General features: G+C 48.5%; 3 protein-coding genes across 9 annotated transcripts; 2 read left to right on the top strand and 1 right to left on the bottom strand.

Annotated features, from left to right (window-relative positions):
* The first annotated feature begins 394 nt into the window (after window positions 1-394).
* Window positions 395-24,846, top strand: MMP9 (matrix metallopeptidase 9). Its single transcript, XM_082362821.1, has 13 exons — window positions 395-17,366; window positions 17,873-18,105; window positions 18,471-18,619; window positions 18,916-19,044; window positions 19,133-19,306; window positions 19,511-19,684; window positions 20,458-20,634; window positions 20,756-20,911; window positions 21,879-22,164; window positions 22,285-22,424; window positions 22,781-22,931; window positions 23,023-23,126; window positions 24,531-24,846. Exons 1-13 carry the CDS (start codon window positions 17,232-17,234, stop codon window positions 24,647-24,649), a joined length of 2,127 nt encoding a protein of 708 aa, XP_082218947.1. The 5' UTR covers window positions 395-17,231; the 3' UTR covers window positions 24,650-24,846.
* A 100-nt stretch (window positions 24,847-24,946) lies between these two features.
* Window positions 24,947-67,234, top strand: SLC12A5 (solute carrier family 12 member 5). 5 transcript variants are annotated; one of them, XM_082362816.1, is made up of 26 exons: window positions 24,947-29,608; window positions 42,499-42,593; window positions 42,945-43,076; window positions 43,458-43,604; window positions 44,414-44,468; window positions 44,970-45,100; window positions 47,069-47,310; window positions 48,133-48,344; window positions 49,948-50,118; window positions 50,428-50,526; window positions 50,669-50,726; window positions 52,428-52,602; window positions 53,212-53,330; window positions 53,650-53,748; window positions 54,680-54,799; window positions 55,151-55,255; window positions 56,495-56,663; window positions 59,426-59,621; window positions 60,454-60,623; window positions 61,044-61,175; window positions 62,081-62,188; window positions 63,267-63,389; window positions 63,482-63,681; window positions 64,025-64,039; window positions 64,298-64,431; window positions 64,642-67,234. In XM_082362816.1, the coding sequence occupies exons 1-26, from the start codon at window positions 29,488-29,490 to the stop codon at window positions 64,731-64,733; spliced, it is 3,420 nt and encodes a 1,139-aa protein (XP_082218942.1). In that variant the 5' UTR covers window positions 24,947-29,487; the 3' UTR covers window positions 64,734-67,234. The 5 variants fall into 5 exon arrangements, with proteins under 5 accessions (XP_082218942.1, XP_082218943.1, XP_082218945.1 ...); XM_082362819.1 differs by lacking the exon at window positions 24,947-29,608 and adding an exon at window positions 36,639-36,805; XM_082362818.1 differs by lacking the exon at window positions 24,947-29,608 and adding an exon at window positions 36,829-37,072.
* A 796-nt stretch (window positions 67,235-68,030) lies between these two features.
* NCOA5 (nuclear receptor coactivator 5) lies at window positions 68,031-99,225 on the bottom strand. 3 transcript variants are annotated; one of them, XM_082362831.1, is made up of 8 exons: window positions 97,887-99,225; window positions 86,274-86,340; window positions 77,320-77,646; window positions 75,859-75,995; window positions 74,203-74,329; window positions 72,142-72,341; window positions 70,451-70,771; window positions 68,031-69,990 (listed from the first exon to the last, which is right to left on the bottom strand). In XM_082362831.1, the coding sequence occupies exons 2-8, from the start codon at window positions 86,309-86,311 to the stop codon at window positions 69,401-69,403; spliced, it is 1,740 nt and encodes a 579-aa protein (XP_082218957.1). In that variant the 5' UTR covers window positions 86,312-86,340; window positions 97,887-99,225; the 3' UTR covers window positions 68,031-69,400. The 3 variants fall into 3 exon arrangements, with proteins under 3 accessions (XP_082218957.1, XP_082218959.1, XP_082218958.1); XM_082362833.1 differs by having other exon boundaries at window positions 70,428-70,771; window positions 97,887-99,223; XM_082362832.1 differs by lacking the exon at window positions 86,274-86,340 and having other exon boundaries at window positions 97,887-99,224.
* Between the last annotated feature and the right edge of the window lie 15,498 nt (window positions 99,226-114,723).

Raw genomic sequence — 114,723 nt, 5'->3', positions numbered from 1 at the left:
TTACCTCTAGGGAGGGAGGAGGGGAGTGGGATCATAGAAAAGTGAGCAGGAGTCTTCAAATTGTATGTCATGTTAAATTACTTAATCTGGGCGCTGGGAACCTGAGTTTGTTTCATTATTATCTATACTTTGCCTATGCCTCAACTATTTCATAATTTTAAAATTAACCTTAAAAAGTAATATATCCAGGGACTTCCCTGGTGACTCAGTGGTTAGGAATCCGCCTGCCAGTGCAGGGGACACAGGTTCGATCCCTGGTCTGGGAAGATCCCACATGCCGTGGAGCAACTAAGCCCATGTGCCACAACTACTGAGCCCACGTGCCTAACAACTACTGACCCCGTGTGCCACAACTACTGAGCCCGCATGCCTAGAGCCTGCGAGCCACAACTACTGAGCCCGCGTGCCGCAACTACTGAAGCCTGCATGCCCTAGGGCCAGCACGCTGCAACTACTGAGCCCACGTGCTGCAACTACTGAAGCCTGCGTGCCTAGAGCCCGTGTTCCACAACAAGAGAAGCCACCGCAATGAGAAGCCCGTGCACCACAATGAAGAGCAGCCCCCGCATGCAGTAACTAGAGAAAGCCTGCACGCAGCAGCGAAGACCCAATGCAACCAAAAATAAATAAAATTAATTAAAAAAAAAACCTGCTTGAAAAAAAGTAATATATCCAAAAACTAGTCTATGTTCATGGTTAAAAAAAATTTGAGATGTACAAAAGGTGTGAAGTTCAGGCAAAAATCTCTCTCCCTGTCTGCCAATCTCAGTGACTTCCTAGAGGTAACCAATGTTGTCGGGTCCTTGTGTACCATCCAGAAATGTTTTAAGAATCTGCACACACTGGATATATAATACTCACTGTTGCAGACATTACCCCCCAACCCCACCCCAACACACACAATAGTTCTTGTCTTGGATAGTTTTCTATAAGCACATAGAGATATTTCTCATTCTTTTCTTTTTAAAATTTATTTATTTTATTTATTTTTGGCTGCATTGGGTCTTCATTGCTGCGTTCGGGCTTCCTCTAGTTGCAGCGAGCGGGGGCCACTCTTCGTTGTGGTGCGCGGTCTTCTTGTTGCGGTGGCTTCTCTTGTTGCAGAGCACGGACTCTAGGCGTGCGGGCTTCAGTAGTTGTGGCTCGCGGGCTTAGTTGCTCCGCAGCATGTGGGATCTTCCCGGACCAGGGCTCGAACCCATGTCCCCTGCATTGGCAGGTGGATTCTTAACCACTGCGCCACTAGGGAAGCCCTATTTCTCATTCTTTTTAATGACTGGGTAGGATTCCACTTTATCGATGTACCATATATAATCAGTTCCCTACTAGTGGGCACTTAGGTTCATTGTTTGCTATCATAAACAGTGTGGCAATAAACATCTTTGAAACTATATCTGCTTGAGTTGCAAGAATAGTACAATTAACGTGTATGTTAGTATACTTGTAAAAAAAAAATCTTAGCAGTGAAATTGCTGCATCAAAAGGTATGTCCATTTAAATTATTTCCAAATTACATTCTCAAAAGTTCTCACCTATTTACATTCTTAGCAATGATATATGAGGTTGTCTGTTGCTCCATGCCCTTATTGATTTGTAAGCACTCTTTGTATATGAGTTCTTTGTCTCCCCTTTGTGTTGCAATTTTTTTTTCCCATTGGAGCATTTGGGTGTGTTTTTTTTTTAGTTAACTTTAAAAAAAATTGTATTCTTTTTTTATTTATCTTTATTGAAGTAAAATTCACATAACAAAATGAATCATTTTAAAGTTTACAATTCAATAGTGTTTCATACATTCATAATATTGTGCAACCACCACCTCTATCAAGTTTCAAAACATTTTTTTATCACCTCAAAAGAAAACCTCATATTCATTAAGCAATCTAGCTCCATCCTCCCCTCCCCTTAGGGCCATTTTGGTTTTGGCCATTTATTTTTCTGTATTAAAAATTTTTAATCTCTTTTTCTTTTTTCTTTTTTTGGCCGCACCGCACTGCTTGTGGGATCTTAGTTCCCCAACCAGGGGTCAAACCCGTGCCCCTGTAGTGGAAGCATGGAGTCCTAACCACTGGACCTCCAGGGAATTTCCAAAATTTATTAATCTTTTTCATAATAGCTTTGCAATTTTGTATCTTGCATAGAAATGCTTTCCCCACTTGAAGATTATTAAAAAGCAAATAATTTAAAAATTATTATGAATGGTTAGTGAAATCTTAGAACCTGGGAACCACTGTTCTAGACAACCCTCATTAGTGTGATTTCCCAGAGAACAAGGGTCTCCACTGGTCCCCATCTCTAGCACCAAGCACAAAGTTAGAGAATAAATATTCAGTGAATGTTTGTTGAAGGCAATTCCTACCTCAAGAGTATGAAAAAAAAAATGTCTCACATTCTCTTGTAGTCCTTTCAGGGTGTTTTTTTTTTTTTTCTTAATTAAATTTTTCATCCATCTGGAATTTATTTTGGTGATTGGATGTAGAGATACAGCTTTATTTTTTTCCGAGTGGCTAGCCAGTTGGACCAACACCATATTGAATAATCTGTCTTCCTCTACTAATGTGAAATGCCACCTTTAGCAGATAGTACATTCCTGCATGTCTTCAGCTCTATTTCTGGACTCTCTATCTGTCCTGGTGACCTCTCTGTCTGGGATTCTGTATCTTTTAAAGCTCCCCAGGTGGTTCTGGTACAGCCCATCTGCAGCTGGTGCTTATCTATCAGGAGATATGTTTTCGGATGCTTAGTAAAATGAAGGAAAAAATTGTCATAAAGTTAAATGTCATTTGATGGGCCCATCTTTTATTTTATTTTATTTATTTATTTATTTATTTATGGCTGTGTTGGGTCTTCGTTTCTGTGCGAGGGCTTTCTCTAGTTGCGGCAAGTGGGGGCCACTCTTCATCGCGGTGCGTGGGCCTCTCACTATCACGGCCTCTCGTTGCGGAGCACAGGCTCCAGACGCGCAGGCTCAGCAATTGTGGCTCATGGGCCTAGTCGCTCCGCGGCATGTGGGATCTTCCCGCATGTGGGATCTTCCCAGATCAGGGCTCGAACCCGTGTCCCCTGCATTGGCAGGCAGATTCTCAACCACTGCGCCACCAGGGAAGCCCCAGGGCCCATCTTTTATTTTGAGATTATGTCTTTACGAAACTTCCTCTTTAAAATTTTTAAAATAAATGAATGCCGATAGTAGAGAGTCATTCTGATTTCTTTATTTTTAAGTACATGTCTCTATGTAGAGAAACACACACAGATCTTAAGTGTACAGCTTGATGAATTTTCTTTAAGTGAACACACCGGTGTTCGTGCCCTAGGGCTGCTGTAACAGATAACCACAAACCTAGTGGCTTAAAACAACAGAAATTTATTCTCTTAGTTTTGGAGTTTCTCAGTCTGAAATCAAGGTGTTGGCAGGGATGCACTTAGCTCTGAGGGCTCTAAGGGAGAATCCTTCCTTGCCTCTTCCAGCCTATGGTGGTTCCAGGAATTCCTTGGCTTGTGGCAGCATCACTCCAATCTCTCTGCCTCCATCTTCACGTGGGCTTCTTCCCTGTGTCTCTGGGTCCCAAATTTCCCTCTGCCTTTCTCTTACAGGAACAGTAGTCATTAGATTTAGGGCCTGCTCTAATCCAGAATGATCTCATCTCAAAATCCCTCACTTAAAAAAAAAAAAAAAAAAATCCCTCACTTAATTAATCTGCAAAGACCCTTTTTCCAGATAAGGTTACATTTACAGATTCCAGGTGGATGTATCTTTTGCGGGGGGGTGGTGTGGAGGGGGGTGAGGAACAATTCAGCCCACTATACCACCATGTAACCAACATCCTGCATCAAGAACTAGAGCATCAGCACAGCCCTCCAACACCCATCATACTCTGCCTGGCAGCGGGGTAACCATTATCTTCTTTTCCTCTCAACTTTTATTTTGAAAACTTCTCAAACTTTCAGAAAAGTTACAGGAATAGTACAATGAACAATCCTCTAAGCTTCAGCTAGATTCAGACATTCAGTTGTTAACACATCTACGCACTTGCTTTCCCTTTGTCTCTCTCTCTCTCTCTTTATATATATATATATACACACACACACACACATATATATAATACCTCTTTTTCTGAACCACAAGGAAGTTAGTTGCAGACATCCTCATATTTCACCCCTAAAACTCCACCCTTAATCTCCAAAGAACAAGGGTAGTCTCCTACATAACCACATACAGTTATCCAATATGCAATCTATATTCAAAATTTTCCAGCTGTCCCATGAATATCCCTTAATGTGGGTTTTTTTTCTTTTTTTTTTTTAAATTTATTTATTATTTATTAATTTTTGTCTGTGTTGGGCCTTCGTTTCTGTGCGAGGGCTTTCTCTAGTTGTGGCGAGCGGGGGCCACGCTTCATCGCGGTGTGTGGGCCTCTCACTGTCGTGGCCTCTCTTGTTGCGGAGCACAGGCTCCAGACGCGCAGGCTCAGTAGTTGTGGCTCACGGGGCTAGTTGCTCCGCGGCATGTGGGATCCTCCCAGACCAGGGCTCGAACCCGTGTCCCCTGCATTGGCAGGCAGATTCTCAACCGCTGCGCCACCAGGGAAGCCCCTTAATGTGGGTTTTTAAAACTGAGAACCCGATCAAGAATTTCATATCCCTCTTAGTGTCCATGTTCTTTTTTAAAAAATTATTGTTACTGCTTTTAAAATTTTCTGGCAAAATGAAGAGTTGACAACCTTACATCAGTTCCCAAGTACCTTGGAAAATGTACTGGTCCTGGAGTCCCTGCTCTAGACCAGCAGCACAGTACGAAGAACTTTTGTGGTGATGCCAGTGCTCTGTAACATGTGCTGTTCAGCGTGGTCGCCACCAGCCACGTGTGGCTTTTGTGCACTAGAAATGTGGCTAATGAAACCGGGGAATGGATTTTCAAATTTTATTTAATTTTAATTAAAACAGCCACTTGGGCCCCATGGCTATCAGTTCAGACAGCCCAGGGTGTAGACCAACCAGAGCACAAAGCTCAGGCAGAGCCTGGGTCTGAGTTTTCTTGTCCATCCCCACGACGGTGCTGAGTGATGGGAGAAGGGAGAGGGAGGGGCTCTGAGGTCTAAGGTGGCCCTTCCACCTTGCCAGCCCATCATCCCCATGTCACTCCTTCCTCGGTGCTCCACACGTATTTATTGAGCACCTACTATGTGCTAGGCCCTGAGAATAAGGGATGAACGATCTCTGATGTGGCTTTGTCAGAAGGGATTGTAAATGTCTGTGAATGTGTCTGTCTTACACACCCGTTTGCTACCCCCTGAGGTCAGGGGCCCGGCTGGGTGCCTAGTAACGGTTTGCTGAATGAATGAATGGGATGAATGAAGGTGGGGGGAAGAAACTTCCAGATTGCATTCAAGAGGCCGGGACAGGAAGGACAGGAGAAGAGGCTGGTTCAGCTCAGGAGACGGGACTTCCTATCCAGATGCTGGCCCTGACTTGCTCTGTATTCTTGGCAAATCTCTTCCCTCCTCCAGGTCTCAGTTTTTCCAGCAGTAAAAAGAGGTGGCTGGGCTAACATCAGGGCTCAGGGCTCCTCTCAAGGTCGGGGTCAGTAGAGATGGGGAGCCGCACAGCACTTCCTCTTAAACTATCTTATATGCTGTGATTCCCTTGAGATCCAGTTCCTTAAAAGGGTTCAGGGGTTTTAAAAGCTGGGGGACTCCTGAGCCAGAGGAGGCTCCCAGAGTTTGTAAGGTCACACTCAGGACAGCCTGAATGGGGTTTTGGGGAAACTCCCTGGCTCTCCAGGTCTGCTCTGGGCCTGCACCTGCCCGAAGGTGTGCTTGCCGGGAACTTCCCTCTGAGATGATGGTCCAATCCCTGCAAGGAATGGGGATGTGGTTTGGGAAATGAGCCTCAAATCTGCGGGCAAGAGGGGAGGGGAGTGTACTTCTCACCCACCCAGGGACTGAAGGACTGGAGCCCCAGTGTTTGTATAACTTGCCTCGCCCACCCGTGGGTGACTCAGGCTGAAACTGGATGCTGTCCAAGGCACTCACTCTGTCTAAGCCTCCTTGGACAGTATCTAGAGAGTTAATTGCCTTCCACTTGCCCTTCAGGAAAATGCTGCTGCACTGACAGGTGGAGCCCAGATTGGAGGTTGGTGAAGCTGCAAAGCCCTGCTCCTTTTCCACATGGAAAACTCCTATTCACTCCTCAAAACCCAGCTGGGGTGTTGTTCCTGCTGAAGCCTTCCCTGACCTCTGACCTCTGTCCCATAGAGTTAATCACCCTCTTTTCCAATATACACACTCTGGAGCCAGACTGCCTGGCTTTGAATCCCTACTCTTCCACTTAATAGCTGTGATACCTTAGGCAAGGTATCTTAAGTACCTACATAACCTTACCTTACCTTAAGTAAGGTACCTTACTTAACTTCTCTGTGTCTCTATTTCTTCATCTGTAAAATGGGAAAAATAACAGCACCCACTGAACTGTGTAGTCATAGGATTAAATGAATTAATACATCGAAGTATTTAGGACAGTGCCTGAGCTCAAAAAAAAGCTGACCACTATTACTATTAGTTTTTCTATGTTTACGAAATACCTGCGAATACAGTGAACACAACAGATAAGGGTCCTGCCCTCAGAATTATCTCAACCTGTGGGGAGAGATAGATGAATAAGCAGGAAATTCACTCTGAATTATGAAAAATGCCACAATAAGGGAAGTGGTGGGTTGAGGGGAATCATGAGAATACGGAAGAGCCCCCCTTCCCAGCCTGGGGTGGGGGGGTCAGCAGCATTTTTCTGGAAGAAATGACATCTCAGCTGAAATCTAAAGGATGAATAAGATTTAGCCAGCATGGGGGGGAGGGCAGAGAGGGGAGATGTGGGAAGGGTTTGAGATGGAGCAGGGGCGGGGGGGAAGAATGGAGAGTGCAAAGGCCCAGAGGCCAGAGCATGAGGTTGGAGGAATAGGGGAATAGAGTGTGTGGGTGGACGCCCTTGGCATGTACACTAGTTATTGAATGCACGTCTTTGTGGTCTTTGTGGTCTGTCTCCCTCCTGGTCTGTGAGCCCCTACAGAACAAAGCTCAAGTCCCCTTTCATTCCATCTGCCCAACCAACGCCCAGCCTGGCACTCAGCAGGGCCTCAATAAATGTTTGCCAAATGGAAATGAGAGATGAGAAACTTGCCTTTCCCATCAGGGAGCAATCTCCGGCAACCTTTTCCTTTGTTTATACTTGTGAGTTAGGCGTTGTTAATAGCCTTGCAGAGTCAAGTTCATTCGTGTGTTCAGAATTGTCATCTGCTGTGCATCCCAGACTCCTGTGAGTTGGATGGTTTTGACGGGATAAAGTCAAGTTTCTGACCCAACAAGGTGACCACAGGTCCCACTCCTGTGAGTCCCTGTCTGGATGCCTTTGGTGTCTGTAAGCTATCAAGCTCAGTGTGAATACAGATGGCCTGGGGTCTGTGCAGGTGATACAGATTCTGATTCAGTAGGTTTGGGGCCTGGCCTGAGATTCTGCATTTCTGACAAGCTCCCAGGTGACGCTGATGCTGTAGGTCCATGAATTATACTTTGAATAGCAAAGCGCTAGACAACGTTGCCATTTTTCCTGGCCTTAATTGCAATGATGATTGTAAGAGCAGGTTGGAGCCTGGTTCTGAAGGGCCTTGGATGCCAGGCTGAGGAGTTCAGTCTTTATTCTGGAGACGTTCGGAAGCTATGGAAGATTTCTGAGCATGGTCAGGGACAGCTGATCAATGAGATGAATCTGGAGTGTCGGTGCTTGGGTGCAAGAGGGGCTGAGCTATTGTACTACCAGGTGAGAAGTGGCAGGGCTGCAACTGGAGCAGTGGCAGTGAGGATACAGAGGATGGAGATTGTCATGGGCTGAACTGTGCCCCCCCCATTCATATGTTGAAGTTCTAACCCACAGCACCTCAGATTGTGACTGTGTTTGGAGAGAGGGTCTTTAAAGAGGTGATTACATTAAAACAAGGTCATTAGGGAGGATACCAATCCAGTATAACTGGTATCCTTATACGAAGAAGAAATTAGGACATACAGATGCACAGAGGGAAGACCATGTGAAGACACAGGGAGAAGACGGCCATCTACAAGCCAAGGAGAGAGGCCTCAAAAGAAACCAACCCTGTCGACTCTTGATCTTGAACTTCCAGCCTCCAGGGCTATGAGAAAATAAATTTCTGTTGTTTAAGCCCCCCTAGTCTGTGGTGCTTTGTTATGGCAGCCCTAGCAGACTGATACAGAGGGGATGGATCTAAGAGAATTATCTAGATTGTCAACTCTCTGGATGACATGAGAGTGGGAGGGCAGCGCTATAGGATTACATGCAGATGGTTTGGAAATTGGGAGGCTTGGAGAGGAGAGACTGCCGTGAATAGAAGCAGGAGGGGGGAGCCAAAAGGGAGGAGCAGGGCTGGAGAGAAGTGGATTTGGGCCATGTTGCACTGGAAGAGGCTTTTGGAAATGAGGCTAGTGGTGCTTACAATCAAAGACACTCAGGAGATGGAAGAGAAGGAAGAGAATGGTCCTTGTGTCAATGGGGGCCCTTGGCTGCAAGCAACCAAAACTGGTTCAGGCTAACTTAAGCAAAAAGGAAGGTATAGAAAAGGTTTCTGGAGCCTCCCAGCAGTAATGTGAGGTCAGACTAGGAAAGTGAGCTGGAGGTAGGGGGAGCTGGTCAGCTGTGAGCAGGGACATCCTTAGGGAATTCTCAGGGCTGCTGGGCTGGCAATGCCACTTGCACACACTAACAGATTCCTTACCGGTCTCAGAAGGGACCTACTCCCTTTAGTCCATCACCGGGTAACCAAATAAAGACATGACTCCCATCACCATGTAATGAGCTCATTACTCCCATTCTAAAGATGAGGAAACTGAGGCTCAGGGAGGGAAAGTCATTTACCCCAGTTCAAATCCAGGACTGTCAGATTCCAGCCCCTTCCACGGCACCAGCTGTCACATGGCAGGCTCTTCATGGAGCCTGTGGTTGGATATAGATGGGCCTTTGCGGTGGTCCCCAAGCCAGGCCCCTTCTAGGCTGGGAAGGAATCTCACCCACCCCTCTGAAAGGGGGAGCTCCTTCACCCTGTCTACTGGTGCTCCCTGTCTTTTCCCGCTGGAGAAATCCCGCATTGCCTGTCATCAGGGGCTAGGCTGTGGTTCCAGACCTCAGGAGGCTTCTAACTTGCGTCCTCTCCGCCGGCCATCCTGCTGCATCCACGCAGAGCCTGTGCCATCTTCCCTTTATCCCATCGCCCTGGCTTCAAGTGTATCAAAGTCCCAGCGCTGCGTGAGGTTCGAACACATCTCAGCGGGCTTTTTGAATACATTAATTTTATTTTCCTCTAACATGCCATGGGGCTTTGGGGCGGGGGAAGGAGGGGGGCGCTGGAGCTCAATATGCAAATGTATGCAGATCACATCTAAATGAGGGTGTCTCAGGATTAATGGGGAGGGAAGGCAATCCGCAGGCCTGGGGCTCTGCAGTGGAGCATCCAGAAAACGGCTCTCCTGGGAGGGTGTCTTGGGCTGGGTTTCAGAGCATGTTCTTTGAAGCAATGTCTCCGCAGCACAGGGGAAGGAAGAACTGCGGAAATTGGTTCTGGATACTTCCTGGCAAAATGTTCTCAATTGCTTCAACTATGTTGGGGGTGGTTTGGGGAAGAGGGGTGTGGAATCTCTGAGCCTCTCTCAGTTACCACAGCCTGCGGGGGTCACCGATTTAGAAACCAGGGGAGCTTGCTAACATCCAATTCCGGGCCCCACTGATTACTGAATCAGAGTCTCTTGAGAACCTGTGTGTATATATATATATATATATATATATATTTTTTTTTTTTTTTTTAAGTCCCCAGCCTTGGGAAATACTGTTGCAAACGAGGAGCTCTTAATCTGGAGTCTCTCACAGGTTTCACGGGCTCTGTAGAGCATTGCTCTCATCCCCAGCTGCATATGAGAATCATGGGGACTTTAAAAAAAAAACCCAATGCTCAGGCCCATACCCCAGACCAATTAAGTCAGAATCTCTGGGGGTGAAACCCAAGCATCGCTATTCAAAAGAAAATCCCAAGAGACTCCAGTGTGCAGCCAAATTTGGGAAGCGCTGCTGAACGGTATTCTCATAAGACATTTGTTATACCTGTGCTCTTTTGGGGCTAAATTTAGCTCCAGGACCTCTACCGGTGGTACAAGAAGGAGCCTCTCCTTCTAGGAAGGGGACTGTAGTCAGGGCTGAGGTTCAGCTGGTAAGCATCAGTAGTTAAAATATTGAAATAGGGCTTCCCTGGTGGCGCAGTGGTTGAGAATCTGCCTGCCAATGTAGGGGACACGGGTTCGAGCCCTGGTCTGGGAAGATCCCACATGCCGCGGAGCAACTGGGCCCGTGAGCCACAACTACTGAACCTGCGTGTCTGGAGCCTGTGCTCCGCAACAAGAGAGGCCGCGATAGTGAGAGGCCCGCGCACCGCGATGAGGAGTGGCCCCCGCTTGCCGCAACTGGAGAAAGCCCTCGCACAGAAACGAAGACCCAACACAGCCAAAAATAAATAAAGAATTGTTAAAAAAAAAAATATTGAAATAGTTCCCTACCCATTGGAAACAGATGCTGCTTCGAAACTTTTAAGTGCCCCAGAGCCCTAGTCCCTTCCTCTAGACCCCTAGGACTGCAGATCCAGGAATGAAAGGGTTAATAATGGTCTCATACACCCCACCCCACCCCACTCCCCAAGGGACCTCCTGGAGTTCTTTGGATAGAATCACTTCTGACTGGCGGAGAGGGGTGGCCTAGTTGTTAAATATTTGAACATCAATCCTTGTTATAATACTGGGGTTAGGATTATATTATCAGCTTTACAGTCAAAAGGCCTAGGTTCCCACCTAATCTGGGTACGAGCTGTGTGACCTTGGGCAACTGGCCTCATCTTTCTGAGCTTCAGTTTCCTCATCTGTAAATGGGGTCAAAAACTCTCCCCCTAAAGCAGAGGTCTCAAACTTGAAGCCGCGGAATCACTTGGCAGACTTGTTAAAACAGAGGTTGCTGCGCCCCACCCAGAGGTGCTGATTCAATAGTTCTGGGCCGGGGGGGGGGTGGGCAGGTGAGGGTCTGCATTTCTAACCAGTTCCCAGGTGCTTGCTGCTGCTGGTCCTGGGACCACACTCGGAGAACCGCAGAACTAGAAGATGCATGAGAAAGTGTGCCCGGCCAAGAGCAGGGGTGCAACTCGGGTGTGTAAAAGGGGCAAAGAAGCTGCCAGTTGCCCTGTGTGCTGTGTGGATTCTTCTCTCCTGCTCTGTTCCCCAGGGTTCTTTCTCCATGTATCTGGAGTGACCACTCCAAGTGACCACTGAATGTTTAACCTGGGATTTCCTGAGGGGTAGGGCCTCCCCCCGTCCCCTCCCCCCGCACTGTGAACAGCACCAGGTTTAGACCTTTAGAGGCTGCAAGCACTGAGAATATGGCTCCCCTCCCCTTATGTCACCCAAAGTAAAACAACACTAAACCCCAAAATGACTATATAAGGAAGTTCACCAAAGATCTGACTTTTCCCATGCTGGCTACTTTAAGGATATTTTTTTTTCAAATATCAAAAACAATCTTTGTGGCAGGAAGGGATGAATAAGTGGAGCACAGAGGATTTTTAGGGTAGTGAAACTACTCTGTATGATAGCATAATGATGGATGCATGTTATTACACATTTGACCAAACCCATGGAATAGGTACCACCACGAGTGAGCCGGAAACTATGGACTTTGGGTGATGGTGATGGGTCAGTGAAGTTTCATCGATTGTAACAAAGGTACCACTCTGGTGGTTATGTTGATAATGGGGGAGGCTATGCACAGGTCGGGGTAGGGGTAGATGGGAAATCTCTGTGCTTCCCCTTCAATTTTCCTGTGAACTTCATACTGCTCTAAAAAAAATAAAGCCTTAATTAAAAAAATACAGACATGCAAACTTTTAAATGTGTATTTGGGGGCTACACCTGCTTTGCTGGGACCCCAAGCATAGCCCTACCTGCCAGTGGGCAATCCGATGCCGGAGGAACTGGTCCCAGGTGCATCCTCTTATCCTCTCAATTCACACACCTCTCCCTCCACAGAATCACCACCTCTTTCCTTAAAGGAAACGCCGCTTGACTGTTCCTCTGCCTCTTCTAGCTACCTTGATCGTTCCTTTTCCCTCTTTTATTCACCCGCCTCCGTTTTATTTTCCTATGGAGCCCGTCAAATACCCCACACCTGTTCCCTCTGTTGGTTCCCAGGCTTTAACCCCCTCTAGCCTGACTTCTGGACATCCTACACCCCCGAGGCTGCTTCCCCCATCGACTTCCTTCTTGCCAGATCCAGTGACCTGATCTTAGCACGAGATGTGGTGTCAGAAGGCCTAGGCAGGAGCTCTGTCACTCATCAGCTGTGTGACAGTGAGCAACTTGAAGCACTTCTCTGGGCCTCGGGTCCGTCACCTTGAAAATGGCTTCCAATCTCCGCCTCCCATGAATGCCAAGGGATTCTGAAAGCTCAGATTCAAATAGGATGTTAAGAAGATCCGCCATTTAGGTACAAATCAGAGGTGATGAGGTACATGACAGCGCTGGATAAGCTGTCAAGTGCCACCCCCCCCAACCCCGACCCCGGCATTGACTATTAGAATGATCACTGACTGAGATGGCTGGGGGCACATGCGCAATCCCAGGTCTCCTCCTTGCTAACTGTGGGCAACTCCCTGAGCCTCACAGATTCCTCACCTGTAAAACGGGCCCATGAATCCTAATTTGTAAAGTTAAGTGAGATCATGATTTCTACTTTGTACGGGTGAAAGCACTAGAGTAACAGGATCATAATAGCTAACATTCTGCCCCATCCCCACCCCTGTACCTACTATGTGCTAAAAACTTGCAGTGTCTAATCTCATTGAATCCCTCCACAGCACTATGAAGTAAGGACTGTTCTCTTTCCCATTTTACAGATGAGGAAATGGAGGCAGAGAGAGGCAAAGTAACTTGCTTAAGGTCACACAGCCAGAAGGAGTAGGAGCTGGAACTTGAACCCCGGAGGTCTGATTCCAAAGTCTATAATTCTATGACTTCCTATAGAAGGAGCTCAACACAGATAGTGGCAGGCGTGATGGTATTATTATTATTAGGGCCTCTTCCGAGTCAGCATGGGAATTGCCAACACCCTGGGGCTAGGATAGTAGGTGTGTTTGTGGGTGGCGGGGAGGGAGCTTGATGATACTCTCCCCTCGGGCAATGTCTTGCAGCGCACACGCCGCCGCCATCCTGCTTTGTCCCAGACACCAGTGTCTTCCTCACATCCTGCCCGGGCCTCTCAGGCCCCGCTGCACCTCCCCTCTTGAGCAAGTTTGGGAGAAACAGGCTGGAGTTCCCCCAGTCTAGAGAGGGGGAGAGAATCCTCATCCCGTGAGGCTGACCTCTGTCTGGGGGCCTGGAGTTACTAATAGCAGCCTGCAGAGCTGTGTCATCCAGCTGGTGACTCAGGGCTCCAGGATCAGCCCCCTCCCCATCCTGATGGGGTCTCCACCTGGATGAGGGGCTTAGAGTCCAAGTTCTGACTCTAGACAGGGTTAGGGGGTGCGCACCTGGGGGTATACCTTGCTTTCCCAGTGCCTTGGCTAAACTCTCTTGTGGTGTTGGAAGGAGGGGCTGGGGGAAGTGGGGAAGGGATGTGGTGACAGAACCACTTCCTGCCATTGCTGTGTTGAAAGCCAAGCTCCCCCAAGTTCCCCTTCATGGGGGGTTGGGGAGCCCAGAGGTAAAGGAGGAAGTTGGGAGGTGGTGAGGAAAGGAGGGGTGAATTGACTCCAAGAATCAAGCTCTGGGGTTCCTGGCGGGGTGCCCTCTCCCTGCTCCACAGCTGGTAAAAACAGCCAGCTGGCCCAGAGGCAATCACAATTAGGGTAGCAGCAAGCACTTATTATCATGTGCCAGGCACTCTATATCTGTGAACTCATTTGATTCTCACAGCCCCATAAGGTAAGCACTATTATTGCCCCATTTTACAGATGGGAAAACTGGGGCACTGACAGGTTATGTCAATGACTCAGATCACACAGTAAGTCGGTACCAGGGTGGAGACTTGAACTTCTCAGCTGATTTCCAGAGCACAGGCTCTTAGCTACCACTCCTTTCTGCCCCCCTCACTCTGTCTCTGGCTTGCTCTGTGACCTAAGAGAGGTAAATTCTCCACTCTGGGCCTCAGTTTCCTCATCTGCATGGTGGCGGTAATTGGAGTAGATAAGTTCACCTCCTTCTTGTGATGTTTGTCTCTCCATTACTAATTACTCATTCTATTTCTCCCGTACTGGACTTTCAGCTCCATGAGCTTGGGGACAAAGCCTATTTTGGCCACTACTATATTCCCAATTCTTAGCACAATGCCTGGCCCATAAAAACTCAACAAATATTTCTTGAGTAAATGGCCTTTAAGGGTTTGAGGATCATTATAAATGGCTTGAGTATATGATAAAAGTTTTGGACCCTTTACATAGAAAAATCAACATATATCAGTGGTTCTCAGCTGGGGGTGATAGTGACCCTCCCACACACCCAGGGGACATTTGGTAATGTTTGGCAACATTTCTGGTTGTCATAACTGGCAGGGGGAGGTGCTACTGGTGTGGGGTAGAGGCTGGGGATTCTACCCAACATCCCACAATGATAGGATAGCCTCTCAAAACAAAGAACTATCTGGCCCCAAACAACAATACCGTTAAATTTGAGAAATGTGACATATGTACATAGATATGGCATTTTGTACAATTTATGGCAAATTGGGGGTGGTTCATGGATTCTCCTAGAGCCCATGTCTGCTACCAGATGAAGATCCCCTCGATTGGAGGGTCTCTTTGTTTCCATCTCTAAAATCATATTGCTCTATGATCCCATACTCTGAAGTCTGGAATATAGTTCCCAAGTCCCCTGTCCTAACCTCTGATTCCCCAAAGACCGGAGCCTCCTCTCTGATCTGAAGTTGGTGCAGAGGATTAGGAGAGAAGGATTCCAGTTTTAAGTCTCCCCCCACCTCCACCCCCTGGTCATCTCATTTCCTGTAAATGGTACTAAAGGTGAAAAGCTTCAGAACCAGATAGCCCTAGGCTTTGAGTCCTGATTCTGTTGTATTAACTCACTGTGTGATCATAGCTAAGCGCCTTAACCACTCTGAATCTCCGTTTCCTCTTCTAAAAATGGGAAGGGTACTTACACCTACCTCACAGAGTGGTGGGGATGAAATGAGATGCTTATGGGGAACTTAACACAGTACTCAACACAGTAAATCTCAAAGAATGCATTATTATTATGGTTCAGAGGTGAAGTGACTTGCCCAGGGTCACACAGCCAGGAGATGGCAGAGCTGGGAATGAAAACCAGAACTGTGCGACTCCAAAACAGATGTTCATTAATTCGTGAACTCTAGGGCTTCAATTTTCCCATAAAGGAAGTTAACTGTCTCCATCTCATAGACTGATTTATTAGATAAGCATATAAAGTGCCTGGCACATAGTAAGCCCTTTAAATACAGCTTGTCAAATTGTTGCTGTAGTCCTTCCCAAATAATGCTTTGAATAAGGCAAATATAGATCCTAGCTCACACTGGCTGGTTGGGAAGAAGGGAGGGAGGGAAGATGCTTGTTATTGGCATAAGGGGTGATAATTGGGGCTGGCGCTTGTGCTGGGTTGAGCAGTTCTGGAGAAGTGAAAGGGCTTCCAGAGATCATCCCCACCCCCCTCCTGCTATTTTGCAGCCGAAGAGTCCAAAGCCCAGAGAGGGGAAGGCATTTACTCTAGTTCACACAGCAGATTAGAGTCCAAGACCCCGTCTCCTGATTCCAGGTCAGAATCATGGTCTTGGCTCAGATAATTAAAAGCGATCACAGCCATCTCTTGAATACTTGCAACATACACTGTCCTAAGTATTTTATGTGCTGGATCTCATTTTACCCTCACATCAATTTAGGGACAAAGGGCCCTTTTAAATTTATTTTTATTGTTTAGTTATTTATTTTTTGGAGTTCACGTACATTTATTCAATTGACACCAGTGGGGAGTGGGGGTAGACAGGTTTTTCTTTTCTTCCACACAAACCGGAAGACAATTTCACACAGTTTCCCCAAGTGGGGAAGTCTAAATCAACGCACACCCAGTGGACAGAGAACGCAGATAGCAGCCCGCTGTCCAGATATTTGCACATAATTATAGGACCCCTGCCACAGGATGCGCCCTGGTCCACCACACCCCCACCTCTCCAGACCCTCCTCTCCCACCCCAACCTCATTGCCTTTAGCTACAGTAAATACCCCAGGGCCTGGGACATAGCAGACCGCTTAGGGGGCTGCTGGCCCTGGATGGCTGGACCCAGCCGGCCACGGGAAAAGGGTAAAGCTCAGAAGGGCTTTTTTTACAGCTGAGGAAACAAACTCACAGTGGTGAAGACATTTGCCCAAGGCACTGAAGGAATGAAGCCATGTCTGCTGGCTTCCAGATGCCACAAACTCCCCCTTTTACTATCCTGAACCATCCAGCCTGTCGAAGACAGGGGGTTGTCCCCGTGGAATCCCCCGATTCCTGCCAAGCAGAGCCCATGCCTTCTGCTCTCAGGTGGAGCAGAGGAGGAAGCTGAATCAAGGAAGGCTTCCAGGAAGAAGAGGACAGAGCCTGGGAGTGTAGGGAGGGGCCCACGAGGGGGTCTGACTGGGAAGGGGGATCATTAGGTTCAGAAAGAAGCCTCAGGGAATTTTCCATCCTTTTCTCTTAGGCTGACCACTTGGGGCCTTCAGATGGAGGGCTCAGGGAGTCCTCCAGCCGTGCCTCCCTCCCTAGCTCTCACACAGTTCTCACAAGCTCTGCAGTTTGCAAAACCCAATCCTTCCCCTATGGGCCTGTGGTTTCCTGTGGGTCTGGGGTCCTGCCTGACTCGGCAATGGGGACTGTGGGCAGGAGGGAGAGGGGGAGGTGGTGTAAGCCCTTTCTTTGCCTTCTCATGCTGGGACTGCCCAACACACACACACACACACACACACACACACACACACACACACACACACACACACCACACACACACACACACACACACACACACACACCATTCCCTGAGTCAGCTCTCGCCCCAGCCTGTCGGGGAGGGGCGGGGTCACTGATTCATTTGACAGCGCCTCTTTAAAGCCCCCACAAGGGCAGCTGCAGCCAGACACTGCTACCCTCACCATGAACCCCTGGCAGCCCTTGGTCCTGGCGCTCCTGGTGCTGGGCTGCTCTGCTGCCCCCAGACCACGCCAGCCCACCTTTGTAGTCTTCCCGGGAGAACTACAAAGCGATCTCACCGACAGGCAGCTGGCAGAGGTAGGCACACACTCCAGCCTAGAGTTGGGAAGGGCTGGCTAGGAGTCCCAGGAAGGACATGGGCTCTCAGAGGAGATACTTAGGGGCATGTTGGGGGGTGATGGGCACCTCTGGAGAACAGAGGTGTCCAGGCTCGGGCACTGGGATGCTCTGGACAGTGATTGCCAGGAATGGGCTAATGAGGGTTTCCTAGATGGGCAACGGGAAGTGGTGAAGGGGCATTGGAGGGTTCTGGAGTGAGGATGGGCTGGGGATGAACAGGGGTAAACCCTAGGAGGCCCTGAGGTAGGCATGGGCCAGGGGCATCCAGGGGTGGAAAGGAGCTGAGGATGTCTACAGGGAGGGGAGATTCTTGGGTGGGCACAGGCACTGGTATGCAGGGTACCCAGTCCTGGATACAACACCTTGTTGCTAGTCCCTGAGAGCCTGGAGGGATGGAGTCCTCACCCAGCAGGTCAGAGAAAGGAAGTCAGGGCTCTGGGATGTCTCTGCCCCTCCTTCCACAGGAATATCTGTACCGCTACGGCTACACTCATGTGGCAGAGATAAGGGAGGATGAGCAGTCCCTGCGTCGGCCTCTGCAGCGTCTCCAGCGGCGCCTGGCCCTGCCGGAGACTGGCGAGCTGGACAGCACCACCCTGAATGCCATGCGTGCCCCGCGCTGCGGCGTCCCAGACCTGGGCAGATTCCAGACCTTTGAGGGCGACCTCAAGTGGCACCATCACAACATCACCTACTGGTGCGAGGCTGGGCCCCCCGGGGGCGAGCGGGGCGTGGTGGGGAGAGGCCGTCCTGGTGGTCAACACGTCCCGTCTTAGGCCCATCCCTGGGTTTCACTAAACCAGGGATTTAGTGAGCCCAGGGCAAGCGGCTCCACCTCTGAGCCTTCGTTCCCCCATGGGAAACGACCTCGCAGTCTGAGTCCTCCTGTCGGGGCCGTTGTGAGTGTCCAAAGAGAAAAATGCGTCTGAAAGTGCTTTAGAGCTGAAAGCGTGGAGCGCAGACAGCGCTGTGTATCTGAAGTTGCTGAGACACGGGGTGTCGCTGCTGCTCCGGATCCCGCCTCTCACTTCCGACCTCTAGCCTCCTGCCTTTCCCCTGCAGGATCCAAAACTACTCGGAAGACTTGCCGCGCTCCGTGATCGACGACGCCTTTGCCCGTGCTTTCGCGCTCTGGAGCGCGGTGACGCCGCTCACCTTCACTCGCGTGTACGGCCGTGAAGCCGACATCGTCATCCAGTTTGGTGTTAGGGGTGAGAACGCGAGAAGGGGAAAGCCAGGAGAATCTGAGAGGGGACAGAGGAGGGAGGACCTCGGAGAGAGTAGAGGGGGCCCTGGACCCGGATTTCTCTTGCTTGTCCCCGCAGCCCTGGCTGCCGCTCGCCCTTATGGCGCCCCCTGCTGACCGACACCTCACAGTGCGGGGACGCAAATCTTGGACAGCGGCTCCTAGGCTGGATTGCAGCCCGCACTCAGTCCAGCGCCCTTGGGCAGTGCACAACCTGCGCAACCGTACGCGGCTAACTCTCTTCTCCACCTGCTTCTTCAGAGCACGGAGATGGGTATCCCTTCGATGGAAAGAACGGGCTCCTGGCACACGCCTTTCCTCCTGGCCCAGGCATTCAGGGAGACGCCCACTTCGACGATGAAGAGTTATGGTCTCTGGGCAAAGGCGTCGGTGAGATTCCCGAACCGCCCCGGTCTCCATTCCCTTCTCCTCTCACGCGCATCACCAGCCGCCCTGACCCCGTCTCCCTTTCCTGCAGTGGTTCCGACCTACTTCGGAAACGCAAAGGGCGCCACCTGCCACTTCCCCTTCACCTTCGAGGGCCGCTCCTACTCCGCCTGCACCACGGACGGCCGCTCCGACGAAATGCTCTGGTGCAGCACCACGGCCGACTACGACACCGACAGCCAGTTCGGCTTCTGCCCCAGCGAGAGTGAGTACCCACCCTCCTCGAGGGTCCAGAACGCTGGGTTTTTACCCCAGCCTTGCCGCTAGTGCTGTGTGGCCTGCAAAGCACTGTCCTGTTCTCTGGGTCCGTTCCCCCGTTGTGAAAGGAGGCGAGGAGGGGTGGAGGACACAGGTGGCTTGTGGGTCAATAAACTCGTGGCGCCTTCGGGTAATCGCGTGGGCCTCCCAGGACTCTACACCCAGGACGGCAATGCGGACGGCAAGCCCTGCGTTTTTCCGTTCACCTTTGAGGGCCGCTCCTACTCTGCCTGTACCACCGACGGTCGCTCGGACGGCTACCGCTGGTGCGCCACCACCGCCAGCTATGACCAGGACAAGCTCTTTGGCTTCTGCCCGACCCGAGGTACCTCTGCCCCACCTACCTGATTCAGCCTCGCCCCCTAATTCCGCGTCGGTCCCCGAGCGTGGCTCTTCCACCCATCAGCTTGTCCTTCTACTCCCAGTCGGTCCTCAGGACAGCCGTGACTCTGGCCGCCATCACCACGGCTCCTCCCCCTGCCTTCCTATTGCTGCCGCCGCATTCGCGGAGGCCTCGCCTTTTAGCCCTGCTTGCAGCCTCTCCCTGGGCCTCTGATCCTCAGGCCCCGCCCACCAGTCTAGCCTGGTCTACGCTGCGTGCGGCACCACGCCCCCTAAGCTTTTTTTTTTTTTTTAATTTATTTTATTTTTGGCTACGTTGGGTCTTTGTTGCTGTGTGCGGGCTTTTCTCTATTTGCGGCGAGCGGGGGCTACTCTTCCTTGTGGTGCGCGAGCTTCTCATTGCGGTGGCTTCTCTTGTTGCGGAGCACCGGCTCTAGGTGCCGGGGGCTTCAGTAGTTGCAGTACGCAGGCTCAGTAGTTGTGGCTCGCGGCTCTAGAGCGCAGGCTCCGTAGTTGTGGTGCACGGGCTTAGTTGCTCCGCGGCATGTGGGATCTTCCCGGACCAGGGCTCGAACCCGTGTCCCCTGCCTTGGCAGGCGGATTCTTAACCACTGTGCCACCAGGGATGCCCCCCCCCCCCACCACCACAAGCTTTTAAAATAGGTCTCCAAGTGTCTCTCTCTCCATGATTGGCCCGCCCCTGGGTCTTTATTGGACTCACCCACTTGGCTCACCAGAGGCCCTGGGTCTCTCTAGTTGACACGACGGTGACCGAGGGCAACTCGGCGGGGGAGCTGTGCGTCTTCCCCTTCATCTTCCTGGGCAAGGAGTACTCGGCCTGCACCAGAGAGGGCCGCCATGATGGGCAGCTCTGGTGCGCCACCACCTCCAACTTCGACAGAGACAAGAAGTGGGGCTTCTGCCCGGATCAAGGTGGGCATGGTTCTGAGATTCCCAGGCTGGGACCTCAGCCAGGGCAGTAGTGTCCGGGAGGGATGGCCGGGGCTGGGAGCTCGGCTCAGGGCTCACGTCTCAGGCTCCCTCTTTCGTCCAGGATACAGCCTGTTCCTTGTGGCGGCGCACGAGTTTGGCCACGCGCTGGGCTTAGATCACTCGTCTGTGCCAGAGGCGCTCATGTACCCCATGTACAGTTTCACTGAGAAGCACCCCCTGCATAAGGACGATGTGCAGGGCATCCAGCATCTGTATGGTGAGGGTGTGGGGCAGGGACGGAGGGAGGAGAGGGAAAGGCTGGGCTCTGCCGGCCGCGAGTACCCCGAGAATGCAGAGGAGGGGAAAGTTAGGACCCCCAACATCTATCTTCTGGAGACCCTGGCCAATGGGTACAATTGTTGCCAGGTCAGTGCTTGGAGATGGTGATAAAGAGCCCAGACTCTAGAGTGAGACAGACATAGGTTCAAAAGCCAGTCCAGCCACTTCCTGGCTAGATGACTTTGGATATGTTACTTCACCCCTCAACTTCCTCATCTGTAAAGTGAGGCTAACACCTGCCTCATGGGGTTGTTAGGAGGCTTAAGTGAGCTAGAATAATGCCTGGCATATAGTAAGCACCATATAAGTGTTTGACATTTTTATTATTATCACCACTTATTATCATTAGTATATTTCCTCATTAAAAATGGAGATATTAAAGAATCTACTTCATAGTTTTTTTTTTCTGAAGATCAAACAAGCTAATGTGAATATTTTAAAATATAAATTTATTTATTTTTGACTGCGTTGGGTCTTTGTTGCCGTGCGTGGGCTTCAGTAGTTGTAGCACGTGGGCTCAGTAGTTGTGTCACACGCGCTTAGTTGCTCCACGGCATGTGGGATCTTCCCAGACCAGGGCTCAAACCCGTGTCCCCTGCACTGGCAGGTGGATTCTTACCGCTGCGCCACCAGGGAAGTCCCTAATGTGAGTTTATAAAGCTCCTAGCACTGTTTGGCATTCAGGTTGAGAGCTCAAAAAACACTTCTCTCTCAGCAGCCTGGGGATGGGGGTGAGTATGTGAAAGGAAGCGGCCTGCCCAGGGCTGGGGGGAGGCAGGGTCCAGCGTCTAGAGTGCGGAGAGTGAGCGCCAGGGGCCTCACTGGTAGGCTTTGGGGGAGCAGACAGTCCATGGGCACAGCGCTCCGTAGGAACAGGGGCTGTCTCATGCGGTGTCTCTTTTTAGGTCCTCGCCCCAAACCTGAACCACGGCCTCCAACCACTGCCGCAGCTGAACCGCAGCCCACCGCCCCTCCCACGGTCTGCGCCACGGGGCCTCCCACTGCCCCCCCCCCAGAACGCCCCACTGCTGGCTCCACAGGCCCCCCTTCCGCTGGCCCCACGGGTCCTCCCACTGCTGGCCCTTCTGCGATCCCTACACGGTCCCTGGATCCAGCGGACGATGTCTGCAACGTGAACATCTTCGACGCCATCGCGGAGATCGGGAATCGCCTGTATCTCTTCAAGGATGGGTGAGGGGCAGGGGCTGTGAGGTTTCGGGAAGGGGCTTGGAGGCGGGACCTGCCTGTGTCTCCCCGCCCACTGACCTTGTGTTCAAGGTTCAGTGCCAGCCGTTCCCTTTTCTCGTCCAGGAGGTACTGGCGACTCTCTGAGAGTGGGGGACGCCGGTTGCAGGGTCCCTTCCTTATCAAGAACACGTGGCCTGCGCTGCCCCGCAAGCTGGACTCCGCTTTTGAGGATCCGCTCACGAAGAAGATTTTCTTCTTCTCTGGTTAGTTTCCTGCTTTCTTCCTTCCCTATCCGCCCCCCCCCCCAAACACACACACACACACACACACACACACCAACCTAGAAGGACCAAGAGACCGAGGACAATTCATAAAACGTCTTGTGTGCATTAGAAAAAGACGCCCCCTTCTGGCGGATACAATTTAGCAAATTTAGCAGGGGCTGAATTTCAGCCCTCCTCACCGCACCCTTGGACAATCGTACCGAGAGGCTCTGCTCCTTGGGCACACAGACTGCGGGCACGCCGGGCGCGGAAAGGCCTCGCTGCGTTCTCCCTCTTGATATTCAAGGAGAGTATATGCCCCGCCCCCAGACCGATGTGACCCTTCTCTCCTGCAGGGCGCCAAGTGTGGGTGTACACAGGCGCGTCGGTGCTAGGCCCAAGGCGTCTGGACAAGCTGGGCCTGGGCCCGGAAGTGGCCCAAGTCACCGGGGCCCTGCCGCGCGCCGGGGGTAAGGTGCTGCTGTTCAGCAGGCAGAGCTTCTGGAGGTGAGAGTCCCGGGACCGCCGGCAGGGGGAGCCCAGGCGCCATCCGACTGCCCGCCGGCTCAGCAACTGTCTCCTCGCTGCCGTCCTGCAGGTTCGACGTGAAGACACAGAAGGTGGATCCCCGGAGCGCCACCCCAGTGGACCAGATGTTCCCCGGGGTGCCCCTGAGTACTCACGACATCTTTCAGTACCAAGGTGAGGGATGAGGACGAGGGTCGGGGGAGGATCCCTCCCTGAGACACCTCCCACGGTAGGTTCCCCTGCCTTAGTGATTGGTCAAATTCTGAGAGAGAGAAAGAAAAAGCCCCTGGAGATTGAGGCAAATGCCCCAGCACAGGTGAGTTCCCTATAGAGGCAGGGATCTTACCAGATCATTCAGGGACACAGGGGCACAACCAGAACTAGGACCCAGATTTCCTGTTTCCCCAGCTGAAAGCCCTTTCCCCTACAAGTACAGGACACCTGGTTTGCATGGAGGCTCATTCCTTTATTAGACAATATTTATCAAGTGCCTATAATGTGCCAGGCACTGTGCTGCCACTGGGGATACAGTGATAAATAAGACAGTTCATAGCTGTGTGTCTTTGGGCAAGTCACTGCTACTCACAGAGTCTCAGTTTCCCCATCTGTAAAATGGGGGTGGTAGCTGGAGGTACACTTGCTTTCTCTTTCTCACTGCTCACCTCCAATCAGCTGACAAGTTCTGTTGACTCAGCCGCCAAAATATTCACAAGCTCTGCAAACACCCTAGTCCAAGCCATACTGGTTGTCCAATACCTTTAATATATTCTGTGAGAGTAGGGAGGGGCTAGGAGTGGAGGGCGATGGTTTTGTGGGTGACTCCAGACCCATTCCAAGGTCAAAGAAATTAACATGACCTGATCTGACCCCCTCCCCCCTCCTCATCCCCTCCCACTACTCCTGTCATTCCCTTTGCTCTGCTCCACTCACACTAGCCTCTGGCTGTTCTCTGAACACATCAAGGTCATTCCCAGCTTAGGGCCTTTGTGCCAGTTGTTCCCTCTGTCTGGAAGGTTTTCTCCCCAGATTGTCACTGGGCTGCCTCCCTCTCATCCTTTAGGTCTCAGCACTAAGGCCACCTCTTTGGAGAGGCCTTCTCTGACCCTCATTATCTATTCACTTGCTCGCTCGCTTTTAATATTTCCTCCATCGCTTTCTCCATTGTCAAAACCAATCTCATTTATTTATGCATTTGCTTGTTAATTGTCAGTCTTACCCCACTAGGGTGTAAGCACCAAAAGAACTGAGGTCATGCCTGCATTTTTCCTCTGCTGTATCCCCAGTGCCTCTAACAGTGCTTGGCACGATAAATATTGTTGGATGAATGAATGGGATTTGTTGAATGAATTGTTCTGAGTATCAACTGTGTGCCAGGCTCTGTGTCAGTGCTTTGGACAAGGAGGCCTGTGCCCTCCAGCATCTCTGTGGGGGGCAGGGTGGGGATACAGGTGTCCTATGAAAACCTTGGAAAGATCTCGAAAGGGCAGGAGGGATGATTGTAAAGATCTCACTCCTGTTTCTGTATGTGTATGTGGGAAGGTTGGAATCACCCCTCTTGGTCCTGCCTTTCCCTTGCAGAGAAAGCTTACTTCTGCCAGGATCGCTTCTACTGGCGCGTGAGTTCCCGGAATGAGGTGAATCAGGTGGACTATGTGGGCTACGTGACCTTTGACCTCCTGCACTGCCCCGAGGACTAGGGCTCCCCAGCCTGCTTCAGCGCTGCAGTGGGAGCCCCCACAGGGACCATCCCGATAGGGAATGAGCCAGTCTGCCGGATCCAAACTGGTGGGTCTGTTCTGAAGGACAAGGAGAAGGGGAGGTGGGCTGGGCCCTCTCTTCCCACCTTCTTTTTTTGTTGGAATGTTTTTAATAAACGTGGATTCTTTAACCTTTAGGAGCAGATTTATGTATGTATTGTACGCATGCACGCATGTATGTATGTAACCAACAGAGGGCTTACTATGCGCCAGGCAATGTTCTAAGCACTTCATAAATATTAACGTTCAAGCCTTCCTATTAGGAAGGTATAATGTAATTACTCCTATTTTATAGCCGAGGAAATGGCCGACCTATTATTCATTCATCAAACATTTATTGAGCCCTTACATGAAGCCAGGCCCTGTGCCGGGCACTGGGGATAGAGAAATGAGTTAGACTATGTTTCTATCCTCAACGACCTCTCAGTGGTCCTCAAATTTTCGGGTGCATGAGAGAGTCCTCAAAACTTGCTTAAAATGCAGGCTCCGGGCTCTAGCCCCAGAGAGTCCAGCTTAGCTACAAGGGTGATGATTCTGTGGCTGGTAGAGGTGGGGTCACACTTGGAGAGTGTGCAGCGTGTGACCCTTTTTCTAGAATAATGGCGCACATGCGCGCACGTGTGTGTGTTTGTGTGTGTGATTCTGCATGTTGTGGTTGAAGTCAGGAAACATTTCCCAGCCAAGATGACATGTGAACTTGAACTGAATCTGGAAGGGTGAGCAAGAGTTTCTTCTTGCGCAAGGAAGACTATCTTCTTCGAGGATAATTTACCAAGAACCATTAAACCTAAAAACGTTCCCACTCTCTAACCCTCACCCATGTGTGCACAAAACAACACCTAGAAGGATGTGAATTGCAGCATTGTTCATAGAATGAGAAACTGGCAACAACCTAAGTGCGCAGAAGCAAGGCAGTGGATAAATAAAATACGGATTATATACACGATGATAGGAACTACCCCTAGCAAGGCACTGACTAGGTGCCGGGCACTGTTGCACGTGCTTTATGTGCGTTAACACAGCCAATCCTTAAAACAACCCTATGAGACAGGTACTACTCTTACCTTAGAGGTACTATTACTATTGCTATCACTCCCTCCCCCTGCTTTATAAATGAGGTAACTGTGGCACAGAATTACACAGCTGACCTGCAGTCTCCTAGCTGGTGAGTGGTGACCTTGGGATTGGAATGTGAGCTCTTGGGGTAAATGCTGGGAGGAGAGAAAAAGCAAGGGGGCGTTTGGGGGAACTAGAATTGGCTCAGAACTCTAGTATGTGGTTTGAGCAGAGAGGATTCTGGAATGGTTGAGATAGGAATGGTGGTGTGGGCTAGATGAGAGAAGGTCGAAGTGGCAGGCTGAGGAGGATGGATTTGACCCTCCAGGACGGCAGAGGGACTTGACTGAAGGGGCGGGGCAGGTGAGTGGAGGTGATGGGCTTGGTCAGCTTTGATCATCTTCCACACCCGGGGCCCAGGTGGGAGTGTAAGGAGGGGTTCAGGGAACTTCCTCCTAAGCTTCCTGTGGGTGGGGCCCCTCTCCCTTAACTCACCCATTTCTCACTCAGGAATGACCCACTTCCACTGGCATACAAATGTTCCTTAATATGGCTTGTTTAAAATCCCTCTAGACCCCTGTCTCTCGGTTCTGTTCCATTTCTCTACTCCCCACCCCCATCCACAGGAATACTTCCCCAAAGTACAGTTTCTACTCACTGTCTCCCATTCTCTTCTCAGTCATTTGCAACCTGGCTCCCACTCCACTCCTCCACTGAAATGACTCTCTTCAAAGCCACCTGTGATCTTCCTGTAGCCCGATACAGTGGGTACTTCTCTGGGCTCATTCCATACCATCTCTTGGCTTTTTTGACCCAGTGGAAAATGCCCTTCTTCCTGAAATTTTTCTTCACTTGGTCTCTGGGTCACCCCTTCCTCCTGATTCTCCTCCCCTCTCGCTAGCTGGATCTCCCTCTTTCCAACCTTTAAATGATGGTGTGCCCTTGTGCTCTATCCTTGGACGTCTTTGCTGTGTACACGCATTCCCTGTGATCTCGTCTAGCCCTGCAGCTTTACACAGCACCTCTCTGCTAAAGACTCCAAAATTTACATCCCCAGCCTTATCCTCTCCCCTGAGCTCCAGAATCAGATGTTCGACTGCCACCTCCGCATGATCCTTAGGTGCCGAAGAGATATCTCAGTATACCGGGTCCACCTGAGCTCTTGGGCTCCACCTTCCAAATATACTCCTCCATCGGTTGTCCCCACCTTAATAAAAGACGACGTCATCTGCCCTCAATCGAGCTTAAAACCTAATCAGTCCTAAAATCTAGGGATCTGTTAAATTCCTTTTTCTGGCACAGGGTTTCTCAACCTCGGCACTATTGACAATTTGGATCAAATTATTCTTTGTCGTGGGGGACTGTCCATACATTGTAGGATGTTTGATGTCTTCCTCCAGGAGGTAGTGGGATCCGTGGACAGATGCTGGACCCATTCAGGGTCAGTCTCCCTCCCTCTATCACGGGCCCTAACATGGCGACAGAGTGCAGGGAAGCGACGGTGAATCTGTGGCTCGTGGCTGGCAGTCTTGGTGTAGGACTAGATGGCACAGGTGGCCTCTACCAACTAGATGCAGTGCCACCCTCCTCCAGACAACAAAAACGTCTCTGAATATTGCCAAACGTTCCCTGGTGGGCAAAACTGCCCCGAGTTGAGAACCATTGCTCTAATGTAACAAACATTCAGACAGCTTGACCCGCCATAAGTGTACATTTCAACAAACTGAACACGACTGTCTAACCAGCGACCAGATCAAGAAACAAAACATTCTTAGCACCCTAAAAGCCCCCTCATGCCCCTTTTTAATCACTACCCCTTCATCCCAAGAGTTACCACCATTACTTCTAACAGCTTAAAGATAGATTTTGACTATTTTTTACTTGATTTAAATAGTATTTTACAGTCTATACTCTTTTGTGTCTGGCTTTTTTTAAAAAATAAATTTATTTTATTTATTTATTTTTGGCTGTGTTGGGTCTTTGTTGCTGCGCGCGGGCTTTCTCTAGTTGTGGTGAGCGGGGGGCTAGCTCGTTGTGGTGCACGGGCTTCTCATGGCGGTGGCTTCTCTTGTTGCGGAGCACAGGCTCTAGGCCCGCGGGCTGCCGTAGTGGCACATGGGCTCAGTAGTTGTGGCTCGCGGGCTCTAGAGCACAGGCTCAGTAGTTGTGGCGCACGGGTTTAGTTGCTCCGCGTCATTTGGGGTCTTCCCGGACCAGGGCTCACACCTGTGTCCCCTGCATTGGCAGGTGGATTCTTAACCACTGCGCCACCAGGGAAGTCCCTGTGTCTGGCTTTTATTCCATGTTATATCTGTGAGATTTATCCATATTGTTTGTGAATTATAGACTGTTCATTCCCACTACTGTTTTCACTGTATTCACATACCATTACTTATTTGCCCATTTTACTGTTTATGGTTACTTGGGTAGTTTCTGATTAGAGGCTATTACAAATAATGCTGCTATGAACATTCTTGTAAATGTCTTCTGGTGAACATGGGCAGCCATTTCTTTGGGGCATATACCTTGGAGTGGAATTGCTGAGTAGACAGGTATGTATAAGTTCAGCTTTAGCTGACAGAACAATTTCCCCAAGTGGTGATGCCCATCTATACTCCCACCGGCAGCACATGAGAGTCTAGGAGTCCTCCTTGACTCCTCTTTCCTTTACATGCAATGTCCAATCCAGCAGCAGGTCCTGTAGGTTCTACTTCCAAAACGTATCTGGAATTGGACAACTGCCACCACCCTAGCCCGGCTATCATCACCTCTTACCTGGGGGTTGCAGGAGCCTCCTAATTGACTCCCAGCTTCCACTCCTGCCCTTAGTTGAATGATGAGCAGCCATCATTCCCCTACTCAAAAAGTTCCCATGACTTCCCTTGTAGATTAGAAAAGAATCCAGACTCCTCCCTGAAGCCGTCAAGAGACCATCGATCTGCCCTCCTCTCCTCCCTCATCTCCATCACTCTACTCTCCGTTCACTCTGCTCCAGACACACTGGCCTTCTTGCTGCTCCCTGAACAGTCCAGGCTTCTTTTCACCCCAGGGCCTTTGTACTTGCTATTTTCTCTGCTAGAGAGCTCTTCCCCCAGATCTTTGCTTAGCTGGCTCCTTCTCATCAGTGAGGGCTCGGGTGAAATATCACATCTTCTGAGAGGTCTTCTTAGACCATCCCCTAAAGTAGTCCTTCCCCCTAGTCATTACCCCTTGGCCCTACTTTTTCTTCTTGACATAAACCACAGTCTCAAATTATCTTGTCTATGCGTTTGCTCACTTGTAATCTTTCTCCTCTCACTCGTTAGAATTTGAGCCACACGAGGGCAGGAAGCCAGTCGATCTCATCCAGTGCTGTATCAGTACCTAGCACCAAAGCCTCAAACACAGGCGCGCTATCAAGATGTGCTGAATGAGTGAATTAAACCCAGGTGTTTAGGAGACCCCAGCCGAGGAGGGACCGGGCTCCTGGTGCAGGGGTGGCTCTCAGCAGCAGGTTGGATCCTCAAGCGCTTCCAGTGGAATTGACAGCCCAGGGCCTCAAAGCGCAGGGGCCAGATACAGAGGCGCAGCACAGCGGGCACTAGGACCCTGCGCGGCGCCGCGTCCGGCGGGGGGCGGCCGGCGGGGATGGGGGGATACGCTCTTTCTGCCTCCTGGAGCCCGGCTGCGGCCACTTGTGCGATCCGGGCCCGTACCGCGGCCGCCCGGCTCCTTTCCGCACCATGAGCCGCAGGTTCACTGTCACTTCGCTGCCCCCCGCGGGGCCTGCCGGGACCTCTGACTCGGAGTCCCACCGGCATTCAGCAGCCGATCTCGGTCGCCTCTCAGGAGAAGACGCCAAAGGTAGAGGCCGCAGGGGGCGGGGCCTGCCGGAGTGGGGCGGGGCGAGATAAGGGGAGGGGACACGGTGGGCGGGTCTTCTGTTGGGAGGGGTGGGACCAGGACTGGTAGGCAGAGGGTCCCAGCCGAAGGCCAGAAAAGGGAGAGGAGGTGGAACCTAGGGAACTGGGGGAAGGCTGAAGGGAAATGATGAAGGGAGGGACCACATTGAGGTGGGAGGGGACACAGGGAAGAGGGTGGGGCTAGAGGCGAAGGGGCGGATCTTATAAAGAAGCTAGGGTCCAGGGGGCTGGGCCGGAGCGCAATAAAGGGGAGGGGTCATCTCGGGTAGGGGGCGGGACCAGAGGGGGAGAAGGTGGAACCAGGGAAAGGGAGGGCCGTGTGCGTCCACAGCCAATGGGTGGAGGCAGGACTATCTCGTTTTGGGGGCAGAAAAGGGCGGGACCAGAGACGAAGGGGTTGGGCTAGTAGTATAGGGGTGGAGTTGAGGGCGGGAGGAAACATGAGTCCGGGTCGCTAGGTCTCCAATCCTCAGTCACCCAGGAGGCGTCGCGGACAGCGCCTGGGGATCCCGGGAAGAAGACAGGAGAATGAGAAATTTGGACCCCGCGCCGCTAGATCCTGGCAGGATTCCGTGGGCACTCTAGTCCCGTCCCTGGGGGATTCACTTAGCTCCTTCTACTCCAGCTCCACAAGCGGTGGGTGGAGCGAGCTCAGGCTGTTCTGGGGGCGTCTTCCTGGAGGGCCCACTGCAGTGATCTTGTAATGGAAGTTACATGCAGGGTACAGAAGAGAGAGGAGGGAAGGGATCGTTCTAGGCTTCGGTGAAGAATTAGCATCCTGGATGCACACGCAGTCTTCTCCGCAGGGGCCACTTGTCAGGGGTCCCCTGCCTGTCTCTGGGCCCCTCAGGTCTGGAAGGAACGTGGAGAATTCGCTTGAAGTGGCCCCAGCGCGGGGAGGAGGAAGAGCCTCCCCGGGCCGCCAGGGGTCGCTGCTGAGCCGCAGGTGAGCTCACTCTGACCCCAGCAAAACTAAGCACCAAAAACCCTTTAGGGGTTTATTTGGTGAACCTCTGCATTGGATAGATGACCAAACTGAGGCCTATATTTCAGCATGGCTCCAATCCCGTGAACCAACCGCCTCCTGGACGTTGTCATTCAGATTTTTGAGGGCTCTTTCCTTTCTTCATCTTTCCCATAATCTGTCTGCCCCTTTTCTCATTTTCAGGAATGCCTTACCATTCTTACAGATTTAAAAGTCAGAGCTCTAGAAGCCATTCTCAACGCCCCCTTTTCTCTTCCCACCAGATCTGATTGGTCCTCATGTCTTGGCCACTTCACCTTCAAAACTTAGCCTGAATCTGGCCACATCTCTCCTCCTGTCATCATCACCCTGGTCCAAACCTCCATCATCTCTCACGTGGCCATGACCACAGCCTCCTCACTGGTCTGCCTGCCTCCAATCCTGTTCACACCACACAACCCCCCCCGCCCCCCCATCGCTTGTAGGATAAATGGCAAACCCTTTAGTCTGTCATTCAAACCCTTCCCTCATCTGCTCCTGGTATACCTGTCCGTGTCCTTCTCCCACCTCCATTAGCCAGGGAAACTCCTCCTCACTCTGTAAGTTATAGCTCATTTAACCTTTTCTGAAAATCTTCTTCACGTTCCCTCACTTCCAGGCAGAGGCAGACATTCCTCTTCTGCCCGCCCACTGCACTATTATAGCACATGTCCCAATGGATGGAAGTTATTTACTTGTGTGTCTCCTACATCTCAAGGGCAGGGACCACATCCTTTTAACTTTGTGTTCCGAGTACCAAGCCCACAGCCTCGCACTTAGTAGGTGCTTACTGCTCATCAGATGAGAGGGGGAGTGGCTGTAGACTCCTGCTTCCCCTACCCTTGCCTTCTCTCCTGTCATTCCCCACCCCCTGGCCTGAGAATAAGATGGCTCGCTCTCTTATCCCAAGGTGACTGTTCCGTCTTCCCATTCCCATTTCCAAGCTCTTGCATAATGAAGTAAAATACGGCTCCCAGTGTTGGGTGTGCAGGTGTGTGTGCAAATTGGAGGTGAATCTGGAACGCTGTGGGCTTGTGACAGAGGCGGTGTGTGTGTGTCTTTGCATGTCTTGAGGGAGAAGCATCCCACGCTAGCTCTGGTGACCTGTGGGGCAGTCAGTGAGTCAGTGCTTACGTGTGTCATTGTATGCCAGTGTGTTGATTGGCATGTTGATGTGTGTACTTCTGTGTCTATCTGTGGGATGGGTACCTGTGTGCATGAGTTTACTGAAGTTCCATCTTGAGAGTAATTTGGGGATTTTTAACCTCTTAGGCCCTGAGACAGCCTCCAGCACCTCTCCTTGGTAGGTCGCTACATGGGGAAGTGCACAAGAGCTCCCTAGGGGAACGTAAAATCTGCTGGTATCTTTCCCACAGCTGTTTTTGTGCCAGTGCTCTGGCCCCAGGGGGATGCTCTCCCCACCTGTTGTCATCACCCAGGCCCCTTAGGGAGAGATGGCAGCATGTGGAAGGTGGGGGAAGGGTTGGGGGAGGTTTTGTAGGTCACTTACATACAAGTGTTATCTTTCATTCTGGACCCAGGGAGTGGAGTTTGACCCTGGAGGTGCTTCCTGCTGCCAGGAGATCAGCTATAGATGGGAATGCGACTTACAGGGGAGGAAAGAAGCAAGTCAGAAGGTGATCCTTGAATCTACCACTAACACTGGGGGGCAGCCCACATGCCTCAGTTGCCTCATTTGTACCATGGGAAGATCGATGGTGACTTGGCTGGATAGAATTGAACCTGGGACCAACTGTTACAGTTCTGAGCTACTCCCCCATCCCTTTGCACCACTCCCTGCTGTGCCTCAGTTTCTCATAGAGGAAGACAGGGCACTGGGAAGAGAGCTGGGCCTGGTTAAGACTAACAGGAGTTGGGATGTGTCCCCATGGAGTGAGGGGGAGCCAACTTATGCTAGGGGGATGGAGCGAGACCACGGTGCAGCCTATCCACTCTCTAGCACAGCCACTGTGATGTGGCCTTGGGCACACTGCTTCCCCTCTCTGGGCCTCAGTTTCCCCATCTGTAGTATAAAGAAGTTGAACAGGAAGCTACCTGAGGGTCCTTCTAGCCATAAAAATGCTCAGATTCTTTGATGATCTAGAAGGGTGATGTTCTCTACCTCCCCCATACCCAAACCTCATGTTTCAGTCTCTTTATCTGTAAATTGGGAAGAATGACACTGAATTATTGGTAAAAATACCTGATCTGGAGATCTCCAGCCTATCCAAGGAGTTCTCCAGTCACCCACTCCTCAAGCCAGGACTCAGAACCTCACGGCCCACTACCTCAGCCCAAGGTGAGCCCTGGAAATCTCCATGGCAACAAACTGGTTATGAACGGGGCTGTAGTTGCCATGGTGATGGGCTGCGCGCTCTCTCTCTCTCTCTCTCTCTCTCTCTCTCATCCCCCTCATCTCCCCTCCCCTCTTCTCAATGAACCAGAGCGATCTGCGGGCACCAGCTCTCCAGGTGGGGTGGGGATGGGGGTGGGTACAGTGAGAAAGGGGTCCTGATTGAGAAAGAGGGAAGCCGGGCTGAATCTGTAGAGGAATGGGGGGCTGTTGGGGTGCCATTTCCATGGTGACAGGGCTGCAGCCTGTTAATTAAGCCCCCGGTTACCACGGAGACGATGGTGGTTGACGTGTCTGCTGCGAGCCCTGTGTGTATGGGGTGTGCTCTGTGCCGGACTCGTCAATTCACTGCAAGGGTCTGGGGTCTGGAGGACGGGGCCTGCAGGTGGGGGAGAGAAGAGTGAAGAAAGGAGTTCAGGGCCTTGGCTCCATGAGGCCAGAGCTGGGGGTGGGTGGGTTAGGCCGTGGGGCTAATGATATAGAGACAAAGATGGATGGGGATTAAGCCATAAGGAGGAACACTGTGCCTGACTTTCATGGAAAGAGGACCCAGTCAGGTGGCTCCAGTTTCTTCCAGACAGCTCCTTGTCCTGATTCAGTGGCTGGGGCCCCGGGCTGCAGGTCAGGAAGCCAGATTCTAGTCCCCAATCTGCCACAAGTTCACCTCATGGAGAAAATTTGTACCTTTCCATTTCTAGACTCCAATTTCCCCATAAATGAGGACTGACTAAAAAAATAACTTACAAAGTTCCTTCCAGTTCCCAAATCCTGATATTTAAGAGGCAGCTTCCCTGACCTTTTTTCTCTCTGAGAAGCATAAGGTGGGAGGGGAGAGGAATTTTAGAGACTCAGAGTTTAGAAATAAGACCCTGCCCAGCTCTGCATCTCGTGATGCTTTAATGAGAAGATTCTTCTGGCCCTAGATCTTCCAAGGGCTCTGGGTGGGGAAGCGGTGCTGAGCTGGCAGCCATGTTCCTGGGGCTCAGAGCTGAGGGTCATCTTACTGGCCAAGGCCAGGCTGGCAGTGCAGGAGGTGCCTGCAATGTGTTTTCTGAAAGCCTCACTGCAGAGGGTTGGCCTGAGGCCAGGATAGGGATCAGTCTTCTTGAGAGGTGGCGGGGGGGGGGTGTGTGAAGCAAAGGACCGGGGTCTCCCCTTGTGGCTGTCTCTTCACTTGGTCTTGTCTCCTCATGAAGAGCTCCCTGGCTTTAGTCTGAGATAAATTGAGAGAGCACTGAGAGTTTTCAGGGTGGGAAGAAGGCCCATAGATTATGCAGCCTAACCCTTTCATTTTACAGATGGAGATACTCAGGCCCTGAGAGGAACTCAGTTCCTCCAAGGAAACACAGAGTCTGAGGGCAGAGGACAGACAGCACCACTATCTCCTGAATCCCAGATGCCTTGTGAGATAGGAGGTCTGGTGAGGGTGGACAGATGGGACACCCAGGGGAAGAGGATCACCCCTGCCTTCACCTATACTCCCTTGGGATCTAGCTTTTCTCCATGGGCGGGCTCAGTCCCTGAGCAGCCAGGGCTCTGGACCACAAATGAAGAGAAATACCCCCAGGGGAACATCCCAGACCCGGGATTGCTGAAAAACCTCAGTATTTACTTCACAGCACTTCTCAAACAAACATACTACACATTTTACTATATTACCTGTCTCTACAGAGTAGTAGAAAACCATAATGGTGGCGATGGCGGTGGTGGTGGTGGTGTGTGGAGTGGAGTGCTTAGAAATTCTTGCACACTGGCCTACCCACCTGCAACCCTTTAAACCCCTGTCACCAATCCAAACTCACTACACTTTTTTGTGTGTGTGGTTTTCTCTCTGGGAAAGCCAAGAGGACCAATTCTCACACCTGGTCTGAATACCTAGCTCTCCACCCTAAAGAGTCCTTCTGGCATCCATAAAACACAGTGGCAGGGATATCTTACTGGTGGATCCCTCAGAGGGCCCCTTCAGTCAGCTGCTGAAGACTCTGGTTGACCCAATCTGAAGCCACTGACAAATATGCGACAACGGAATCTGAGCAGCGGGCCCTGTCCATGGTCCTGAAAACTCCCATCCTAGAACTGGGCCTCTGGTCGTGTGGATAGTTTTGTTTTGTTTTGCTTTGTGTTTTAAGGATCCTTGAAGGTCTCTGGGCCCACCTCCAATTGCAAGCTGAGAGGCCACTCCAGCTGCACGTCTGAAGTCTGAGCGCAAGAAAAGGGAGAGAGCTCATCTCCGACCCAGTCCCTGTTCCTTTCTTAGTAGCCAAGGATCAGAGGCCACTGAGCAGTTTGGATATGACTGCATTCTTGTCCCTTCTATTGGAGGCAGGACCCATTTAAAAAGAGGTTATGTTGAGGAAAAGAGTCCAAAACTGGAATAAAGGAAACTGGATTCTAGACCAAGTTCTGCCATTCACTGGCGTAGCATCCACAGGCAGTCATCTGCCCCCCCCCCCCCACCCTTTGGGCCTTAGCTTTTTCACCTGTAAAATGAAAGCAGTGCATTAGCTAAGGTGATTGACACGATCCTCTCCAGCCCTGGAACTCTCCTGGAATTTAGAGGGCTAGTGTTGGAGGCTTGGGTGAGTCTGAAAATCATTTCCCCTTGATCTGCTCTCCTCCTTGGATGTTTAGGTTTTTCCAGGGACTCAAAGGGTCCAAACCTCTGATGCCGCTTCCTGAGATCTCTCCACCCCTGGCTCAAGCCTGGATTCTAGGGGTGCTGAGGGGTCCCAGGACAATCAAGCCTCTAGGGGACTGGTGTCAGGGGAGGGGGAGGAACACAGAAAGCATGTCAGTTCTGGAATCCTCAGAAAGCAATCCTGGATTAGGGGATTAGACACTCTCACCCCGGGAGAAAATCTGGTCCCAAACCGACAGGCGGCCTCATTCTCCCCTCCCCCACTCTGTTCCCGGCCAGCCTCCGACCCGCCTGCCCTCCCCAAAGGCTGCACCATCCCCAGTGGGGAGGCAGAGCTCCCTGAAACCTCACTGCTGCCTTCTCTCTTCCTCACCGCCTCTCCTTCCCAGGGTCATTCCACAGTCAGAGGGTCCTTGTCTTTGGACTCCAGTGATTTGCCTTGGAGGTGAGATGCTAAGACTTCTATCCGTCTAAGCACAGTAAAGTGTTCACGGCAACTCCTCAGACTCACGCCTCCCATTTTAAGACAGGATGAGCCAGACAGTTCAGCCCGTGACCCTGAACCCCATGGGGGCAGCACAGTGCTTCAGTTAAAGGCTCTGGCCTCCACGCATCCCTAGCTCCAACCTCTTGAACAGTGATTATGGGAGAGGGTCTGGTTCTCCACCGTTCTTCGGGGCTGGCCTTCCCACCACCGTTCTTCGGGGCTGGCCTTCCCAGCTTTGCAGACAGGCTCTCCAGGGACCCATATTCCATGGCGCCCTACCCCTGCCGCCTCAGCCCCCCTCATCTTCCCTCTAGGGGGAGGGTGACCCTCGGCCAGGCAGCCGCTGCGGGGCCGCCTCCCCGCGGCCGCGACCTAGTTCCCTGCCGTTATTTTTAGGGCGCGGGATGGCACCTGCCCACGTGCCGGCCCCGCCTGCGCCGGAGAGTGGGGGGCGGGCGGAGCTACGTCTGCTCAAGGGAGGCGAGGTCCCCATCCCCCGCAGCACCCTCTCCATCCCACCCGCGCAAGCCCCCAGTTTTCGTGCGAGGGGGCCTCCAAGAGCGCACTGCCCGCCCCTCGTCCCCTCTTCTTTCTCCCTCCCGCGCTCCCCCCCGCAAAACCCCGCCAGTGGCTCATGCCTCCTGCATACGGGATGAGGTGAGCAGCGCCGCCGCTGAGAGGGGGCGCGCGCGGGTGTGAGCGTGTGTCCGTGTGCGAGTGTGTGTGCGCCGGGCGGGCGGGCACTGCAGCTTCTTCCTCCGTGGAGCGGAGAGCGAGAGAGAGCTAGAGCGAGCGAGAGAGCGGCGAAGGCAGGCAGAGGGGCGCGGGTGAGGCGGCGCAGCCATCCCCGGGCCCGGCGCCGCGCCGCCACCATGCTAAACAACCTGACGGACTGCGAGGACGGCGATGGGGGAGCCAACCCTGGTAAGCAGCGGTCCGGGGGCGGCGAGGAGAGGAAGCGGCTCTGGGGTTAGAGGCAGAGCGGGGGCCGCCTCCTTCAGAGGAGAGGCGGGGATTGACCGGGGCGGTGGGCGCCCAAGGCGGCCTGGAGCCCAGCTCCATTGGAATGCGCCAGGCACTGTATGAGGTGCTGGAATGCGCCGCGCCCGGGGACAGGGCTGGGGGCCAAGGGGCTGCCATTGCCCGCGGCCCGGGGGCAGACGTGGGTTAGCTAAGCGGGGGAGGCGGTGGGAAGGGGTTGGAAGAGCTAGAACGGGCTGACGTGTAGCTCGACGGGAGGGAGGAGGGCTCCTTTTCCCCGAGGAGGGACCCTGGCGTCCTGGCGCAGAGCGCGGGGGTTGCGGGGGGCGCAGTCTGCGGCAGTCCCTCGCTCTGAGACTTCCAGCTGAAAGATGGGGGGAAGGTGCCTATGGGGGGATTGGAGCCATATGACAGCCCCCGTCCGGCTGCGCTGTCTCCTTAAGGGGTCACTTGATGCGGTCCGGGCCTCCTCCCCCAAAGCTGCCCGGGGTCCGACCTCAGACCGAAGCGTACCCCCTCCGGGGATTTTCAGCTCTACTTTGCGGAATCTCCTTCTCCCTCTCGCGTTCCCGTGGGTTCGGGACGGGTAGCAAGATCACCCTCCTTTCTTCCCCCTTTCCCCTTCCTCTGGGTACCCTGGCATAGCAGTGTGGTTTCAAGGGCGGGGCAGGGGGGAGTCTTTCCAGTCAGCTCTGCTAGCTTCCCCAGTGAGGCCTCGGGAATGGGGTCCCAGCGGCCGAATTCCTGGCGCCGTGGCGCGGACACTGCGGACGCGCTGCGGCGGGTGCGGAGACTCGCTAGGAGCAGAGGGGCTTGGAGCGAGTCCGTTCGCGGCTCCCGCTCTCCTCCGCGCTTTCCCTGCTCCGAGGTCTGCGAGGCCAGCCACCCCCTCGGGCTCTCGGGCCCCCCACCGCCCCCCCACGCGGTCTCAGCCACCCAGCACGGCTGTCAGCTGCCCCCAGCCCCCACCCTCCAGCGGCGCTGCGTCCCTTGCGCACTAGCGCGCCTCCCGCTCTGGCTGTCTGCGCTCAGCGCCTCAAACGCTCCCCTGGGCATTGCTTGACCCTGTGGGCCGAGACTCCTGCAGACCTCCCCCAGGGATGGCCCAAGGCTGAAAGAGCAGGGTCTTCCAGGGACCGGCAGCCTGGCCTTGAAGTCCTCCGGATCCTGGGTTCAAGTCAGAGCCAAGGGGCCGCTTGGGAAGTCTGTGGACACCAGGGTCCCCGATCCTTTGTCTGACACCCCTTCTTCCTCCCTGAGGCTGAGTACGGGTAGGAACTACTAGCTGCCTAACTCATCCATCTCCACAGTGACCCTGAGGTTACCTCAATCCGCAGCCGCCCTCCTCCACAGCAGGCTTAGGCTGCGGGAGGGAGGGGGTTTGGCGAAGTCGAGTCCTCAGCAGAGCCCGGCATCCCGTCGCGGTTCCTAGGGAACGAAGGGGGGCCATTTCCACCTGGGATCCCCTTCAGATGTCACCACTCTGAGGAGGGGGCCTCTGCTCCCGCAGACACGGGGTATGGGTCCAATCCCCCAGTCCCTGCTTTCTCTACCCTGAGGGCGCCATGGGATTTCCATGGGGTCTCACGTGGCCTAGAAAAGTGGCTTCTGTGTGTGGAGCAGGAGTCTAGGAACTCCCTTCAGTTCTACCCCCTCCCCATAAGTTTTCCAGACTCTGCGTGTAGCAGGCTCATGGGGAGACTTTCTCCCTAGATATCAGTGTCCAGGATCTAGAACTAGAGTGGCCAGGACCTGGGTCTGGCATTTTGGGTCCCAGAGAGAGAAAGAAGGCCTCCCAGTGGTGCCTGGAGACGATGATAGGGGGCTCTAAGGACCTACTGGGCTTGAGGGAAGACCACCAGACCGAGAACCACTGGCATCTCTGAACTTAGGTTCTTGGAAATGTAGGAGGGGACCTGGGTCCTGACCTCGGGGAGGTGGGAATGACCAGAGTAAGAAGGCTCCTGTGGACTAAAGAACACAAGGATATTGTCTCTGGCCCCCAGGTCTCCTTTCCTCTTGGGGTCTGACGCCTTCCCCTACTCCCCCGATCTGGCTTGGGGATTCCCCCAGGCCTGGCCCCAGGCCCCCAGGGGAGGCTCCTTAGCCCGCGCCGCTAGCCTGTTTCCTCCCCGGGAGCTCTGGCCGCCGCCGCTTAATTGAAAGCCGATTCGGGCTGAGAGCTCCCAGGGGGCGGGGGCGGGGGCGAGGGCCGAGAGGGCTCAGCCTCAGTCTGGCCCTGCTTCTCGCGCGCGCGCCGCACGGCGCTCTCCCATCATCCTGACCCCTGGCTCTGGGGAATCAGGGCGAGTTCCCCCTTCGTAGTCCTGCTCCTCTGAGAACTCATGAAGCTCACCCCTCCCCTTCAACCGGTGTTCCAGGGAGGGGACAAAATCAGCCCTGGCAGACGAGACCGGGGGCCTGGCGTCCCACCCAGGCGGCGGGTGGAAAGGCGGGACCCAGGACAAGCCTACGAACCGCCCCCTCCCCTGCCCTCATCTCGGGGCTGGGATCCGGCCGGGAGTCTGGCTCCGCGCTGCGCGTCGCGTTACATAAGCCGCTGCGGGCGCGTGGCCGGCTCTGCTCCGCGCGGCGCTCTCTGCCCGCGCCGTCGCCATGGAGACCGGCGCGGGGCTGCTTAGATGCCGGGTCTCGGGCCGGGACGCCCCCCATTCCCACCCTGCACGCGCCCCGCGCCCCCACGAAGAAGGAGAGGAGGGGGTGTGAAAGGAATGGGGGGCTCTCGTGTCTGGCTGTCCTGCCCCTAAGAGCGCACGCTGTAGAGAGAGGGACCCAGTCCCACAGTTGACAGGGCCCCTAAATCTTGCTGCCGGGGAAGGCGTGTGGGATAGGGAGCCCAGGCTGGACGGGGTACCACGTCTATTAGTAATCGTAATTGTAACAGTAACGGCAGTAGCTACACTTAGGTGCCAGGCACGCCCAACAGGCATTATTTTACTTAACCCCCACAACAGCCCTATGAGTTAAATACCATTATTATCCCTTTGCAAAGTAGGAAACTGAGGCTTAGTTTAAGTGACTTGCCCCACGTGTCGACACAGCCACCAAAGTTGGGACTGGAACCTAAATCTCCTTGGCTCCAGCCTGTTTTCTTAACCATTAAGAAATTTCTTCTCACCTCATCCCCCTTCAACCCCTCTGGTTACCGCCATAGTGTGATAGGAACACGAGGCATCTTGCCAGCATTTTAAAAGGAGGAGGGACCCACCTCGCTTTTATTTCTCCTTTTCTCTGGCCCCAAACAGCTCTTCTGAGACGCTGGGGGTCAGGAAGGGAGCCTGGGGGAATTCACCTCCACAGACTTTTTCCTGAGCACCTATTACATGCCAGGCTCCCACTGGGAGGACCGGTCTGCGAGCCCCAGGAACCCCCATATGTGAGGAGAAGAGTGAGCTGGGGGAGGCCCCTGTTGGGAGCAGTGCTTGGCTTGACGAGTGAAGTGGACGTGGCGACAGGAGACGGTGGTGGGTTTCCCTTGAGGATACGAGGCATCACTTCCACAATTCTGAGTCGGGATGAGGATGAGATGGGTTATAGCAGGTCATGCTCTGGGGATGGACCCTGGCTGAGAGACGAAGGAAGGTTTCCAGGAGGAGAGGATGGGGAGGATTTGGGGAGATGGGGAGAGAGAGAGAGAGATCAGGAGATGAGGGGACAGGAAATTCAGAATATGTAGGGCCTCAACTTCACTTCTGTTTTGGTCATTGGAGAGTTTCTCCGGAGTCCAAAGAGATGTCTACTGCTGGGATTCAGCCCTGAAACTGAGAAAGTGTGATGGCTGGAGCCAAGGGAGTGTGTCTGTGGAGGGCCCCTTATATCTCTTTGAAAGGACCCTCTCCTTAATGCCCTAGAGACTTTCTTCTTGGGTGATCTCCTCCAGGCACACGGTTTCACACACTTCCTACACCCCTTTTCATGGGCTACCCCCATGTCTTCCTCCTGTCCGGCCTCTCTCCTGGGCCCCAGACTGATCCGTACATCCAAGTGATTCTGGACATATTCACTTGAGTGTCCTATAGCGCCTCACCAGCAATCAAATTCAGCAACTTCCCCACCCCCAATCTCCTTCTTTCCCCTGTTTATTAAATAGCACCATATCCACCCATTTACCCATGCTAGAAACCCAGGCATTATCCTAGATTCCTCCTTCCCACATCCTCAAATATGTGGCATAGAAATGTGTGCCAATAATTCTGGAGTCTATTCATTGTTCCACACTGCTTCTGGTCTGGGTATCATTGGCCCTTGCCCAGATTTCTGAAAGTCCCTAACTAGCTTCTGTATTCTTCATCTAAAGGCCAGAGCAATTGCTCTAAAACACAAATCTCTTCATGGTATTTTTTTGCCTGAAACTCTTCAATGATTTCCCATTGTCCTCTGGATGAAGTCCAAAATCCTTAACATGGCCGGCTAGTCGTTTAAGGACCCGGCCCACAGTTACCTTCCTAGCCTCATTTTTTTTACATGCTACTCCCCATCCTTGCCCCCCACCCCACCATGCCCCTTCTTTAGACTCCTGCCAGATCAAGCTTCTTCCAGCTCCTCTAACCGACTCCTCTCACTCTCACCTCTGGGCCATCGAACATGCTGTTCTGCTGTTCTATCTGCCTGGAACACCCTCCCGCCTCCCTCCCAGTCTAGCTCTTACTCATCCTTCAGTTCTCAGCTGACACGTCACTTCCTCTGGGAAGCCTTCCGTGACCTCCCAGGCTGGGCTGAATGCTTCTCCTGTGTTACCACAGCTCTTCTTTCATATTCTACCGCGGACCTGATCACTCTGGGTTGGAAATTCCTGGCTGCTGGTTTATCTCCCCTCCCTTTGGGTTCCCCAAGGGCTAGGATGGTGTCTTATTCTGTGTTTTACTCCCCCACGCCCATGCCCACACTGGCACACAGGAGACATCCAGTAAATACTCGTTGCCTGAAGATGAATGAGGGACATAGGAGATGCCCAAGGGGGTCACTCTTCCAAGAGGTGGAGTATCCTTAGGGCCCCAGCTGCAGTGTTCTCTGCCTTCCCCCCTAGGAAAGAGCATGCTCCCACCCCCAAACACCAGGATGGGCTAGTTATGGTCAAGGAGGGGACGCTGGAGAGTCTAGGGTGCCCTGATGAATGAAGTAGGACCCCCAAGAGCAAGGGAGCACCTCCACGTTCATTAAACACCCCGTACGAGCCAGGGAGTGCGCTAGGCTCTTCGTACGCGCTGTCAACTCAAATTCTGCAAGGGAGGCAGTATTAGCTCCAGTTTTCCATTGTGCAGAGAGTTAAAGTGGCCTCTCAGCTGGACGTCCAGGTATGTGGGCGACAACCAGCTGGTGCCAGGCCCCTGACTCCTCTGCCTTCTCAGGTGATGGCAACCCCAAGGAGAGCAGCCCCTTCATCAACAGCACCGACACAGAGAAGGGGAAGGAGTATGATGGCAAGAACATGGCCCTGTTTGAGGTGGGTTCCTAGGGGAGTTGGGCCTCCAGCCACAGTTCACCTCCCCCTTCGTCAGCCACTCCCTCCCTCCTTCCCTGGGGAGCAGTCCCCTCCTCTCCATCTCTCCCTCAGGTCCACCTGCTTCCTGGAACCTCCCTGCCATTTCTTCTCCTCCCCTTTTCCCCTGCTATCCCCCTTCTTACCCTAACCCCCTCTCTCCCTGTTCTCCTTGCCTGTTCCCCCTCCTTGCTCATCTCATCCCAGCCTCAACGGTTTGCCCTCCTGGTCCCCATCTCTCTCGGCCTCCTACCATCTAGCTCACCCCCCACCCCCAGGCCCTAGCCTCCCAACACTGACAACCTCCCTCCCCAGGAGGAGATGGACACCAGCCCCATGGTGTCCTCCCTGCTTAGTGGCCTGGCCAACTACACCAACCTGCCCCAGGGAAGTAGGGAGCATGAAGAGGCAGAAAACAATGAGGGTGGAAAAAAGAAGCCGGTGCAGGTGAGGGCCTTGGGGAAGAAGGGCTGAGGGAGGAAGGAGGGTGGGAGGGGAGAGAGGGTGGGGGAGGAAAAATGGATTCAGATGAAGGGATGGATGATGGAGACAGAGGGGGGATGGGAGGCGGACGCTGAGGGAGGGGAAGGGATGGCAGGTGAGGGATAGAGATGGAGGGGAGAGGGAGGGGTGGCTTGAAGGATAGGTGATGGAGGCCTGAAGGGAGGAGGGAAGCGAGATGAGAATCAGAGGGAAGAGGGATGAAGGGATGGGGATGGAGAGAAGAGGAAAGTGGGGGATGGAGGGACCGGGGTAGGAGGAGTGGGCCTGGGGTGTTGGTAGTGATTGGGGGGGGGCTGCAGAAACTGACGCTGGCCTCCTTGGCAGGCCCCCCGCATGGGTACCTTCATGGGCGTGTACCTACCGTGCCTGCAGAACATCTTTGGTGTCATCCTCTTCTTGCGACTCACTTGGGTGGTGGGCATTGCAGGCATCATGGAGTCCTTCTGCATGGTCTTCATCTGCTGCTCCTGTGTGAGTGACACCCTCCCCTCTCCTGATCCCTGACAGCTGGGGCTGAGCAGGGACCTGGGGGTGGGAGGGGGAGGGGGGGGAAGCATGAGACCTGATCTTTTTATAGGAACCACTGCGTGTAATCTTTGAGAGTAAATTAGGTCTGACTGGTCCTTCCAGCATCTCACAGGCTAGTGCCTGATGGCTATTAACAGGTTTCACCTGGCTGTGTGTGTGCGCGCTTGTGTGTAATTACACAGGTACCGCAGACTCATTGATGAAAAAGATAGGTGTACACTAATAAATAAAATTCACCTACAGTCTCACAGTAGTTAACATTTTGGTAGGTCTTGACTCACAAAAAATGGGATTACGGGTCCCAAACAGCTTTGTAACTAAATTATTCCCATCCTCTCTAAAAAATCACATGTTCACTAAACACCTACTTCTCATGACATTTACGTTTCCTCACACGTGACCCTTGAGCCCCCTCTGCGTGTGAGTAGCCAGTGTTGAAGCTAGTACACCTGCCTATTTAATAAATGAAGAAACTGAGGCTTAGAGAACTGAAGTGACTTGTCTCCGGTCAGACAGCTGGTCAGAAGCCAAGCTGGGGTTTCCAGAGCTCTCTGATGCTATAGCTTGCGTCTCTTTCATGTGCTTGGTGAAGAAGGGGTTTTCTGGACAAGAAGGACTTGGCAGGAGTAGGAGTTGGAACAGGACCGAGGACAAGCTCGGTGGAAGAGGACTTGTGGGTCTGGCGGGTGTTTATGGGGTAGAAGGTTTGGCCCCCACCCTACTCGCCACTCTGACGATCTCTCTCCTCACAGACGATGCTCACGGCCATTTCCATGAGTGCAATTGCAACCAATGGTGTTGTGCCTGGTATGTGAGTGGGGCTTCTTGGAGGGGAAGGCGCCTGGATGGTTGGGAGGGAGGCCTGAGTAGTTGGAAGGAGGGACAGTGTCCTGGGCTTTGGGTGCCATCAGGACCCCAGAGAGGCAATACTGCAGATTCGGGCGCTGGGTTACGGTGTTTTCGTGGGACAGATGGGGGCAGCCGTGTGAAGGGGAGGGGACGGAGGTGTTGATGGTGTTGAATGGGGGCAATGCAAGATCTCCTCCCTTTGCCTGAGACTCTCCTCTCCATCATCCTATTTTCTGAGCCATGACCTCCTTAGAGGGGTAATTAGCAACATGGGAATTAGTGCTATAAAAGCCACTCAGAGTGTCTGGCTGGGTCTCCCTTCAGTCCTAGGGCTACAGCTTGTAAGGCTTGGGAGGCCCAGAGCAACACCCTTCCCACCACTGTCTCTGATCCTCCCTCATCCCCTACGGCAGCCCAGTGCCCCTCGAACCTCTTGCTGATACTGGGTTCTTTCTGCAGCTGGCGGCTCCTACTACATGATTTCCAGGTCTCTGGGTCCAGAGTTTGGGGGCGCTGTGGGCCTCTGCTTCTACCTGGGCACTACGTTTGCTGGGGCCATGTACATCCTGGGCACCATCGAAATCCTGCTGGTGAGAGGGGCCGAGGAGGAGGTGTGGGCCCCAGGCTGTCAGTCAGTTAACTGATGCTCCCTGGACGCCTCCTGTAGGCCGGGTCACTAAGTAAGGCCAAGGGAAAATCAGACATGGTTCTGTCTTGAAAGAGTTCACAATCTAGCTGGGGAGACAGGATACACTAATTATGTAACATGAACAGCTGTCGTTTATCAGGCACCCACTGTGCTCTCAGCAGAGTTCCAAGTGCTTTACAGTCATTAGCTTGAATCCTCATGAGGTTTAAGTATTATTATGCCCATTTTACAAATGATAAGCTCAGAGAGGTGAAATGACTTGCTCAAGGTCACTCAGCTACCAAGTGGCAGAGGTGGGTTGGGAAGAGTAAAATCATGAAATAAGAAATAATAAGTCATGTCACACAAGGATTGCCTACTGTGTGCCAGGGACAGTGCTAAGCGCTCTGTGAATGTTAGTGGTAGAGGGCTGATGGCTAGCGGATTGCAGAGGAGAAGAAGAGGGAGCTGAGAAAGAGATCTGTTAGAAGCAGTGACTGATGAGAAGTCAGGTCCCTGGGCAGTGTTCGAAGTGGATGGCTGCTGACTTTGGTCTCAGTTCTTCCTGCCCCTGCAGGAGGAGGTGAGGTGGGAGCTGAAGAGGGTTCCTTCGTATATAGAAAGTGGGGCTGACCTTTATTTCCCAAACCCCTACTCTACCCAGGCCCCGTGGCCTTCAATGTATCATTTTATTTTATCCTCACGACCCTTGCATTAGTTAGAAGATGTCCCCATTTTATGGATGAGGAAAGCAAGGCTCAGAGAGTTTAAGGGATGTATGGAAGGGATATGAACCTGTATCTTTCTGACCCTGAAGCCCATGATTGTCCACCCAACCACTCGGCTTCAGAGAACTAGAACTAATAGATGTTGCAGCTTCTGCTTTTGGGATGGAATGGAGGAGTCCAGGGGCAGGAGGATAGATGGGGAATAAAGGACCCAAAAAGCCAAATTATGAGAGAATAATAATAGACCTCTATGGCTTTTACAAAATCAAAAAACTATTATAAAAGCAATTCTACCCATTGCATAAAATTGGAAAAAAATCAAAGAATGTAAAAAAGGAAATAACAATCTCCTAAAGCAAATCATCATTATCATTTTGGTGTATCCTTCTAGTTTTTGTTTTTCTTTGGGATATTGTATTCTGTCTTTAGAAAATATAACTCTATATATTTCTCTAATAATGCAAAACTCTCTTTGCAAATATCACAAGTGAAAATAACTTTTGTAAGAATATAAATATATTAATATTTAGTATAGAAATTATGGAAAATACAGATGTGCAAAAAGAATAAAGATTATTCACATTTTTACCATTCAGGGGAAACGACTGTTAACATTTTGATGTATCTACACACAGACAGACATATATACACATATGTGTGTATATAGTCACATGTAAGTACACATATATATTTACAAAAATGAGATAAGACACATTCTTTTTAAAAATTGATTGTTTTTACCTAATATAACATGGATAGCTTTTTGAGTCAGTTCATATAAATCTATGTTGTCCTTTTTAACAGCTACATAGTCTATTCGGAAATATCATGATTTATGTACCCAGTCCTCTAGGGATGAATTTCTAATTTATATCTGCCTTTCTTACTGAAATAATAAAAACAGTAAACAATCATTAAGAACTATACTTGATAACAAAATAATAGAACTTAATAATTGCTCCCAACATCTTTGCAATACAATCTTTTAATGACTGTATAATAGTCCTTGCAGGATAGACCATGCTTTCCTTAACTATTCCCCTATCATTGGATGTCATTTCCAGTCTTGTACTACTGTAAATACGCTGTGATGAGTATCTTTTCTTCAAAGCCCTGCCTGCACCTCAGGTTATTTCCCTGGGGTGATTCTTAGTTGGTTCTCACTGGGTTACTTACCTGACCTCCTCACCCCTTTCCCACAGGCTTACCTCTTCCCAGCTATGGCCATTTTTAAGGCAGAAGATGCCAGCGGGGAGGCAGCAGCCCTGCTGAACAATATGCGTGTGTATGGCACCTGTGTGCTCACCTGCATGGCCACCGTGGTATTCGTGGGCGTCAAGTATGTCAACAAGTTTGCCCTTGTCTTCCTGGGTTGTGTCATCCTCTCCATCCTGGCCATCTATGCCGGGGTCATCAAATCTGCCTTTGACCCACCCAACTTCCCGTAAGTGCTGCTGCCCTGAGCCTCAGGCATCCTCCTCCTCCTCCCCGGACTGGTTTCAGGGGCTTCACACTAGTCTCTGCCAACCCCCCTGCCCCCATCCCTCAGAATCAGAGTGGTTGTGGATTTACAATAAACTCCCTTGGGGGGGGGGGAAACCTCTCCTGGTTTAAGGGAAATCTCTTTAGGATGGGATAACATTTTTTGGAGGTGTGCACAGTTTTCCTTGTGAGGGTCAATGGCTTGCTGGTGAGGTGGACTTAGGAAGAGCCAGGTGGAACAATTTCTAAAGGGAAGACCGGTCTGTGTTAGGGAACCTTTCTTGGGTGGAGACAACCTTCTGGAATGGGACAACCTCTTAGTATTAAACATCTTCTCTATCATGGGAAAGGACATAGAAGAGAGGGTCTAGGGGCTCAGATCCCTGTTGGTTCTGCCTCTCTCCCTAGGGCACATTCCCCTACATCTCACTGCCCAGAAGAACGGCACACGGAGACTGCTGTCCACGATGCTGAAACAGCATTGCCCGAAAGCAGTGGTTCTCTGCCGTGGCTGCGTATTAGAATCACTTGGGGGGAGGGAATTCCCTGGCGGTCCAGGGATTAGGACTCGGCGCTTTCACTGCCAGGGCCTGGGGGAAAGAAAAGAATCACTTGTGGGGAGCTTTGAAAAAACACAGATCCTGGGCTCCATCCCAATTAAAATTAGAATCTCTGGATATGGGGCCCTGGCATCTATGTTCTTCGTGCTCCCATGGCGGTTCTACTGTGAAACCAGGGCAAAGTTACGTCCCTCACCACCTTCCTGCCTTGTTTCTCTCCCTAGGATCTGCCTCCTGGGGAACCGCACACTGTCTCGCCATGGCTTTGATGTCTGTGCCAAGCTGGCTTGGGAAGGAAATGAGACAGTGACCACACGGCTCTGGGGCCTCTTCTGCTCCTCCCGATTCCTCAACGCCACCTGTGATGAGTACTTCACCCGAAACAATGTCACGGAGATCCAGGGCATTCCTGGCGCTGCCAGTGGCCTCATCAAAGGTCTGAGGGAGGGAAGGGGGATGCTGCAGGGATTGTGGCTTAAACAGGATTAAGGGACTCCTTGGGATTCAGTTAAATTCGATCAGTTTTAATTGAGCACCTACTCTGGGCCATGTTCTATCCTTGGGATCACGGACAGGTAGAGACGAAAGGGAGCCTTCGTGTACCTTACCACCTAGTGGGAAAGAAAGTCATCAGCTTAACAAGTATTCACTAAGTACCTGCTAACTGCCTAGCACTGCATTGATCACCAGGAACGCAACATAAGTAAGTGACAGTTCTTGGCCTCAAGGAGTCTAATAGCAGAGACAGATGTAATAGCAAATAAATTAGGACATGTGTAGGTGTGCATTCAATGAACAGAGACCTCCCAAGGGAGGGAGTGGTCATGTGTATAAGGTGGTGAGACAAGGCTTCCTGGACTCATCTGAGAAGGGTTTTGAAGGACAAATAAGAGATTTTCAGTTATACAAAGGGAATAAGGGAATTACAGGCAGAAGAACAGCTTGCCTAAAAGCATGCAGACACAGAAGAGCATATTGTGTCCTTCCAACCACAGGCAATTTGGTATGACTGGGGCATAAAGTACAAAGGAAGGAAGGGCAATCAAGAAATGATGTTGGAGAGGCTGGCGTGAGCCTGACTGTGGTCAGCCCTGGAAGCCATGTTGAAGAGTTTGGACAGTGTTCTGAGGGCAATGAACAGCCACCAAAGGGTCTGAGTAAGGGATGGACGGGGTCAGCTTGTTGTTTGTGAAGGTTCACTCTGGCTGCTAACGTGGATGGGCTAAAAGCAGAGACGGAACCGAGTCAGGGAGTCTAGGAGGAGGCTGATGCTGAGTCCAGGTGAGAGATGGTGGTTTTCTTACCTGGAGTGATGGAGTGACAGCGGTGGGAATGGCACAGTGGCTCTCCGCCAGGGCTGTTTTGCCCCCCAGGAGACACGTGGCAACGTCTGGAGACATTTTGGGTTATCACAACTGAAGGGTTATTACTGGCATCTGGTGGCTGAGGCCAGGAATGTTGCTACACACCCTACAATGCTACAGGACAGCCCTCCACACAAGAATTGCCTGTTCTCATCACAATTATCACTAAATTTGACATTTAGTGCAGAAGTGGAGGAACCCTGGAAAGGAGAGAAGGGGCGTATTTGAGAAATATTTGGGAGGAATAAGGGACAGGAGTTGGAGATGGTTTTGAAATGGAGATGGGGAAAGGGAGCAGTTGAGGGCAATGTCAAGCTGTCTGAGTTGATGGTAGAGCCATTTACCAAAATAAGGGATATAGGAAAGGAGCCATTTGGAGTGAGTGGGTGGTGAGATCAGTTTGGGACACACTGAATCAGCCTGAGTTGTGTGTATCTATGTCCCCCAGTAGATTGGACCACTTGAGGGCAAGGACTAGATCTGATTCATGTGCAAAGCCCCTGCACATGACCTGGCCCAAAGCGGGAGCTTAGGAAATGTTGGTGGAAATAAGGCCCAGGGGGAGTGAGAGGTGGTTGACCTTGACCCTTCTTTCTGCCCACCCCACCTCCTGGCCCCAGAGCTCTGGCACCCTGACGTCTGGTCTTCTCCTTGAGCATCCTGTCTCTCCCACAGAGAACCTCTGGAGCTCCTACCTGACCAAGGGGGTGATTGTGGAAAGGCGTGGGATGCCCTCGGTGGGCCTGGCAGATGGTACCCCTGTCGACATGGACCATCCCTATGTCTTCAGCGATATGACCTCCTACTTCACCCTGCTGGTTGGCATCTACTTCCCCTCAGTCACAGGTGAAGGGGAGCTCAGAAAGGGAGGACTCTGGCTGGGAGTGGATGGGTAGGGAGAGAGTCAGTCATGATGTGGGGAGTTTCTGAGTCCAACAGCCCCATTACATAGGCAGGAGCCAACAATTCAGTTCCCACTGGACAGACAGGTGAGGGAATTAAGGCCCGGAGAAGCCAAGTAACACGCCCAAGTTCTCATAGGAGTCAGTGGACCAGGACTAGGTCCCCGGCTTCCTGACTCTGAGGCTGATGTCCTTTCTTCTCAGTCTGTCTGGTCTCCTGTGGCTCCTGTCCTAGCTGCTCCTCTGTTCACAGGGATCATGGCTGGTTCTAACCGCTCTGGGGACCTGCGGGATGCCCAGAAGTCAATTCCCACTGGCACCATCCTGGCCATCGCCACCACCTCCGCTGTCTGTATCCTTCACTGCTGGGCTGGGACCACCGTGGGTGGGGAGGGCTAGATGGACGGCTTCTGAAGCTTCACCTGGCTGGCTCAGGAGGGGTGGGGAGGAAGGGGAGCGCCACCCTGGGGATTCTCCTTCATCCTCTGCTGCAGACATCAGCTCCGTTGTTCTGTTTGGGGCCTGCATCGAGGGGGTCGTCCTTCGGGACAAGTAAGTAAGGGGATCAGGGAGGATACTGTTCTGGGGGGGTGGGGGTGGGCGTGGAGGGCCGGGTTCTGGGAAACAAGCCTGGCGGGGGAGTTGAAACCTGGGCAAGGGGCCTTGTGGGAGGGAGGCCACAGGGCTTGCTTGTCAACTCACTTTCTTATAATTCACCTTTCTCTTGTCACTCCAACTCAAGAAGCATGAGTGGTGTCTGATTTCCTTTAAGATAATGATACTTTCCTTTCCTTTTTCTTTAAAATCTACTAATTCATTTACTATTTCCTGGATGTCTATGTGTTCCTTACTGTCCATGGTTCTGGGGGCAGGGATAAATAACAAAGATAAATAACTAATGATTTGTGTTCTGAAGGAGCTCTTTGGAGCTGGTCACCATACTTGTCAACAGACTTGAAATGCAGAGCAGTAGGGGTGGCGATAGAGCAAAGCCTGGGGGTTATGGAGGCTGCGATCCAGTCCCAGAGGGTCGGGGAAGAGGAGATGCTGAGGAAGTGCCTTATACACGCTTTCTCATGTCTCCTTCCCACTTTACATGCTGAGTGGTATAGAGACTACCTAGGAAAGTAGGAGGGGGAAGGGCGCTCCAGGCAGCGGGAACAGCATGGACAAAGGTAGAGGAGACCAAGAGCCGTGTGTGTGTGCACGCGCAGGCAGGGGTACCAGTAGCTGTAAGCATTCAGAGCTTCTGGAGCACACACCTCTGGAGGGTGTGTGCATACACAACCAGCGGGGTGAAACAGGAGGTCCTGTCACAGAAGTCAGTTTTCCGAGGCGCCATTCTGGCTTCCAGGAAGTGGGGACATGAGGCTGGAGACCTAGGCTAGGGCCAGTCCTGGAGGCCTGGGTTTTGGCACCAGGAAACTGGAGCTTTATTTTATAAAAAATGGGGGAAACCCTGAAGGATTTTAAGTAGGGAGGTGACCTGGCCAAATGGGCAATTTGCATATGTTACACCTATTAGCTTTTAGGGCAACTTAACCTCCATTTATCTCATTTCATTTCATCGTAGACCTCCCACAAGATTGCAAGGGATTCGGCAGGTCATTCAGGATAATCTTTCAAATGCTTCTTGAAGTCCTTCAGCAACGGCCCATTTGAGTGCACCTTTGCTTGCACGCTGCAGGGACAGGGCTCTCCCTACCTACTGAGGCAGCATCTTCCATTTGAAGACAGTGTCATTGTTAGAAAATGCTTTTCTTGATCCTCACACCACGTACCATCACTACATGATGAGGCCAGAACCCCCATTTTTCAGATGGAGACACTGAGGTTCTAATAGTTTGAGATATCTGCCCAGGATGACATAGTGGTACACAATTGACCTCGTACTAGAATCACTATTGGGGGGAGGGGTGAGATAAGGGTATTAGTACCACGTATCAGGCACCATGCCAAGTATTTTACATATTGTATCTCCTTATTCCTCCCACCAATTGTATGAGATAGGTTTATAATGATCCTCACTTTACAGCTGAAGAAACTGAGGCACAGAGAGGTTGAATGTCTTGCCCAAGGTCACACAGACAGAAAGTGCCCAGCTCATCAGGGGCTTTGTCTGTCCCTTCTCCCCTGCACAGCCTAGCCTCATAGTGGACACACAGTTGGTCCCGCAGTCTGTGTGGGAGCCCTTGGAAATCCAGGTGGCGGTGCTCACCCAGCATCTCTTGTCCCTTTGCTGCTTCATTCCAGGTTTGGCGAAGCTGTGAATGGCAACCTGGTGGTGGGCACCCTGGCTTGGCCGTCCCCCTGGGTTATTGTCATCGGATCCTTCTTCTCCACCTGCGGGGCTGGGCTGCAGAGCCTCACGGGGGCTCCACGCCTGCTGCAGGCCATCTCCCGCGATGGCATAGTGCCCTTCCTGCAGGTCAGCGGCAGGGGCAGGGTGTGGGGACAACAGTCCACCCCCTACACCAGCCAGCCAGGCCCCTGCCCAGGGCGGCTACGCAGGGAGCAGGGGCCATGGCAAACCTTGACCTGCCTTCTGGGCCCTGCTGCTCTGTGCTGCCACTAAGAAGAACGGGTGTGCCTTTGGGCCCAACATCAGGGCCATCTCTTTGGGCAGGGTTGTCTGCTCTTAGGGGAAAAATGAATGGTCCTCCTTTGGCCTCGTGACTGGGCGGGGACTCAGGGAGGCAGCCAAAGGGCAAGTAAGAGAAGTGTTCTCTCTGTGGTACTTAAAAAAAAAAAGATTTATGGTGAGCTCAGTCATGGCTGCTTGCTGGCCCCCTGTAGCTCCTCTTCCATCTGTCCCCTCCTTTTCCCCTTCAGGGATCATTTGAACTGCACTGCACTGGGGTACCAATGTCAGAGTGGGCAAGATACAGCAAAAACCTGGTATCCCCTTGGGTGCATTTAAAGGATGAGAAATACAGCATCCTCTCCCTGCCTCTGCCGTACTGGTCTCCAAGACTGGAAGAGAGAGACAAGAAGTCCTTAAGGTCTCAGGCCCCTGTGATGGTTGCTCTGTCCTCAGGTTTTCGGCCACGGCAAAGCCAACGGAGAGCCAACGTGGGCCTTGCTCCTCACCGCCTGCATCTGCGAGATTGGCATCCTCATTGCATCCCTGGACGAGGTCGCCCCCATCCTCTCTATGTGCGTGCTGGCCTCTTGCCCTCCCCATCAGCTCTGGGGGTCTCTCTACCTGGATCCTTCAGCTGTGACCCTGGACAGCCCACCCAAACACTTTATCAACCCCACTGTCGTAGAAACCTGTCCTTTGTTATACAGAGATTCATCCCCACATGCATCAGGGCGTGTTGTAAGGGGATTTGGCCTTTGAACCTCTTCCTAAGCCCCAGAACATGACTCGGCCTTCTCCCCAGTTTCTTTCTCCCTTTCCTTTCTCTCCCTGTGCTTCTGTCTCTGTCTCCGCTTGCATCTCTGTCTCTCCTGGGACCTTTCTGTGTTCTAGGTTCTTTCTGATGTGCTACATGTTTGTGAACCTGGCCTGTGCGGTACAGACACTGCTGAGGACGCCCAACTGGCGGCCACGCTTTCGCTATTACCACTGGTGGGTGCCCGTTCCCCCTCCCTGCCCCAGAGGACCGTCCTCTCATCTCCCCCTCACCCCAGCCCATCCCCTCCAGGTCTAAGGATCCCAAACTCCACTTTTCACAACTAGCATGAGAAAAGTCCTGGAGAAGGTCTCCTTATAATCACAAGTAATAACATAACACTGTATAAACAGTCTCAGCTAGAATCCCTCTCCTGTCAATAGTGTGCAACACCTTCCAGTCTTGACAAGGAAACCTCAGTTTCCTCAGCTGTGAAATGGGACAATAACTGCACCTACCTCATAGGCCCTTGTAAGCATTACACTGCTTGGTGCACGGAAGATGCTCCTTATTGGGGCTGGACTTCTGATCATTTTCCTTGATGGCTCTTTATCTTCACAATAGGCCTGTGGGGCAGACAGGGCAGGAATGATCATGCTTGTTCTACCAAAAGGAAACGGAGGCTCCAATAGCAAAAGGTGGCCTAAGGCCACCCAGCAAGACTATGGCACACCTGGCCCAGAACCCAGGCTGCCTGCCTCCCATCTCAGTGCTACTGCTGTGCTAGTCACCTCTTCCCTGGGGTCACATTCCTCCTGGGAGATCTTGCCTCCAACTTTCCCCAGAGACTCCTGCCTCAGAACCTCCCTGGCAGGGCGGTGTGGCAGGGCGGTCTGGCAGGGTCTAAGGCACTGGGACAGGGCAGTGTGGTGACTTAGGAGTTGGGTGGGGCAAGAGGAGGTACCCTGTCTGTGGCTGCTCATTCATCCAGAAGGCCCCATGTCCCCGTGGTGCTCATGGAGATGATGGTGTGATTTCCCCTAGACCTGGCTGTAGCCTCCCAGGTCTTGCCCATGCCCCGCCCCATCTAACTCTTGCTGTCTGAGCCCGGGCACCAGTGACAGCCCCACCAGGGCTCAGAGGCCGGCTCTCCCTCCCCCTGTCCAGGACACTCTCGTTCCTGGGCATGAGCCTCTGCCTGGCCCTCATGTTCATCTGCTCCTGGTATTATGCCTTGGTGGCCATGCTCATTGCGGGGCTCATCTACAAGTATATCGAGTACCGTGGGTAAGCGCGGGGAAGTGGGGAGGGCTGGGTGAGACTCAGGGATGGGAGGAGGGGAGGAGGGGAGAGAGAGGGGTGATGAGTGCTCGGTGGTGGGGCGGTAGGGGGGATGAGGCAGGAAGTGGGAGAAGATGGCACTAGAGTGGTGGGCAAAGGGTGATGGGGTGGGATGGGGAGATACGGAACAGGAGCAGAGGGAGGGGCTGAAGCTCTGAGAAATGGAGGTGGCAGGAGCGACCTCCTTTCTGAGCCTGAGATAGACGGCTCTGCGCTGGGGTGGCCACTTCAGGGTGGACGGCTCTCCCTGACACTCCTTGGCTTTCTGCCTCTTGTGATCCCCCTTCCCGGCCCCAGGGCGGAGAAGGAGTGGGGCGATGGGATCCGAGGCCTGTCTCTCAGTGCTGCTCGCTACGCCCTGTTACGCCTAGAGGAAGGGCCCCCGCACACCAAGAACTGGAGGTCAGTGGTGGAGGCACAAGCGTGAGGGCTCAGCGGGGGGAGAGGCAGGGAGCAGGGCCTAACCCACCCCGCTTGCTTCGTTTTGCTGTTGCTGAGTGTTCAGCCTTGTCTGAACCCTTCCCACCTATAACACCGAGGCTGACCTGAGTTCCAGACATTTGTTCTCCAAAACCCCACCCGCCATGCCAGTCTCCTGACCATCTATCCATCCATCCATTCATTCCATCATGCGTTAGAAAAAATATATGAACGCGTGATCTATGCCCTGCCCACTTCCTGTCTCTGGGGATGTAGTGAGCTCCCAGTTCCGTGGACAAGGCATGCGCACAGACAGGTAAACGTAGTATCATGTAGCATTTGCTCTGGGAGAGGTGAATCATCCACTTTGAGAGTTATAGGGCCTCTTAGAAATCTCTAGATTAATAACGATCTCCATTTTATTCACGTGACAGTCAGGGCCTAGAGAAGGTCTCAGGGGTCATGGAAGGCAGAACTGGACCCAGAATCTTGACCTCCTGCCTCTCAGCCCAGAGTGCTTTCTAACTGATTGCTCTGCAAGGCCAATCCCTCCTTCTTCTCCCTCAGGTTCATTTTGCTAAGACTAAGGCCTGGAACTCTGAACTATGCCTAGGACATCGTTGGCTTGTCCTTGCTGATGTCTACTAAACTGGGCTTCCGGAGACTGGGGCTTTGCATAATTTGTCTGTGAATCCTCAAATGCTTAGCACAGGGTCTAGCCCAGAGTAGGTGTTTAGAGAATGCTATTCAATTGATGGGTGGCCGGCTGGCTGCAGTGGCTAAATGAATAAGGAAATGGACAAATAAACCAATGGGTAGATGGCTGAATGTGTATATGTATGGGAGGGTGGTTGGGTGAATAGGTGAATGTGTGAATGGATGGTGGTAGACGGATGTGTAGGTAAATTAACATGGATATGAGTGTATAACTGAAGGATAAAATGGGTGGGGGGGTGGATGGATACATGGGTGAGTGAGGTAGATGGAGAGATGGATGGGTGGGTAGATGGATAGATGTGTGGGAGATGGTTGGATGGGTTGATACTCAAGGAAATGGATGGATGGATGTGTAGGTGGATGGGTGGGTGGTGGGTGTACAGGTGGATAGGAATATGGAGGTCGGGTGGTTAGTGAACTCACCAGTGTACGGTGTATGGGTGTATGAGTTTATGGTGGTTGGGCAGGTGGTGGACGGATCATGTGACCTTTCCCCCTCTTCAGGCCACAGCTGCTGGTGCTGGTGCGTGTGGACCAAGACCAGAACGTGGTACATCCACAGCTGCTCTCGCTGACCTCCCAGCTCAAGGCAGGGAAGGGCCTGACCATTGTGGGCTCTGTCCTTGAGGGCACCTTTCTGGACAACCATCCCCAGGCCCAGCGGGCGGAGGAGGTAAGTAGAGGCCCTGGCGGGGAGGGCGGAAGGATGCAGCACTCAGGAAGACAGTCCTTGCTCCTTTCCACTTTCCCTCCTACCGCCTTTGCCATCAGCTGGGGCTCAGGCTTTTCTGTCTTCTTCCTTAGAAGAGGAGTCCAAGGGCTCAGCAAGTGAGTTCCTTAGAATCCAACTCGCAGAACCAAAGACGATCGGAGCCGGAAGTGCCCATTTTATGGATAAGGAAACTGAGGCTTAGAGAAGTCAGGTCATTTGTTTAAGGACAGAAAACGGAGACTCACATTAGAACTGCTAGACCCCTACTCCACCTGCCAAAGCATAAATCTTTTAAAGCGTTTTCACATGGGTGGATTCTTTTGGTCCCCACACCAAGTGGAGTCGGCAGGGTGAATATCCCTGTTTGGCCCAGGGAGAAACAGAGGCCCAGAGAGGGAAAGCAGCTTGCTGGAAGTCACAAAGGTGGCTGGAAGCATAGTCAGGATTTGAACCCGGGTCCCTGACTCTGGGTCACCTGCTCTTGTTCCCATCCCCTGGTCCACGTCCACAGAGCAGTGTACACAGCCAGTGTGGGCTGGGGCAGCTGGGCTCTGCATTAAGCGTCATTAACAGGTGTCTGGTGGGTGACAGAGGAAGTGGGTTCTGTCTGCGATTCAGGTCTCTCTCCCCTCGGGGCCATGGCTAGAAGTGGAGAGAGGAAAGGGGGCCTGAGGGAGGTGAGATGAGACGGGGAGGGGCACCCCTAATGGCTTGCGACAGTTGCTGTTTCTGCCTCACTGGGCCGTTCACACTGATCTGTCAGGGCCCAGGGCTGGAGGCCTCCACTGGTCCGTTTAATTTAACATGCAGTGGCTGCAAATGTGCTGTGTACCAGGCACCGGGCTAGGCCCCGGGGGACGTGGAGAGGTAGATGACCAAATCTCAGCCCTCAAGGTGGACACAGGCTGGTGGGGAAGACAGAACATACACAGAAGGCTCTCAAACCCGTCTGAGGTTAGAGTGAATAACTGCAGAGCAATAGAATGTGTTGAGTGTTTAGGATCTCTCAGGCTGTATATACTAAGCTCTACTCACATCACGTTATGTCACCCACCCTCTTCCTGGACGAGGTAGCTGTCACGATGCCCATTTGACTGATGAGAAATCTGAGGCTCATAGAGGGAGGTGATTTGCCCAACGTTGCTCCGCAGTTATTAACTCTAATGTAGCACCTGTCAACCTCAGGTGGGCTTGAGAGCCTTCTGTGTATGTTCTATCTTCCCCACCAGCCTGTGACCAGCTTGCGGGCTGGGGTTTGGTCTTGTGCCTCTCCATCTCCCCTGGGGCCTGGGCCGGTGCACAGTGCATTCTCAGCCACTGCATGCTGAATTAAACAGGTGGGGGCAGAGGTAGAAATAGGAGCCCTTTCCTTTTTTTTTTCTCTTTCTTTTTTATTTTTGGCTGCGTTGGGTCTTCGTTGCTATGCGCGGGCTTTCTCTGGTTGCGGCCAGCAGGGGCTACTCTTCGTTGCGGTGTGTGGGCTTCTCATTGCGGTGGCTTCTCTTGTTGCGGAGCAGGGGCTCTAGGCGCGTGGGCTTCAGTAGTTGTGGCTCACGGGCTCTAGAGTGCAGGCTCAGTAGTCGTGGCGCACGGGCTTAGTTGCTCCGCAGCATGTGGGATCTTCCTGGACCAGGGCTCGAACCCGTGTCCCCTGCATTGGCAGGGGTATTCTTAACCACTGCACCACCAGGGAAGCCCAGGAGCCCTTTCTGTTTGACATCAGAGGCTTGGTTAAGAGTGTGAAGGGGGGCTTCCCTGGTGGCACAGTGGTTAAGAATCCGCCTGCCAATGCAGGGGATACGGGTTCGAGCCCTGGTCTGGGAAGATCCCACATGCCGCGGAGCAACGATACGGGTTCGAGCCCTGGTCTGGGAAGATCCCACATGCCGCGGAGCAACTCAGCCCACGTGCTGCACAACTACTGCAGCCCGCGCGCCTAGAGACCGTGCTCCACAACAAGAGAAGTCAACACAATGAGAAGCCCGCACGCCGTGATGAAGAATAGCCCCCGCTCGCCGCAACCAGAGAAAAGCCTGCATGCAGCAACGAAGACCCAAAGCAGCCAAAAATAAATAAATAAAATAAAATAAAATAAATTTATATATAAAAAAAAAGAGTGTGAAGGATGGAGTCAGACCCCTGGACTTGAACCTCTACAGTAACATCCATTATCTGTATGGCCTGAAGCAAGTCTTAATTTCTCTGAGCCTCAATTTCCTTACTTATAAAGTGAGAGTAATAAGAACACTTCCCTCATCGTGCTGATTGAATGTGTGTTTTAAATGCTTACCGTCATGCTAACTTTTAAAAACTGTTAAAACCAAATTGTCTGGCTATGCTGAGGGGCCCAGTTTCATTGTGGTTTGGGTGGACGGGTGGTGTCTGAGGAAGGTGATGGTTGAGTTGGGCCAGGCCAGGGTGTCACGGACAACGGGGTCAGCCGGGGAGGGGCTCTGGGTGGTGGGTGAGAGCTTGCAGGGGGACTGTGTGAGCAACGGGAGGGCGGTGGGAAGCGTGGGGTCCCAACATGCAGAGCTCTGACTGAGCAGCAAGGAACGGGGGCCATAGGTGATGGGGCGCCAGAGGCCGATATGATCAGAGCTGAGCTTCAGGAATGGGGGGCTGATGCGGGGGAGAGATGGGGGCTAGGGAGGCTGCAAGAGGCTGGGAAGGACTAGGGAGGCCTGAGGCTGGTCCTTTTCTGAGCCCTCCCCTCCCCGCAGTCCATCCGGCGCCTGATGGAGGCAGAGAAGGTGAAGGGCTTCTGCCAGGTAGTGATCTCCTCCAACCTGCGAGATGGCGTGTCCCACCTGATTCAGTCCGGGGGCCTTGGGGGGCTGCAGCACAACACCGTGCTCGTTGGCTGGCCCCGAAACTGGCGGCAGAAGGAAGATCATCAGACGTGGAGGAACTTCATTGGTAAAGCTGTGTGGGCTCGGGGTGGTAGAGGGCTGGGTGGGGGTGGTTGTCCTTCTTTGGGCCTGGGGACCATTTCCCAGGTGTAACAGGTATGGAGTCGGCATATGCAGGTGATGGCGTTCAAAGCCTCCCATGTGCCAGGCACTGTGCGGGGAGCCCGGGGACTCAGGTGTGGAGGAAACAGTCTTGGCTCCGGCAGGGTTCACAACCCTGGGAGGAAGACAGTGCAGGGAGTGGGAAGAGCTATAGCTTTGAAGTCGCTGAGGCCCGGGTCTACATCTCCCCTCTGGCCCTTCCTCGCTGTGTGACTGTTCACAAGTGCCTCACCCTCTCTGAGCATCAGATGCCTTGGTAGTTGTGGGTACTAAGTAACACAATAACTAACACTTACAGACTGTGTTCTGTGTGCCAGACAAGTGGAGGCTTTCTCTCATTCTCTCAGCAGGCCTGTGAGGGCTAGGCATTGCTGTCTCCATTTTATTGGTGTGAAACTGAGGCATGGAGAGATTAAGGTCACGCAGCTGGTAAACCCTGAGGCGGCTTTATCGGTAGATCCTAGTTAGAAGGTGGTTGGGAGGATTAAGTGAGCCCTGCATGGTCGAGTTCTTAATCAGAAAGGGCAGGTGTTGTTATCACCACTTGAACGGTGGGGAAACGGAGGCCCAGACAGGCTTCCCCAAATTCAAACAAGCGACGAGGCCCAGGTAGATGGGGGTTTTCTGACTCCTCAGCCCAAGGCCAAAGTGGGATGGGGTGGGGGTGGGGTGCTGGGTGCCAGAAGGGGACCAGGGTCACTGTTTTACCGTGTGGCCATCTTTTTGGTCTCCTCCAGAGCTGGTCCGGGAAACAACGGCCGGTCACCTGGCCCTGCTGGTCACCAAGAACGTTTCCATGTTTCCTGGTAACCCGGAGCGCTTCTCGGAGGGCAGCATCGACGTCTGGTGGATTGTGCACGACGGGGGCATGCTCATGCTGCTGCCCTTCCTGCTGCGGCACCACAAGGTGCGCATGCGTGTGCGCGAGTGAGCGTCCGCGTGTTTGCGCGCTCGTGCCCACATCCATGGGCGGGGTTTCTGGGCTCCGGAAGGGGCCAGCCTCCACGTGACCTCCTGGGAAAGGGCTCCAATCCCCTCCTTAATTCTGAGATGCTGGGAACTGAAGGTGTCTCCCCTTGCAGATGTCCTTGAATTATAAAGGAGAGCAATGTTTAACTCAAGCGAGAGATGCTTTAATGAGGGGACCCTCATCTACGCAGAGGCGTTTTTGTAGGGAGTGGCCGCTGAAATAGAGGATTGGGGAGCTGCATGTATGTGTGGGAAGGTGCGTGGGAAGGGTGAGGGACAGGGTCCTGTCTACGTTCTGGCCCTGGGTCTTCGCACTGCGTCTGGGCTGGACCTTTCTGGGTCCCCTTCACCCCTCCAGGTTTGGCGGAAGTGCAAGATGCGAATCTTCACTGTGGCCCAGATGGATGACAATAGCATCCAGATGAAGAAGGATTTGACCACATTTCTGTACCATTTACGTATCACCGCGGAGGTCGAGGTGGTGGAGATGGTGAGTCCCCAGGAGCCACCTCTGACGTTTTGGAGTCCCTTCTGGACTCTTTCCCCTTGGCCCCAGAACCAAATGGGGAACCCCAACTCCCATCAACTTGTGATGCTGGATCCCTTCCCTGCATCCACTTTTTAGCCTCTCACATATTCACCCGAGAGCCCATCCATCCATCCATCCATACACCCTTCTCTCCTTCATAAGAATAGCCATGTCTAATAATGCTTACTACATGTGAGGCACTGTACTATGCACTTTATATTACTTCTCACAGCAATCAATGAAATCGATACAATTATCAGCATTTCCATTTTACAGATTAGGCAGTTGAGGCACAGAAAGGTTAAGTAATTTGCCCCGAACACACACTAAGTGGCAGGGCCAGGATTCAACCCCAAGCAGACTGGCTCTAGAGTCCATGCTCCTCGCACTTACACTCTACAGCCTCTTGTCTGTCCATTCCTCTCAGCTTATTTATCCATTTACCCATCTCTCTGTGTATTCATTAATCCACCCACATACCCGTTAATGTATTTATTCACTCACTCATCCATTCATCCATGTACATAATTCATTCATCTCTGTGTTCCTTTTTATATTTCTCCCCCCTCTCCATTCACCCAGGTAATTAATTAATCCACTCATTCATTAATTCACCCATTCATTCGCCCAGTCCTGTGCTTGGCTGAGGAGGGAATGAGCTGCATTGCCTTCAAAGAGCATCGCCCTCTGCTTTGTCCTTGCCTCCCACAACTGTTGATTAAACTAGGTCATTGGATAGGGAAATCCTAGGTTGGCAGAAAGAAGGGGGCCTGCCTCCCTCCCCTTGGCCTTGCGCCTAAGCTCAGTGCTCATACTTTCCCCCCTTGCCCCTCCTCCACCCCATCCCCACCCCTGCCTGCCCACAGCATGAGAGCGACATCTCGGCTTACACCTACGAGAAGACGTTGGTGATGGAGCAGCGTTCCCAGATCCTCAAGCAGATGCATTTAACCAAGAATGAGCGGGAGCGGGAGGTGAGGTTGCCCTGGCTGGGCTCAGAGAGTCTCAAGCTGCAGATGTCCTTGAATTATAAAGGAGAGCAATGTTTAACTCAAGCGAGAGATGCTTTAATGAGGGGACCCTCATCTACGCAGAGGCGTTTTTGTAGGGAGTGGCCGCTGAGATAGAGGATTAGGGAGCTGCATGTATGTGTGGGAAGGTGTGCACAGCTCTGGGTGTGCACAGGTTTGGGATGGCCCACTCCTGGCCATTGGCACTGCCACCTTCTGGCACTGGGTTCCCCAGCAGCAAGGGTACACACAGCAGCTGCATCTCTCAAGCCTCCCAGCCAGGATGCAGAGGGGCTTTGGCATGCGTGACAGATCTTCCGCTCACTATGTGACTTCTGGGGCCCAAGGGAGAATAGTGGATGTTAAATATGTATGGATGATGATTTCTCAGGGGCGTGGGCTGCCAGTGTGGGGGACAAGGGATTATGTGATAGACCCTTAGAGAGTCTTAGAGAGTGGGTAACAGATGGATATTTCAGGATGCAGCTGATGATGAGAGTTGGGGGCAAACCTCCTAGGGTGTGGACGGTGGGTTCTCAGGAGTAACGATGATGAGCTCTCATGGGGTATGGCTGTAAGATCTCCCCAGTGTGGGTAATGTGGGACCACTAGCCCTCTGGCATTTGAATGAAAGCCCCACCCCAGGGAATGGGGTCCTTGGGGAAATGAGCTATGGTACCCTGGGGATTGGGGACAGAAGAGATCTTGGAGGTGGGTGACAGTAAAATTGTAAGAAATGGCATGTGCTCTGACCAGTCAGAACTGGCACTGGACCGTAGTGCTAAGGCAGAGCCCAGCTGGGCCAGGTGTTAACCCTTTGGTTGCTGGATAGTGGAGAGGTCAGGGGTACTGGAGAGGGGTTGGAGTGGCCAGGTCAGTGGGGGCAATAGCTATTTGATGTGGAAGCATTGCAATAGTTTAACAACTGGTAGGGGTCCCGAAAGCGCACATCCTGGCTGAACGTCAGCTCTGGGGGTAGCTCTTTGCAGGGCATGGGTAGTGATTTCCAGCAGAGCTGGCACCAACCTGTGTCACTCCCTAGATCCAGAGTATCACAGATGAGTCTCGGGGCTCAATCCGGAGAAAGAATCCAGCCAACACTCGGCTCCGCCTCAACGTCCCAGAAGAGACAGCTGGTGACAGCGAGGAGAAGCCGGAAGAGGAGGTATGCAGCGGGGGTGGTTTGGCTCCAGCCAGTGGGAGCAGGAACTTTGGCCTCCAAAGGAGTCACGTGCTGTCCCTTCTTTTATCCCTCAGGTGCAGCTGATCCATGACCAGAGTGCTCCCAGCTGCCCCAGCAGCTCACCGTCCCCGGGGGAGGAACCCGAACGGGAGGGCGAGGCAGATCCAGAGAAAGTGCATCTCACCTGGACCAAGGACAAATCTGTGGCAGAGAAGAACAAGGGCCCCAGTCCTGTCTCCTCAGAGGGCATCAAGGACTTCTTCAGCATGAAGCCGTACGGGCCTGGGGGCTAAGGGCTAGGGTCTGGGGTGAGCCTACAGGGTCTTTGCTCCCCATGGCAGAGCAAATGAGCAGAAGGGGTCCTGGCCTGGTAGTCGGAAGACCCAGCCCAGATCTTGTCTTGGTTTCCCCATCTGAGGACTCAGGTTGGGCTTGATTGCTAAGGGTCAGAACTCCCAGGTGCAGGCAGTGGAAAGGCGAAGCCTGTGGGGCTGGGAGAGCGGGACCAGTTTGCACACAGGGTGGTTGATGGTGGCTCAAGTAGTCCTCAGCTTCTCCTGCTTTTTCTGACCCCTCTCTTTTTCTTCCTCTCTTTGCTTCTCTTATGTTTCCTGAAGGGAGTGGGAGAACTTGTAAGTGCTTCAGAATTTTTAACTTCTCCCCTAGGTTGGCCAGGGTCCCTCCTCTTCTCACTCCACCAGGAACCCTCAGTTCGTGCCCCTGACCTCTGGGGTCTCCGAATAGCCCAGCTTGGAGAAGTCTAGGGTTGGTGGTCCCTGGCTTGCAAGGACTAGATCCCAGCAGCGCAGTGCTGGGGTGGGGGGGCTGGAAGGGCGACTGGATCCAACTCTCCCCTCTCCCAGCCTCACGTGCCCTCCTCCCTCCCTCAGGAACCAGTCCAACGTGCGGCGCATGCACACCGCTGTGCGGCTGAACGAGGTCATCGTCAAGAAATCCCGGGACGCCAAGCTTGTTTTGCTCAACATGCCTGGGCCTCCCCGCAACCGCAACGGTGACGAAAATTGTATCCTGGGCTTAAAATTGGGAGGAAGGGGGAGGTGGACGTCAGGGGACTTAGGTCCTGGCCCTGGGAAGGAAGAGTTGAGCCGGGTCTGCTTCAGAATCAGCACCGCGGACAGGGACGCGAGCCCAGCGTTCCCCTGGCGCCCAACACGCACGACCCTAATTCCATCGGGAGGGAAGGGGACGGTCTTTCTCCTTGACGGGCGCTCAGACATGGAGTTCCTCGAGGTCCTCACCGAGCACCTGGACCGGGTGATGCTGGTCCGCGGCGGCGGCCGCGAGGTCATCACCATCTACTCCTGAGAGCCAGGACCTGCCACCCGGGCCCGAGCGCGTCCGGCCCGCGCGGCCCCGGAGCCCTCGCCGCGCCCCCCGCCGCTGTCACCGTTTACATACAGACCCTGTGCCCGCGCCCTGGCCCCCTTCCCCGCTGCCTGAAGCCCGGAGGCCACGTCGGTCGGGGCTGACTCGGAGAGGACCGCCCCGCGCGGAGAACAGAGCCCCGAGCGCCCCGTTGGCGCGTCGCCCTGTCGGCCCCGGCTGCCCTTTTTCTAAGCCCGGCCTCGCCCCGCCGGAGGAGACGCTGCAATAAAGGTCGGAGGAGGCGCAGAGAGGAGCGGAGCTGGGGCTTTGAGGACGCCCGGTAGTCCGCGCGGCCCTCTCCCTCTCTTCCCGCGCCCCGCCCCGTCCTCGCTCTGCACCCGTCCCCCGGCGGCCCGGAGGGCGCGGGGTGGGGAGGCTGCGCTCCGCTGTCTACGTCACTTGTCCTCGCGCGGCCGCAGGCGCCGGCCGGCCGAGCCTATACATAGTGTACAGGAGACATCGCGTGTATTTTTAACGTCCCCATATTTCTGTGACTAGAAGCGCAACGGACTTCTCGCCACTGTCGAGCTCTCCCGCTGGGGGCGCCCAGGGAAGGCGGAGGCCTCGGGAGGCTGGGTTTTCCTTGACGTCCGAGAGTTTGAGAGCAAAAGTGCTTTAGGCCCAGGCGGGAGTCGTGGTCCCTCGACACCCCCTCGACGTCTCCTCACCCTTTCCGCGCGCCTTTGGCTTCCGACCCTTCCCTCTAGTTCTTCTCGGAGACGAAGTGACACAAGTGTCCAGCTTTTCCTGGATTCGCCTCCCAGGGGAGTGAGCTTCCACTGTGGCTGCAGAGGCGGGCGCAGCCTCTTCTCATCGGCTCTTATGCAAGCTGGGGCCACGATAGGGGAGGGGCGTTCCTCAAGGAGGAGAAACCGAGAGAGGCCCTCGCCCCACCGAGGAAGCCCCGCCCCGGTGCCTTCGCTGGGGGAGCAGGCGTCTCTCCTCAATCGGCTTGTCGCCTGCTCCCCCTACCCCATGGCTCTTCGCCAAAGACTGAAATCGGGGAGCTGGAGGGCGTCCCTTCCCCTGGAGTTTCCTTCCTGGGACAGAGGAGGGAGGCGGGGGCGGTTCTGGGTTGGGGGCCGGACTCACCGGGGAGGCCCCAGCGCTGTCCCTGATGTTCCCTCCTCTGTCTCCATCTGGCAGCTCTGGCCTCGGGGACCCAGCCGCCTTCTCCGCGTCCCGGCCGGCCTCGCTGCCTCTAGCTGCGTCTCCCAGGCACCTGGGCGTGGGGGAGGGCGGGAGTCGCCATGTGCTTTGTTCTTAGCGCCTCTCTGCCCTCCTCCAACTAGGACCCAAGGCCTTTGGCTTCTCCAACACCAGTCCTTGGCGCTCCTGCTCCACCAGCCCGGTTGGAGGTGCCCTCTACCCTTAGGGAAACCGCATTGGCCGGGTTCCCTTCCCCCAGGGCACCTTACTAAGGGGGGCAGGCACTGCATGCTCGTTCCAGCGCCCTCTGGGACTGGGTACAGTACCTTCAGCCCCAGGGCCCTGAACTTTGCACCTATTTAGACATCCTGCCCACCTCCCAGAGCTGAGGCTACTGGGTACTCCTGACCTCACCACCCACCTCCTTTCCTTTGAGCCCAAGGCAGAGCTGGAGCTGGTGCCACCTAGACTGGGCCAGGTGTGGCTGGAGGTAGGTTTGGATGTCTGCTGGTTAGGCCAAGGCCCCTCTGAAATTTGATCAGGGGGCTTGATAGATTCTTCCGGGTAGTAATCAGAAGTCGGAGGTATTAGACACCAGCACTCCCCACCCTCATCCTCCAAAGAACCTCCCTCTGACAGACGCAGCTGGGTCTAGCCTTCTGGGGGCCTGAGCACTCCCGGGCTGAAGTGGTGGGCTAGGCAGAAGGGAAAGGGGGTATATTAACATCAGTTAGGGAACCAAAGTTGCACTATCTGGGCCTAGACTGTCTGGTTGGCAAGAGCAGTTTCCGTTGATGAAAACAGACATCCTACAACAAAACCCCAAGTTTTCTGTGCTACATGTGCAATATTTGTCATGAACGTTATCACACGTCACTCACCAAATCAGCTTTATAATCATGTAGCTAGATGTTTCATGTCCATTCAAGTGACTTTTATTCTGAGTGCAATATTTCAATAGCCTTGTAGTGATAACTAGTGTTGCTTTTGTTTTAGACCATCTATGTGCAGGGCAATGCAATGAAGTTGAAAACCCTTGTAAATAGGAAAGGTTGCAAACCAAATCAAGAGTATTTATTACTATTATTAGGCCTGCCTTTAACTTTACGTGTGTTTCAGTATTCCGCATTCTGCCTCAGTATTGATCTTGTGTTCTTTGTGCCAATATGAAAAGGAGAGGGTTGGTTCTTTCCTTTATTGTTGAATGCTCCCATTTAATGCTTTATAGCTTTTATGTATTAATTTTTTAGACTCCCGTCTGCACAAAATGCAATAAAAATAATTTTATTATACCCTTCACAGCCTGAGGTGTGTTGTTTGGACACTCCAGGGGGAAGAATTAGTAGGTGGGAAGAGGGGTGTAAAAGGTGGCCCTCCAGGAGGCCCCTAGACTCTTAACCAGAAACACTGACCACCACTCCAGGTGGGTTGCCTCGTGTACTGACAGCTCTGGGGCCCTGTCCTAGAGGGACAAAGGCACTGGCAGCAGGGGCAGTGCACCCACCACCTCTCCTACGAGACGGTGAGCACTTCCGGGTCAGCCTCAGCACTGTCAGCATCTGGGTCCCTAACCCACTGGAGGCCTCGTGCCAGCCGCTTCACCACACCCACTCCAAGCCTCCTGATGGGGGGGGCTCTCTATTAAATGCTCTCCAGAGCTCCTACCTGTGACTCTGCTTCTGCCAACTCCTTGCATAACAGGCTGGACAGAGGGCGGCAAGTGAGACAAAATCAAAACAGGAGAGTACCCCACTCTCCACTCGCCTTTGGCCAGAAATGGCCTCTTCACAAGTCCTGTTTTCCTTTCCTAGAATAAGAGGACAAGCCTCTGACACAGTGCAAGTCTGCCACAAACACGGATGTTTACATAGCATTATAATTAACCAGCAGGCTTTTGCTCTGAGCTGTACTAGGTGAGCTGCGTAAGAAGAGAAGCTAGGGTTAAAAGAGGTTTTGAGGACTGACTGCAGACTCAGGGCAGAGCGAAACTAGTCAGTGCTCTGTCAGGGAACCTCGCCTTCAAACTCGGGGAAGGAATGCTCACAAGGAGGCCCTGTGGATAGTGACACCCAAAAAAGACAACACAGCTTTCACTTTTTCATTTTAATTAAAAAGTAATTATCTCATCTTATTAACAACACAAAAGTTCCAAAGAGGAAAAAAACACTATATAACACAAACAGGTCAGAACATAAAATGCTGCCATCTGGGGACCTTGAGTTTTTGAAACCACTGTTTACTCAGCCACTGGCAGGGACTCAAGTGAAGTCACTGCTCTCCCTCGCTTCTGCCAGGGGCCCCTTGAGACTGATCCACAAGGCTCTAATGAGCACCATCCCTAGGGAGAGGGCAGCTTCCTTTGTTTCCATGTAGAGCAGCAGCCAGAAGTCCTCCCTCTAGTAACTTCACTCTGGCTCAAAAGTTATGAACAGCCTCCTGTATCAAGAACATGTCCAGCTACCGAAAGTCTGACATCAAAATGGTCCCTATCTCCTGCTGCTTAGAAAACAGAACAAGAGCCTGATTTTTGAGCCAAAAGCTCAAAGCAATCACTGAAAAAAATGGGTGTTCACTGCCACAGTCTAGAGTTGCCTTCTCAGAGCCGATTCCATGAAACTACCACTGGTGAGGGAGAGGCTAACAGAAATATTAGGGGGTAAGAGTGGCTGGGGCCCAGATTCACAGTTTGTGTTAAACTGCTGGTCACTGGAGCTGTGCAGTCCACGGGAGATCTTTCATTGAAATGAAAGCCAAAAAGAAAAAAAGAGAAAACCAAAAACCAACAACCCTGGGTCAGGCAGAAAAGTGGCCGGCTTGGCCACTCCTCAACAACTCCAGTAGCTGAGTAGCCAGCCGGCTTCTGAATCCTCAAGCAGACCCCATGTTATGTGGGATGGGGTAAGAGGACACCGTGCCCACCAAGCCCAACCTGCTGCTCTGGAACCCTACACAGGAGCTGCAGGCAGGAGCTCGAGCTCTGGTGGGCCTGTGCGAGGCTGGACACCCGTGGTAGGTTCAGAATGAACAAAGGCAGTGGCTCTCAACATGAAAATGCTACCCCAAGCTCACCCAGCTGGGGCTCGGCTGCTTCTTCCTCCCTCGCCCCACGTCCAGCTGACAGAGAGACAACTGAAATACAAACGGAGCCCAGACACCTATACTGCCCATGACCCCAGAGATATTTACTTTCTACCAAAAGAAACCACAAAAAAACAAAAACAAAACCCCCCAAACCCCCACCCCACCACCAACAAAATACACCTCCAGTGCAGCATAAACTCGGACTCTGGAAGGGGTAAGCAACATAGCCTTAGGCAGGAGAGAGCAGATGGTAGAAACTTATGACATTCGATGTGGACCTGGATAGGTGCAGAGAACATCTTCCAAATAACTCTATTTAGAACGCAATAGGTGGGAGGCCAGAGGAAGAGGGGACCAGGAGTAGTTGAGATTTAGCCTCAGTAATGCCTCTGGTACGATCCCATGGGGGCCTGGGGCCGCCCCACCTGTGCTGTGGTCTGGCTAACCAGGTGGGAGAGAGCAGGGCCACTCTGGATCAGAGTGTCCAGAGCCTTCTGTACACTTGGATTGTCAAAGTTGATACCTGTGGAAGACACGGGCCTCTGGCTAGCCAAGTTGCTGGCGGGCACCAGGCGAGTGGAAGGCTGGCCAAAGAGCCCTTGGGAAGGAGCCCCAGGCCTGGGGCCCATGTTCCGAGCAGATCCTGCCTGTCCCAAAATGTTTGGAGGCTGATTGCCAGAGGCCTGTGATCTTTGCTGAGGCTGGCTGTTCGCTGCTATGGAAAAATTCTGGTTCTGGGTGTTTCCGGCAGCAACTGAGGGGGATGCAGAGCTGCTATTGGCCGCAACCGTGCCACTATTGAAGAGGCTGAGGATTTTGGCCTGAAGCTCTTGCTGGGAGGTGGGGGGTGCCGCTGGAGTGGGTGTAGCAGAGGGGAGCACTTGGCCGCTCTGGAGCGGTTGGGAGCTTGGCTGTGTCTTCAGTGAGGCACCCGAGGTCGCCCCGAGTGGTTGACGGGAAATCTGGCCTAAAACACAGAAGGAGGAGGTATCTGGTTGAAAAGTACCCTCCATGGGCAGGAGGCGTAGCAGCCCAGGGAAGAACAACAATCACTGATCACATCAATCACATAGTACACAGACTATAACATCAATTTCCCAAAGGGGCCACTTCATGGTATGTGCTGTTCCCGGAAAACAGCTTCGTTCCTCCAGACAACTACTTAAAGAAAGAAGGGCGTCCACCTTGGTTCCCAGGGAGCCAGCATACTAGCCCACCCACCACACTAACTACAGGGACCAGGATTCAGAGCCCAGATCTTAAGTTACCATCACACCAGCATGGATGGCCCACGGGAGAGCCCAAGGGATGTGCTCATTGCCCCTGCCCACCCCGAAGAGCCCTGGGCCTGCCACCCTCCCAACAGAGCATGGGGATTAGAGAAATGCAGAGTGAGAACTTCACCTCGGCCCTGCCACGTAGCTCACCAGGCAGAGAGTCGGTGCTGCTCCTCATCAGCCGCTCCTTCCGCTCGCGAAGGTAGTTGATGATCTTGTCAGTCTCCTCGGCAGTGAGGTACCTGTTGTCGGCCAGCAGGTTGATGAGGCTCTGGATGGCTGGAGGGTGCCCCCCGCGCATTCCCTCCTCAGGGCCTCCTCGCTCTCGTTCCTGGAGGAGGGCTTCATCGGCCATCTTGGCTGCCTGTCTGGCAATCTCCTCGCGTTCCTTCTCCCGGCACTCATTCTTGTAGCGCTCATAATTTCTGGCCACCAGCACCATGGCATCTGCCTGGGGCATGTTGCGATGCTCTGTAGGAGGGAATGACATGAGTTATTTTCTCCGATGACAGATTTGAGTGCCCACCTACTGGACTCTACCAAGCCCTTCCTAACCTCAAATGAGCAAGAAAACCATTTCAGTTTCAAAAAGCCTTGGGATGGGGATGGGGAGAGGTTGGGAGAGGAGGGGGATGAAGGTTGGGGAGATAGGTGAATGGATTTCTTTGGTGGGGAACAGACACCCTTGTACAGAGCTAGTTCTTTGGGGAATTCTTAGATCACAGACGTGTAGTAAAAACCAAAGAAATATGACAGTCTCTCACAGATTCAAAAAGACCATGTGGAGAATAACCACAGGAGGCAGGCCACGGGGGTCCAAAAAGCCCTTCTGTAAAGCCTGGCTCTCTACTGTGCTCCTAAGGATAGAGCTGGTGTTTTAATTCATCAGTTCAAAGGTTACGGATTAAGATCAAATTGTGACCCTAAATAACCTCCTCTCCTCACCCCTGGGCAACAATGATTTACAGGGTTGTGAGAAGACTTCTCAGCACTTGATATAAATGTCTTCACACATCTTGAGGACTGTTCCTCAGAAAGACAAATGACCCACTGGAGAGGCTTCTACACGCTATCCTTATGGGTAAAACTGGTGGGGCAAATAGCCCCAGGGTGGTGGGAAAAGCGAAAGGTTTGTGCTGTGTGAGCAAGCAACGAGCAGGGAATCAGGTGGCTGAGTCTCAACAATCTGGGAGCAAAGGACTAAAAGCTACTTCAGGGAAGGACTTCAAGGAACCTACTCTGGGCCTCCAGGAGCTCAGAGCCTCCTCCCTGTTCTCACAGCCCCTCCACCCACTTCTCTAGCACACTTACAAAGAGTATCCTAATTGCCTGTTGTATGCTTTGCCCCTCATTAGAAAATCTGGTGAAAGCAAGGACTCTATTGCATTCAGTGTAGTACGTGCCAGAGCTGCGCTGGAGCTGGCCCTCACTGGTGAGAGCAGACTGTGTGCATCTCCTCCCAACTGGCCCTGAAGTGACTTCATGTTGGTAGCTTGATATAGAACACAGTGGGAGTATTTACACCATGGAAATCAGCAAATGCTATAAACCACACCGCCCCCCCACCCCAGAACTGGTTGTTAAACATTTGCCAGCACATCACTGTATATACCTAAGTGCTAAATATAATGTCATATACAGCAGGCCCAGAACTGTATCCAGTGAGAGAATATCAGAAGACTAAATGACTATGCAAGTCTCTACCGTGCACTTAAAAAAGGGCCCTACCACATTTGAACTGAAATACATTTACCTAAAACCTGCTGCTTCTGAGTAAGGCATAAAAAAATTAATGGACTAGTGACTACTTCTGAAATTCTGACCCGCTTGGGCCTCCATACCTTGTGGGGTTCCAAACATGATGTTGACCGTACAGGAGCGGTGAATCTGGTGTTGCTGGGTGATGACAATAGCAAAGGGAGACCCTCCCCTGCTAACATCCTCCAAGGCTTGTGACAGTGACACCTCTGTGTTGAGGAAGATCAAGTCCACTACCATGCCTAGGTCTCGAACCTTCCGCCCCACAGATTCAGCATAATCTCTGTAGAAAGAAACAGGATCCAGGTGAGTACTCCCTGACCAACTCCCAATCTGCACACTGTGGCACCTCAGCTAGCTGTGTGAGCTCCTATGAAGACTTCAAATCCTAGCTCTACCAGTGTCTCCCTAGCACCCTCTTCAGGCTCCAAGAATCTAGACCAATTCCTTCTCTATACTGGCTCAGAATGGTCACACATAAAGTTGCCAATAGCACAGTATTTAGTACCCAGGTCCTCCTCTTGATTCTCTAGTCTGATGGTCATTCTTAAACACCATCCTGATGCCTAAGACTTGTAACACATGTCCGTCTTTGTAGAGGCTGCACAGTATAGTGAGAAAAGCATGGGTTTTAAATGCTAGAAAGACAGGTTTGGATCCTAACATTTACTTGCAAAGTTGAAGCTTTAAGCAAGTCCCTTTACCTCTTACAAACCTCAGTTTCTTTAACAGTCAGACAGGATTAATATGGCTCAGCTCATACGTCACTTCCTTGACCTTCTCTGCAATCTAAATCAGATTCTTGATATATTTCTTATAAGACACATCACCAATACATTTATTTCTGTCATTTGTCCAACTAGGGTATAAGCTCCACAAGAGGAAGGGGCCATGTGTGTTTGCTTATTAGCATTACAGCTCCAGGACCTAGCACCTGTCACACATAGAAAAAATTTGATGAGTGAATACACATGAAACATGATTACTGTGAAGATTAAAAAAATTATTTAAGTGCCTAGCATGTAGTAGTACGGAGTAGGTGCTCAGAAAATGACATTATCATGAGTCAAAAGGGGTGGGGGGCAAAAAAAAGCCATCTACAAGTTAAAGCAGCATCTGTTTCTAAACAAGGCAGCCCCGAGCCTGTGAATGCTGCCTGCTGCTTGGTGACTCAACACCTATTTCCCTAGTCTCTGCCTTGAAATTAGCTCTTTAACCCCAAACTGCTAGAAAATACATGAAGTTATTTACTAACCACTTGGGGAAAGGGAACATAGCTACTCTCAAACTTGCGAGCTGCTATAAACTCCCTTCTACACCTCTGCTCTGCTACTTCAAGGAAAGAATGTGAAACAGAGGTAGAGTAAAATACTGCTGTGAACTCTGGCTTGGCTGGCATGGTCACCTAACAGCTCTGCAAGGCCACGGCACTTCACAAAGAAAGCCTGGCTCTTGGCTGACAAATGCAGAGACGTATGCCTTCCAAAGTACTGGGGATTCGGTGTTGTCTCACAAAGGGGACATTTATTGCTTTGCCTGACCAGCATATAGTCCCCTCTTTGATTTTCCTTGGGAAGGCACCCCTTTCCCACTCAGTACACATGGTTCCACAGGGCTAATCCCACTTTTAGCTCTAGGGGTGGGCACATGACCTAGCCCTGGCCAATCAGAGCATCCCAGCACTGCTGGTCAAAGTGATAGTTCAGGGATGGGAAAGTAAGCCTGGGCAATCCAATGAGAAACAATTCCAGGACTTCAGGCGGAAGCAATGGGGAAGAGCAGCTCTCTTTCCACTGGTTTGCTAAGCTAAGAAGATACATGTCTAGAGCCAGTGCTGTTCTGCCTTTTTGAGTAGAAAGCTTGTCTGAGAGTGAAGGCAATAGAGAGACCAAGTCTTTATGACAGTGTGACCCTGTATGTGGCCATGCCTGAACTTCCCAGTCAAGCAAACTAAAAATTTCCCTTTGGGCCTAAGCCAGTTTGCAATGGGTCTTCTGTCACCTACAAGTGAAAGAACCCTGGTTAACACAGTATAACAATGCCAGAGTACACAGCCCAAGTTAAGTGGGTACAGCTGCCAACGAGCCTGAATTTCTCTTCTGATCCTTCTCCTCACTCAGGAAAAATATCCAAAGGGTTCTTACTTAGTCTGCTTGTTGACCACAATCACAGAACAATCAACAGGCCTCTCAGCATCAAAGCGTCTCTGGATTTCCTCAAAATACTGACGATAAAGCTCTTCTCTACGCCGTTCCTCACGTTTCAAACGCTCTGCAGGATGACACCAGAGAAAACTGAAACATGGACCGTGCCTTTCTATAAAAGTAAGTCACAGGCCTTATCTTCAATCCTGAACTACTTGTAGGCAAAGGTCATCACACACACACACACACCCACCCACACACACACACACTTTCTCTGAATTAATCCTCTAGACTACCTCCTAAAAATAACCCTTATTATTGTTTTTTACTATTATAAATTCATTGAAATGGAATGATTGGATTAAATGGCATGGTTGTTTTAATCTCATACATGCTGCCAAAATGCCCTCTAGAAAGGCTGTGACTAATTTATCCTTTCACAGGGGTGGAGCACCTAGTGCTATTTCTCCACATCTTAGTCAACATTGAGTATTGTCATTAAAAAGAAAACAAAACAAAAACCAAACCAAAAAAACCTCCTGCCAACTTGATAGGTAAAAGATGGTATTTCATTATTATTCTAATTTTCATTTTTGGGACAACTATTTAAGTCCCCTATTGACAGGTAATTGTAATTTGTTAAAAAAAAACCAGGCAGTAAACAAACACGAAACACCCCCCCCAAACAAACAAACAAAATCAGGCAGTAAAGTGTAAGTTTCTTAACAAATTAAAAATGAGGTTCTTGGGCTTCCCTGGTGGCACAGTGGTTAAGAGTCCGCCTGCCAATGCAGGGGATGCGGGTTCGGGCCCTGGTTCAGGAGGATCCCACATGCCGCAGAGCAACTAAGCCCGTGCGCCAAAACTACTGAGTCTGCGCTCTAGAGCCCATGAGCCACAACTACTAGCCCACATGCCACAACTGCTGGGGCCCACATGCCTGGAGCCCGTGCTCTGCAACAAGAGAAGCCACCGCAGTGAGAAGCCCACGCACCGCAACGAAGAGTGACCCCTGCTCCCCGCAACTAGAGAAAGCCCGAGAGCAGCAACGAAGACCCAACGCAGCCAAAAATAAAGAAAGAAAGAAAGAAAGGAAGGGAAGGAAGGGAAGGAAGGGAAGGAAGGAAGGAAGGAAGAAAGAAAGATAGAAAAGAGGTTCTTAACTTGACCAGGTGTAAAACAATCTAAAAATCTTTAAAGATGTATTGAATGTATTGAGAAAATCAAGGCTTTTATCAATAAAAAACATGTTTGTCTTTACCTAAAAAGTAAATGCTGTTAGGTAAAAATTATAAATAAAACAAAAAACCCCACATACTACATAGGTAATGCAAACAGTTTTAGTTACTTGGTCAATGAGCAAAAAAAAAAGCAAACGACCTCTTCTGCTCCCATCTTTTGTTCATTTCTTTTCTTACTGCTGGAATTTCATACTTATTTCTTCTTGTTAGATGACTAAACCAGATGATGGTACTACTTCGCATTTTAAAAATGATTTTCAAGCTGAATGTTCTCTACACATGAACAGGGTATTTGTATTTCTTCTTTCTGTGAATTGCTTAGCCAAGTCATTAGCCCCTTTCCAGTTGGTTATTAGCGTCCTCTTTCTTTTGTAAAGTGTCCTACCAGTGCTAAGTGCTGTTTCTGCTACTTTACCTTTTGCACGAGACTGACTTTCTGGGCCTGGAGGGCCTCGTCCATCAAAGCTATCTCTGTAACGGTCAAAGTAAGAGTCATCCTTCCTCCTGCAATAGTCATCCATTCGCAGGTATCGGTCGTAAGAGCCTTCTCTCCTGAAAAGTTAAAGAAATGTGCGCAAAGTTAAAAGTCTTATCCTGCAAACATCAAATACAGAGAATTCTTCAAGACCCAGCTGTCTGTGAGGAAGTAAAGCACAGTAAGGCACAGGACTTTGGGATCAGACAAATGAAATTAGTATCTGGGACTCACTGCTTATCAGCTCTGTGGCTGGGACTGAGTTAACCTACCTTCCAAAATGACTGGGAGGATGTACAGAAAGCTCTCAGCATAAAGTGAGCTCCCTGGCCTAAAGTAAATACAAAATAACTGGTAGTAATTATTGATATTAGTTTTGAGGAACCATTCCATGCCCCCACCCCAAGCCTCCTTCCCTGTGCTTTTGAAAAATTGTGGTTAAAAACCAAAACAAAAAAATAAAAAAAATCCACATAAATAATTTTTCATCACCCCGAACAGAAACTCAACCCCCTTTGCTGTTACTTTGTCTCTATGAATTTGCCTTTTCTAAATACTTCATGTAAGTGAAAACATGTATTTGTCTTTTGTGTCTGTCTGGCTTATTTCACATAGCATAATGTTTTCAAGGACCATCAAGGTTGTAGCAGGTGTCAGAATTACCTTTCTTTTTATGGCTGAATAATACTGTGTTATGGATATATTACATTTTTTTATCCATCTATTGATGGACATTTGAATTGTGTCTACCTTCTGGCTACTGTGAATAGTGTTGCTATGTACATTCACATTCATCTGCGTGAGTTCCTCTTTTCAATTCTTTTGGATATATATTCAGGAGTGGAACTGACGGATCATTAATTCTACTATATTTAACTTTTTGAGGAACCGCCAAACTTTTTCACAGTGGCCATACTACTTTACATTCCCACCAGCAATGTATGAGGATTCCAGTTTCTCCACACCTCGCCAACACTTTTTTTTAAAATAAATTATTATAGCCATCCTCGTAGGTATGAAGTGGTATCTCATTGTGGCTTTAATTTGCATTTCTCTGATAACTAAGGATGTCAAGCATCTTTTCACGTATTTATTGGCCATTTGTGCACCTTCCCTGCGGTTTTGCATGGCCAAAACAATTTGTACTCCATCTTTTTTTCCATTTGCACGATGTTGCCTTTCAGAGGCCACAGGGAGAGACCCAGATTCATTCACTAAGCACAGTTCATCATCATTCACACATTCACCAAATATTTATTAAGCAGCACATCTACCATTTGATAGACATTGGAAATATAGGGCTGATAAAGTCACTGCTATACAGAGCTTTCCATTAGTTCAGCAGAATACACATAAAAAAGACTATTGCAAAAAAACCAACCAGAACAGCTGTACAGGTACCTGTACATGGGATCTCGTGAGTCTCTCATATCTCTATATCTGTCGTACATGGGGTCCCGGTGATCTCGAAAATCCCTCGAGTCTCTTAGGTCACGAAAGTCTCTAGGATCCCTCATGTCCCGAGCATCACGCATACTTCTGCTGTCTCTGTGATCCCGAATGTCTCTGCTCTCTCTGTGGTCCCGCAAATCTCGGGGGTCTCGCATGTCTCTGCTATCTCGAGCATCCCGGCCATTTCTGCCATCCCTGGGCTCTCTTCTTGGACTTCCTCGAATGGGGGATCGATCGCGTCTTGTATCTCGGCTGTCTCCAAAGCCATATGGATCCCTGTGGGAGGCAGCAAGAAGATGCTAAGACAAAGAAATTGAAGGAGCCAACCTTTCAGCTCTTTATTGGAGGAAGCCCCCACCCTCCAAGCATTTTTCTCTAAAATACGGCAGTCAGTGAGAACATGATTAAAATTTTAAGGATAGTTACCATCTGGTCAGCAAATAAAGACTAGTAGGTTCTAGAATCTCAAAAGATTAGGATATTGAGGGAAGAATGTATGATCCAGAGTCAAAGGTTCTGACTGGGATCATAGTGTTTATCAGGCTTCAGGGGGTAATTCAGTATTCTGTATACATGTCAAACTATCATCTCTATCTCAACAGGTTTTCAAAGTGAAAGTGTCTTCCCCCAGAACCTATTTCCTCCCATCAGACTTGTTCGAAAGAGACTTTAAAAAGAGGCAGAACGTTGCGGGGGTGTGTGTGTGTGTGTGTGTGTGTGTGATAATAAGGGGCAAAACTCATGAAGAAAAAATGAGCAAATGGCACCATCTCATACAAGGTAACGGTGATCAAAGGTGTTGTCCTTAAAGTACAGAAAACGTCACTTAAAACATCTAGCAGGATTAATCAAATTAAGGGGAAAAAAGAAAGAAGTACAATATGAGACATACAGTCAGGTACAGGAACACTCAGTTTCTCTACCTTCTTAACATACTTATTGAGAAGTGGTCTCTCTCAGTCTGAGGTTTATGTAGAACCTGGTTCCTTTTTGCCAAGGTGTTTTTTGTTTGTTTTAAAAAAAACAAAAACAAGAAAAAAAAAGTGTTTGAAGTCACAGGTATGTTTGGCCTGATCTGCTTCAATATTCTTCATGAGACATTCCACCCAACTGGAAACTCATCCCCAACATATCTAAAATTAAACTTCTTATTCAACCCAATCAGGCCCAGACTGACTTTTTCATTTCTGCCTAAAATTATCTTCCCATTTACCATGGTTTAAGTTCTTGAAAGTTAACTGATTTTTCTTCTCTATCCCCATTAAGTCACTTGAATCCTGTTTTTCTTGTTCATTCTCATTGGATTTCTAAGTTCAATCCAAACTCTTATTTTTATGCTGGCACCACCAAGAGTTTCCAAAAAACAAAACCAAAACCCAATCTTCCAGATTTCAATTCATTCAGCAAATACCAGATTAACCATCTGAATTTCCACCTGTTACCAGCTGCAGCTTGGCTATCACGCTTCTGGGCACCCTTCCCTAACAGATCTGGCCCCTTCGCATTTATTATTTCTCCCCCATTTCCTGATCCAACCTCCTTAGTTCTACTTAAGCTGTTCTTATGACTCAACTCACGCTATGCATCTCAGTATTTCTGTTCATACGGCTTTTCAACATGGAATGTTCTTCCTGCACTAACTCAGGTATCACCCAATCCTCAAAGGCAAGTTCATGTCCCATGTCTTCCAAGAAATCTCTAATCTCTAGTAACCGCTGATTTCTCCTCCTGCTAAACTCTTAGAGCACTTACTATTTCTATTACTCATCTTGATCTGGTTTACCTTTTTACAACGTCTTCTTGTGTGACCCACTTTAAGGATTACCTCCTCCGTAAAACCTGCCCTGAACTCTTGATCTTTTCCAACAAATATGCTCCTCCTCCATTCTTTTCCATCTCATCTACCTACTCAGTTGCTCAAGCCACGAAACTGGATGTCATCCTTTCCTTAAAGTCGCATCCACTCTTCCAATCACATTTCCAAATTCTGTTAACTCTTTCTCTGAAATTGATATCCATTCTGCCCGTTTCTTTACCTCTATAAGGTACCACTGAAGGCCAACCCCAAACCATCTCTCCCCAAAACCACAACAATAGCCTTCTAAAGTAGTCTCCTCACCTCTTCTCTTGCCTGTTTCCCAATCTTTCTCCAGGTTACTCTGAAGTGATCTTTTACATACATAAAACCCTTCACTGGTTTCCCACAGTCTTTCGAATTCAGTCTAAAATCTCTACTGAAGTTAGTAAGATTCTCCCTGGCCTTGGCTCCTGTCTTCTCCAACCTAGTCTCACCTTCTCCCTAGTTCACCACTTTCTTACCATATTGACCTTTCAGCTATAGCTAGTCAAGGTTTTTCCTGATGCCTCTACTTGAGTAGCAGGAACGAATCCATACTCATTTTCCAGGTCTCAGGCTGAAGTATCCCTTACTCCCTGATTCTGTTAGTTTAAAAGTTTATCTTCTGTCCCTAAATCCTGGCCACTCTCTCTCATAGCACTTTGCTTTCACTCATTTATCACAATTTGACGTCACATATCAATTTACCTGTGTAATGTCTGTTTGCCCTTAGACTGTAAGTCCATGAGGACAAGCACTGTCAGTTTCACTCTCCATGATAAAGCCACCGCATACGTTTATATTGTCTGGCATGTAGCAGATGCTCCATGAATATGTTAAATGAGTCTTGCTCTGCACACATATTTCTACTGCTGCACTTATCATACTGTTCTGTAGTTATTTGTTTACATGGCTTCCCTACCAAACAGTAAGCTCTTCCGAATGCTTTGTATCCATAGGACACAGAAAAGAGTTCAGTAAATGTTTAATGAATTGAATTGTTCAACTAAAATGTAAGCCTCTCAAGAGCAGGCATCATGTTTTCTTTATAGTTTTGTCATCTACCATGACTACCTATATGGGCATTCATCATGATGCCCTCAGCTTGGAAGAAAACCTCAATTTCACTTCATCCACATGGTCACAGAAAAAACAATTTAAATGCCAATTCTGCTTCTATGAAAAGTCCTTGTCATATGTTTTAAGGCTCACAAGTACTCCTGATTTGTGGGAGCAAACATATGGGAGACTAGAGAATTTAAATGAGGACAGCTAAACATTTTTCCTATTAAAATAAAGTGCAGACTAACCAAGATTCTTACTTCAACTTTTATTATGTCACATAAATCCGCCTAACATGTGTAACATCTGATCTAGTGTATAATGTGGGCAAATCCCCAGGATCTAATGGGAAGGGACAACTGAAAAGTATTTCTGGATTAATGATCGGCAGATAAACCTGCCTTGGGGAGCAGTTAGAAACAGTTATTAGAGGTGGAATCAGATTTCAAGTGTTCTCTGGCAATCAAGGCTGAAAGAGATCATGAACCTGACAGACCACAGACCACACACAAAGCTGTGGGCTGGTGAAAACAGGGCTGGGGACAGGGACAAGAACACCACGTCAGAGCATGTTTTTCACAGACTTAGGATAATTATAAATGCCATATTTGGTGCTCATTCTTTTGAATCCACTGAAATACCTTACTCACCTGTCAAGAGTTTATCCCTGGAGGCTGACCATAGCACCCTAGATTCCCAAAATCTGGGTTCGTGCTTCCAGTTTGAGAAGGCAAGCACTCTCCCCCCCTCAATGAATCTAAAGTCTGTGTGCAACAAAACTACAAATTTCCCCTCAATTACCTTCTGGGTAAAAATGTAGAAGAGACGATATTCACACGGGGAAGAACCAAAGGAGTGGTAGAAGCAGGGACAGAGAGGATAGTAATTCTCTAAAATGAAAAGGCAAAGCTTTTTTTCCTTTCTCCAAAAGATGAGCAGTATGGCAGACTGCTGCTCTTCTGGAGACAAAAACAAAAAACCCTTTAAGGTCACTTTAGAACCCAAACAAAGAACTCCCCAGAACAAAAGGGCTCCTGCTTCTGGCCCCAACATCTTTCTCAAAGCAAGAACCGGATAACAAAAAGGTGGTACAGTGTGCAGGATTCAGAGTGCCGCAAGGATGAAGCCTGCTGAATGAGATGCTTGACCTCAGATAACAAGTGGGTTAGAAGTAAGTTTCTGGAGAATACAGTTCACTATATCATCCCACGGTACCAGAGGTGTTTAACTGGAGACCAATGCATTGTACCCTCAGGTACCAGGTCACTAGAGGCTAAAAAGAAACTGAATAGTAGTTAAAGAAATTTCAGAACCACAGTCCACAAACTGAAGGCAAATGATAAAAACCACTAAAATTCTGTTGCAAATTCCTCAGCTATTCAGCAGGAGGGGGGAAAAGGCCAAATACTCTTTGCCTTGAGAGAAATAAAGTCACACCATTTGGAAATATCTGAGAGGTAAGGAGGGATGGGTGAAGGGAAAAACCATGGCAAGTGAGGTGCTTCTGGTAGAAGTGCTTCTCTTCCTGGGGACAACAGGGGTATGCAGAGCACTAGGCATTTGACAGCTTACTGATAAGATGATTATCTTGGACAACTGATGGACTTTGAGCTTCTCTTTGTCTAGAGACTGAGACCTCAAGCCCAGGATGGTGTTCTTTGGCCTTGGCTGTACAGAAGGTTAGGGAGGAAGGCCTCTGGCCTATTCTTTGTTGGCATCTCCTTTTTTTCTTTCTGTTCACAGTAATATTTTCCTTGGGAGGCCAGCCTTTTTTTTTTTTTGCTCCTGAAAAAAAATCCTTCATCAGCTCTTCGTACTTCTGTTCTGTCACAGATACTGTCCACAAATACCATTCTCTAAATGGCCGGCTGCTGTGTGATGTTGATCCCCCACCATGCGCTCCATGCTGTTAGAAACAGAGACGACAGACTTGTACAGAATTTTGCCATTAGGTGCAGGTAGGATAATGGGGTGCAATGAGATATCACACATTACAAATCCAAATTTTATAAGTGCCCATGCTTCTCCCTAGGAAGCACACTGATGATTTTCTCAAACACAAATACGACTCTTCTGTTGGTAGAGAGAGGCAGCACTTGCTGAGAACTGACGGCTCTTCTTTAAGTGTTAGTGCAGAGGTAATCACAGCCTGCAATCTGTAATTGTGAAGCCCACCTAGAGCTAGGGCTGTCTCATACCCAAGAAGCAAGCAGTTATCAAAGGAATTAACACTGTGGATACACAGAAATCACCTCGGGCTACATAAGAAACTTGTCTACAGTTAAGTTATTTCTTTTTTAAAGAACTGAAATATAGTTGATGATGTCTAGGTTATTTTTGATGAACCAATCCTCGACGATTTTCACCAAAGAGGCACCAGGCCTAACATCCTTCACGAATACATAGGGAAATTCTCTGCAGAGTTCTTGATGTAGACAAGTTAATTCTATTTGCTTTTTTTCAGGTCATGTAGGAAGGTTTAGGAAATGCAGAGTCTCACTTGGGAGGCCACTTCTGCATAAGGATATATTCCAGAACTGGACTGCCGAAGTGTTGAGCTGAAGATGAAAACTGAGAACTGAGGTACGACGAGAATCATGGTCCAGTCTCTGAGGAAGGTAAGGACTGATGCCTAGCACCAATGCTAGACAAGCTGCATGGTAACTATGCAATGTACTCAATGCATACAATGGAGTCCAGTGAAGTGGTCCAAGGATTAAATGATGAGAATTCAGGCTGAAATCTGATCCAGAGCAGGGATCCCTGATGCAGAATTTTGTGCTTGGCTGGGCCAATATTGTCAGAACCACATTCTGACAGCTGGAGTCATCAGGGAGGCATATTACTGAACGGAGAGCAAAGCCAGCAAAACCGTGGCTTACAGAGACATTTGAAGAGGTGATAATCCTGTGAAAATTCCCAAAGATACTGAGGTGTTTTGACACTCAAGGTTAAAGTCCAGCAAAACAAGATGTTACAAAAGTCCTGCCAACATGCTTAAAAACAATTCTCTTATTAAAAGTAGCAACACTGAAGACACAGAGTTACAACTTAAGGGAAATGTTTGCTATAGGTAGTGGGTTTTTTTCCTGTGAATAATGCATTTCCTTATGCCTGGGGGCATATAAAATGATTAGGGTTGCCAAATGAAGGCAGTTGGATTGTTGTCAACATACTGCTTCACTTGGAATTATCTCAAGGTTCTGACTGGAAGCACGCACCCAAAAAGACAGTGCTATCCAGTGTTCACCCTCAGAGAAATGATTAGCCAGCCCCTTCCAGACTAACCACACACCTTGCCTACTTACTGTATTTTATTTCTACCCTATTGGTATATCTCAAGAGATAATACGTGATCAGGGCAATGATCAAAATGTTAGTGTTCTATTCTGAATACAATGTTCGATTTATCTGGCTTTAAGGTTTGAAAATTTTTATTTTTATTAAATGTAAAGAAACCTGGGACTCTGCTTAGATTTTTAGATGGGGCCCAGAAAAGATTTTACTAGATGTGAACATCCTCTTCCCCGAACCTTACTAAGCATGACTATATGAAACTTAATCATGGTAAACAACATGTTGAGGAATCCAGTTAGGGACTATCACCAAGGAAGACTGATTCTTAACGGAATTTGAATTAGCCTAGCTGTCCCTCCTATTGATTGTAAATAAAGCGGGAAGCCACAGCCCTATCCACATCCCAAACAACCTCATTTTAGAACTTATTTCTGAGGAAGATGATATATTAAAAGGTATATAAAAGTAACGTGTATTTATATTTGTAAATCTGGTAAGGAGAACATTTTAAAAGGCCCCCTCCAATGTTGTTTGTATGTTTTTCCTTGGGGGGGGTATTAAAAGAAGAAAAAAAGCATAAAAATATTTCTTCTATTACAGATGAAATTATGGAGTGGCATTTTAGGTTGGGATGAAATTAATCTTTTAAATTTAATGCAATTTAAAATATAAATTGCCCTGGCAATGGCTATATTGGATTCCAACCAGGTGAGTTGGTTATTTCCCCTACATTGCCAATGTAGGTTGAATACCTACAATCAACTGGAAATGTTAAAAGCATCTGGTTAGGTATATTGTTAACGGAATGACATAAAATATTCTTCTCAATCCATAGCACAAATGGGAACTACTCTGTATTCTGCGATGTGCACCCCCCCTTTTTTGCCTGTGGAAACACACCAACATTACCTAGAGATCATAAGCATCATGGGGACAACAGAGAGGAGGAAGATTTTACTAGTGGAGCTTTATAGTGACCAACTCCACACTCCTGGTAAGCTACCTACTTCAGAAACACACACATTAGAGCTCCTTAGAAATTAGATGTACACCGTATCTCCTTTCAAGTCATTTAGCAACCACAACTTCCAGTGGAGCCCCGTATTTCTGACCAATAGATGCAAACTCTTAGCCACCTGTATTCCATGTTTATTGGGGCAACAAGGAGCAACACAGAAGGGACTGCCCAACATCTGCAGCATGGTTAGATGCAGCACAACGGAAGCAGACATTATATGGATTTGCTGAAGTTCTACAGGATTCGTTTATGTTCTTTAGCATACCCACACATACACACAAAATGAATCAATACAGTATATACCTGCAAGCTGCAGGTGTTCCTTATGGTGTTAGAGAGAACAAACAGAATACCAATGTATATGCTCATTTCTGCAGTGAAACCAATGGATGACCAGGGTATCCACCTGTAGTGTGTATATATAGCTGTAGTGTAGCTATAGTTGTGGTGTCAGACTCAACTCCTCTGTGCAGGCAGAGTGCTCAAAGAATCTTACTAAAATCAGCAGCATTACTTTGCCTCTAGGGTCTGCTTGAACTCTGCAGAACAGACACATGTAATTTAATCCTGGTAGCTTAGAAAATATCCTTACATCCAAGTGGGCGCATATACACCAAACACACAGCAGCCATTCCTTCCTATAAGTAGGTAACAAACTATAGGTGTTTTTGTTCCAAAGCAGGACAGCTGTATGTTATGTGTAAATGCCCAGCTAGTTGGGTATATCCCTGAGTGACCTGTGGAGCTACCAGTACAGACTAGGATTCATTGTACTCAGCAGTGTTAAGTTTATCACATGAAATGTAGTTTACTGTGGTATATAGTTTAGGTACATAGTTTACTGCAGAAAACTGGCGTTTTACTTAGGGGAAAAGGCAAAACCCATACTGAATATCCACTTGGGCCACGAAGAGACACCAGATATGAGATATATATGCCTGCATTCCACACAAAACCGCACACACTACATCCACTTGTGTGCTGTTTACGGAGCCAGACAGTTTGAATACAATATTCTCATCTTTGGTATAAATGGTAACGTTAATAAGGCTCTTCTTTAAGAGAAGGGACCAATTTAATGCACATCTTGAACACCTCTTTTGTAAACAGTGGAAGAACATCTGGGGAAATGCCTTTCATTTCCAGGAAAGCTAAGAAAAGGGAGACTTCTGAGAGGTGCGGTGTTTTCCCTTTTTATTCCCCCTCGATAGGTAGCCCGAGCACGCGAGCACACAGGGGACCTGCAGCACAGGCCCGGCAGCACTGCCTGTAAACCTGGGTTAACATCTGGGCCAGCGGCCATTTGGAATGAAGAGTCGAATCTCCGCTGCCTGCTGCAGTGCAGCGCAGCACACACCAACGGCCCTCGGGCACTCCTCCTGCTGTGGAGGCTCCCATGGACACGTGAGCTGCAGACGGACAGAGGTTTATCCTCTTCCAATCGCCTGCAACTTATGTTGCAAGCTGACTTGCTGGGTTTGTCACGGAAAACACAAAGCTTCCTCTGCATCTCCTGATGTAAGTTTTAAAAAAGCAGCAAGGCCCTTCACACAAGGTTCATGTTCTTATTGTTTGCTTGAGCGTTTCTGATTTGTTGGGGGGAAGAAAAGACCCTTGATGTACGAAGTTGGGCTTAACTCCCCAGAGCCCAACTCTCCCAAGGTAACTCACTGCTTCAGGGTACTTTACCTTCGTGTGGGGCTGGGTCTTGATGGAGCCGTATTCATATTTCTTCTTTCCGCTGCCTTATTAATATCTGAAAAGAATAATCAACCCATCTGTTCAATGCTACGGAATAAAAACAAGATCATCAGCACATTTCAAATGAAAGCAACAACAAAAAAACTACAATGACAACCAGATGGTGTAAGAAAATCCATTCAGGAGACGCACAGTCACTTGGGCAATTTTTATTAAGTTATGGCAGTACATTGTCATGGCTTCGTAGGGAATGTCCCTCAGTTTTCTAGCTAACACGTAATTTGTGTAAAACTGATTACGTCAATGCTTTAACACTATGCCAAGCCTAAACCTAACAATTGCCCCCTCTGAAAGGGGAAAAGGTTGTCTTCTAAACTCTTGGAGAACCAGCTGTAAGATTCTTTTTTGAGGGAGGAGAAAGGAAGAAAGAGAATTAAAAAAAAAAAAGAAAGAGCAAAGGCAAATAGTTCCATTTTATGCTATAAAGAAGTAATGGCTGGAATCCACTGTCTTAAAACTTCGAATATTCCATGAAGCAGGGCCTCCTTTTAGTTTGCCTTGTATTGCATTCCACTGGATAGAATCTTCCAGGATGAGATGTAGGAAAGAAATTTATTATTTTCTAAACAAAGTATATGACATGTTAACATCTATAACCCTCATAGATAAGTACCTAAGAATAAAAACTGGCATTTGGTATAGTAAGGTTAGGTAACAAAACACTCATCCTAAGTTTTCGTTACAGAAGCCTAGCATACACAACCAGATAAAGAACAGTGGAAACATACAAACTTACAGAAAGCCAATTTGTGCACTTAAAGCCTCCCTGCTAAAAACAAAACAAACCTGCTCTGCAAAAACTGAAAAATAAAAACACCATTATGTAAGTAAGAACTGATGAAGTATCTAAAATACCAATCCATGCCCAAAGATAACACTTGACAATTTTTATATGCCTTAAAGATAAATAAGTACATTAAAGATTTCATACTTTAGTAAATGGAGAAATAAAACTGCTTTCTGCTGCAGTGTAATTTTATTCCCCTTGTTCCATATTAAGCAGTTAACAGTGTATCTAATGACATTAAATGGTATTAAGCACTTACATAGAGTGCTTTAAAACAGTAATTATGTGTTTGAAAAATTCTAACCAGAATCTTATCATGTGAAAGACCACAGTAATAACAAACTTAAGAGGTCTTGTATAGCCTTTACCCTGCTATGTTGTCAACTTTTGAGTTCCTGTTCAAGCGAGAATCATCTTCAATTCCATTTTAAGTCAAAGTCCATTATCTTTAGGAGAATGGCTTTTGACCAAACTGAAGGTAACAAAATGCGTTCTCTAAAGGACTTGGCCAGTAATACCTGACCATGGGTTTGGTACTGTATGTCACAAGTTACAACCCTTAAAGTTCACTAAGGCCTGAATTACATGTTGTATAACGACATGTCTTACAGGGAGTATCTAGTTCCTTTTATATGTAATTGTGAAGAGTATCATTTCAGGTTTAGAAGGGCCTACTGACCTAGTCTGCTCACTTACTTTGTACTGCTTTCTAATATATGGCGACTATGATTCAGAGACAAATGTAATGTCTTTATTTAAGTAGTTTTCAAAGTATCTCTGGAATACATGGGGAGTGGTGTTAGTGGTGTGCAGACTCTTTTAAACAGGTACCATAGGGACTTCCCTAGTGGCACAGTGGATAAGACTCCACACTCCCGATGCAAGAGGCCTGCGTTCAATCTCTAGTCAGGGAACTAGATCCCACATGCATGCCGCAACTAAAAGTTTGCATGCCACAACTAAGGAGCCCACGAGCCGCAACTAAGGAGCCTGCCTGCTGCAACTAAGGAGCCCACTTGCCACAACTAAGACCTGGGGCAACCAAATAGCTATTTTAAAATAAATAAATAAATAAATAAATAAATAAATAAATAGGTACCATATTTCCCAGCAGGATTCCATGTATTATTAAATGGCCTTGTGAATGAAGAAAACTCATCTAAACGTTGACTTGACCTGGCAAATGTTTAGGTGACAGTATGGAACATATGGTACTACTCTAATTGGTGTCTATAAATACTATATAATTTTGCCCTCATCATATGAAAAGGACTACTATATTGTATAATTATATCCAATTCTGTGAGGGCCATTATATATAGGACTGGGGAGACCAAAGTAGTCACGTACCATACACCTTTGGAGCAAAACTGGTTCCAGTTAGAATGAATGAGGTACATATTTTCCTTTGAAGTTGGTGAAATTTTTTTGCAATCATTTGAAAGATTTAAAAATTCAAGATTATATCTTTAAACGATTCTGATTGTAATTTGCCTCCTAGTATCTATTTTCATGGAGTAGTCCAAAGGAATTATATTTGGATGGTGTGGCTTATGTTTCTTTTGCAAAAAAGAAAATTCTTAGACTATTTTCTTAATTTTAGGAGTTAGCAAACTTTTAGTGTGGTATGTCAAGTGTTTGTTTATTCATTCCTCTTTAAGAGTTCCTTAAACCTCCACCTTGAGTAAGATATGGAGAAAATGAGACCTGGAAAATTTTGATAGTCTCATTGCCATCTAAGAGGACTCACTGCTCAGGTTAGGGTAGAGGTGGAGAGGTTTTCAGTGAGAGTTATGAAAAACTATCATCACCACCAATTCCCATACAGAAAAAATCCTAACATATGTGCACACGGAACTTTTGGAAAACCTAGGAGTTCAGAAATACAGGAAGACTACAGAAGCTACCAAAAGTGGAAATAACTTCAGGGAGCTTATCATGGTACAGCAAAGATTTAAAGAATCAGAAAAAAAAACCTTGCCCCATCCCAATTTTCTGTCACACAATTTGAAAACTCATCAATTGGAGGTTCATTTGAACAAGTTTCTCTCTGAAAATGCAAATACTGGGACTGGTAAAGGAGGCTTTTGTATTAATTAGTTGAATTAGATTATTTTATTTCTTAATCCTTACTGAGATACATAATCTACACCAAGGAAACAGAAATATTAATGTAAAGGAGAAGGGAAAACAGATGGAAAGACAATTTGGGACTCTTTCTGGACATTAGGTGGGAAACAAAATTGGAGAGAATATAATTAACAAGAGGGCAGTGGTAACTTAAGAGCCTCCAAGGAGAGGTGGAATGCCTCCTCTGCATATAAAAGGGAAGAAATGGTGCTTCTTTTCCCTCCTGCTTTATTTTATCCGGGCCAACTCAGTCTCTTAGTGTCTCTTCCACCTCAGTTTGGTTGGTAGTTCTATACTTTGTCAATTTATTAGCAATGTGAATGCCATTCAAAATCACCATCACCACAAGGTGCTTAACTTTCACCTGAATATCTATGATTTCCAAGGGGTGAAAACAGTTAAAAGTACTACTCAGGTAAGAATTTTTAGACAAGAAAAACAGCATCAATTGAAGGGATTTACATAAAAGGAAAAAATGGGAGAAAAATCTGGAAAACATAATGTTATACAGGAAGTGGCAGAGCTATTTTAAATCACAAAAGAATGGGGTAAAGAACTCCCAAAGGAAGACACAATGCCTAATCTACAACTTTATTTTAGACTAATATGCCAGACAGGGTTCACACAATGGTTCTTAGATATGTTATAAATAAAAATGCATGTTTCATTCATAGTATCAGAAACTGCTTTGCTCTATTTTTTTTTTTTAATTTATTTACTTTTGGCTGCATTGTTGCGGCGCACGGGCTTCTCATTGCAGTGGCTTCTCTTGTTGTGGAGCACGTGCTCTAGGTGCGCGGGCTTCGGTAGTTGTGGCACGTGGGCTCAGCAGTTGTGGCACACGGGCTCTAGAGCACAACAGGCTCAGTAGTTGTGGCGCACGGGCTTAGTTGCTCCGCTACATGTGGGATCTTCCCGGCCCAGGGCTCAAACCCGTGTCCCCTGCACTGGCAGGCGGACTCTTAACCACTGCGCCAACAGGGAAGCCCCATGCTCTATTTTTTAATTGTATCACTGTAAAATAATTCTTTTCACCTTAAAACCAATTTTTATACTTCAAAGACTATCACAATGGAAAACAGTGAGAACAACTCTAAACAAGTGCATTTTGAACCACAACATTTGACAATACCACTACTGGTTGAAATAACCCAGAAGCCTACACAATTTCTTTTTTTTTTTCTCTTCTTTTTTTTTTCGGCTGCGCCGCAGGGCTTGCAGGATCTTAGTTCCCTGACTAGGGATCGAACCCAGGCCCCATGCAGTGGAAGCACAGAGTCCTAACCACTGGACTGCCAGGGAATTCACTACAATTTCAGTAAGTGATTACAAATGAAATACAGCTTGCCAAAAGGTCTAGTTGAAAACCAACCAACAATCAGGAATTATTAAATTGGAGATACATGATGACAAAGATGATGCTACTTGGAAAACCATACTGATGAGACAGCGGATATCACACAGTAACTCCTAAAATTGGGAAGGGAAAGGACAGGACTTCTCATTGAAACTATATTTATGAAGATGACTTTGATGATACATTGTAACATCAGGGATATTATAATGAGTTATACTGTAAAGAGTCAGGGATAAGAGAATGCCCTGCTTGCTGTTTCTAAATCAATCCTTTAAGCTCACTTTGAAAACTACACATTCCCTCATATTTGATTATCTCTTTCAATTTCTAATTAAAATAATTATTATGTCCTTAACAGTATTAGAATATTATTTCAGGGAACAGGAATGGGGGAAAGAGCCTGTATAAGAACATTATGTGCATTATCTCATGCAATCCTTTCTACAACTCTTGGGAGTTAAGTACTATTACGATCTCTATTTTGTGAATGAGGAAATTCGAAGTTTAGAGAAATTAAGTGACTTAGCTGAGGTCACAAGATGATCAAAAGGCAGAGCTAGAACTCAAAACCAGGTGTGTCTGACACTAAAGTGCTTAAACATGTTATGCTGACTCCAACAGGGAGTAGAAAGACCTATTTCCATTCTGAATACTGGCGAGGACTCCCTGATCAAATGCTGATGGAATCTGGAAAAGGCACAGTCTATGCTGATCACTGCAATGTGTAAGTGCCCCAGACACTCAATAGGATAGGACCTACTTATTCAATTACAACTTCGATTTCTATCACCTCAAACCACAATGTTTCTGGCTTTTGCTACTGACGTTCTATTCACTTCAACCCCTCAGACAAAAATTCTCTGTCAACATTTAATTTTCGGCCCTTTTGACTTCTTTTGATAAAAGAACACTTGGCTGGGATCAGCAAATCTGAGTTCTAGTCCTACTTTGGGGGGGTGGGGGTGGATTTAGTCAAGTCACTTAATTTCTCTGAACCTGATAAAGTGGATATTCTACCTGTATTAGTTATACTGATTCAAGATTATCAGCTAAGAGAAAAAGCTCACTAATTTGGACTGACAAAGGTTGAGCTAATCTAAACTACTAAAAAAGTTGTACCTACAAAAAATTCAAAATACAGGTTTATTTAAAACAGGTAAAATTTCAGTAAACTGTACAAGTAGAGATCCTTAGAAAACTAATGAACTTAAAAAGTACAGTACATCAAATGCTTCTATACATACCACGTGTCACACTCTATACTAGGTCTTAAGACATACGGAAACAACAAGGCTAAAGTCTCTGCCTTAAAGGAGTTCACTGCTTAATAAAGGAGAGAAGCACATGTATATAGATAATCACAATATAATTTAAAGTGAGATTGTGGCAGAGATAATGAAGGCCTAACTATGTTTATGTGTGTGGCAGGGCAGAGAGAAGACTGGGAGGAACAGGGGGCAAGAGAGAGGTGGAGGAGGTGGGAAGGCCTAAAAGTAACATTTAAACTGAGTCCTGAAGAATGAGTAGACGTTTACCAGAAAGAGAGAAGTCACTGCAGCACATGCAAAGGGAAAGGAGTGGTGTGAAGGACATAAGTTAGAAATACCGTAGGAGTTTAATGTAGGGGATGGGAGGATAGGAGCAGGAAAAGAGAGGAATTACAGATGCAAGCCAGAGTAGACTAGATAACAAAAAACTTTGCCATGGCAAAGGAAGAAATTGGTGGCAAGAGGGCCTGTTAGGAGGCTATGAACTGAACTACCATAAACAGAGTTTCAGTGAAGCCAAATTAATGAAGGTTTACTGTATGTATATTCAAAAAAAGAATGTATTTAAACCTCAGACATTCAAAATACTGCCCATTATAATCATGTCCTTCAAGGATCATTGGTTTGACACTGAAGGGACCATGTGGGAGAAAAATATTTAAAACGTTATGATTTCACCTTCAATAAAGGGATATAAAAGGAACTGATGGCCAGAGGAATCAGTATTTAATATCAACAATCCACTGATTAGGAAGAAACAAACAACAAACCACTCTTCCTCATTTTTTTCTAATATCGTAAAAAAAAAAATCTAATTGTGATAAAAAACACATCATATACATTTATCATCTTAACCATTTTTAAGTGTACGGTTCAGTATTGTTACGCATATTCACACTGTTGTGCAACAGGTCTCCAGAACTTCTTCACCTTGCAAAACGAACTCTCTTATACCCATTAAACAACTCCTCACCCTCTCCCTCCGTTTATATATATATTCTTTTCATTCTCCACATCACATTTCTTTAATGAAAATACATCAGAGCCACCTGAGAAGATGTTTAAAAATCAGATTCCTAGACCCCTTCTCAAACTTTTAGAATCTGAGGATGAAGCCTAGGAACCTGCATTTTAACAAGTTTCTCAGGTGATCCTTGGCAGGTATTTGGGAACTACGGTACTACTCTATTATCTATTTATCCCTGTAGTTTATGCATAACATATAATTAGGTTCTCCATTTAGAAAGCCTTCTAAACTCCTGTGTTCAAGGGGAAATAGCTCATAAACATGTTACAAAGAACATCTCACAATGGCTAAAATCTGTAAAAATACAATCCCTGAAAACAGTATAGAAAGTATAATCACATAGCAACCTCCAAAGGAAATGGGATCAACCCAAGTTTCCATAGTGCTAAAGGTAATAATTATAATATCCAATTATAAGGTCAGTGCCTCCTCCTCCCACAAGGAGTGTGCAGTCCATCACTTCCCTTCAATTTCATCTGTTCATTTAAAAAGTATCCTGAAAATTTAAGCTTCTTTTTCCAATCCTGTAGTTATAAACTGGCAGGAAAAATATTAACCACCAAGCTTGCCACTTTTAAATAGCACGTTATCCACTTCTTTGGCTAAAAAAGGTCAAACTACCCATTAAAGTTCTCTCTAAATTCTGCAAACTAGAGCTGTCAGTATAGTTTTGCTGGCAGGGGCTAGAACTTCTGAGGCATTTTGTTTTCACATCTAAATGCAACAAACAGAAAAATGGACACATACATATAATTTCACATTCACACTATTACAAGCAAAGTGAAGCAAATCTAAAGTTATTAAGCAGAACATGCAATCTTGGTAGGTATGCTTTCTTCTCAATAAGGTGAAAGCATCTGACTGATGTGAATGGAAGGGATTAAAATATTGAAAACTCCAGACATTGTAACTATTCTTCTTACTTCTAGTTCAAACTATGAAGCCAAAAAACATTTTACAGTTAAAATGTCTCTCTTAAAACAAATGCATTAACGGAAACTCAACCATAAACCAGAGCTGTCAATTCCCATTAGTAATCTTATACAAATAGATTAGTACTAGAATCCGCTTCAACCTTCCATTTCCAGTGAAAGCTCATTTTCTAAAGTCCTAAATCGGGGGTTCTCAAAACTTTATTGTACATAAAAACTGCTTGGGTGGCTTCTGAAAGGCAGATTCTCCAGCTTCCTCTTCCAAAGATCGGTCAGTTAGGAGTTGGGGTGGGGAGCTGCAGCCAAGAATCTGTATTTCCAAAAAGCTGTTCTAGTGACTCTGATGCTGTCCTAATGTAAGTTTACCAAAGGCTGCAAAAAAGTTCAATTATATATTTATAACTCTAAGTTGTAAAATTGAGTGAAAGTCATGTTTTTCCTATTTTTTTCTTTTGGATATCAAAAGTAATTTCTGAATAGAGATTAAAAATAAATTTCTGGTATCATCTCTGACCCTAAATACTTGTTATTACTATCTCAATCTCCAACTGCATGATTAAATATGCAACTTGAAGCCAAAGTACTTATAATTCAAAGTTCTTCAAAGCTTGCCCACTAGCTGCAGAATCAACCTAACCTTCAGTAATTCAATCATTCCAGATCCAAACCAGGGGACCACTCAAGATATTTTTTAGAACTAAAGTTACAAGACACTCCGCTTTATAATTGTTCACTAATGCAACTTAAGTTCCCCTGCTCTTTGCCTAAAGTTGTTGGTCTTTGCATAGGTCAACAATAATGTTGTTCTGAACATGAAATAAAGGGAAAAGAGGCTTATGGTCTGGAAAAGTTCTGATTCTTTGAGGGGAATTATTTTCTTAACATAAAAGTAATTGGTCCAGTTGACCTATTATCTTTTATTTTTTAGTGACAGGATAAAGAATGAAAATGACCATCCCTATAAATACTCATATTAAAAAGCAGCAGGCATGCTGGTATTATATATTTAGCTGTCAGTACAGTTCATATTTCCCTAATGTACTGCTGCTTCAGACAGTGGCCTTACCCTGATCCTTTCCTTAATGCCTCTCATTAATGAGAATTACAGAGGGTAATTTTCTGTTGGTCACTGCTCTTTTAACTTCTTGATAGTTTACTTCAAGTAACTGAATAGTCTGGACAATGTGTACGCTGTTCACAGGACAAATCTTTTGGCACAAAAAGGCTGATAGAGCTTTAAAAGTATTTGTCTTAAAGACATATGGTAATCATTAGTTAACGGCAAGGTACAGAGAGCAAACCGAGAATAGAAAAAAGAGTGGTCAGTTTGGGGGAACACTACTACCACAGGATGTTCATGGGAGGAGAGCAAGAGAAAGGCATCACAATACCTTCCTCTCTTGGACATCTACGTTGCACATGTTTAGTATATTAAAGCTTCTGAGAAGTTTTGGATTAAGAGCAATGCTTTACCTCAACATTTCCCAATTTTGCTTGACCACAAAATCTTTTACCTTCAATAATTTCTTGAATATGTTCTACTAATATGTTATTTGGGCAAGAAATATAACCTCTCTGAGCCACTGTTTCCTCATATGCAAAAAAGATATAACAATAAGACTGGTCTACCTATCTCACAAGAGGATTGGCAGGAGAAAATGAGTTGGTATTTGTAAACCTGCTTTGTGAATCATAAGCACTGCTGGTTGTATGTTATCATTACCACCAAGAGTAATAGTGAGTGTAGGAATAGATGTTTCATTCCTAGTGTGGAGAGTCAAAAACAAAGAAACAATGTAAACAGAACAGAATAAAATATTAAATATACTTCCTCCAAAGGCTTTCCATTCTTAAAAGCACAACTGAACTCCAACAATTTGCACAATAATAAGCTGTACAAAGGCACTGCCATCTGCAGGCCATAGAGAATGAATGCTTGCAATGGTTATTTAAAATGAAGTTTCAAACCATCAGGTGCTCTTTCTCATCAGACTTCTAAAGCCTTTCCAAAAAATGTTTATTCTTAGCCTTTGAGCACTGGTAGATGAGGCTCCATTTGCTGAAGTTCTGAAACTGACTGGAGTAAAATAAAATTCTCATTTCTTCTCCACACAGGACTGCTGCTTAGAAATGTGAAGAAAATTACCTTAGCCTTCCGTAAATTCTACACTGTGCTCATACAAAGCAATCCCAAGGAATATGGATTTTTTTACGCAGCCTTTGAGGGAAAAAAACCCTTGAACGGCCTATGCTGACTTTTCTCTCAGTGAGTTAAAGTCAATCTACTATCTCACACACAAAAACAGAGCTTATGAACAGACTGCAAATAGGAACAGACGGTTAACTAATGAATAAGTTAATTCACCAATGTCTCCTTCAAAGTGTGGGGTTCAGAGGCGTGTGCCATTGAACAACCTGCGCCTAGAAAAATTCCTTCCACTGGGCCTTCTCCAGCACAGCCTACAAGGAAAATCACTGTTTCTATGTTTTAGGTTAAAAGACTGTCAGAGGTTTCAAAGAATATCTGGAGAGTGACAGATAAGCTAAAAGAAAGGCAAAGAAATCAGAATGAAGGAAGAAACTGATGTCGACATATAGCCAAGTGATCTCCAATATTCACAGCGCAAAGCTTGGGCTTTACTGTTTTGGAAAAGTCAACATCAAAGTTAGTTTTCACACCCAGACTGACTCATACAGAAAACATTACACCTAGATTTGTCAAAAACCAAATCCATCGGCGTTTGCAGAAACATCTTTTTTGAACTGTCCGGTAGCTACCACACCACGATGCTACAAGAAAACCGAGGAGGCACACCGGGTGCCCTTGAGCGCACAGTCCCTGCAGTTCTCTGGGACTATCCCGCGTTAAGTCAATAACGAGAACAGTTTACAACGAGAAAGCTTACAACATTATTATCCCCGAAGACCCTGGGGCATTTCATGGAATCTGCTATGCCTCAGGGAACAATTCTGTGCACAGAGCTAAACGCAGAAGGACCACAATTAACCCCATACTCCTAGCGCAGCGTTTCCCAGAGCGTGGAACGCAGAATAATTTCAGGAGGAATCAGGACGCACTGTTTATTTTAATACATAAGTATTTATTTCTTTATGAGCATTAGAAAAATAACTGGCTTTCCATCATACGCTTCGTGATTTACGTTTCCACCTTAAACAAATATATTTAAAAAGGAGAAAAAAAAAGAGTCAGTTTAAAGAAGAAAAAAGTAACATTTGGTAAATAAACAGCAGTACAATGGGGACACGGACATAAAAGTGCAACGCGAGAGACTGAAACAGGGGAAACGCCGTTCTAAAAAAAGCCCCCGGCGGGTCGTCCGGGTTGCGGAAAGTGCCCGGGGTCCAGAGAAAGAGAGCCAGCCGGTTGGGACGCTGGCTCGGTCGCTAGTTGCCAGGGTAACCGCGGGCCCGGTTGCTTTCCCCGTTTTCTGGGCCCGGGTCCGCGTTATAAAACGGGTGTGTGGGGGGAGGGTGTCACATAACAACGAGACGCCTCGAGGATGCTGTCAAGGGGCCGCGAGGCGGGCGGCGGCGATGGGGGACAGAGCGTTCGGTTCGCCGCCCGGCGCCGCGCGCCCAGCGGAACGCCCGGCGAGGCCGGCCACCTCCTCCCAGGTTCGAATCCCGACTGCGCCACTGACTCGCTGAGGACCCGCAGGCGAGCGACTTCACGTTTCGAGAAGGGGGCGCGGGGTGTGCAGCCCTAGCTTACAGAGGAGCCCGGAGGACTATTATCGGCGGGTCGCGCACAGACTGGAGGCGGCAATGCGGCGCCGCCCGCCCGGAGCCCACCTCCGGCCGCCCCGACTGGCCGGGCCTGTGCCCGACGGGAGCCAGAGAAGGCCGCGCCCCGCACCGGGCATGCGCAGCCCCGCGCGCACCCGGAGAGGAGGCGAGGCCGCGGCCGCGCGTCGAGCGGGCCCTCCCGCCTCAGCCTCCCCATCCGGCCCCGGCCCCCCTCAACCGCCTGCCCATCAGCCCCACGCCTCGGCGGACGGCCACCGCTTCCCGGCACTCACCGCTACCAGCGCGGCGGGCTCCCGGCCGCTTCTTCGCCTTAGGCCCGCCGCTGCCGCCTCCGCCTCAGCCCACCTGCCCGCCGTAGGACAAAGGCGCCACCAACCGACCGGCGCGGGCACGAGGCAATGGCGGCCGGGGCGGAGAGTGGGGGCAGAGGGCGCGCACGCAGCGGCAGGCGCGGCAATGTCGCAAGAGCGCGCAGGTTTGCGGCAGGGCTGAGTTGGAGCGTCGATCTCCTTAGCAATGAGGGCGTGGAAGTGGTTCGGGCGGCGGTTGAGAACGCGAGGGGTTGCCTAGTAACGGCGTCCCCGGCTGAGGATGGGTCCCAGGCCAGGTCCCCTCCCCCTAAAGGGCTTCGCCTTTCTTCTGATGTTCAGAGTACTTTCTTTCCTCTCTAACTGTGGAAATAGATCATTTAAATCCTAGAATACCTTGATTTCGTCTTTCATAAAACTCAACACCTATAGGTGTGTGTATTGGAGACTAGTATATATATTCCCGTAATCTGCGGATCGCAAGGAACAAAGAGAGCAGAGAGGTAGAGAAAATGTTTTATTTAAATTTACATTTAAAGAGGCTGTGTGTCCTATTAGTTTCACTAACAAGAGGCAAAAGGATTCTGGTGATATAGTCACAGATTATTTTTGAATTATTTATTTCTTTCTGGAATATTCATTCAGTGTCAAAAAGAAATTTCCCAGAATGTAGTTGTTGACCGTGAAGCATGTAAAATGTTGTATTGTTCATTTAATCTGTAGAATATATTTGTCACAGGGAATAGAATTTGCTCACACAATTGTAAATACACTCTATTAATCACACCGATGGCTATGTGAATCAGGTAGGCTTTTTTATTAGTTAGGAAATGCCCCAGACCCCATGGGGTCTAGTTTTTCTCCTTGTGAATAGTTCATGCAAAATAAAAATGGTGGCTGTGAAATTTGTACACTATGGGAAATCAGATTTCTTTGACACCAACTCATATGCTCCCTCCTTCACTAATTTATTCACTGAATGTTTATTATACACCTACTAGGTGGCCCTATGACTTATTATACACCTACTTGCTAGGCACTATCATAAGCAAAGGCAGACCCATCCCTGCTATCTTGGAGATACTGTGCAGTGGAGAGATAGAATTAGGCGAATAATCACACTTGTGTACAAACAAAAATAACTGAAGGAAAGAAATAGGGATCCACTCTTTTGTCTAGTCTTTCTCCTTGTGAATAGTACAGGGTGTGTCTGATGCCTATGAGCAGGTATGTTTGGCCTTCAGATCCTTCCCATAATTCATCATGGCACCTGGGAAAACGGAAGCTGTGTGGTTTTTTCCGCCTCCACTGAGAGGTTCTGAAGGCAGATAGGGACTTCTCCTCCCAGGAATTTCCCCTTTATCCCAGGTTGTTCACTCACTCTAGGTGAGAAGGCTCAGGATTTTGTGGATTCACCTGCTTTCCTGATGTCCTTTTCTGGGTCAGGTTAAAAACCACACTGACTCAGTTTAGAATCTTCTGTTTCTTTCCTTGATTACACCTCTTTGATGTTTATGCCATAAAGTTGTACCCTTTTCTTTTTTTAAAAAAAATTTATTTATTTATTTTTGGCTGCCCTGGGTCTTTGTTGCTGCTCGCGGGCTTTCTCTAGTTGCGGCGAGCGGGAGCTACTCTTCTTTGCGGTGCACATGCTTCTCATTGCGGTGGCTTCTCTTGTTGAGAAGCACGGGCTTCAGTAGTCGTGGCACGCAGGCTTAGTTGCTCCACGGCATGTGGGATCTACCCGGAGCAGGGCTCGAACCCATGTCCCCTGCATTGGCAGGCAGATTCTTAACCGCTGCGCCGCCAGGAAAGTCCAAATTGTACCCTTTTCATTGTTTGGTTGAATTCTCTTAATTTTGGGGGGTATCCTTTAACTTAATTTTTTATTATTACTTTTTGGTTAAATACACGAGGACAGAGATTCTGTGACTCCACTGCATCTTGCTATCTTTACCCACCCAGAAGTTTCACATTATCTCATTTACTCTTCATAACAACTCTATGTGATAGATACTGTATATTTTTAAATTTTTATTTTTATTTCTGGGTTCTCTATTCTGTTCTGATACTATATAATTTAAACTTTAAAAATTCCTTAACATTTCAAACATACGTTAAACTACATAAAATATTATAATGCATACCTTTCTACTCACTACTAAGATTCTCCTTCCATTTCCTTCCCCTCTCTTCTAGAGATAATCACTCTCTATACATTTTCAGGTATATTTTGTATTTTTATTATAAAGAAAAAAATATATATATATCCATAATCTGTATGCTATTGTTTACTGTGTTTAGAGATATACTATGTATCTTTTCACAACTTGCTGGAAACTGGACTAGGTTTTCAAGATTTAACTGTGTTGAAACATATAGCTAGTTTAGTGGTTCTTAAAGTGTGGTCCCTAGACCAGCAAGCAGCAGTAGTAACATTGAGAACTTGTTAGAAATGCAAAAATTTGGCTCCACCCAAAATCCATTGAATCAGAAACTCTAGGGATAGGATCCAGCAATTCGCCCTTTGCCAAGTCCTTCTGATGCGCCCTAACGTTTGAGAACTACTGCTCTAAATTATTCATTTTATTTGCTGCATAGTATTTTATTGTATGAATCAGTCACAGTTTATGTATCTGTACTAAGGAATACTTAGACTTCTATTACAAGGAGTGCTACATTGAACACATTGGTACATACCTCCTTGTGTATACATGTCATACTTTTCTAGAATACACACTTAGGAGTGGAACTGACTTTGTAGTATATCACATCTTGAGCTTTAGGAGGTTTATAGCCAGATTGCTCTCCAAAGAATTGTTAATACATACTCCTGCCAGCAACGTATAAGTACCATTTCTAGATATCCTTGCCAACTTTTGATATTTTCAGACTTTATTCATTTATTTTTGCTTATGACAATAGGTGTGAAATGATATCTTTGTTGTTTTAGTCTTAATTTTCCTGAATTTAGTGACATTGGGCATCTTTTCTTACAGGCTATCCAGGTTTCTGCCTGTTGATATTTCCAGACCATTTTTCTAATGGGTTTATTTATGTTTTTCTTATTGATCCATAGGAGTTGTTTACATATTCTGGATACTGATTTTGCGTTAGTTAGGTCTTCTTTCTGTGGTTTGTCGATTTACTTTGTTAATGGTATCTCATCATTCAAAAGTTTAAAATTTTAATGTAGTCATATGTTTCAGTCTTTCCCTTTATGGTTTGTAGTGTTCAGTGTCTTGTTTAAGGATTCCTTCCCTCTTGTGATGTCATGTAGATATTCTCCTAGGTAAATACTATTAGTATGTCAATCTTACAGGTGAGTCAGTTGAGGCACCGAGAGCTGATATGACTTGCCCAAGGCCACAGACTCAGAGACTGTGACTCAGATGAACTGTCCTACTCTCTGATATTATCCTTAAACATTCTTATGATTATTATATTTATATTCTATTTCTATACCCCAACCTATGTAGGCAAATTAGGAGATGGATCCTTTGAGAATTTCAAGGGAAGGGAGGCATTAATCAGATTCCCTGGTCATCTGAGCAGTACAAACAGCATTCAATTACCTATGTCAAAGAATTCTCTTTAAATGTTTTCACAAGTATATTTCACATGGCTCTGGAAATAAAATAACTAAATATATTCCATCTAGAGTAACAATAATTGAAATGGTGTGAATCGCCCCAAAAAGGAATATTATGAAAACAATGAATAGCCTTTAACTTAATCCTCCTATGGAAAAGAATGTTCTGTTTTATAATAAAAGATATAAAAATGGCACCTACCTGTGACATCATACATCAAAACCAATCTTAACTGAATTAAAGATTTAGTTATTTAAAAGGGGAAAGTAAATCATGGTAAAATTAGCAAAGGAAAATATATATTTATAAACTTTCTGGAGGGAGGAAAGTCAAAAGTCAAAAATGGGCCAGCAAGGCTGTGTTCCTTCTGGAAGCTCTAGGAGGAAATCTGTCTTCTCGCTCTTTCCTGCTTCTAGAGGCCTCCTGCATTCCTTGGCTTATGGCCCCATTCTCCATCTTCAAAGCCAGCAGTGCAGTAACATCTTCTGATCTTTCTCTCCCCCTCCCTCTCTCTATCTCTATCTCTATCTATCTCCATCTCCATCTCTATCTCTCACCCCTGCTCTGCTTTTGTCATCATATCTCCTTCTCTGACTCTGACCTTCCTACCTCCCTCTTATAAGGGCCCTTGTGATTACACTGGGCTCACCTGGATAATTGAGGACTATCTCCCCACCTGAAGATCCTTAGTCTAATGACATCTGCAAAGTCCCTGTGCCATATAAGGTGACATATCCACAGGTTCCAGACATTAGGCTGTGGACATCTTTTGGAGGACATTATTCTGACTACCACAGTTGCATAGAGCTATCCCGACATAAATGGGTGTGTTGTGGAGGCCGGACTCCCTGGTGGCTGGGAGGGACCTTAGGGTGACTGCGCTGCATTTCTGGAGCCACCTCTTTCAATGTACAGCAGCACTTGCCAAGTGGGGGCAAAGTCATTCTGATCCGCTTTGTTGGCAGAATCTTGCTTTGAGGAGCTATTAGCTCTGTTGGGCTCACCAGGAACTCATTATCATCACAATAAAGTCCCCTCCACCCCCACCCCAATGTCCTGGGGAAAAGGACTCACTGACCAGCTTCCAGCGACATTTATTCCATCTGTGAACATAGTAGGCCATGAAAAGCCAAGGGCCTCTGTTTTCTAGGGATGGTCTAACAACTGTTAGCACAAGCAAATCTATAGAAAGGCACAAACCATGTTGTCATAAAATAAACCTAGATGAGATCTATGAGCTGATGAGGCCACGTGGTGAGCCAGGCATGATATGTGCTACTTCATTTAATTTAACTTACTTCATACTGACCTTAGGAGGTACGTCCTATTCTTATCCCCAACTTACAGATGAAGGAAAGGAGACGGGATGCAAACTATTATATACAGAATGGATAAACAACAAGGTCCTACTGTGTAGCACAGGGAACTATATTCAATAGCCTGTGAGAAACCATAATGGAAAAGGATACGAAAAAGAATGCATATATATACGTGTGTGTGTGTATATATATATACAACTGAACCACTTTGCTGTACAGTAGAAATTAACACAACATTGTAAATCAACTATACTTCAATAAAATACATTAAAAAATAAATAAATAAGAAAATGAGACATGGGAGTTTAAACAACAAATTCAAGTTTGCCCAGCTAGAAAGTGATGAAGCAGAGTAGTGGACGTGGGACAGTCTGATTCCACAGTCCATATTTGGGGAATCTGGGTGAAGGACATTCAGGAATTCTTCATCCTACTTTAGCAACTCTATTGTAAATCTGAAATTATTTGAAAATTTTCAAAATATTTCTAAGAATCATGAAGTCTAGAGCCAGAGGGTTTCGGGATGCAGTAAATGAGAATTGCACTTAACCTGCAGCCTGTCTGAGCTCGGCACATCCTCCACATCTATAGAGAAAGGCCGAGAAGTGGTCTCATGAGACAACTAGCAGAACGGGCTGGCAAGAGACTCCTCGGTTGTGGAGTGCAGTGCAACCCGGGGGGTCAAGAGCCCAAGTCATTCACCTCCAGTCTCTGTGAGTCAATGGCTCATTCTTTCCTGGCGATTATGATTCAGCGAGTCTAGGGTAGAACTTGAGAATCCATATTTTTGTTAAAAAAGCCCTCCCAGATTTGCAAACCACTGGGCTGGGTAATTAAAATTGCAGAGATAGCATAAGTAAATGCTAGTTACCATGTTTCGGAGTTCCTTACAAATAACCCCAAAAGAGAATGTTGAATCTCTCTTACTAGGGTTAGAACTGGAAAACCGGCCAAGTCAGTAGAGACAAAATCTGAAGGATGAGTGTTCCAGATTCTAACTTAGTGATGTAAAGCAGCCATTTTATCCTTGTTCATCGTTTCTGGGAATCAGGAATTTGGGAAGGGCCTGGTTGAGAAGTTCTGCCTCAGAGTTAGACAGTGGCTGCAGCTGGAACAGCAGGGGGATGGAGCAGCTGCAGGCTGGCTGGACATCTCTCTTCACATAGTCTCAGGGCCTCTCCACGTGGTCTCTCCACATGTGCTAGTTTGGGCTTCCTCACAGCATGGTGGTTTCAGAGCACTTGTGCTCCTTAAATGGAGCTCAGGGCTCTGAGAGAGTGACTGAAAGAACCAGGCAGGAGATGTATGGCCTTGTATGACATCGCTTTGGAAGTCGTATAGCCTCATAAGGCTGCCCAGATTCAAGGGGAAGGAACGTAGGCCCCCCTCTCCATGAGAGGAATAGCATGGTCCCACTGTAAGAAGAGTGTGTGAAGAGGCTTAATGTCATCAAAACAACCCAATCCAAAAGTGGGCAGAAGACCTAAATAGACATTTCTCCAAAGAAGACATTCAGATGGCCAAGAGGCACATGAAAAGATGTTCAACATCGCTAATTCTTAGAGAAAAGCAAATCAGAACCAAAATGTGATATCACCTCACACTAGTCAAAATGGCTCTCATCAAAAAATCCACAAACAATAAAGGCTGGAGAGGGTGTGGAGAGAAGGAAACCCTCCTACTGTTGGTGGGAATGTAACTTGGTACAGCCACTATGGAGAACAGCATGGAGGTTCCTTACAAAACTAAAAAATAGAGCTACCATATGATTCTGCAATCCCACTTCTGGGCATATATCTGGAGAAAAACATGGTCCAAAAGGCTACATGCACCCCAATGTTCATTGCAACACTGTTTACAATAGCCAAGACATGGAAGCAACCTAAATGTCCATAGACAGAGGAATGGATAAAGAAGATGTGGTACATATATACAATGGAATATTACTCAGCCATTAAAAAGAATGAAATAATGCCATTCGCATCAACATGGGTGGACCTAGAGATTGTCGTACTGAGTGAAGTAAGTCAGACAGAGAAAGAGAAATATCAAATGATATCGCTTATATGTAGAATCTGAAAAGAAATGATACAAAATGAACTTATTTACAAAACAGAAACAGACTCACAGACTTAGAGAATGAATTTATGGTTACCAGGGGGGAAGGGTGGGGGGAAGGGATAGTTAGGGAGTTTGGGATTGACATGTACACACTGCTATATTTAAAATGGATAACCAAGAAGGATCTACTGTATAGCACAGGGAACTCTGCTCAATATTCTGTAACATCCTAAATGGGAAAAGAATTTGAAAAAGAATAGATACATGTATATGTATAACTGAATCACTTTGCTGTACACCTGAAACTAACACAACATTGTTAGTCAACTCTGCTCCAATATCAAATAAAAAGTTAAAAAAAAAAAAAAAAAGAAGAGTGTGTGGATGGGAGATATAGCTCTGGCTGTCTCTGGGAAATACAGTCTGCCCCAGAGTTATCCCTTGCTTCCACCTTCAGTGCACCTGATCCCAAGTCTTTCTCAAATCTGTCCACTTCTCTAGGTACCTTCTCTAGGTACCTTCTCTTGGTACCTCTGGCCACCACCCAGTCCAAACTATCATCACTCCTAGCTAGGCTCCAAACTAGGCTCCTTGCTTCCACTTTTCTTCCCTCCAATTCTTTCTCTTCTACAGCTAGAGTTTGTTTGTATACATACATATTTATAAGAAATCTGATTGTCACTTCCCATTGTCCTTTAGGATAACGATAAAACTGCCTTCAGGGGCTTCCCTGGTGGCGCAGTGGTTGAGAGTCCGCCTGCCAGTGCAGGGGACACGGGTTCGAGCCCTGGTCTGGGAAGATCCCACATGCCGCGGAGCAACTGGGCCCGTGGGCCACAGCTGCTGAGCCTGCGCGTCTGGAGCTTGTGCTCCGCAACGGGAGAGGCCGCGACAGTGAGAGGCCCGCGCACCGCGATGAGGAGTGGCCCCCGCTCGCCGCAGCTAGAGAGAGCCCTCGCACGGAAACGAAGACCCAACACAGCCAAAAATAAATAATAAATAAAAATTAAAAAAAAAACAAACAAAAAAAAACTGCCTTCAAGGCCCTGCAAGATCTGGAAACCTTCTGCCATCCAGCCTCATTTTATACCACTGTTCCCCTTGCTTTCCAACCTGCAGCCCCATTGGTGTTATTTCAGGCCCTACATTCACAGCATTCTTTCCACCTCAGGACTTTTGACCCTCCCATTCCCTCTCCTCCCTTCTCTGCCACCTCTTTAACTCCTATTCATCCTGAGGGCTTTAATTTAAATCTCACTCCCCCTCTCCATTCAGAGTAGAGAGATAGTATAGCATGGTAGCTAGGAGAACAAACTATGGATTCAGACTACTTGGGTCCAAATCCTGGCTCTACCATTTACTAGCTGTGTGACCTTGGGCATGTTGCCTAACCTCTCTGTGCCTCAGTTTCCTCCTTTGTAAAATAGAGATAGTAAAAAGACCTATTTCAAAGGATTATTGTGAATGTTGCTGAGTTAACATATCTAAAACACTTAGAACAGTGCCTGCCATGTACTGCTCAATGAGCATTAGCTGGTAGTAGTTTGCCAGCCTATTGCACACTCATAGAACTGTGCTCTTCTGTCTTAAAATTACCTTTCCAATCAGAGGTTATGCAATGGGATATGCAATGGGTTACCTCCTAATCCCACAGCTGAGGATAAAGAGGTACTAAGTATAAAGCAGGGGCCCTTGACCTGAGGTTCATGAACTGGGAAAAACCTACTTTCATATTTTCATTTATTTCTTACTGAAATTAAGCATTCCTTTCTATTAGGAATGTAGTCAACAAACAACAGTATTAGCAGAGCCTGCTATATTGTCTCCAACTGAAATCACAGATATTTCATATCACAATTATTAGAGATGTCTTGAATTATTGTTTGCACATATCATTACTTTGAAATTATGTAAATTTTAGACTCACCACTAGATCTTATTAGTTAAACCATTAATAAAGAAGCACATACAGTGCTATATCACACATTTGTCTTTTTAATATTTTGATGACTGTATTTCAATATAATTGGTTTTCTTTGTAACCCTATTTATCATATTTTATGCATTTTCAAACATTTTCCTGAGAAGGGTTCCTAGGCTTCTCCAGATGGTCAGAGGGGTCCATAACACACAAAAAAACTTAAGAATCTAAAAAAAAGTAGTCAATCACTCTTAGACATAAATCGTAGCAATGTTTTTTTGGATCTGTCTCCTAAAGCAAAGGAAATAAAAGCAAAAATAAACGGGACCTAATTAAACTTGAAAGCTTTTGCACAGCAAAGGAAACCATCAACAAAACGAAAAGACAACCTACTGAATGGGAGAAAATATCTGCAAATGATATGACCAATAAGGGGTTAATATCCAAAATATATAAACAGCTCATACAACTCAACATTAAAAAAACAACCTGATCAAAAAAAATGAGCAGAAGACCTGAATAGACATTTTTCCAAAGAGGAAATGCAGATGGCCAACAGGCACATGAAAAGATGCTCAATATCAGTAATCATCAGGGAAATGCAAATCAAAACCACAATGAGATCTCACCTTACACCTGTCAGAATGCCTATCATCAAAAAGAACACAAGAAACAAATGTTGGCGAGGATGTGGAGAAGAGGAAACCCTCATATGCTGTTAGAGGGAATGTAAATTGGTGCATCCACTGTGGAAAACAGTATGCAGGTTTCTCAAAAAACTAAAAGTTGGGAATTCCGTGGTGGTCCAGTGGTTAGGACTCTGTGCTCTCACTGCCGAGGGCCCGGGTTTAATCCCTGGTAGGGGAACACAAGCTGCGTGGCGCGGCCAAAAAAAAAAAAAAAACAAAACCCTGAAAATAGAACTACCATGTGATCCAGCAATTCCTGGATATACATCCAAAAAAACCAAGACACTAATTCAAAAATATAAACACACCCCAATATTCATAGCAGCATTATTTACAACAGCCAAGATATGGAACAACCTAAGTGTTCATCAGCAGGTGAATGGATAAAGAAGATGTGGCTTATATATACAATGGAATAGTACTCAACCATTAAAAAGAATGAAATTTTGCCGTTTGCAAAAGCATGGATGGACTTCGCGGGTATTATGCTAAGTGAAGTAAGTCAGAGAAAGACAAATACTGTATGATGTTACTTATATGTGGAATCTAAAGCATACAACAAACCAGTGAATATAACAAAAAAGAAGCAGACTCACAGATATAGAGAACAAACCAGTGGTTACCAGTGGGGAGAGGGAAGGGGGGAGGGGCAATATAGGAGTAGGGGATTAAGAAGTACAAACTATTATGTATAAAATAAGCTACAAGGATATTTGTACAACACAGGGAATATAACCAATATTTTATAATAAGTATAAATGGAGGATAACCTTTAAAATTGTGAATTGCTATATTGTACACCTCTCACATATACATCAACTGTATTTCAACCAAAAAAAAGAAAGTAGTCAATGACTGGGACGAGGAGCTCTCCTCAGGGTACACTAAGAAGTGAGTCAGTCATGAGGACTTTATACATATCCTTATTTAATCCTTGTAACACCCTAATAGGTAGGTAGGTAGGTATTACTATTCCCATTTTATAGATGAGAAAATTGAGGCTCAGAGAGGTGGGTAGATTACCCAAGGTCACGGGACACTATACTAGTGGTGAAGTCCATGCTTTTAGTGACTTCAATATCCTGCTTCCTATATAAATCCTCTTAGTCCTTCCACTATCCTGCCAAGTAAGTATCCTATTCCTCCATTTTACAGATGAGGAAACTGAGACTCAAAGATGATAAGTTATCTTTTCTCATAGATAAACAACAGAGTCAGGATTCAAACCCATGTCTGTCAGGCTCCAAAGGCCATGTGCCCCACTGTGCCCTGTGGAGTTGACGAAAGGTACCATCAGCCTTGGAGAGCAGATGGTTTATCAGATATATGACTCAGGCAGACCTTTTCATGCCATCCACTGGGATTAGACGGTTTAGAAAGAAATTACTTTTGCTGCTTTTGCTATGGGGTTACAGAGCGCTGTGTGGAACATCTTCGTGGATGTGAAATACACACTGGCATCTGGGAAACTCCATTAGCTGCTATTGTCTAGACAGAGTTAAAAGTAGGAAGCAGGAGATACAAGAATACACAAGTAGGAAGTTCTGTATTGGGCTCATGCTGAAACGGAAAGAACCATTATTTTGAAACCATTAATGATGAACTTGGTAAAGATCAAAGTAGTCTTGTGACCTGTAAATCTAATGAAATGAAAATGAGGTAATGGTATGTTTTATAACTGTTGAGGATCTGAGAAACTGGAAATTATCTCAGCGTGAATACCATAAGGGAACAGGGAACAGTGGAAGCCATCTAGAAAGGGATCTTTATTCAGCTTTATTTATAGCAGGTATTCGTCTTGTCTTTCAGAATGGAGATCGCAAAGGAGTTGGTTTCACCTTGCTGGGTGTATGAAAATACAATGGTTGTCACAGTCCCAACTGCGTCCTTCCATAGAACATAGCATGTACAAAGGAGTGAAAGGCAGACAGTGCTATGAAGAGGGGGCTGAATAGCTGGGGCTAGGAAAGGTGACAGGAGGAAAGAGAAAATAGGAGAAGAAGAAAAGAACTAAGAGATTCTTCCCACCATCACCCAACCCCTATTCTCTGGACCTGAGCTGTCTAATATGGTAGCCACTAGCTATATGTGACTATTTACATTTATTAGGAGTAAATAAAAAATCCACTTCCTTGGCTGCACTCACCACCTCCCAAGTGTTTAATAGGCACATGTAGTTAGTGGCTATCATATTGGATGGCACAGACACAGAATGTTTCCCTCACCCTGGAAAGGTCTATTGGACAGCACTGATAAACACCCAATTCTACCTATAAGTGTAGGAGAATTCAAAGTCCAGGACAAGTGGAACCCCGTGACTGTAACATCCCCAGCCCATGGGAAGACAAGAGTAGAATCTTCCGAAGTGGGACAGAAGAGTGCCAGGTTCCTGTGTGACCTGGCACATATACTCTCTAGGACTCAGTTTTCTAATATTAATGAGTAATATAAATATTTTACTGGATATTATAGGAAAATTACATAATTAACTAAATTCTTATGATAACCATGTGAGCTATTAGGCCCATTTTAAAAACTAAATTTATTTATTTTATTTATCTTCATTTTTGCCTGGGTTGTGTCTTCATTGCTGCGTGCAGGCTTTCTCTAGTTGTGGCGAGCGGGGGCCACTCTTGGTTGCGGTACCTGGGCTTCTCATTGCAGTGGCTTCTCTTGTTGCGGAGCACGGGCTCTAGGCGCACGGGCTTCAGTAGTTGTGGCTCACGGGCTTCAGTAGTTGTGGCTCACGGGCTTCAGTAGTTGTGGCTCACGGGCTTCAGTAGTTGTGGCTCACAGGCTCTAGAGCACAGGCTCAGTAGTTGTGGCGCACGGGCAGCATGTGGGATCTTCCTGGACCAGGGCTTGAACCCGTGTCCCCTGCACTGGCAAGCCGATCCTTAACCACTGCGCCACCAGGGAAGCCCCTGATTTTAACAGAGGAGAAACCAGAGTTTAAGACCGTGCTCAAGGTCACATGGTCAGGAGCAGAACCTGGCTTTGGACTCAGGCCTCTGACTTCAGAGGCCACATTCCTACCCACCTAACTACCCCTGCTGCTCGGTTCCTCATATGCAAATGAAGCCGCCTTTGTTGGATTCTCCCAGAAACAGAAACTGAGACAAGGACTTAAGTGCAGCTGGTTTATTTGGAAGGTGGCCTCAGGAAGTACACATGGGGGAGTGGGGAAGTGAAACAGGGAGGGGAAGGAAGCCATTACAGGGTGGGTTAAGGACCAGGTTACACTGTGGGCAATGGAGCTTAATCTTGATGGGGGAGACAGTGTAGAACATGCACCTCTGAGTTATCCCACCTAAGGAACGAGGGAGCTAGGTATTCATCCATCAAATCCTTGTCATTGGTAGATGGCTGTTCCCAAAGGCATTAACTCTGGCACTTCTGTCTTGAGCTCAAGGGCTAAACAAGCTCCAGTAACCACACAAGGCCCCCCAGGCAGAGGCCACAGGTGCTTGAAGTAGGGAACAGGGACGTGTATATGGAGGGCATGTGAGTGGTGTACCAACAAGACGCTACATAGGAGATTGGACTGAGTGCTCTCTTTAACAAATTAGTGGCTAGTTGAGCTTGGCATTAGGTATTTTTACATCATAAAATTTGAAACCATAATGATTAACAGTCTGCCAGAAAATGTTTACAGGGAAAGCCTGGAGGTACAATTAGACATCTGAGCTGATTTTCAACATGGATGACAGAGTAAAGGGTTAATATTGATATACAAAGATCTCTTTGAAATAGGAGGGAAGGGGTCAGGGCACAACCTCTAAAAGAATGACATAGCCATTGAGGATACAACGTAAACTGGTTAGAACCAACTAGGTCCAAGATGGCAGAAGATTCGACTTCCAGTAGACCTTGAGCCTCATTATACACTCATTGTAATACACTAGTGTATGCTAAATGACCCACCAGCTCCATGACATTTCTGAGGCCGACCATCAAAGATCAAAAAGTGGGCAGTGGCCCAATTCCTGGAAATGTCTGCCCCTTCCCCAAAGTAGTTGGAATAATCCTCCTACTCCTTAGCCTATGAAATTACCCAGCCCATAAAAACTAATCATCCCATATTTCAGTCCGTCTCACCTTAGATGGTCCACAGTCTGTCTGAGGAGTGTTTCTCCCAAGGCCGTTCTCGCCTTTTGAGACAGACCACATCTGTCTATGGAATGTGTGTCTCTCTAAATAAATCCACTTCTTACCTATCACTTTGGCTCTCACTGAATTCTTTCTGTAATGAGACGTAAAGAACCTGAGCTTCATTAAGTCCTGAGACCAGGTGTGTGATCTCGATGAAAAGACAGCGAGTTCAAGTCCCAGTCTGGGTTCTGGCTAGGTTCGAGTCCTGGCCCGTGGGTTCAAGTCCCATCTGAATTGTGCAGTTTCATCTTCATTAGGTCTGGGACTTTGTCTAGTTAGTAGTGTAACTTCAACATGTGACACACAGTAAATACTCCAAGAATATTTGTTGAATGAATTAATGAATAAATGAAATTGATAAGAAAAAGACAATTGGGTAGAAAAGTGGGCAAAGGATATATACAGTTAGTTTATAGAAGAGGAAATTCAAATGGTTGATAAACCTTTGATAGGGTGTTGAATTTCACTAATAATTGGGAAAGTGTAAATTAAAGCAACAATGAGATATCTCTCTTCATCCATCAAACTGTCAAATAGTAAAATGAATGATGACGTCTAGTGATGGTGAGAATGCAAAGTAAAGGTCCCTTCATATAGTTTTTAAAAACTATTTGAAAATATCTGTTAGCATTTACAATACGCACACCCACAAATTCCATATCTAGAAATCTGTTTTATAGAAATAAAAGTACAAATGCCTAAGCATATGTGTACAAGCATGTGTGTTGTTACAACATGCTTTGCAGTAGTAAGAACTTGGATGCAGGCTGAATGTACGTCAACAGAAGAATGGTTGAATCAATTGTGACAAGTCCACACCATGGAATATTACACAGTTATTAAAAAAGGAATGTGTCAGATCTGTGTCTACTAGCCTGGAATGATTTCCACCATATATGGTTAAGTGAGAAAGTGATTGCAGAAAAGTGATAAAGATTTCTTTTTCTATGGAATAAACAAACATATCGGACTTCTCTGGTGGCGCAGTGGTTAAGAATCCGCCTGCCAATGCAGGAGACACAGGTTTGATCCCTGGTCCGGGAAGATCCCACATGCCACGGAGCAACTAAGCCCATGCACCACAATTACTGAGCCCATGTGCCTAGAACCTGTGCTCCGCAACAAGAGAAGCCTGCGCGCTGCAACGAAGACCCAAAGCAGCCAAAAAAACAAACAAAAAAACCCCCAAAAAACTAAACAGCCAAACATATCCTTAGATATGAAGGAAGATACCTAACAGGCTGTTACAGGGAGGGGGCTGTAAAGACAGAGGAAAAAACAGGCATTTATGAAAGTGAAAATAATATGTATGGTATAATGTTATAGGAAAATACAATACAGGAAATTTGCCTATGATATCCTTGGGAAAGAAAAATCTGAAGGTATATATGGACAAGGGCAACAAGGTGACACGTACAAATAAAAATATTGATTTAATTTCAGGATGGGACCATAGGTAATTTTTTGGTCTTTTTTTTTTTGGCCGTGCTGCTTGTGGGATCTTAGTTCCTCGACCAGGGATTGAACCTGGGCCACGGCAGTGAAAGCACCAAGTCTAAACCACTGGACCGCCAGGGAACTCCCCTTTTTGGTCTTTTTAAAGTGTCTGCTTCATATATATAACGTGAGCAGGAAAGATTTGATAATTCATTGGGCTTCGGCTATATGAAAAGATGCAGAATTGTATTTCTTCATCTGGATTCCCAAACTTTATTTTCTTTCCCTTATTAATTCACTGAGAAGAATAGCTCTTTCCTCAGGGTTTGGTATTTTTGAAGGCAATCAGACTTTTGACTTTTGAGGATATTTTCCCCACATTATTGGGCCAAGAAAGTATCTGCATTCTTTGTTTTTGCGGTCTGGTGTATGCCCAAACTTAGGAGGAGGAAGGGGAAAGGAGAAAATGCCTTTCCACATAGAGAACTACAACTCGTGGTAAGTGTCCTGAAGGACTGTGGCAGTGCAAATAAGTTGTTTTGGCTGCTCAGCATCTAAACATTCTTCTTATTTGAGGAGAATGGGGCAGGGGCAGGACCCACCAAGGAGAACAAGAGGACACAGATAGTCTTTCTTACCTCCTGGCAACCAGAATATGGAGTGTAAGCCATGATGGCCATTCTGATGTCCCTTCCCAAGACTTTGAACCTTGAGGGAATGATGCTCAACTTCAGAGTCATTTAGAGGTTGTATTAGTTAACTATTGCTGTGTTAGAAATTACCCTAAAATTAGTGACTTACAAACATTTATTATCTCACCGTTTCTGTGGGCCAGCAATCCAGGAGCAGCTTAGGTGGGTGGTTCTGATTAGGGGGCCTCTCACAAGACTGCAGTCAAGGTGTCAGCTGGGTTTGCAGTCATCTGAGGCTTGACTGGGGCTGGAGGATCCACTTCTAAACTCTCTTATGTGGCTGATGGCCAGAAGCGTCGGTTCCTCGCCATCCATGTGGGTTTCTCTATAGACTACTTGGGTATCCTCATGACATGGCAGTTGGCTTCCCCAGAGCACCTGATGGGAGAGAGAGAGAGAGACAGGGAGAAAGAAGGAGAGACGAAGGAGAGGCAGAGAGAGTATATGCAACAGAGCACATACAACTGAAGCCTCAGTAGTTTTAGAAAGTAACCTTGGAAGTGACATATCATCACTTCTCCTGGTTTCTACTGGTCACACAGACCAACCCTGGCGCAATGAGGGAGGGGACTACCCAAGGGTGGGAAGGCCAGGAGGCAGGATCACTGAGGGCTCTTGGAGCTGGGCTAGCACAGAGCTGGTTTGTAAGACCTGTTCTGTAGCAGAGTCTTGACTGTGTCCTGCCTCCTGCGGTTCCTGCCTAAGTTTGGTTCTTCAGCCTTCCCATCAGTTCTACGAGTTGCCTGACATCCTTCCAACACTCTCTTCTATTTAAGTTCGCCAACTCTCTCTTCTTTTGCTTGCAATGGCAACCCTGACTAAAACGGGTGCTACAGGAGAGGACAGCAGTGGGAAAGGTGAGTTGGTAGTGGAGGAACTCACTTTAGATAAGGTAATCAGGGAAAGCCCCTCTGAGGAGGTGTCATTTACCCAGAGG

The sequence above is a fragment of the Balaenoptera borealis genome, assembly GCF_965194805.1.
Source record: "Balaenoptera borealis genome assembly, chromosome: 16".
Classification (NCBI taxonomy): Eukaryota; Metazoa; Chordata; class Mammalia; order Artiodactyla; family Balaenopteridae; genus Balaenoptera; species Balaenoptera borealis.
The sequence above is the reverse complement of the archived record's forward strand: the minus strand, read 5'-3'. Positions and strand labels throughout refer to the sequence as shown.

Excerpts from the sequence above, each read along its gene's own strand:
- SLC12A5 (XM_082362816.1), top strand. The coding sequence starts at position 29,488 with ATGAGCCGCAGGTTCACTGTCACTTCGCTGCCCCCCGCGGGGCCTGCC. Across the intron at positions 29,609-42,498 it reads CTCAGGAGAAGACGCCAAAG|GTGATGGCAACCCCAAGGAG; the intron begins GTAGAGGCCGCA and ends CTGCCTTCTCAG. Across the intron at positions 60,624-61,043 it reads TCCTGCTGCGGCACCACAAG|GTTTGGCGGAAGTGCAAGAT; the intron begins GTGCGCATGCGT and ends TCACCCCTCCAG.
- MMP9 (XM_082362821.1), top strand. The coding sequence starts at position 17,232 with ATGAACCCCTGGCAGCCCTTGGTCCTGGCGCTCCTGGTGCTGGGCTGC. Across the intron at positions 19,685-20,457 it reads TGGCTTCTGCCCGACCCGAG|TTGACACGACGGTGACCGAG; the intron begins GTACCTCTGCCC and ends GGGTCTCTCTAG. Across the intron at positions 22,932-23,022 it reads AGCAGGCAGAGCTTCTGGAG|GTTCGACGTGAAGACACAGA; the intron begins GTGAGAGTCCCG and ends GCCGTCCTGCAG.
- NCOA5 (XM_082362831.1), bottom strand. The coding sequence starts at position 86,311 with ATGAATACGGCTCCATCAAGACCCAGCCCCACACGAAG. Across the intron at positions 74,330-75,858 it reads AAGTCAGTCTCGTGCAAAAG|AGCGTTTGAAACGTGAGGAA; the intron begins GTAAAGTAGCAG and ends GTCATCCTGCAG. Across the intron at positions 70,772-72,141 it reads CATGTTTGGAACCCCACAAG|AGCATCGCAACATGCCCCAG; the intron begins GTATGGAGGCCC and ends TCCCTCCTACAG.